Source organism: Pan troglodytes, chromosome 11, assembly GCF_028858775.2.
Source record: "Pan troglodytes isolate AG18354 chromosome 11, NHGRI_mPanTro3-v2.0_pri, whole genome shotgun sequence".
NCBI classification, from domain to species: Eukaryota; Metazoa; Chordata; class Mammalia; order Primates; family Hominidae; genus Pan; species Pan troglodytes.
In genome coordinates this window covers 33,344,685-33,486,079 of record NC_072409.2, presented here as the reverse complement: position 1 = coordinate 33,486,079, position 141,395 = coordinate 33,344,685, and the positions used below count along the sequence as shown (strand labels likewise).

Below are 141,395 nucleotides of genomic sequence, written 5' to 3'. Positions count from 1 at the left end.
GCTGGTCTCGAACTTTGGACTCAAGCTATCCTCCGTCCTCGGTCTCCCAAAGTGCTGGGATTACGGGCATGAGCCACTACACCCCACCTGATTCATTCATAATAACACTTAGCTTAAAACAAATACATCGTACAACTGTACAAACATTTTCTTTCTGGCCGGGCACGATGGCTTACAACCGTAATCCCAGCACTTCGGGAGGCCGAGGAGGGTGGATCACCTGAGGTCAGGAGTTCAAGACAAGCCTGGCCAATATGATGAAACCCCATCTCTACTAAAAAGACAAAAGTTAGTTGGGTGTGGTGATGGGCGCCTGTAATCCCAGCTACTTGGGAGGTTGAGGCATGAGAATTACTTGAACCTGGGAATCAGAGGTTGCACTGAGCTGAGATTGTGCCACTGCACTCCAGCCCAGGTGATGGAGCGAGACTCTGTCTCAAAAAACAAACAAACAAACAAACAAAACATTGTCTTTCTTTATATCCTTATTCTATGAGCTTTTTTCTATTAAAAAATTGTTTTCACTGATTAAACTTTGCTGTTAAAAACTAATATGTTAAAATCACACATATTAGCCTAGGCCTACACAGGGTCAGGATCATCACTATCATAGACTTCCACCTCACATCTTGTCCCACTGGAAGGTCTTCAAGGGCAGTAACATGCATGGAGCTTTCATCTCCTATGATAACAATGCCTTTCTTCTGGAATACCTCCTGAAGGACCTGTCTAAGCCTGTTTTACAGTTAACTTTCTTTTTTCTTTTTAAATAAGTAGGAGTATACTCTAAAAAATAAAAAGTATAGTAAACACATAAACCAGTAACATACTGTTTATCATTACCAAGTATTCTGTACTATACATACTTTTATTTGTTAGGCTTTTTTTTTTTTTTAAACAGGGTCTCACTCTCTCTCCAGGTTGGAGTGCAGTGGCACCATCATGGCTCACTGCAGACTCAAACTCCTGGGCTTAAGTGATCCTCCTGCCTCAGCCTCCTGAGTAGCTGGGACCAAAGGCATGCGCCACCATGCCTGGCTAATTTGTTCTTGTATTTTTTGTAGAGACAGGCTCTCACTATGTTGCCCCGGCTGGTCTTGAACTTCTGGGCTCAAGCGATCGGCCTGCCTTGGCCTCCCACCGTACTGGGATTACAGGCGTGAGCCACTGTGCCCTGCCCGTGCTAGACTTCTATAGGCATGGCAGCACAGTAGGTTTGTTTACAGCAGCATCACATTACTTATTACACATGAGTAATGCATCCTGCTACATATGTCACTAGGCAATAGGAATTTTTGTAATCTTATGGGGTCACCATCATACATTCTGTCAGTGGTGACCTAAACATCTTATGTGTCACATAACTGTACATGTAGAAGTACTTGGAATGTAGCTGATGAGTAATCAGCATTCAATAAATATTAGATCTTATTGTTATTGGATGGCATTAGCATGTTCAGAAATTAATAATGTGCTTTTGTAAGTTTCTTTTTCATCATGTGTATTTCCACTGGCCTCCTATTAGGCCACATGTGATTTTTGTTTGCTTTTCACAGCCTTGCCCAACCCCTACCCAGGACAAGATCCTTCCTTAAAAATTACTTCTGAAGGGCCAGGCATGGTGGCTCAGGCCACTCCAGCCCGGGCGACAGAGCAGACTCCATCTCAAAAAAAAAAAAAAAAATACAAAAGTACAAAAAATTAGCCAGGCATGGTGGCACACGCCTGTAATCCCAGCTACTTGGGAGGCTGAGGCAGGAGAATCGCTTGATCCCAGAAGGTGGAGGTTGCAGTGAGCCGAGAACATGCCACTGCACTTTGCCTAGGTGATAGAGCGAGGCTCTTGTCTCAAAAAAAAAAAAAAAAAATTACTTCTGAAGCAGAGCAGCATGCTGCTGTTGTCAGGTTGGTCTTGTGTGATCTCTGTCCAGCCTGGTTACTAATAAAAAATGAATGTTTAGTTCACAGCCAGTTCAGCTGTGCTACCCCGGGTACCGCCTAGGCAGGGGAAGTCTCAGCCCAGGGCACCTGGATTATGACACTGTGAAGATAGACTTTCCATTCTAGAAAACAGGATACTTCCACTGGAGGCATTCCGTTTAACTCTCTGAAACAGCAATCTGCCAACTCTGTGGGGAGTAAAAATAATTTTTTAAAGTGTCCTTTATTAAGCGTGGGAGAGAATTCCGTGCCCAGGCAGGGAATAAGTGGACAGTTAAAAGGGGCACTTTCAAGTTTCTTCCAAACTAATCACAAATAGGTGCAGTTAGTTGCCAGTTTGGCAAACTGTGTTTTATGGTCAGATTGATGATCTAGAATGACTTCTGCAAAGGTATGCTGGTTCAAGGACAGTAGAACACCAATTTAAGAGTTGTCTTTTTTTTTTTTTTGAGAAGGAGTCTGGCTCTGTTGCTCAGGCTGGAGTGCATACTCTGGCTAGAGTGCAGTGGCACAATCTCGGTTCACCACGCCTGGCCAAGAGTTGTCTCTTGCACATTTAAGATAAAGTCCCAATGTGGACATTCATGCAAAAGCTGGGACTACCACTCCTCCTTTTTGTATTTTTAGTAGAGACAGGGTTTCACCATCTTGGCCAGGCTGGTCTTGAACTCCTGACCTTGGGTGATCTACCTGCCTTGGCCTCCCAAAGTGCTGGGATTACAGGTGTGAGCCACCACACCTGGCCCTTCCTGGACCATTCAATGTTTATGGGAGAAGAAACAATGTGCCAATCTTTATTTGACTAAAGGTTTGTTTCAGTGTCCTTAACTGTAGAACTTAGAGGCCCAGAATGAGGAAAATCACATCCTGCTACAACTCATGGTCCCAGAATGTACAGATACGAATCTGAGGAACAATTTATAAAATAATTTCATTTATTCTATATGAAGAGGGGAGCCTTAAAGAATGTATAAAACTTGAGAGCTATGAATTGCTAATAAAAAGCAGAATCTCTAACCTCTCCCTTAGCTCTTTGGGGATTTTCTTTGCTTTCCTGAGTTAACTTACAGCTATTGCCTGTCAACTCCCTTCCAAGAACATTACCCATCACCTTCTGTGGTCTATATATAAAATCTTGGCTTCCATTCTTTCCTAAGACAATTTCCCATGAGGATATCTGTGGTTAATTGTGTGTGTGTGTGTGTGTGTGTGTGTGTGTGTGTGCTGGTAGCAGCTTTATAGATTAACACTTTGGTAAAACTAGAAAAACACCCTCACCATGCACTATCTAGTCATAATGTCTTTATTTCTCATCCAAAAGGCACCTTCTCTGGGGAGAACCACAATGTCAAGATTTCAAGCTAGCCAAGCCCAAGACAGACAGTCATGGATCAGTTGGTTATCAGGTACCTCTGGGGATATCTGAATGCTTCCTGTCTACACCTATAAATGGCTATAGGAATCCTGAAGACTAGGTTTGTCTGAAAGTTGGACCAGACATAGCAAGAAGTATTGCTAATTGGAATTCACAAGGGTAGCTGCTTAGTGAGTCAGTGTATCAGAGGAAAGGGAGTTACATATCACTCCTCTGAGAAATACCTTTGACAGAAATACCTATCATTATTTATGACTTGGATTCCAGGATACACAAAGAAGGTATGGGGGCCAGAGTGTTTGCAGATGGAAGAAATAACACTGCTTCAGAGCTGAATGTTCAATTCTTCTCTGACACCAATCAATATGTGATTTGATTGCCATAGTTAGTGCTAATGTTTATTCAGTGACAATCTAGGAGAGGTTTCTACCTGAAGAAAGGAAAAAAAGTATATATACTTTAACACTTTTATAAAAATGTAAATACACACACACATATACATATATATATGAATATGTACTTATTTACCTTATTAGATAATTCAGATTCCTTTGTTGTCCATAATCAATTGGAAAATCTGTTCTGGGTCCAGTTAGTACATTATTTTATTTTACTTTTATTTTTCGAGATGGAGTCTTGCTCTGTCACCCAGGCTGGAGCTCAGTGGTCTGATCTCGGCTCACTACGACCTCTGCCTCCCAGGTTCAAGTGATTCTCCTGCTTCAGCCTTCCGAGTAGCTGGGATTACAGGCGCCTGCCACAACTCGCGCTAATTTTTGTATTCTTAGTAGAGACGGGGTTTCACCATGTTGGCCAGGCTGGGCTCGAGCTCCTGACCTCAAGTGATCTGCCCACCTTGGCCTCTCAAAGTGCTGGGATTATAGGCATGAGCCACTTTGCCCGGCGGTACATTATTTTAATTGCTTCCTCACACATTCAGCAAGCGTTTGGAGATCCTGTATGTGTCAGGCACTGCGTTAGACACTTGGGAAACACAAATGAGTAGGGCAAAGTTCTAGCCCTCAGGGAATTTGAGAAAGCCAAACATCTGAGGGAAAATCTTAGCACAATATTAGAATCTTTAGCACATAGGATCTTTGCTTATTTGGTATTCCAATAAATCACTGAATAAATAGATTTCATAGTCTTTATAGGCACATAATAGGTACAAGACAAAAATATTCCTTAATTACATGAGTCTAATTATAGTATCTTTTGGCCACTATTCACTATCGTCCTGCATGGGCATGGGGTGTGGTTAAATACTTAGCAGTAACAGTAAGCATTCTTCAGGTTCATTCACATAGCAATAATGAATAAATAATACAGATAGGCCGGGCATTGTGGCTAATGCCTGTAATCCCAGCACTTTGCGAGGCCGAGGCCGGTGGATCACAAGGTCAGGAGTTCGAGACCAGCCTGACCAACATGGTGAAACCCCGTCTCTACTAAAAATACAAAAATTAGCTGGGCGTGGTGGCATAGGCCTGTAATCCCAGCTACTCAGGAGGCTGAGGCAGGAGAATCTCTTGAACCCGGGAGGCAGAGGTTGCAGTGAGCTGAGATCGTGCCACCGCACTCCAGCCTGGGCGACAGGGCGAGACTCCGTCTCAAAATAAATAAATAAATAAATAATAAAAATAATAATACAGATAGAAGTGGAGCTGCTCTGCTTGAAGTGTGAGTAGAGAATGGTCCCAGACACCTTCTGATTCAATCTCCTCTCTCACACACAGCAATCCCTAAGAAATGCCCTAGGGTTCCACAAGGCACTGTTTGAAAACTATGTGCTGAGTAGGTATCCAAAATTCCCTCCAGCTCTGAAGGTCTGTATGGATGATGTTTAATCACTTCATTGATAACTGAGTAATCCTGGATTCATAACTTCACTTCTTAGGCTCTCAGTGGGCCAACTTGCAGGCACAATGCCCATTTGCCCCTCCAGACTGTGAGCTCCTTTTCTTTACAGACTGGGTTTATTCAACCTTGTTTCCCCAATTCTTAACACAAAGCCTGGCAAGAAGTAAGTAACAAGAGTGAACATGGAATGAATAAACAAATGTGCCTGAGAAGAAATAGGATTCCCCTAGGGGAAGACACTTAGAATTGTGGCGGCAGGAGTGTATGCTCTGATCACCTCCTAGCTGCCTACTTTCCTGGACACGCACACACACCTTACCCTTATTCTGGTCAAGAGGACAGCAGCTCTAGTGTAGACTGCTCTGTGTGAGTCTCTATTATTGATAACTGTGTTCTGGGGCTCCTTCCTATGGCAAGTACTTATTATTTAAACCTAAGGAAGATTACCTATTCTTATTCCATCCTCCCTTTATTCCCTGCCTTTTCTCCTTCTCCCTTAAGCTCAAAGTAGACACTCAATACGTGTTGGTGCCTTCCCCTATTCTCCACGTGATGAGATCTTTAAACTTTCCCCAAGTTGGTCAGGCTCCTCTGGGTCAGCTCCAGTTGGGGAACATCTTTCCTAAAGTCAGATACCTGGTTCCATCAACAGTGCTACTATGGGCGTAACCACTAGAAAGTACAGCTGAATGGGCATTTCCATCTGACAAGGATACTATTCTTATCCTCATCAGGATAAGGAATGTGTTTTATACAATTGACTCACATTGTGTTTGAAATTGACTAAAATGTTCTGGTCTTCAGAAAGTCAATTCTCCCTTATCCTATACTTATGCATTTTCAAAAACACAGGTTTAACAATTTACATTTCACCGGGTGGCTCAAGCCTGTAATCCCAGCACTTTGGGAGGCCAAGGCAGGCGGATCACTTGAAGTCAAGAGTTTGAGACCAGCCTGGCCAACATGGTGAAACCCCGTCTCTACTAAAAACACAAAAATTAGCGGGGCGTGGCGGCGCGAGCCTATAATCCCAGCTACTCGGGAGGCTGAGGCAGGAGAATCGTTTGAGTCCAGGAGGTGGAGGTTGCAGTGAGTCGCAATTGCGCCAATGCACTCCAGCCTAGGTGACAGAGCAAGACGCCATCTCAGAAAAAAAAAAAAAAGAGCTTACATTTGTCTTCACCCGTCACCTAAAATCATTGGTTACTTTTTGGATGCTGTTGCAACCTGAAATTTTTTTTTTCTTAAAAAAATATTGCCAGGCGTATTGGTTCATGGCTGTAATCCCAGCACTTTGGGAGGCCGAGGCAGGCAGATCGCTTGAGGTCAGGAGTTCGACACCACCCTGGCCAACACGGTGAAACCCCATGATGAAATATAAAAATTAGTTGGGCATGGTGGCATGCACCTGTAATCCCAGCTTCTTGAGAGGCTGAGGCAGGAGAATCATCTGAACATGGGAGGCAGAGGTTGCAATGAGCCGAGATCAAGCCACTGCACTCCAGCCTGGGTGACAGAGTAAGACTCCATCTCAAAAATATATATATATGGCCGGGTGGGGTGGCTCACAACTGTAATCCCAGCACTTTGAGATGCTGAGGCAGGTGGATCACCTGAGGTCAGGAGTTCGAGACAAGCCTGACCAACATGGTGAAACCCCATCTCTACTTAAAAAATACAAAATTAGCCAGGTGTGGTGGCACATGCCTGTAATCCTAGCTACTTGGGAGGCTGAGGCAGGACAATTGCTTGAACCTGGGAGGCAGAGGTTGCAGTGATAGCCAAGATCATGCTATTGTACTCCAGCCTGGACAACAAGAGTGAAACTCCATCTCAAAAAAAAAATACATATTTTATATATATATATATATATATATATATATATATATATGTATCTTGATATTCATTGTATTTGTTGTCTCTCAAAATGTTGTAAGGGCATATATACATTTCATTTGAGTTATTGATAAAACTGCAAAGTTTTAGAGCCCTGTGGCATGCCATTATAGACCTCCTTTGAAGTTGCCTTTGGCCCATTAATTATGTTTAATCAGCAATGGATCTGTCATCTTTTTTTTTGAGACTGAGTTTCACTCTTGTTGCCCAGGCTGGAGTGCAGTGGCGCGATCTCAGCTCACCGCAACCTCCACCTCCTGGGTTCAAGCAATTCTCCTGCCTCAGCCTCCCGAGTAGCTGGGATTACAGGCATGCACCACTACGCCCGGCTAATTTAGTATTTTTCGTAGAGATGGGGTTTCTCCACGTTGGTCAGGCTGGTCTCGAACACCTGACCTCAGATGAGCAGCCTGCCTTGGCCTCCCAAAGTGCTGGGATTACAGGCGTGAGCCACCGTGCCTGGCCTGGATCTGTCATCTTACTATTCAGTTTGAGTTCACTCCATCTTGTCTCAAGGAAACATTTTATCCTGACTGAAATCAAGATACACTATTTTTAAAAATTTCTCTCCTCTCAGTGTCAACTCTATCATAAAAGGAAAGAAGGTTAGTTTGGCATGCCTTGCTCTTAGTAAACCCATGCTGTTTCCTGTGCTATGTGTTTATAAACCATCTGTTCACCATCTGATGCCAGCGATTGAACATCAAATTCACCAATTTTATGATTTTTTTCCTATCTTAAAAGTTAGATTTATTTCATGCACAACTAAATTTAGTTTTATTTTTATTAATAAAACATAACAGATTTGGGCAAGACTTCGAATATAATGCATTTGCAGATAAAAATCTATGTTTATAGCTTGTGAGGGCCCTGATTCTATCACAACTTGAAAGTTGAGAAAACATGAGGCTCTAACCCATATGTTGCACCCCCTGGGTTGCTATGCCACTATATCCATCACTGTGTTTATGTGGTGTTTCCCTTGGTGCCCTTTGGTGCTCCTATGTTTAATACTGGTGATAAGCACAAAGGCAGAGCCCAAACCTCAGACATATACAAGGGGTTGATGCAAATGATTTAATAATTGGTAGGAAAAGCAAGGTGACATACTAGAAAGAAATTACACCAAGATAGCAGCAGCCAAACAGCAGCTGTCCTATTCCAGTGTGGATGCACAATAAATATGACCTAGTAAGATGAGAAAGGCCAGCAGCAGCCTATATTATATTATTATACCCCACCCTGACCCCCAATATGTAATGTCAGTTCCATAGTTTATGGAATGAAACCAAATAAGCCCACATTCCCAACCACCACCACCCCCCTTTTTTTTAATTAAAAGCAATAATTGTGAAGGGAAAGTGAAGGTAAAATTTTGCTCTTGTAACGTTCATTTTGTTTCTTTTTTGAGATGGAGTTTTGCTCTTGTTGCGTGGGCTGGAGCATAGTGGCGCCACCTCAGCTCACTGTAACCTCTGCCTCCTGGGTTCAAGCAATTCTCCTGCCTCAGCTTCCTGAGTAGCTGGGACTACAGGCATGTACGTACCACCATGGCTGGCCAATTTTTGTATTTTTAGTAGAGATGGGGTTTCACCATGTTGACCAGGCTGGTCTCAAACTCCTGACTTCAGGTGATCCGCCCGCCTTGGCTTCCCAAAGTGCTAGGATTACAGGCGTGAGCCACCACACCTGGCCTTCATTTTTATATTTAATGTGCTCTAGATCATGAAGATAAGAGCAGAAAGAGTGTTGGAAATTAAAACAACTAACTCCTGCTGCACCTTGAGCTGGTCTGCCTGCCTCAATGAAGCAGGCAGTTGAATTTGTGTGTGCATCCAAACAAACCCACATGCATTGGTTTTCCCTTGCATGCCTTGCAATTTCATGTTTCAAGAATTTTATATTCCTTTATGTAGGAAGCTGACAATCACAAATGAGTGTCCTTAGAGTTTTTTCTAATTTTTATGTGCCTAACTATGCTTCATCCCACTCCCTTTTTATCTTCTCTCTTTCAGAAAAATTCTAATTGGACACCATGGAGTGAGTTTTCCTCTCTAGTTCAGATTATATTTACAAAATTGCTAGAAAAACACCAACATTGCCTCACCCCCAGACAAAATATTACAAAGCAATCTCCTCTGTACAGCCAAATTACTGTCATGATCACACAGGAAACAAATGCAAAGTTACCCTCTCTTCTTCTCAAATTCTTAAGCAATTGAGGGCAAGGACCAAGAGAAAGAAAAACAAAAGTTGCTTTGATTGGGAAAAATATTTTGAGAAGTATTACGAAGATGTGAGGTGTCTGACATAGTAAATTTTACTTAACCAGAATATTCAGGGAATGGGGCTCTAGTTTTTGTTTTTGCTTGTTTACTTGCTTTTGTTTTAAATTCCCTAATGTAAAAGATGCTGTGTTACTACATGATTCCATTTTCATGTTATTCTGGAAAAGGCAAAGCTAAAGAGTCAGAGGATAGATCAGTGGTTTCCAGGGTTTAAAGGTGAGAGGAAGCGTTGACTACAAAGAGACAGCACAAGGGTGCTTTTTCGGGTGTGGAGCAATTCCGCATTTTAATTTTGGTGGTGATTCCATGACTGTATGTATGTTTCAAAGCACGTGGAAATACACACTAAAAAGAGTGAATTTTTCTGTAATAAAATTAAAAATAAACAACTGCAGTAAAATATTAAGTTGTGTGATGAAGAAGGAAGACTACTGAATCGTGATTCAAGTGACCTAAGGTGACTCCTGCTAGCTACATCCCCCTTTCTAGCACTAAAGACAAACGTACTTTTGCTTTTATTCTTATTACTAGAAATCTTTCTAAATTTACTTTAGGATATGCGCCTACCATAGGAAGTAGAACATTCAAGACAAAAACATCAACTGTCCTTGGTGTTTCAGTCTTCGGGACCTCTTTGTCACATTCTGGGATACAGAAGGTAACTACCAGCATGGGACCTCCCCAGCTGAATGCTCACCCTTCCCTGTCCTTCCCTGGTGCTTTCCACCTCCACATGCTATCATATTTTAATAGATTTACCAAAGTCTTAATGCATTTAATTATTTACACATTTTATTGTACGCAAAATTAACAATTACGTTCTTAGATTCACTGAATGAGTTCAATAATCAAGCACTTGAGAGAGCAACATATGGTTCTGTGATTGGATTTAGCAATACAGAGACATTTATACTGAATTGTCCTCCTGCACATATTCTCTGCAACTCTCAGCTCTGCCTGTTTCCTGTAAACAGCTTTTATGCTAGAGCAGGCATCTCCAACAGTGAATCAAGAGAAATCCTTCTATCAGACAGTCATGCATTGTTAACTATCATGCACTGAGGTGTTCTTTGTTAGAAAAATATTTCTTGTATGCTTTTACAGGTTCATGAATGATATATCCTCAGCATTTCTATATAATTAGTCCCAGGGTATTTTTACATATCTCATTCCCAATTCGTCTTCTATTTCATCAGTGTTCTCTGTCTTTAGACTTGGTCTCCTTGAGTCTCTGTTCTGTTTCACTAGCTTGTCTTGTATGATTTTTTAGGGCTCATTGATACAGTTAAGCCATTTTTGCTTCTTATAACTTTTGACTATGTAAACTGGTGCACAATCACTTGATGACAGCATATTGATTGATGACAGTTATCAAGTGAAAATTTTGCCCAGCAGAACCTTAGTGCATGTGTCTAAGCATTTTAAAGATAGATAGATATAGATAGATAGATAGATAGATAGATAGATAGATAGATAGATACATAGATACATAGATAGATACATAGATACATAGATTAGATAGATAGATAGATAGATAGATAGATAGATAGATAGATAGATAGATAGATAGACAATATCTTTCACATTTCATTTGTTTCTGGTGATACCCAAGTTCCAGAGTTTGTAGCAGAGACTGTAGATCTATACAAAATGGGGAGGAAAAGTCTTCCAGTCAGAAGTTATCCCTGACTCCTCCTTCTCCATCACCCTTCACCTCCTACAGGTTGCCACCTCTTGTCAGCTCCCTCACTTCTCTGCATGACTCTGGCCCTGCCCCCCTGGAAAAGGCTTCGACCCTCTCTATTCCTGGACCACAGCCATTTGCTTATGGCTGTGGAAAGTACTCAGTAAATATTGGCTGGCTGGCTGGCTGCATAAAAAGACGGAGGAAAGGGAAGGAAGGAAGAAGGTAGGAAGGAAGGAAAGGAAGGAAGGAAGGAAGGAACGAAGGAAGGAAAGGAGGGAGGGAGGGAGGGAAAATGGAAACAAGAAAAAAAGAAAAATAAAAAAAAGGAATAGTTCTTTTTGATACCATGTGGATAGAGTACTTGGAAATCAGAAATGACCAGGCTACGAAGCGTCTAATTTCCCAGCTCTCTGGATAGGAGAATGAGCCCAAAGAAATAATTTTTGCCCACCCCAAGAGTTCCCACTATCCATGTGGATAGTCAGCATTTGGTGATTAACAATATTTCACATCCCACCAACAAAAAGTAGAGAAAAAAATCAATCTCTCACATGGTCCTCTGGGAAGGTGGTGAGGCGTTGGTGCCTCTTACTGGCAGACTCCGCCCACCTCCATACTCACAGCTCCCTATATAGCCCTCATGCATATGGCTGCATGAGTCATCCTGACCCTTAGTAACCTTTGTTGCCTGATTTCCTGTTCTTTCAAATGAGAAAGCTCTACTACATCATTTCTCGGAGAGACCTAAGTCCTCACCTGCCTGGGAGTCTGAAACCTCTGCCCTGGAAAGCCATGCTAGCCAAAAATCAGCAGCCAGGGCTAAACATTGATAAACTAACTAAAGTAACAAGGTTTAAGCGAGAAATTCACTCTTAAAACATCGCTCTCTTTGTTGGTAGAAATGGAGCCCCTCACATAAAAGTATGTTGATCATAGTTCTGTTAACTAAGAACTTTTTTTTTTTTTCTAAACTGCTGCTGTTTATTCCAGTGGTATGATAATAGAACTTGATCATGTTTATACAGGTCAATGTTTTTTGGCATTACTTCATATGGGAGTAAGCCCCATAAAGTGAATTCAAGTGTGTGTGGGTGGATATTATTAGCTGCTGACACTGCCTTGAAGATTTTCTGTTTGCTGCAGCTCTACACCATGGTGTAAAGATGGACCACTTTTCCCTTCTCCGGGTGCGAGGCAATTGAAATAGGCTGTATCTGGCTTTTTGCCTCACAGAGAATCTTGTGTGTAAACCAGCTGAGAAGGTGAAAAGTCAATTGCCCATGGCCAAAAGCTAAGCAGGCTTTCCTTAAAGACAGAGAAACTCTTTCCTACCACCTTCAGCCAAGGCATGAACGGGGTTATAGTCCTGGCCTCAAACAATTCCAACAATTTAGAGGTTATAAAATGATTAGCAAAAACAGTATGTCCAAAGAGGAAGACTGAAAAGCTTACACAACTCTAGGCTCTATCATGTAAAGATGGTGTCTTTTTTAAAACCTACTCATAGGCTGGGCGCGATGGCTCACGCCTGTAATCCTAGCAATTTGGGAGGCCAAGGTGGGCAGATTGCCTGAGCTCAGGAGTTCGAGACCAACCTGGGCAACACGTTGAAACCCCGTCTCTACTAAAAATACAAAAAATTAGCCGGGCGTGGAGGCATGCACCTGTAGTCCCAGCTACTCAGGAGGCTCAGGCAGGAGAATTGCTTGAACCCGGAAGGTGGAGGCTGCAGTGAGCCGAGATCACACCACTGCACTCCAGCCTGGGTGGCAGAGCGAGACTCGGTCTCAAATAAAATAAAATAAAGTAAAATAAAATAAAATAAAATAAAACCTACTCATTAGGTGCTCAGTAGAGTAGTGTGCAAATGTGGGTTCCTAATTAATAAGTCTTGTTTGCTGATAAATGGAAAGGCATTCTCATACACATTATTGAGAATCCAGGAGGACCTGTGATTCAAGGTATGAAGTCGAAGGTGGAAACCAGAAAACAAGTCCTATGTGTTCTTGTTACGAAAAAAAAAAGACACATTTTTCAATAGCCAATTATTATAGTGACAATGTGTTACTAAAATAATAAGAAAACAAGGGTTAAAACTTTTCATCAGAACTGGATTTTCAGTTAAATAGCTTTAATATAGCAAAATACAATACGTTCTCTGCAGGTGGATCTCTTGCTATTTCAATCCTTTAAAAAAGGTACAAAAAACATCTTTTCTAAAACTGAAAACTGATTGCAAGGGAGAGAAGAGACTCTCATGTAAGAATTTGGCTCACCTGCCAACTCACTGGTATATATAATTCCAATAGATTAATCTGGCGTTTTGATTTGAAGACGCCAATGGAGAGATGTGTTTAGTGCTTACAATTGCACCTTCTCTCTGCATTAACCATAGACCTGTAGTAGAAAGCCATGCTCTCAGCCTGCACCTGCTCCACTCCTAGAGTAAGAATTTTTTGGCCAAATTTAGGACACTTAGTGTCAGCTAACCATGTTGTCTCCACCAGTCCCACTGTGTTGCAGGAATGTGGAGACACAAAGCTGCACAGATGGCTGTCAGCAAGATCCTACCTGCTTTAGTTCTCAGTGCCAAGGAGATCCTGTAGTGAGTGATGGCTCATTGGATTGAATTATAAGATAAACTCAGAAAGTTATTTGAAAATGTTAAGTGTGGCTGGGTGCAGTGACTCATGCCTGGAATCTCGGCACTTTGGGAGGCTGAGGCAGGCAAATCACCTGAGGTTGGGAGTTCGAGACCAGCCTGAGCAACATGGAGAAACCCCGTCTCTACTAAAAATACAAAATTAGCCAGGCGTCGTGGCACAATGCCTGTAATCCCAGTTACTCAGGAGGCTGAGTAGGAGCAGGAGAATCGCTTGAACCCAGGAGGCGGAGGTTGCAGTGAGCTGAGATAGTGCCATTGTACTCCAGCCTGGGCAACAAGAGAGGAACTCCATCTTAGAAAAAAAAAAAAAAAGAAAGAAAATGTAAGTGTAACTTCAGTTCCCCAAACTGGTCCGTCTTTTCCTTCCTTTTTTTTCTTTTTGATGGACAATTTCAAGAAATAAAGAAATAAAATGTTACAGACATGTTTGAAGTTCCTTCCAATTTTATTTCCTTCCTTTCCCCTGAATTTGGTGTTTATTAATCCCATACGAGCTTTTTATATTTTCTACATAAAAGTGTCCATAATCAATAACTAGTATTCTTTTGTATGTTCCAAATTTTATATGTGGTATCATACTGACACTGTAGACATCATTCTGTAACTTGCTCTTGCACAAATTATGTTTTTGAGATTTATACATGTTGATAATGCAGTTACTCATTTTCTTTATAATATTCATTTTCTTTGTAATTTCATTTGCAAGTGGCCAGGCGCGGTGGCTCACACCTGTAATCCCTACACTTTGGGAGGCCGAGGCGGGTGGATCACTTGAGGTCAGGAGTTCAAGACCAGCCTGGCCAACATGGTGAAACCCCATCTCTACTAAAAATATAAAAAATTAGCCGGGCATGATGGCAGACGCCTGTAATCCCAGCTACTCGGGAGGCTGAGGCAGGAAAATCGCTTGAACCTGGGAGGTGGAGGTTGCAGTGAGCCGAGATCATGCCACTGCACTCCAGCCTGGGCCACAGAGTGAGACTCCATCTCAAAAAACAAAATAAAATAAGTAATTTCATTTGCTTTGTAATATTCCAGTGAATGAAGTAATCAACTATCCATTCTTCTCTTAAGGGACATTTTATATTGTTTTCTATTTTTGGCTGTCATCATCATGAATGTCATGAATATTTTTGACATGTCCTTTTATGCATATATACAAGAGCTTCTCTAGAATGTATGCCCAGAGTGAACTTGCTTTGTAATCTTGACTTTTATGATATTGCCAAACAGAATCAAGTTACATTAACATCAATAGTAGATGAGATTTTCTGTGGCTCAACATCTTTGACATTACATATATAAAAATTTCTCTTTGTAGAGTTGGGGTCTCTGTATGTTGCCCAGGCTGTTCTTGAACTCCTAGCCTCAAGTCATCCTTCCACCTCAGCCTCCCAAAGCTGGGATTCAGGCCTGAGTCACCACACCTGGCTGACAAAACTTGATATTATTGTTCTTTTAAATGTTTCCAATCAAATAAGTGTGAAACAATTTTTTGTTGTTTTAATTAGTATTTTTCCATGATTACCAGTGAGGGTAAAAATCTTCTCACATTAGCCATTCAAAGTTCCTCTTCCAGGAATTGCCAAATTATGTCTTTTTTCATTTTATATTGTATCATTAAAATGTATCACTTGTCTTTGTCTTATTGATGTATAATGTTAAATGTTCTGAACACTAATCCTTTGTCTCTCTTTGAGTTGTAAATATCTTTCTAGTCTGTGCCTTGTCTTTTCACTTTCATGTTTTCTATTGTTAATGTACAGAAGTTTTGTGTGCTTACTTGTTTTTGTTTGTTTGTTTGTTTGTTTGTTTGTTTGTTGAGGCGGAGTCTCACTCTGTTGCCCAGGCTGAAGTGCAGTGGTGCGATCTCGGCTCACTGCAACCTCCGCCTCCCAGGTTCAAGCGATTGTCCTGCCTCAGCCTCCCAAGTAGCTGGGATTACAAGCACCCACCACCATGCCCAGCTAATTTTTTGTGTTTTTAGTAGAGATGGGGTTTCACCACATTGGCCAGGCTGGTCTCAAACTCCTGACCTCAAGTGATCCGCCTGCTTTGGCCTCCCAAAGTGCTGGGATTATAGGCTTGAGCCACCGTGCCCGGCCTATGATTTTCAATGAAGTTTTGTATTTTGCTCTGTAAAGCTTTTGCATGTCTTTTTTTTTTAAACCACTGTAAGTGGTATCTTTTAGCAAATTAATGTTGGTCCTTTGTTGGTGGTGATAGAAATAAAATTGATTATTGTACAATTGCAGTTTTTTTCTCCCAGCTGTTCTCACTTAAAAGGGTTAGTAATTTGTTAGTTATCTTGAAATTTTCTTGTACACAATAACATTGTCTTATATCTTACAACTTCTTGTCTTACTGCGGGTGGAGGGGGGGCTAGGACTTGACAAATTAAATGTATAATAGAAAAGCAAGTAGCCAGAAGGCTTGTTCTATTCCTGATTATAAAGAGAACTTCTGGCCCAGCGCAGTGGCTCACACCTATAATCCCAGCACTTTGGGAGGCCGAGGCGGGGAGATCACTTGAGGCCAGGAGTTCCAGACCAGTTTGGCCAAAATAGAGAAACCTCAACAATTAGTCTGGCATGGTGGCCCATGCCTGTAATCCCAGCTATTTGGAAGGCTGAGGCATGAGAGAATCACTTGAATCTGGGAGGCAGAGTTTGCAGTGAGCTAAGATCCCACCAACGCACTCCAGCCTGGGCAACAGAGTGAGACTCCATCTCAAAAAAAAAAAAAAAAAAAGAACATTTGAGAATCACGCCTATAATCCTAGCACTTTGGGAGGCTGAGGCCAGTGGATCACAAGGTCAGGAGTTTGAGACGAGCCTGGCCAACATGGTGAAAGCCCGTCTCTACTAAAGATACAAAAAATCAGACAGGTGTGGTGGTGTGCATCTGTAATCTCAGATGCTCAGGAGGCTGAGGCAGGAGAATCACTTGAACCCAGGAGGTGGAGCCGAGATAGCGCCATTGCACTCCAGCCTGAGCAACAGGGCGAGACTGTATCTCAAAAAAAAAAAAAAAAAAAAAGGAAAAATCTAAATATTACCAAATATCACAAGTATTGCTTCCTCCCTTTTAATGTTTCACAGTGTATGGGGGGTTTGTTCAGAACACAATAGCTGCTCTAGTGATCAAAATCACTATACATCAACTATTATTTCAATTTTTCAGTATGCCTATTGCTGGGCTGCCCCACACAAAGAACAAATAAAAAATTATGTATCTTGTTAACTTTTGGCCAGGTTCGCCAATTTCATGTTATCCATAAATGCCACACTAAAGAGAGTGAACACACACATGGTCATAAAACAGCAGGCTGAAGCTAACTCCAAAAACAAAGAAAAAATCCAACTCTAAACCATTCTGCATTTAAGTTCCCAAATGACTCCCATGGAGGCCCTTAAATTGTATTTGTTTGGAAAAAACAAACAAACAAAAACAAAAGGAGTTCATCGTTAGCATGTGGAGGATGTTCATTAGCGGCTGTAAGAAATCACAGTCTAAACTACACCGTTCAAGAAACCCACTACAGTCGTGCAGACCAATAGCACTATTCTAGAAGGTAGCTATCCCTCGTGCCCTCTAAGAACCATCGTTTTGCATCGTTAGCAAGAAGCAAAGAGTAGATCTTAAACCTCTTTAAACTTCTCTGCGTCCTATTCAAAAATTAGGATACCACTTAACTCTGCACTTTAAAAAAGGATTTCAAGTGTGCTGCATTTTAAAGACACTTCATTACAAAAGTTAGAAAATTAAAGTATAAAACTTATCAAAACAAGTTTTTACGTTTTCAGGATGATTCACTGCAGAATTTCTTTAAACAGACTCCCCTCTTTTTTGTGTGTTGAATCTTTAGGGAAAATAAGTGATAGTAAACATCAACCACTGACACCTGCAAACTAGGAAAAAAAATAGGGTTGCTTGGACATGGTAGGGAAAATAATTTATTTTCACAGAAATTTAGCCGGGCGCGGTGGCTCACACCTGTAATCCCTGCACTTTGGGAGCTCAAGGTGGGTGGATCATCTGAGGTCAGGAGTTCAAGACCAGCCTTGCTGACATGGTGAAACCCAGTCTCTACTAAAAATACAAAAATTAGCTGGGTGGTAGTGGCACGCGCCTGAAATACCAGCTACATGGGAGGCTGAAGCAGGAGACTCTCTTGAGCCTGGGAGGCAGAGGTTGCGGTGAGCCGAGATCGCGCCACTGCACTCCAGCCTGGGCAACAGGGTGAGACTCCGTCTCAAAAAAAAAAAAAAAAAGAAAAAAGAAAGAAAGAAGAAGAAATTTAACATACAGGCGATTTTTCAGGTTCTCATTTGCTAAACCAACAATGCAGAATTTGTGAAGTAGGGGCAACAAGTTGCTGAACCTGAGAGACGCCTCTAAATGCGCTCAGAGGTTATTTCAACTGTGCTGTTTGCTAGTTCAGGTACAACAGGCAAGACAGAAAGATGCCACCGCTCTCTCCACCCTCCCAGCGCCGGATCACAGAGCGCAGACCACGCACCCAGCCTTCCACACACGTCGCGATCTCGCCGCTTTAAGCTGCTGGGTACCCTCGACCCGCCCACAAGAAGGCGGGGCGTCGCGGGGTCTGCTGGGAGTTGTAGTTTCGGGCCGGGCCCGCGAGCTTCTTGACTCGTTTCCTTCTGCCCCCACCGCCGCACAGCTGCCTATGGACTCTGGAGTTGCTGTGTATTGAGCATGGGGCACAGCCGGGGGTAAAAGGGGAGAAGGCTCCTTTAATCTGCGGATCGGGGCGCCGTTGATGAGTGTTAGAGGTGTTGGAACGCAGAGTAAGCGGCGCGCATGCGCGGCTGCCGGAGGTGGGGGCCGCTCCTCCCGTGCCACTCAGGGGCTGGCTGCTGCCTTAGGGCTGACTGGGCTCATAGGTAGGGCCTGCGGTTCAAGTTTGTGATAACACTGCCTGTAGGCTGCGGTTGTTAAGGCAGAGATTTGAAGGGGGTCGGTTGGGGGTGCTGGGTAGTGTCAGTAATCAAGGGTTTTAATCGCTACTCCATCCTGGCTTTCGGGAACCTCCCACCTCCTACCCTTTCCCAGTTTGCAGAATTGCAGCTTTCCCCATCCCCCACCCCGATCGCTTCGTGGGAAGCCTTTCCATACTGTGTTGTGAAATCCGTTAGACCTCAGCCAAGGCCTTTTAGCCCGCCTGGAATTCAAGCTGCCCCCTCCTTGCCAAATCCAGATCATGCGAGACAACAAAAGGCTTGAGGCACAGGCCCTACAAGGCAGTGCCCCTGCCAGTTCTCCTAAACTTATTGTTTACCCTGCCCTCTTCTTCCCCTGCAAGTTGAGACAGCCAGGCGATAGATTAGATAAATAGATTCCATGTCCTTACATTTGCAACAGGCTTTCATAGATTCCTTTGCTCTGGAAGGTGGCATCATTATACAAAAGGACAAGTGAGAACACACGAATGTAATCAGTGGCAGAACCCTGGGACTGAACCCTACAGGAGTTCTAAGTCTATTGTTTTCCCTACCACTTCACAAATGTGTCAGAAAGAGCTGAAGGAGGTGACCAGCTGCACCTGACGCTAGCTGGCTTTCGGAATGCTCAGGCCCTGGGCCCTTGGCTCACCACAACCACTCTTAAATTGACTAACAATTGCCCCTTAGCGAGTGACCTCTCCAGCACGCCCTGAGGATTTTGCCCAGGGTAATGTTTCACATTGAGCACATACTTTGTGCTGGGCCCTGGAAAGGATGTACATCAGATCTTAAGTTAAAAGGTTCCTTTCCCCCAAGGAGACCAGGCTGTCCTATCAAGTATTCTGTATTTCCCAAAGGATAGTATTAGCCACACTTTGTTATATGATTGCTTGTTTGCCTGTTTTTTTTTTCTTTTCTTTCTTTATTTCTTTGAGACAGGGTCTCCCTCTGTCACCCAGGTTGAAGTGCAGTGGTGCGATCATAGCTCACTGCAAGTTCAGACTCCTGGGCTCAAGCGATCCTTCTCCCACCTCAGCCTCTGGAGTAGCTGGAAGTACAGGCGGCACCATGCCCAGCTAATTAAAAAAAAAAAAAAAAATTTAGAGGAGGTCTCACAATGTTACTCAGGCTGATTTCAAACTTCTGGGCTCAAGTGATCCTCCTGCTTCAACGTCCCAAAGTTCTGGAATTACAGACACGAGCCACCCTACCTGGCCTGCCTGCCTTGCTTGAGAAGCTGCAGCACTATTTTGTTCACCATTGTATTAGCAGTGCTAACATATAGTGGCCTTTTCATACATGTCAAATAGACATATAAATGATGAATGCATGAGTCCAGTGTCTGACCTTCATGTCTGTGCCCAGAGTCTGTTGGGAGAGGTGGAGATGAAAATAGAGGTAGGCTGGGCACAGTGGCTCACACTTGTAATCCCAGCACTTTGGGAGGCCGAGGCCGGCAGATCACGAGGTCAAGAGATGGAGACCATCCTGGCCAACATGGTGAAACCCGTCTCTACTAAAAATACAAAATTAGCTGGGCATGGTGGCACATGCCTGTAGTCCCAGCTACTCGGCAGGCTGAGGCAGGAGAATCGCTTGAACTTGGGAGGTGGAGGTTGCAGTGAGCCGAGATCGCTCCACTACACTCCAACCTGGCGACAGAGTGAGACTCCGTCCCCCCCGCCACCAAAAAGAAAAAAAAAAAAGAAGAAAATAGAGGTACATGTTTATACAAAGTTTTGGAACAGGAAGGCAGATGCACATAACTGCCTGGCGTGGTTCCAAAAACCTGAATGGAGAACGCAGTATCTGCTAATGGGGGCTCTCTGCTAAGCTTTGGAATTGTCCATTATCGTATTGGCATATAAGAAGTTATCACACCAAAGGCTCCCCATGAGCCTTGCCTGGGAAAGGGACTGATTATTTAAGAGCCAACCAGCACAGGTACGGAGATGCTACCCTCTTCTAGGTGGTCATCTGGAGAAGCTGTGCTTTCCAGGGACTCTGGATTTCTTCAAATATCCTTGGAATGCTCCTTGTGGAAATGGCTTTTGAATCTACAGCACATTCTTTTGGACCTCCTCAGCACAGGAATATCTCGTTCCTTTAGGGATTTGATAGTTGGGAAGAGCCAGAAGTCACTTGGCTGGAGGTCTGGAGTATGAGGAAGATGATCATGCTGCATAATAGCTGCTGTTGAAATTTGGAGGAAGGAGTTAGTATGCTGACATAGGGCAAGAGTTCTCATCCTGGAGTGTGTGGAAGTTTTTAAGTATATGTGTATTTTTGTTTTTTTTTTTTTTTGAGACAGGGTCTCACTCTGTCACCCAGGTTGGAGTGCAGTGGTATTATCTTGGCTCACTGCAACCTCTGCCTCCCAGGCTCAAGGGATCAATCCTCCCAGCTCAGCCTCCCAAGTAGCTGGGACCACAGGTGTGTACCACCATGTCTGGCTAATTTTTTGTATTTTTGGTAGAGACCGGTTTCACCATGTTGCCCAGGCTGGTCTTGAGCTCCTGAGCTCAAGTGATCCACCTGCCTCGGCCTCCCAAAGTGCTGGGATTACAGGCGTGAGCCCCCACACCTGGCTGTATGTGTTCTTTACTGAGGGATCCTGTTTTTAGTTTTAACAGATTTTCCCCAAGGACTCCATGATTCAAAAAAATGAACAACTACTGCTATAGATTCAGGAGATCTTAGGAATTCTTAGGAGAATCCTAAGAAATCTTAGGATTTCTTCTGTGGCTTGTAAAGTGGCTCTGAAGGAAAGTCATGTCTTAGGAAAGCAGAGGATAGGTTTCAGCTGTGCCTGCAATTGGAAATGTTGTCTCAGTGGGTTTCAAAGCTCCAGAGCCTTGGTGACCCCACATATGAAGTGAAGAGTAGAACTGGGTGGGTGGTGTCTATGGGTCGGACTGTGACCCCATGAAATTCCAACAAAGGAATTTCAGAAATGTTCTTCCAAGATAGTGGAATCCCTGGACTAGGCATGTAATGCAAACTTCCCAGGTGACTCAAATGACAGCCCCAATTTGGATGCTTGTTAGTAGTGTGTGTGTTCGAAGCAGTCAGCCTCTTGGTGTCAGAACCAGGAATCCAACAGGTCAAATCCGAGAGGGAAAGCAGAGGCTCAACAACCAGTCAGACTTGCTCAGAACAGTACAGACTGTTGGGGAAGATCTTGCCAAGAAGCAGGAGCCTGGAGATAGGGAAGAGGTATTGGAGTATCACTGCCAGGGGCAGGAACCAGCCCGGATGTGCAACACAGGAGGCCAGAAACAAGGATTCTGCCTTAAGAGTGAAGGTTCTGGTAGAGGATTTCATCTCCAAAAGGGCCAGTTGGAGTAAACAGATTTCACGGAATCCCAGGAGGCAGGAGCCCCATTCTAGGAACTAGAATACAGGGTGACCTGAGACTAGGCCAGAAGCCATGGTCCTCAGAATTGGTCCCAGAGCCTGCAGACAAAAATTCTGACTCCAGCTGTGGGGGGTGGGAAACCCTGGGGGTCATTTGAAGTCAGGGAAAAGCTGAGGAGGCAGTCATTGAAAGCACTACCAGGTTCATTCTTCCCTCCCTCCCTTTCTTGGTTCCTTCCTTCCTTTTCTTTCTTCCTTTCTCCCTTCCTAGTTTGTGTCAGGGGAGGAGGGAGAGATTTTAAAAATATGAAATGATGCTTTCCAACCTTAAGGAGCTTGCAAACTTGACGTGAATAAGTCTTCCCACTTAAGTAAATGACCAAGCGCTTAGGTGCTAGAAAATTAAAATCCTACAAAATAAGGTACAGTTTGTGTGTATGTTCAGTAGTTATTCCCTGCTTTTTGTGTTTCACAGAGAGAAGGGAATTTCCATATCATTTCCCTGAAAGGCAGGAGCATGAAGGAACTTCTGAGCTTCTCTCCATCCCAAAGGAAGGGGAGACTAGCCTGATTGATAAATCTGCCCCACCTCTTCTGTGTGTCCTTTATGTAGTCAGCCTGTCCGCAGGTGATTTTCATTCTGGTCTGCTGTGGTGAGCGTGGCCAGGCACATTTTGTCCTGCACAGGGAAGCTGGCAGTTTTCCAGGGTAAGCAAAGATTGGGAAGGTGTGTCAGAAAACCCATTTGGCTGCAGGTCAAACCACACTGTCAGCTTTATCACCAAATCAAGTTGACACTTTGATCTCTGTTGGTCTGCCTCCTGGTCTTATTTCTCAGTAAATTCCAAACCCAGAAGGAAAAACCAGGAATGGTCCTTTTTGGCATCCCCAGCCTCTAACATAGGGCAGAGGGCTTTGGTGTGCGTCAGTGGTCTGGAAGGAGGAGCTCAGCCTGGTCACTTCTGCATTGGAGCCTAGAGCCTTTTTTTTTTTTTTTTTTTTTTTTTTGCCATACTCTTAAGCCTGTAGCAGCCACTGTTGATCTGGGGGCCTTAAAAACAAGTTTGGGCCAGGTGTGGTGGCACACCCCTGTAATCCCAGCTCTTTGGGAGGCTGAAGCAGTTGGATCACCTGAAGTCAGGAGTTCGAGACCAGAGTGGACAACATGGTGAAACCCTGTCTCTACTAAAAATACAAAAATTAGCCTGGCATGGTGGTGCATGCCTGTGATCCCATCTACTCGGGAGGCTGAGACATGAGAATCACTTGAACCCGGGAGGCAGAGATTGCAGTGAGCCGAGAACACACCACTGCACTCCAGCCTGGGCAACAGAGTAAGACTCTGTCTCAAAAACAAACAAACAAAACAAGTTTGGTCTCCTAATTTCATAAAACTCTGAGTACCCAAGAGTCACCCTTGAAGAGGAGAAAGGGATGGAAGGAGGACCCCTCCCCCATGTTGTACAATGAGCAGAGTCAGGGCAGAAACACAGAGTTCGCTGAGATTAGAGACCCGTGAAGAGCCGCCTTCACAGGCTCTCACCTCTCCCTGATTGTATGTACGTGGGCTTTTTGCTTCTTTGCTTTCGCTCAAGCTGTTGACTCTGAAATTTCTTCTCTCCATTATTTTCACCCGCAAAATCCATTCTGAGGAATGCTGTTTCTTCTTAACAAGTTCCTGCACATTACTTAAAACTCTCAGATATGTACTCCACCAGGAACCTTTCCCTGAGATTCCATCCACACCCTGCACTCAGTTGTTTACCTGCTCCTCTGAGTGGTCATTATACCTTGACATTCCATTCTTTCAGGTGAAGGGCTCTAAAACCTCGCACCATTTGGCCACCCTCTGTCTCTGGTACATCTCTACTCTTCTTATTCCAGCCATATTGGTACAACCTGCCTCAGATACTCTTCCTCCTGCCTCTCTATAATTACCTGAAAAGCTCCTTCATCCTGTAATACTCCTTCTGTTGTGTTCTCTACAGAAGCTTTCTCTGACCCCAGAAAGAGTTTATTGCCCTTCACCCTCTATCTTGAGACTTTGCAATTTTTTTTAAACATACCTATCACAGCACTGAACGTGATCACTACTTTACATAGAAATGTTCTGTTTATACACCTATCATCTGAGCTAGACTGTGGGTTCCTTTACCACAGAGACCTTTCTTCTCACCACCCTTGAGCTTGGGACTTAATAGATACTCATTAAATGTTGAATAAATGAATTAATGAATATTATTGTTTGTCTACATGTGTGTTCCTCCTACTTTTTTATGAAGTCTTTGAGGCTAGGAATAATGGCTTACTTATATCTTATTCCTGATAGCTAACTTAGTGCCTGGTATATAGTAGGCGCCCAATGAATATTTTCATTGGATATACATGGATGAATGAATAAAGTCTTTTGTTAGTATCTCCAACCTGATATATCCTTTCCCTCCTTTGAAACCTCAAGCGCCTGGTGTTTCTCCTGTGGCACTTTCTTTAGCTTGGACTTCTATCATTGTCTAATCCCCACCAGTTGATGGTCAGCTCTTTGAGGCGGGAGCTGGGCCTTACTTCCCTTGGTGTCCCCTGAGAGTCTGTCACAGCATGGGGCATATAGCAGGTGCTCCAAGTTGAACTGTTCTGAGAAAAATGAAAGTATCTGTGATTCAGAGCCACCATTCCAGCAATGAGAGTCCCAACAGCTATACATATTGAATTTCTTAATAACACCACTTTGCTTTATGCACAATTAATGTTGCCAAACTCTGGGTGATACAGGCAGGCAAAGTTGAAAAGACCACATCATTATTATTATTATTATTTGAGACAGAGTTTTGCTCTTGTTGCTGAGGCTGGAGTGCAATGGCACAATTTCAGCTGCAACTTCTGCCTCCCATGTTCAAGTGATTCTTCTGCCTCAGCCTCCCGAGTAGCTGGGACCACAGGCACATGCCACCACACCCAGCTAATTTTTTGTAGTTTTAGTAGAGACGAGGTTTCACCATGTTGGCCAGGCTTGTCTTGAACACCTGACCTCAGGTGATCCACCCACCTTGGCTTCCCAAAGTGCTAAGATTACAGACATGAACCACCGTGCCCAGCCATGAAAAGACCATATTATTTCATATTTGTTTTAGCTGTAATGCTCTGTACTCGTTGGTGCTCAGTCAATATAATTTTCAAATAAATAAGGACATGAGGCCATCTAAGTATGGATGAGCCCCAGAGTCCAAAAGCATAGCAGAAAGATGAAAATCACATCAGCCCCTGAGGAGAAATGAGAAAGTAGCCCCGTGCATTCCCCTTCAGGGTAGTGGCTTTAAAAGAATTGAAAAACTTGTTTTTCTCCATAAAAGTCTTGAGTGCAAACATGTAGTTGAAAACTATACACTTTGAACTTCAAAACGTTAAGGTTCCTGTAATCTGGCCATAGCTAAATAGAGAAGAGCAATCCTCAAGATTAGAATCTCTCAGTTGTGGGGAATTTTCATGTTGGCTTTTTGCCTGGGCAATCATTCACTCTACTCCCTTCCTCTTTTTCCTCTTTCTTTTCTTTCTGTTTTTCTTTCATTCTGCCTATCTTTATTGAGTGTTAACTCTAAGCTAGGAACTCACTCTTCTAATTGCTTTATACTCATAATGTCTCACGAACCTCATGACAACTCTGTGATGTGGGTATTAGTATCGTCACATAAGGTATGACAAAACTGAGGCTCAGATTTAAGAACTTGCCTAGGGCCCCACAGCCAGTAAGTGCTGGGATCATATTTGAATCCAGGCCTCAAGTTCCAAAGTTTGTATCTTGTTACTTAATACCTACATTATAAGTCCCCACTATACAGATCAGTGGTTCTTCTCTCACATACCTTACAGACAGCTGGGAAGACAGACAAGTGGGTCAGAGGTTAGCAAAGAGTAACTCTGGAACACAGAGAAGGTCATCTATGTCGGGGGCTGGGGGCGGGGAGGAGGATAGGCCATGGCTGCCCAGGAAAAGGGTCACTCAAATTGAGATCTGAAGGGTAAATGGGGGTTTAGTCGATCCAGACAGGAGCAACATCTGGACAGAGGTACAGCAAGTACAAAAACCCTGGGGAGTGGGATGCAGCCCAAAACATTCAAGGAACTGTGTTTCTTTGGGTAAAAATCTTAGTCATTCTGTTTTCAAATCATTATTATTTTTTTTATAGCTCACAGTGGCTGTCTGTGCTTTTGTCCAAAAGTGCTGAAGTGTAAGGGTAAGTGGTCATTGAAATGAATTAAGGTTTTCATGTCGGTTTCAAATGCTTTTGAGATGACCAGTGCACTCTGATATCCAAATAACATAGCAAAGTGGTCAATGCCACGTGCCCTGCTGTTCCACCAAACTCAGAGAGCTGGGAAAGGGTGCTAGGATCCTTTAGGGACACAAAAATCCAAAATCCAGAAGGCAAAGGAATGATCATTTATCACTTGCACCGGATATGTAAGTAAATCATTTTATTCTCGTGATATCAGTCATGAAATTTGAACTCAATTAAAAAAGAAACGATTCCAAGAGTCTCCTCAAACACTCAAATTATATTAAGATCTAAGGTGGTAGGTCCATGAGGATCCATTATACTATTCTCTGCATTTTTTTTTTTTTTTTTCAGATGGAGTCTCGCTCTATCACCCAGGCTGGAGTGCAGTGGCGAGCTCTCAGCTCACTGCAACCTCTGCCTCCTGGGTTCAAGTGATTCTCCTGCCTCAGCCTCCCAAGCAGCTGGGATTACAGGTGATCATGACCACGCCTAGCTAATCTTTGTATTTTCAGTAGAGAGGGGGTTTCAGCATGTTGGCCAGGCTGGTCTTGAACTCCTGACCTCTGGTGATCCACCGCCTCGGGCTCCTGGGATTATTGGCCTAAGCCACCATGCCTGGCCGCTCCCTAATTGTGTATAAATTTTTCATAATAGTTTTCTTTTTAATTGTTAATAGACTGTTTTGGGCTGGGCGTGGTGGCTCATGCCTGTAATCCCAGCACTTTGGGAGGCTGAAGCGGGCAGATCAGCTGAGGGCGAGACCAGCCTGGCCAACATGGTGAAACCCCATCTCTACTAAAAAAATACAAAAATTATCCAGGCTTGGTGGCACGCACCTGTAATCCTAGCTACTCAGGAGGCTGAGGCAGGAGTATCATTTGAACCCAGGAGGCGGAGGTTGCATTGGGCTGAGATTGCATCACTGCACTCCAGCCTGGGAAACAAGAGTGAAACTCCACCTCAAAAAAAAAAAAGACATTTTTAGGGAAGTTTTAGGTTCACAGCAAAATTGAGCAGAAAGTACAGTGAGTTCCAATATGCTCCCTGGCCCTACACATGCACAGCCTCCTCCACTAGCAACATCTAGTATTGCAGTAGTTTTGTAAACAATATAATCTTTCAATCAGATACAGATTACAGGTGCTCTATTTATTTAACGAACGTACAGTGAGAATCTCGTCATTTGCCTGGCATTTTGCTAGATTTTAGGGCAACATCAGTGAGCAAAACAAACATGATCCCTGCCCATAATGTTGTTTATAGTGTGGAGGAGAGAGAGCCATTAAAAGACAATTTCACGTGGCTCACGCCTGTAATCCCAGCACTTTGGAAGGCCGAGGTGGGCAGATCACGAGGTCAGGAGATCGAGACCATCCTAGAGAACACGGTGAAACCCTGTCTCTACTAAAAATACAAAGAAATTAGCCAGGCTTGGTGGCAGGCACCTGTAGTCCCCGCTACTTGGGAGGCTGAGGCAGGAGAATGGCATGAACCCAGGAGGCGGAGCTTGCAGTGAGCCAAGATCATGCCACTGCACTCCAGCCTGGGCAACAGAACAAGACTCCTTCTCAAAAAAAAAAAAAAAAAGATAATTTCACAAAAAAACTAGTTATAAACTATGATGAGGGAAAGCAAAAGATGCTCAAAGGTGTATGATAGGATTACTGCCTTAGTATAGGTGGTCAGGAGAGGCTTTGCCAAAGAAAATCAGCAGGTAAACTGGGATCTGAAAGATAAATAGGAATTAACTAGGCAAAGATGGCAGGGGAAAGTGTTTTAGGCAAATGCAATAGCACATGCAAAGACGTAAGGCGAGAAGGAGCCTGACATATTTTAGGATCAAAGGTGAGCAGAAAATGACAGAGAGATGAGGCTGGAGAGCCAAGCGGCAGCCAGAACAATTGGGTGCTACGGGCTATGTCCAAGTGTTGTCTTTGTTTTTACCCAGAGTGATAGGAAATAGCGATGGGTCTTATGCAGAAAGTGACACAAATCGATTTTGTTTTAAAACAATGGCCCCCCAGAAATGATGGTATTATAATAAAGTGGTAATAGTAGGAAGGCAGAAAAATGGGGCGATGCCAAAATAGTTTATGAGGTAGAAGCAACAAGACTTGGCATTTGCTCCTCTTCATAAACACAGGAGAGTGTTGGGTTTCTAGGCTTGCAAAATTGAATAGATTGTGGTGTATGTACTGGGATAGGAGCAAGGGCGATGGGAGGATAAGGAATTTGCGAGGGCTTTATAGCTATTTTTTTTTCTATTTCAAATAATAACCACTCTGTGCTAGGCACCATGGTAGGTAATTCACATTCAGTATCATAGACGCCCTCTTATCTGATGCAATAGGAACTGCCGGCAGGTTGATTCCCATACAACCATGGCTCAACAGGCTTTAAAAGATTCCATTTACTGCCCTCTGTTATAATTTCTAGTGCACATTGTTTATTACCTAGGTACTACCCATTGGCATATGGATTTATGAAGCTCAAAGTATTGTTTCCAAGTCCTATCCCACTTCTTTTTTCATGTGACTCACTAGGTAACTCCTATACCATTTCTCCTCTCTCTGAACTATACCTACTCCATGGTAACAGGTTTAACAGGTTTATCTAGGCATCTTTCCCCTCCCACTTCATGGTCAGTTAAAGTCCTCTTTATCAGGTCTGGTGATCACTGGACAAGCATGTTCTCAAACTCTTCATGGTAGAAGTTCATCTTCTTTGATCCATTATCCCAAATCCTCCATCCCATTACAGTTCCATTTTTCTCTGGCCTTGCTTACCTTCCTAAGGCACTGCAGTAATTTGCCCACTGTTACAGAGATCAGTCCCCAAATTCTCACTTTCCATTTCAACGCCCTTATCAGAATAGACTATTGCATTATTTCCATCTTTATTCTAGACTGCCTCTCTATGTCTCTGGGGCCCTTCTGTTATTGATTCTCCTTAGCAGCAACCAAGAGCATACAGGATGTTTTCATGTATGTTGTCCCATTTAATCCTTACAACTCTCTTTAGTCCCTTTCCTCATGCCTGGCATATAATAGTCATCTAAATATTTGTTGAATTAATGAATGAACTGAGCCAGGTGCAATGTATTCTCAGCACTTTGGGAGGCCAAGGCAGGGGAGGATTGTTTGAACTCAGGCATTTGAGAACAGCCTGGGCAACATAGCTAGACCTGATGTCTACGAAGCATTTTTTGAAAGTTAGCCAGGCATGGTGGTGCACACCTATAGTGCCAGTTACTTGAGAGGCTGAGGAAGGAAGAGCACTTGAGCCTGGCGGGTCAAAGCTGTAGTGAGCTGTGATTGTGCCACTGCACTCCAGCCTGGATGACAGAGTGAGACCCTGTCTCAAAAAAACCAAAAAACCAAGCCAAAACAAAACAAAACAAAAAACAACTCTGTGTTGCTGGAAAAGCAAAGAATTTTTTGTTTGAAGAGAGATCAGGCTCTAATGTCCATTTTCATAGTTTTAACATTTGTTTTCATAAACAACAGCCCATCTATAAACTGTTAATACTAATTTTTAACTATTTATTTATAATGGTATAGTTGATTCTGTATGAATGACTGTACTATTAAGTATGAACTTCATACTCCTAAGTGAATTATTGTTTAAATTACAGGCAAGACTATACACTACTAGACAGTAACAATTTAAAATTAAAAAATAAAATAGTTGGCCAGGCGTGGTGGCTCACGCCTGTAATCCCAGCACTTTGGGAGGCTGAGGCAGGTGGTTCACGAGGTCAGGAGTTCAAGACCAGCCTAGCCAAGATGGTGAGACCCCATCTCTACTGAAAATACAAAAATTAGCTGGGCCCAGTGGCGGGCGCCTGTAATCCCAGCCACTCAGGAGGCTGAGGCAGGAGAATCGCTTGAATCTGGGAGGCGGAGGTTGCAGTGGGCTGAGATCGCGCCACTGCATTTTAGCCTGGGTGACAGAGCAAGGCTCCATCTCAAAAAAATAAAATAAAAATAAAAAATAAAATATATTTCATGGTATCACCAAAACACACATTTAGAATTTTAACTTTGACTGTACATTGAACATAGCTAGATGACTATTTTTATAATACTTTAATGCCTCTTCCAGGGTTGCATCAGACAGCATGTTTTTGCCTAGATAGTGCCATATTATTGTTTTGTGCATCTGGTTAGTATTTTATATTTACAAAATGCATGCCAATCATATTATTAGTATTTCAACAAAGCCCTACTGTGAGTTAGCTCAGCGTTCCTGAAGACAAGCATAAAAAGAAGTATGCAGTTATCAAGAGGATGCTGACAGGGTTCAAGTGAAATATCGATGAACAATAATTCACTTTATTCAAAACAGAAGTTTCTCTAGATACATTTCAGCAGAACTGTCAAAACCTCTTTCTGTATCATTTGAATTTCCAGCCTTAGAAATGAACCCTAATTTTCAAAGAAATAAATGATTATTTTATTGGATCTTACTTTCAATGTTACGGCTTATGTTACTACTTAAAACTTACATACACAAAGGTCTAAGTTTACGAAGGCAATGTTTAAATCATTATTTCACATATGATAACTCACTTGCATTCTTAGCCAGAGAAACTTTTTGAAAGTCAGATTAAAGTAAAAATTAGATGATCTTGTGGCAGAGAATCAGAATCATTCAACTTAATGGATTTGGGAGGGCCGCAAATTGCCTGGAATTTGCCAGCTTAAAGATGGAATTTTAGTTAATTAGCCCAAAACACTTACCTATCATTACCTACATACAGACCAGCATAGTCCAAGAATCTGATCTAACGCAAGAGACGGCCCCAGTCCATAAAGGACTCAAAGAAAGAGAGGAGCAAACACAAACGAATGAAATGAAATTATTTGTATCAGTTAGGGATTGTATTTGGCTGCCCTGAACAAAAACCTGACTATGAAGGCGTAATCCAAAACAAGTTTATTTCTCTCATGTACACAGAACCTTACAGGTGGGCACTGAGGCTGGTATGGAGGCCCCGTGATGCCACCTAGGGTTTGGGTTCTCCCTGTGTTACGGGCTGAATTGTGTCCCTCTCCTCCAAACTCATATGCTGAAATCCTAAATCCAGGAGTTCAGAAAGTGACCTATTTCGAGATAGGGCCTTTAAAGTAGTAATTAAATTCAAATGAGGCTGGTAGGGTGAGCCCCCATCCAATCTAATGGGGCAGTTGGACCCACAGAGAGACGCCAGGGGAAAGTTCACAAAAAGGAAAAGTCATCTGAGGACACAGCAAAAAGGTGGCCATTTGTGAGACAAGGAGTGAGGCCTCTGGAGAAACCAAACTTTCCCACACCTCAATCTTGGACTTCCACGAACTGTGAGTCGTTTATGCCACTCAGTCTGTGGTATTTTATTACAGCAGCCCTAACAAACCAATACACCCTGTTGATTTGCTTTGACAGACTCCACATGTGGCCTCAGTTTCATGATTCAAGGTGGAGGCTCTACCTCCAGCCTCTCATCCTTGTTTCAGACAAAAAGAAGCAGAAACACGCTAAGAAGGAAGGGGACGACAACACAGACATCAGAAAAACAAGACTTTCTGGTGACTTCCCAGCAGACTTTCTCGTAGCTTCAGTGGCAAACCTGAGTCACAGAGTCTTCCACCCCACTCCCACTCCTGCCCAGCACTGTGGGAAATGGGGAGTAATGTTTCTTTTTTAAAAAATAAAAACTAGGCATATTGCCATCCCAAACAAAACTAAAGCTCTGCTAACAATGAAGAAAGGACAAATAAATATTAGATAGGCAACCAGCAATGTCTACCATACTAGTTGTTTGAAATGTGAATGATAAAGACACATGAATGCATTGGTGCAAGAAAGAACATGTGGATTGGTGATTAGACCAATTAGAGGAAGAAGAGCTGGGCTAGAAGCAAAGGACCCAGACCCCACAATCCTGGCTTCAGGTTCTGCTTCTTCTATTTTCTTGCAGGTTGATTTGAGAAATACGCTTCACGTTTTTCAGCTGCTGTTTACTGTCCTGGAAAATAAGGATCATAAGGCTTTTCCTGTGTCCTCTCTCAAGGTTGTTATAAAATTTCAAAGTCGATAAAAATACAAAATTAGCTGGGCAGGGTGGCACATGCCTGTAATCCCAGCTACTTGGGAGGCTGAGGCAGAAGAATCACTTGAACCGAGGAGGCAGAGGTTGCAGTGAGCCAAGATCGTGCCACTGCACTTGAGCCTGGGTGACAGAGCACGACTCCGTCTCAAAAAAAAAAAAAATAGATTTCAAAGTCGAGTAATATATATAAAGTGCCTTGTATAATTGTGATGCAAGCATAAGCTGCAGGTGGAGTATATTTCAAATGTTCCCAAGTGTGCACAAGGAGCTACATTCAAGAATGTTAATTCCAGCATTATCTTTAATAGCCAAAGTTTGGTTTAAAAAAAAAACAAACAAAACTAAATGTCCATCAACAGAACAATAGATACATTTTTGTTAATTCATGTAGTGTGGCATAGCTTACAACACTTAAAATAAGTAAAATTTGACAAAGCTAGGTGGTAGGTACTAAGGTATTTGTTATGCTACTCTGTTTTTTTTCTGTATGATTGAAACAGTTCCTAATTTTATAAATTAGCCAAAAAGAAAAAAAAAAAGCTTTGGGCAGTGTTTCTCAATATTTGGTCCACAAACCACCTGCATCAACATCACTCCAGATAAATGCAGATTGCTGGACCCCTGCTAGGCCTAGGACCAGAAAAACTCTAGTCTGTATTTCAAACAAAACTACCAGGTGATTCCTAGAGGACAATTGAGGCAGGGATTGGGAGGAGAAAAGAGTTTCGTAGAAAATGATAAAACCTGGGGCTGAGGGAAGACCTCAGGTAGAGGCTGGGGGAGTGCTGAAACTGTCATACCCCTCAGAGGCTAGGGTGGAACACTTGAGCTGGCTCTGCTGGACAGAGACATGGAGGGGAGTTCATTAGTGAGCAGCATCTATTAGTTAGGATTAAACTGTGAGACATGGAGAACCCCAAATATCAGCGGTTTAAGTGGAAAAGCCTCGTATTTCCCTCTCGTGTGAAAGAAGTCTGGAGAAGCCAGGTTTGCTCCACACTACTGCTCTGCTTGCCACACCCACCTCTTGGCCTTAGGTGACTGTTGAGCTTCAGTCACCATGACCCCATTGCAACCAACAGGAAGGAAGAAAAGGAGAGAAAATGGCCTATTCCCTCCCTTTAAGGAAACTTTCCAAAAGTATCACAAACTATTTCTGCTTATATCTAGAGTGTAGTCACATGGCCATTCCTAGCTGGACGGAAGACGAGGACACTTTGTGTTTTATTCCGGATGGCCAAGTGCCTACCTAAAAATGGGGGTAGAGGAGGCTTTATCACCATTGAGAAAGAGACGGAATTAGGAGTAGGTTAGTGGCTTCTGTCACACAAGTCCAGACGGTTAAGAGCCTATGACAGTCTCTTTGAAAAGATCCAGTAAACGGCTGTGAAGATTACAGGATCTGAGAGATGCTGGTCAGGTGATTTCTGGTGTAGCATTTAAGCTAGATCCTCGCTTCTCAAGTGTAATTCGTTGGCCAGCAGCATGGACATCACCTGGAAGCTGGCTAGAACTGCAAAATCAGGCTCAACCCCAGCCCTGCTAAATCAGAAGCTGGATTTTAACAAGATCCCAAGTATGGGGCTAGAAGATCTCAGAAAAGAGAAAAGTTAGAAACTGGGGAGATTGGTAGCACAGACTAGAGGCGTGGGAGTCTTGTAGGTAAAGTGATGGTTGGGCTTCTGTGTGCCAGTTGGCTCCTTAAGGAAGTGAATGTGAGACAGGAAAATAGGGAGTTAGGGTAACCAAGGGTTAAGATACTTGTTATGCTACAAATAGCAAAAGAACAGCAGGTGCAACCAGTTCTAGGCAAGATTAGGCAGCATACAGGCCACATCCTCACTCTTGCGATAACAAGATAGAAGTTTCCACTTTAGCCTCGGATTGACCACAGGCCAAGTCTCCACTTCAGCCTCTGATTGGCCGCAGGCCAGTTCTTCATAGGGTGTAACCAGTTGGAGGCCTCTAAAGGGTACCTAGGGGTGTTACCAAATTCTTTTAGTTTAATAAAAACTCTAAAGAACATGGCAATCCTGCCGTGCTTGGTGGCTCATGCCTGTAATCCCAGCTCCTTGGGAGGCTGAGGTGGGCGGATCACTTGAGGCCAGGAGTTGGAGACCAGCCTGGCCAACATGGTGAAACCCCATCTCTACCAACAACAACAACAATAAAAAAACAGAAATTAGCCTGGTGTGGTGGTGCACACCTGTGATCCCAGCTACTCGAGAGGCTGAGGCAGGAGAATCACTTAAACTGGGAGGCGGATGTTGCAGTGAGCTGAGATCACACCACTGCACTCCATCCTGGATGACAGAGTGAGACTCCATCTCAAGTAGAAGAACATTGTAGTTGGGGCTCTAGAGCCGCTTGCTGGAGCCTGCTCCCACTCTGTGGAGTATGAACTTTCACTTCAATAAATCTGCACTTTCATTGTTTCTGTCTTCTCTCATTGCTTCATTCTTTTGTTGCTTTGTGCATTTTGTTCAATTCTTTGTTCAATGTGCCAAGAACCTAGACAACTCACAGTCAAGACTTTCCATCCTGTAACAAATGCAGAGGTGGCCAGAAAGCTGAGTGCTTCAACTCAGGGATGAGAGTGGAAGAAATTGCCAGAAAATAATTAGGAACAAGAGAAAGAAAAGCACTTGGAAAGAAAGCAGTCTTGAAAACCAACTTTAAAAGTGTATCAGTGAAATACAGATCCAATCACCCTGCCCTGTGGACCAGGCAGTCCTTAATCCTCACAACCTTGAGTGGTAGGAACTATGATTCCCATTTCACGTGATGAAACGGAGCTTCAGAGATGATGGCTTGCCAAGATCACACACTAAATACTGACATAGCTCACTATAACATCTTGTAGAGATCTGACTAGTTTACAAAGCATGATTAAATGCATTATCTAATTTAAGCCTCACAATTACTTTGTAAAGTAAACAGAAAGTGGCTGTTATTTTAATTTTGCAAGTAAAGAATTCCAGGACTTTTGATTCTCAGTCCAGTGTTGTTTTGTTTTTCTCTCATTTTTCTTCCCTTATTTCTTGACACATTGATGATAATGAAGAATAGATGTGAGTACAGGATTCCTCAAACCTGAATTTAACTGTGTTTGTGAGGGTCCAGCTCAGGGACAGACATTCAGTAAACCCTCCAATGATAACTGATATTGTTGTTTTTCTTGTAATTACAACTATTGGCTTTGTTCAATAAAGCAATATTTATAAAAGTAATTTATTAGAATGAGAAGTACAGAAGCCAAAAATGGAGGGGAAATTTGAATGAAGATACGATGTCAGAAATGAGGGAAGGAACTCTAAATAATACTTCGGAGCCTGAACTTTGGAGTTAGACAAGTTGAGTTCACATGCCAGCCCTGCTGCTTATCAGAATGGGGAGTTTGGGCAAAGTGGCTAACAGCCCATCGCCTCGACTTCCTCATCTTCAAGGCTGCTACTTCACGAGATATTATTATGAAGATTGAAAGAGATAAAGTACATAAGATGCTAGCCCAATGCTCAGAATAAATATTTAATAATTATAGTTATTATTAAATCCTGGTTATGGATGGAAGAGTGGACTTGGTAAAAGTCCAAGCCGCAGCAGTTTCGAGAATAAAATAACCTACATTGACTGCTTTGAGTGTTTATCAGTTTGTAGACTTCATTTATATCAACTTTAAAAAGGATAATCTCTCTTCCTCAGGCCCACTGTTTTTACACTCTGATTATAATTAATTTGCCTCTTAATGACACTGCATTCATGACTGATGTTTCCCAGTTGTAGGTTTTTTAATTCCTATATTTCTCGTAAACGTATTTGGTAACTGAATCTAGCAAATGAGTACAAAACAAAGAGTCATAGCCCTTTACCTTTAATGTCTATGAAGTGAAAGAGATCAAAGGGGAAACTCTGAACTTACTGTCTCATTTATGAGAAGCTTTGGCACAATTTATGAAGGCGACAGATGTTCTGCTTCCTAGAACCTTTTTGTTCCATCCCCAAATCTATATTTTCCTTTAGTATATTGATTTCTTGTTACAGAGCAGGAATGGCTATTAAATATCTTTATTTGGAAGCTTGGGGGTGCCAGAATGTGAGAGGAAAAATGCATCAGTAGCTAAGGGACAGTTGATGGGGTGGGTGCAGGAGGGCCCAAGAGAAGGTAATCTGTGTCTGGGAAATTATTTACAATTTGAAAGGCACAGAGACTTGCCAGCAGAAGAAAAGAGGGAGCAAATGAGAGAAGCATCCAATCACGCTGAGCCCTTTGATGGATGAGGAAGATACTTTAAAAGATGAGAAAGCACTTTCCCTATCAGCCAGATGGCTCATCTAATCTCTCTTTGTAGCTAGCAGCAGAGGGGAAAGATCCAGTGTAAAAAATTATGGAGTATCTGTTGGGAATAAGCTGATGCAAACCAATCACAAATCGAAGTGTTTTTCTTTTCAGTTTTGATGAGGGGACACTGATTTCTCTTTGGGGGTGGGATTGGATTTTGACTAACAAAATATAGCTGGAAATTGAGTTGATTGATTATGAACAATGTTCCAAACACCGTTTCTCTCAGCAATGCAAATAACATTTCTGTGGTGTATTTATAGTTTCAAAGCATCCTCACCTGCATTCTCTGATTTTATCTTATAAATAGCCCTGTGAGGTAGGTGTCATTATCCTCATTTTATACTTGAGATAAGTGAGGCTTACAGAAATTAATTAACAACAGTCTCCAAACTTGGGCCTGTTTTACTATACTAGCTTTCTTTGGGTCTTCCAACAAATGGCAATCTATGGCCACAGTTCCCACAAAGAGCTTTCTTTTTTTTTTTTTTTTTGGTGGGGGGAGGGGCGGGGGGCATCTCTGCCAAGCATCTCCTAGATTTCCGTAATATTTTTCCCTCCAAGCCAATTCCATGATCCTTGGCATCTCTCAAAGGCCTGAAGAGCCCACCTGAGGTTGCCTGGAGGGTGAGTGCTAGGAGTGGAAAAGGGTGGCACAGTCCTATAAGCCACTAAGCTACTGCTTCCCTTGGCTTCGGGGGACGCTGTGTCCTGGTGACATCACTGTCCCCTTGCAGTGCCCTCTCTTGTATCCCCTTAGAGCCCCTGGGCTGCCTTCCAGCCATCCTAAGTATCCCATCCCTTCAAAGTCTGTTTACTTCCATCCCCCTCAGGACATCTCAGCCAGGAAAGCAATCACTTTTTGCACATTACTATCTCCTTAAGATAATTTCTAGCTTAGAGAACAAACAGCCAGGGAAGACAATGTCTTCCTTGGCCACACTGGACATGCTCCATGGGCAGAAAGCCTCCAGGCTTGAAGCTACTTCTCCACTTCCTCCCCTCCTGATAACTTCCTGGCCTGTTGGAACCTCTTCCACAGTCGGTGGTCAATAAGCTTAAAATTGTGCCTACACCCAGAGGACAGGGAGTCTTGCATCAGCTTGGCAGTGCAGAGTAACCCCAGCTATAGTTGCAGAGACCACAATAGTTATTAGTTAGAATATAGATGTGCGTGTATTTGAACTTTGGTATCACCACTTGCTAACTGTGGTACGTTCTCTGTGACTCAGTGTATGCATTTTTCAAGTGGGGTAATAATATTACATATAGAGTTATAATGAGGATTAAAAGTGTTATATATGTAAAGTGCTTAGAATTGTTCCTGGCATAAAAAAAACTCCATAAGGATTCAATCAATTAAATTGTTTAAATTTCACTTTTTGAAGTGCCTACTCTATGCTAGGTTCTTTACATCTGAAATTCAGACGCCAGCTGGAGTTATCCTGACCCCTCAGATGGAAATAAGTGGTTTAGACCTCCTTTTCTATGGATTATGGTAAACCAAATAATCTTCCCAAGACTTCTTTGAATTCCAAAGGGTTCCTTATATTTCTTGATTAGCTCAGGCTCCCAACACCCGCTTCTTCAGAATTATTCTCGTAAGGGATTGTTTTGCTGTAGTCCACATTGTATCTCACAGATGTTTAACTCAAATTAATACTCACAGGAAACATAGAGGCGTTCACGTATGTAGTGACATTTACTAAAGTTTGGAAAAAAGGAGGTTTTACATTACAAAAAAACCGTCAATTTTATTTTATTTATTTATATATATTTTTTGAGATGGAGTTTCGCTCTTGTTGCCAAGGCTGGAATGCAATGGTGAGATCTCGGCTCACCACAACTTCCGCCTCCCAGAACCCAATCAATTTTAAATTCAGTATCAGTCATCTCTATTCTTTAAGGCCTTGGACCAGGTCCACATTTTAAGATCTGGCCTCCTGCTGAATTCCTTAATCTTTCTCTGTCTTCCTTTTTCCTAGTGTCTCAGTCCATTCAGGCTGCCATACCAAAATATCTTATGCTGGGTAATTTATAAACAATAGAAATTTGTTGCTCACAGTTCTGGAGGCTGAGAAGTCCAAGATCGTGGTGCCAGCATAGTCATGTTCAGATGAGGGCCCACTTTCTGATTCATAGATGGTACCTTCTCACTGTATCCTAACAAGGTGGAAGGGACAAATAAGTTCCCTTAGTCCTTTTTATAAGGGCACTAATCCCATTCATAAGGGATCTCTCCCCATGACCTAAACACTTCCCAAAGACCACGTCTTAATACTATTGCATTGGAGATTAAGTTGAAACATGTTAATTTTGGGGAAACACATGCATTCAGACCATAGCCCCTACTATCTTTCCTCTTTACGCCTTCACTCCAGATTGCCCCAGACTCCAAATTCTTGTCCCATAATGCAGAAAAGTCCATTAAGTTCTCTCTAACCAGCTGTTTAAAAATCTGGCCAGCTGGGTGCAGTGGCTTACACCTGTAATCCCAACACTTTGGGAGGCTGAGGTGGGAGAATCATTTGAGGTCAGGAGGTCAAGACCAGCCTGAGCAATGTATTGAGACCCTATCTCTACAAAAATTAAAAAATTAGGTGCAGTGGCATGCACCTGTGGTCCCAGCTACTCAGGAGGCTGAGACAGGAGGATTACTTGAGCCCAGGTGGTTGAGGTTGCAGTGAGTCATGATTGCAACACTGAGCAATAGCCTGGGCAACAGAGCAAGACCTTGTCTCCAAAAAAAAAAAAAGAAAGAAAAAAGAAAAACCTGGCTAAACTTTTAAAGACCACTACTTCTGTCACTCAAAAACCTTGCTAAAGATTAAAAAATTATCCTTTTTAAGGACTTCATTAAATTATTGGCCAGAAATTAAACTCATTCTCATTTGTGTTTCTATGTAGATGGAAAAGAGAAGAGGATTTTTTTTTTTCTTGGAGATAGAGTCTCGTTCTGTTGCCCAGGCTGGAGTGAAGTGGCACACGATCTTGGCTCACTGCAACCTCCACCTCCTGGGTTCAAGTGAGCCTCGTGCCTCAGCCTCCTGAATGGCTGGGATTACAGGCATGAGCCACTATGCCAGGCTAATTTTTGTATTTTTAGTAGAAACGGGGTTTCACCGTGTTGGCCAAGTTGGTCTTGAACTCCTGACCTCAAATAATCCGCCCGCCTCCACCTCCCAAAGTGTTGGCATTCCAGGCATGAGCCACTGCACCCGGCCAAGGGTGGTTATTAAACACACATTATCTCAATTTGTTCTCACAGCAATACTGCAAGGTAGGTCTGATTCCCCCCAATTTTATAACTAGGAACACTGAGAACCAGAGAAATTAAAGAATACACTCAAGGTCATCTAGTTGGGAAGGGGTGAACAGAGTCAAGATCACGGGACCACGTCAGTCTGACACCAAATCCCTCGCTGCTTTCATGACACCACACTGCCTCATATGTTATGCTTGGCCTTATGAATCTGAAGTATCCCAAGGTGATGACAGAGATTAGAGGAAACAAATGCAACTCCTCCCTGAGGGAGCCAATTGCATCTTGGACAACCACAAGCTGCTTCTCCTGGCTGCCATCTTAATGTAGATGTCTTCGTACACCATGCCCAGACCTGAGCCCAGCCTTCCAGGTGGGATCTGACCAGAACACAGGAGAGCAAAACCACCCACTATATTCTTTACTCTGGATTTCTAGTTATGAAATCTGAGGTGCCTTTGGCTCCTTGAACCCAAATTGCATTGCTGATTCTTTCCTGGCTTTCAGCCAGTGGAAACCCCTAAAACAAAGGTCCCCCTTAAGTTCCGGCATCAATCCCAGGGTGGATCCTTGCTTCACCACTTCTTATGAGAATTTAGGCAACTCAGCTCTCTTATTTAATCAAGGGTATTGTTGACTGCACTAAAAGAGACAACAATACTATTTATCTCATAAAACTGTTAGAAGAATTAAATGAATTAATGCATGCATAATGCTAACCCAGTATCTGGAACATTGTAAAGTTCAACAAACATTAGATGTAATAGTAATACTTACAAATGCCCATCTCTTCTCCCACTTCCAGACAAATTTGATCTCTCCACTTCCCCATCTTCCCCCACTCCCAACACATACACACACAAACCCATTACTGAAACGCACTCTCCTAAAGCAGAAAATCTGGCCTTAGGAACCCTGGATTCAGTTTTTTTGTTTGTTTGTTTGTTTGTTTGAGACAGAATCTTGCTCTGTCACCCAAGCAGGAATGTAGTGGTGCAATCTCAGCTCACTGCAACCTCCACTTCGTGGGTTCAAGTGATTCTCCTGCCTCAGCCTCCCAAGTAGCTGGGACTACAGGCATGTGCCATCACGCCTGGCTAAATTTTTTTGTATTTTTAGTAGAGATGGGGTTTCACCATGTTAGCCAGGCTGGTCTCGAACTCCTGACTTCAGGCAATCTGCCCGCCTCAGCCTCCCAAAGTGCTGGGATTACAGGCATGAGCCACCACGCCCGGCTGGATTCAGTTCTATCACATGCTAGCTGCATGACCTTGAGAAAGATGCTCAACTTCTCTAAGCTGCAGTTTCTTCCTCTGTAAAATGGAAACCATAATTGTGTATTGACTTAACTCACAGCATCATCGTGAGGATTACATAAGGTAGAAATATAAGGAAGCTCCATGTTTATTGGTACATTATTTCCATTGTCCTTGTAATGATGTTGGTAGTTTTTTTATAAACTAATTACAGGTCTTTGTACTAATCTCTATTAAAATGTATAGACTTATTTACGATTTATCAGATTAACATTGCTGCTCTATGTTCAACGTTTGTATTTTTTTCTCATGTGATACATTTATCTGTGAGTTTTTAAAAACTCTATTCATATTAAAATGACAGCATAGGACCCCTATCCCTGCTAGTCACAAATTTTATTTTATTCATTAACAATAAATCCACAACAATTGGCTACATTATATACTGTTCTGGGGGCAATGGCAGAGTCAAAGAAATAAAATTTGGGGTGTGTGCCCTCGAGTCTGTTAGTCCTCTGGGGAAATGACCTACATTCTTAACCTTAAATGTTAATATCTTTTTTTTTTTTTTTTTTGAAGGAGTCTCCCTCTGTTGCCCAGGCTGGGGTGCAGTGGCGTGATCTCAGCTCACTGCAACCTCCGCCTCCTGGGTTCAAGCGATTCTTCTGCCTCAGCTTCCTGAGTAGTTGGGATTACAGGCATGTACCGCCACGCCCAGCTAATTTTTATATTTTTAGTAGAGACGGGGTTTCACCATGTTGGCCAGACTGGTCTCTAACTCCTACCCTCAGGTGATCTGCCCGTCTCGGCCCCCCAAAGTGTTAGGACTACAGGCCTGAGCCACCGCGCCCTGCCCAAATGTTAGTATCTTGAAATAGTTATGCGTCATGCCAAAGAAATCTAGAAGACCTCAAACTCTTCAATCACAGAACAAACTTGTAACTTCGATGGCAGTTGTCCTTAACAAGATTCCCTGCGGGCCCTCTCTGAAACGGAGGAGATGTGACGTTATAGAACTGCAAAATCTTAGGATTCATCACCTAACTTTAATGCTGAAGGGTTTGGAGATCATTCGGACTAACCCTCATGTTTTACAGTTGAAGATAATGATACTGGAGAAGGACTCATCCCAAATCACCCGTCGGTGGCAGAGCCTGGACAAACCTATGTCTCCTCCCTTCACTCGTTTGGGGTTGTTGCTGGACTGCAGGGACTCGAAGTAAGCAGAGAGGGGTACAGGGCACTGGAAGAAGAGGTATTTTGCAGGAGTCTGTTTTTTCCTGCTCCCAAATCGGTGGGATGTCAGCGAAGGATGGGTCTCTGGAGCAGAGGAGCTAACAAGGTCTTCTGAAAACCATCACTGAGGGTGCTGTGGTTGGGAACTCGAAACCTTGCCAGTTAAAAGCGTTTCTGCGAATGTGGTTTCTGAGGGCGAGGAAGCCCTCCCCCGCCCCAGCGCCGGCCCCGCCCGCCGGGTGCCCGACAGTAACCCCGAGGCGTGCGGCAGCCCCAGCTGTCTTCAATGTAGCCATCTGGAAGACAAAAACCAGAAAATGTGCGCCTTCTCATTTCAAACCTGGTCTTTAAGTCCGGCCCCTCCCCAGCAGGAGTGGGAACATTTAGTTTGCACCCACGTGGCTCTTCCGCGGGCGTATGCTCCACTCGGAAGCCCGGAGCTCTGTCCGGAATAGGCCAGACAGAGCTCCCTTCCCATCTGCCTTTTGCAGGAAGAAGGGATGTGGGGCAATCGGCACAGCTGAATAGGGGCCAGCTGTGGGAAAAGGGAGAGCGTGACAACAGAGGTGGGGAGGAAGGAACGACGAGTAATGGGGCGTCAGGGCCAGGGTGGCAGCTCAGAGGGCCCAATGTCGCCCCGCCAGACCCAGAAATTAGGGCACGTCTGCAAAGCTCACACCCTCCATTTGAGAGCCGAACCGAAACCATCGCAAGATAAAAGCTCCGGACTCCCAGCCGCGGCGGGCAGCGGGCGGCGCGCAAGCGCGCGGGGCCCCGAGTCTGACCTCGAGTTACCCCGCGCGGCGAGTCGCGGCGAAGTAGGTGAAAGGTAACTAGCAGACGCTGCTCTGGGCGAAGGCCGCGGCGCGCGTGCGCGGGGCTGGGCCTTGGGTTCCGTTCTCCCCCAAGTTTCTCCAAGTCTGCACTTCGCCAAACTATGGGTGTGTCATGGGCCAGTGCATGAAGCGATGGAGTGGGGACATCGAGCCGATTTGGAAAATTCCTACCACCCACTCTCTGTGGAGAAATGAGGTCCAGACGCGGTGCATGGGAGAGAACCACTTACTGAACGCCATGTATGTGCGCGGCGGGCGTGGTGCTGGGCGCCCTTCTTTTGATTCTCACAACCCTTTGAAAGACCTCAAAATGACCTCTCATGGAAGAGGAAACTGAGGCCCTGTGAGTTCATTTAATTGGCCCACGGTCATCCAATCAGTTAAGGGCAATTTCCATGAAGGGTCCGTGCTTCAAAGTGGGTTTTTGGCCCTAAAACACACAAACGACACCTGTAGCACATTTGGCAAGGCACCCTCATAGGCATTACTTATTCCATCCTTATCAGAAACCTGTGAGGTAGTAGGTGCTGTGACTATTTTCTTTTTGCAGATGGGGAAACTGAGACTCAAGGAAGTTGTTCTGGAATCCCACAGAGAATATCAGAGCTGAGATTTTCTGTCCTATTTTAGAGAGATAAAAAGCTGAAAGCTCAAAGTCACGTTCTCCCATCGCCAATCTGAAGACCTATGAGAGCTTCATGCTCTATGCGGTGAGTGGCCCAGGCCATGCTAAAGACAAAGAAGTTCTCGTTATTGGAGGTCTCCTTTGAGGGTTTCCATTACAAAATTACAAAGTGATCAACCCTTCTAGAAGACAGTTGGGTTGTTCACTTATTAAGGGCAGGGACAGAGTGCACTGCTCACAGTTGCTGAATTTGGTGTTCGTTCGGTGAGCTTATAGCTGAATGAACTCATTTTCAATCCCAGATTATTCAAGGGGGAAGCTGCCTTTGTGTCAGGCAATGGGTGAAGTTGCTTGTTTGTGACTTTTCCCAGAGGAGGGTTCTTGCATTCACGCAGCAAACATACTTATCATGCACTCTGCGGTGTTTATATAGCTGGAAAACAGATGGGAACTTCAAAGGACAGGAATGCTTTGCTTCTCTTGAAAATTCTGCTCTGAGTATTTGTCTTAGTCTTCTCGTGCTGGGTACTTAAACAACAGACATTTATTTTTCATAATTCTGGATGCTGGAAGTCCAAAATCAAGGTGCAGGCTGATTTGATTCCTGTTGAGGCCCCACTTTCTGGCTTGCAAACAGCCATCTTATCACTGTACGCTCTTATAACAGAGACTTCTCTCTAGAGTCTCTTCTTATAAGGCATGAATCCCATCCGGGGGCACCACCCTTATGACCTCATCTAAACCAAATTACCTCCCAAAGGACCCACCTCCTAATCATCATACTGGAGGTCAGGCATTCAACCTATGAACTGGGTGGAAGGGAGCACAAAAATTCACTCATAGCAATCCTAGATGTCTGGATATTTGCCCATCTCCATGCCTGGTAGAAGCCATGTAATCCCCCTACCCTGTCAGGGTTTCCTGTGACACAAGAAGTAGATCACCCAGGGAGGGGCACCGGAACCCCGTCACAACTCCTCCCACCCCACCAACCCCTTGGTGCCTCAGTTGCTCTTCAGAATCACAAAGGCCAGAAAACAGAAGCAGCTCTCCTCCTCTCCTAGGAGGCTTTGGAAACAGAGCGAGATGCAAATGGAAATTCCCCAAAAGGGAAATGCAAGGGAAGCAGAAAAAGCTGCAGCAAAGTGGGTCTGCCCCCGCTACCCTCATTTCTTTCCAAGAATCCCCTCCCTTGAGTGTGCCGTCAGAGAATTGGAATGTCACTGCCCTGTCCCCCAAGACTGTGTTGCTGCTCAGGCTGATAAAGACAAAGGCTGCAATTGGGCTCGCTTTGCCCGAATGTAACCCTGCCTTGAAGCCTTCCTGAGGTGACCAGGGGAGATCATGTGCTGCCTGATGCTGTCAAGATGCCTGTGTGAGCTGCCTGCCTGCTGGTGTTGGCAGGAAGAAGGCTGCTTGATAACTTACATCAGCACCCCGTGAAGGGTTGAGAGCTTTGGCTATGCCGGGCCCTGTGCTGACACTTGTAGTTGAATTCCCTCCCATATGATCCTCCACAGCCCTATGCAGTAAGTGTGTGACCCCCGTTTTGGAGAGTATGAAACTGAGGCTCTGAGGAGGTAAGTGATTTCCCCACATCACCCAACCAGTAAAACGCATGGCTGAGACTCAGCTCCTTTCCTGCTCTAGGCATTTAAACCCAACACCCCAATAGGACAGGTTCTTGCAGCTGGCTGGGAAAATTGTCCCTAGGTTTCTTCCTTTCTTCCCTAATTATCCCAGAGAAATTTCAATAAAAATGTAGAACGAGGAAAATTCCAGGCCTTACACACAGTTAAATAATGAGTGACTTTATAGAGGAATGAATGAATGAAGGCAGAGAATGACGGTCGATAAAGTGCCTGGAATTGTGCCTGACACATAGTAAACACTCAATCACTATTTCCCAAATGGTTGAATAAAGGAATAAGAATATCAAAGTATATGGAAGGGAAGAATTTCAGTGTGAGATGCAAATATTTTAGGATAGCAATTTCCCTACCTTAAGCTCACAGATAAAGTTTATGGTCCTGTTGAAATTTGAAGTTCTTTTTTTTTTTTTTTTTGAGATGGAGTCTCGCTCTGTCGCCCAGGCTGGAGGGCAGTGGCACGATCTTGGCTCATTGCAACCTCTGCCTCCCAGGTTTAAGCAATTCTCCTGCCTTAGCCTCCTGAGTAGTTGGGATTACAAGTGTGCGCCACTACACCCAGATAATTTTTGTATTTTTTTAGTAGAGATGGGGTTTCACCATGTTGGTCAAGCTGGTCTTGAACTCCAGACCTCGTGATCCTCCCACCTCGGCCTCCCAAAGTGCTGGGATTACAGGTGTGAGCCACGGCGCCCAGCCTGAAGTTCTTATTTTTAAATTATTGGTGAGAGATTTACTGACCCTCGTAGGTTATCAGTAAAAATACAGAAAGTGGATGCAGCAAAGCCCTGGTCCATCTGGTCCATGTCCCCTCCCTGTTGAGTTGCTTCTCTGGGTGTCTCGTATGTGATTTGTGCTGCTGGCTTTTATCATTAGGAAAAGCTTTCATTCCATTCAAAAAGAGCTACTGCTCTTTATGAAGCACTAAGTAGGTTAGTGCATAAGATATGGTCTTTGCTTCCTAGGTGAGGAAAACGTAAGTTCCGACGTTTGAGTCCCTGCCCTTGTTAAGGTGTATATTTCAACACATCACTTAATCTTAGCAATCCTCATTTTCCCCATATATAAAATGAGTGTGCCAGGCACAGTGGCTCATGCCTGTAATCCCAGCACTTTGGGAGGCCGAGGCGGGTGGATCACCTGAGGTCAGGAGTTTGAGAAAAGCCTGGCCAACATGGTGAAACCCCATCTTTACTAAAATATGAAAATTAGGGCTGGGCACAGTGGCTCAGGGCTGTAATCCCAGCATTTTGGGAGGCCAAGGCAGGTGGATCACAAGGTTGGGAGTTCGAGACCAGCTTGGCCAATATGGTGAAACCCCATCTCTACCAAAAATACAAAAAATTAGCCAGGTGTGGTGGCACGTGCCTGTAGTCCCAGCTACTCAAGAGGCTGAGACAGGAGAATCACTTGAACCCGGGAGGCGGAGGTTGCAGTGAGCTGAGATCACACCAGCCTAGGAGACAGACTGAGACTCCGTCTCAAAAAAATAAACGACATATATATATGTGTGTGTATATATATGTGTGTATATATATGCATATATATGTGTGTATATATGTATATATGTGTGTATATATGTCTGTATATATGTATATATGTGTGTGTGTGTGTGTGTGTGTATACATATATATATATATATATAAGCTGGGCATGGTAGTGGGCACCTGTAATCCTAGCTACTTGGGAGGCTGAGGCAGGAGAATCGCTTGAACCCGGGAGGCGGAGGTAGCAGTGAGCAGAGATTGTGCCATTGCACTCCTGCCTGGGCGACAAGAGTGAGACTCAGTACCCCCACCACAAAAAAAAATCAATAAATAAAATGAGTGCATATATAAAATGAGTAATTTAAGGATAGCAAGGGAATTTAATAACGTGATATGTAAAAAAGAGGTGAGGGTGGGAGAAAGGGGTTGATAAGTACCAAATGCTATTAATTTAATTTAATTTGAAGAGAATATGGGGAGTGTTTTCTCATCAGTCACGAAGCCTAGCCTCTCCAGGAAAAGGGAATGGAGAGCTATACATTTGAGATGTAAGAGGGATTCTGGGCTAGGGGGTTTCCAGGCAGCATCAAGAATGGGAGAGCAGAAAGTTTTACTGCCTGGGAGTAGTGTAGAAACTCAGCAAATATGTCTCGGGCCTTGCATCTGAGCTTTGGGCCTGTCTGCCTCTTCCTTTCTGAGATATGAATGTGTCCCTTGACTACAGTGGCTGCAGGAGGAAGGAGCATCCCAGAACAGCTTAATTCAGTGAGAAATCTGCTGTCTCACTGTGTCTCTGTCTTGCTTGGGTCCAGTATGAATTCCCAGCAGCCAGAATTTATTGAGCCTTCGTTAGATGCTACCCCCTTAACATTCAGAGTGGGCCTCAAACAAATATAGAATTTGTAAGGATAGAATGATGTGAGGGTTTAAGAGTGCAGGGGTCAGTACAAAAAGAATAGAAAGAATGAAAAAGACCTAGTATTTGATAGCACAACAGTGACTATAGTCAAAATAATTGTACTTTGGTTTTTTTTTTTTTTTTTTTTTTTTTTTTAAGGAGTCTCACTCTGTCACCCAGGCTGGAGTGCAGTGGCATGATCTCAGCTCACTGCAATCTCTGCCTCTCGGGTTCAAGTGATTCTTCTGCCTCAGTCTCCCAAGTAGCTGGGATTAAAGGCACGTGCCACTACACCCTGCTAACTTTTTTTTTTTTTTTTTTGTATTTTTAGTAGAGACGGGGTTTCACCATATTGGCCAGGCTGATCTCGAACTCCTGACCTCATGATCTGCCTTCCTCGGCCTCCCAAAGTGCTGGGATTACAGGTGTGAGCCACTGTGCCCGGCCTTTTTTTTTTTTTTTTTGAGACCGAGTGTCACTCTGTCACCCAGGCTGGAGTGCAGTGACACAATCTCGGCTCACTGCAACCTCTACCTCCAGGTTCAAGTGATTCTCCTGCCTCAGCCTCCTGACTAGCTGGGACTACAGACGCCTGCCACCATGACCAGCTAATTTTTTGTATTTTTAGTAGAGATGGGGTTTCACCATGTTGGCCAGGCTGTTTTCAAACTCCTGACCTCAGGTGATCCACCAGCCTCGGCCTCCCAAAGTGCTGAGATTACAGGCGTGAACCACCGTGCCTGGCCTTTAATTGTACATTTTAAAATAACTAAGATAGTATAATTGGATTATTTGTAAGACAAATAATAAATGCTTGAGGAAATGGATACCCCATTTTCCATGATGCAGTAATTATGCATTGCATGTCTGTAGCAAAATATCTCACGTATCCCATAAATATATACACCTACTATGTACCCACAGAAATTCAAAATTAAAAAAAAAAAGAGTAGAGGAACCTTGCATGCTGGGGAAGGAGAAATTCCCCCCAAAAGATGGCTTTTGGCTGAAATGCCAAGGATGGAGCCTATTTTGCTCAGGACAGAAGAAAACAAATGTGGGTTTATGCCTTTTAGCAAAAAAAAAAAAAAAAAAAACAGAGTAGAATTCCACTTTGGCCATACCAAATATTTTCCTTGTTTTACCGAGAGACTTACAAGAGCTGGAAGAAAAGAAAACCCTAGGGGATGCCTCTTGGTTATGTTAGAAGGAAAGTGAGCAACTAAACCCTTGCTGCCTTGGGTTTGACTCACTGACCGGCTCTGTGGCCTTGGCTTGTCACCTCCCTCTATGCCTCTTTTTTTGTCTATAAAATAAAGATTCTCATACCTTACAGCATTGGTGTAGGGATCAGATAAGATGACAAAGGTAAAGTAGCCACCAAGATTCCAGGGACGTGAAAAATTCTAGAAAAATGGTAGCTTCTTTTTCTTTCCCCCATACTAAGTAAATGCCAGATCAGGGGTCAGAGCTCAATAAGGCTGAGCTCATTCATTTGCATTTAGCCACACAGCTTCTTTTAAAATTATAGTCCCAAGAAAAACTTCAGAGTCCCCTGCTAGACTCAGAAATGTCTGCTTTCTTCCATCTTATCCACAGAAAAACTGATGCAAGTGTTGGCTCCTTGGGAAAAAAACAACTCTATTAATTAAGCATAACCCCATTCTGTCTGAAGACTGTAATTACCCTTCTGTGTAGATGTCTTGCCTTGAGATTCCCCCTGTTCCCTGGGGTAACCTGTCTTAGCTGGCTTCCTTAGGGTGGAGATGCAGAAGGGCTGGGATCTTAAAACCTGTCCACAGAGAACAAGCTCTAGTCCCCCTGGAAAGTTGTTGAAAACAATTAGTGTGAACCCCGTTTCCTCCTTGAGCTTGGTGACAATTCCAAGGACAACCATACAGAGGAAAGCTAAGCCTCTAAGGCATTTCTCGAATAATCCAAAATGCTGAGGTCTCAAGGAAACACCCAAGTCTAACCCATACTAGTCTTTTTCCCTCTTCACACTTGAATTCATTGTAGTGAGTTTACAGAAAATTTTAATTCCCTAAGGGTTTTTGTTTTTTACAGAGTTAATTGTCATTGGGAAAAAGTGTCAGGGCTATTTTAAAAAAACAGTAAGTTTGACTCCAAGCTCAACACATCTCAATGATTTAATGTGCCTTTGGGGGAATCAGGAGGCAGTCATTGCAAGAGCTTAGAAGGAGAGCCAAGGGACGAGGACCTGAGCCCTGTTTCTACCGCTATCGAGATGGGCAGGCTGGGTACAGTGGCTCACGCCTGTAATCCCAGCACTTTGGGAGGCCTAAGCAGGCGGATCCCCTGACGTCAAGAATTCGAGACCAGCCTGGCCAACATGGCGAAACCCTGTATCTACTAAAAATACAAAAAAAAATAGCCAGGCCTGGTGGCATGCACCTGTAGTCCTAGCTACTTGGGAGGCTGAGGCAGGAGAATCACTTGAACCCGGGAGGCAGAGGCTGCAGGGAGCCGAGATCGTGCCACTGCACTCCAGCCTGGGCGATAGAGTGAAACTCCATCTTAAAAAAAAAAAAGAGAGATGGACAGCCTTTGCTAAATCGTTTTCCTTCTCTCAGCCTCAGTTTCACAACTACAAACTTAGAGGCTTAGTTATTCAATCTTTAGATTCCCCTTTAATTATCAGTCATCTCTAGTTTGGATTTGTAGTTATGCTAACTGCCTCCAAAGAAGGGAGAGTTTTGAAACTAGTAGCTGATATTTCAGAAGCTTCAAACAAGAAACATGGACATATATTAAAGTTCAAGCACAAACACACACACACAATTGTAATCCAGGAACAAAGTCTAATTCAGTAAAATGTGTACTTGAGAACAGTACGAGTATTATTTCATTCTTTGCCAACAGTTAAACTAAATTAAGTTAGATTTAAACTTTTTTTTTTTTTTTTTTTTTTTGAGACAAAGTCTCACTTGGTTGCTTAGGCTGGAGTGCAGTGGTGGGATCATGGTTCACCGCAGCTTCGACTTCGCTCAGGCGATCTTCCCACCTCAACTTCCCGAGCGAGTAGCTGGGATTATAGGCATGCACCACCATGCCTGGCTAATTTTTGCATTTTTTAGAGACGGGGTTTCACTGGGTTTCCAGGCAGGTCTCAAACTCCTAGGCTCAAGAGATCTGCCCACCTTGGCCTCCCAAAGTGCAATAGGATTACAGGCATGAGCCACCACGCCCAGCTCAAATTTAACCTTTTTTTTAATTCGATTTATTCTGCTATGTCTTGAGTATGTTTTTTAAAGGAAGCGCAAACATTTGGTTCAGATAATATTGTGCCAACTTTTATTAATTAGGAGAAACAACAAATTTGTCTGTTTACCTTTCAGCACATGTATGTATTTAGATAAGGAATGAGGACCTTTGAAGTCAATAGCTAGGGAGAACAATGAGTACATTTATGAATGAACTTTTTTTTATATGAATAAAACTAGGAAATGGTTGCCTTGGTGTAGTGGACACCGTTGGGTGCCCTGTCTGGATTTCCTGCAGTCCAAGCACCCGTCTGTCCTCTAGCTGCTTTGAGTGGTCACTGCTCATGGCTCACAATGGCTCACTTTTCCAGAAATTGCCCTCTGTCGAATGGAAACTGACTCTCCTAGAGGTTATATTCTCCACACCTCAGCTTGCAGCAAAAACTGACTGATATGGAGTTAAAATATCTGGCATCTCATCTCAGGGTGGAACAAACTCTGCATGTGATTTAGGCTCCAGAAACCCTTTGGGTCAGGCCAACACTGGGCTTTATCTGAAGCACTATCTTTGCTTGACTCCTGGACCTTACCTGTCCTGCTGCCCTCAGTCTCTTAAAGGTTTCTTTGGTGAATAATCTGTCAACAGATACACCCAAATCCCTGTCTCAGGCTCTGCTTCTAGACCTAAGACCAAACTTGACCTCACTCAAGAATGGTCTGTTATTATTATTATTACTATTATTTTTGAGACAGAGTCTCGCTCTGTTGCCCAGGCTGGAGTACAGTGGGGCAATCTCGGCTCACTGCAAACTCCACCTCCCGGGTTCAAGTGATTCTCCTGTCTCAGCCTCCCGAGTAGCTGGGACTACAGTCGCACTCCCCGACACCCGGCTAATTTTTGTATTTTTAGTAGAAACGGGGTTTCACTATATTAGACAGACTGGTCTCGAACTCCTGACCGCAGGTGATCCACCCCCCTCAGCCTTCCAAAGTGCTGGGATTATAGGTGTGAGTCACCACGCCCAGCCTAGAATGGTCTGTTATTATAAGTAGCCAGTAATGAAAACTACATTTGCATTTCTTTATTCATTTATTCAATCAATATTTATTGAATTGCAAACTGTGAATTTCAGTACAGTAGGTGTTGAAATACCTACTGTTTCAGAGACTTGGAGAAACTTGCAGTGGAAAAGACAGACATTGCCTCTGCAATAAACAATGATAAATGCTGTTTATTTTATAAAGGGAAGACACATAATGATAAATAAAAATAATATTTAACAAAAATGAATAAGGCATTTAGGATTAATATCCCACCCCCCACAAGAGGAGTCTTGCTCTGACGCCCAGGCTGGAGTTCAGTGGCACAGTCTCGGCTCACTGCAACCTCCACCTCCCGGGTTCAAGCAATTCTCCTGCCTCAGCCTCCTGGGTAGCTGGGATTACAGGCACCCACCACCACGCCTGGCTAATTTTTGTATTTTTGGTAGAGATGGGGGTTTCGCCATGTTGGCCAGGCTGGTCTCAAACTCCTGACCTCGAGATCCACATGCTTTGGCCTCCCAAAGTGTTGGGATTACAGTCGTGAGCCACTATGCCTGGCCTAGGATTAATTTTTTTAAACTGTGTTCCTGGATCATGTGCCATGATTATTAAATAAACTTTTAAAATTTGAGTATTTTTTTTTTCTAGATAAGCTTTTGGCCCAGTGATTCTATACGAAGGAATTTACTGTATAGAAGTACCCATACCAGTGCATAAAGACATATCTAAAAGGCTGGATTTTTTGTTTGTTTTGTTTGTTTGTTTGTTTTTTGAGATGGAGTCTTGTTCTGTCACCCAGGCTGGAGTGCAGTGGCACGATCTTGGCTCACTACAACCTCTGCCTTCTGGGTTCAACCGATTCTCCTGTCTCAGCCTCCCAAGTAGCTGGGATTACAGGCATTCACCACCATGTCTGGCTAATTTTTGTATTTTTAGTAGAGATGGGGTTTCACCATCTTGGCCAGGCTGGTCTTGAACTCCTGACCTCAGGTGATCTACCCACCTCGGCCTACCAAACTGCTGGGGTTATAGGCATGAGCCACTGCACCCGGCACAACGCTGTTTTTTGTAGAATTGTTTGTAGCAAAAGTTAGGAAACAGCTTAAATGTCCATCAATACAGGACTGATTAAACAAATTATGTTCCATTCATACTAGGGAATCGTATGCAGCCATTAAAAATAATGAGGTAGGTGGGGTACAGTGGCTTATGCCTGTAATTCCAGCACTTTTAGAGACTGAGGCAGGAGGATCACTTGAGCCCAGGATATCGAGGCTGCAGTAAGCTGTGATTGTGCCAGCCTCGGCAGCAGAGTGATATCCTCTCTCAAAATAATAAATAATAATAGTAATAATAATAATGAGGTAGCTGTATATTTGCTAATGTGGAATGATCTCCAAGATATACTGATAAGTGAAAAAAAAAAAGTGAAGTATAAGACTGTCTGTAATACTCTTCATTTGTGATGGAATGAATGTGAATACACAAACACATACAAATAACTCCTATATCATAGAATATCTGGAAGGATACACAAGAAATTGTTAATAGTGTTGTTTCTGTAAAGAGGTACGAGATGTCTGGATTACTGTTCATCCCATACTGAATTTTGTAAACACACACCTGTAGTATTTAATAGAACTAGTTGATTTTAAAGGTATTATATACTTAGTTTAGAAACCATATAACATACAGTATAATAAAAATCACTCATAATCCCATAATCCCGGCTGGGCGCGGTGGCTCACGCTGTAATCCCAGCACTTTGGGAGGCTGAGGCAGGCGGATCACAAGGTCATGAGATTGAGACCATCCTGGCCAACATAGTGAAACCCCATCTCTACTAGAAATGCAAAAATTAGCCAGACATGGTGGTGTGTGCCTGTAATCCCAGCTACTCTGGAGGCTGAGGCAGGAGAATCACTTGAACCCAGGAGGTGGAGGTTGCAGTGACCTGAGATTGCGCCACTGCGCTCCAGCCTGGGTGACAGAGTAAGACTCTGTCTCAAAAATAATAATAATAATAAATCCCATAATCCCACCTCTAAAATGTACCATTATTGTAGCATATTTCTTTTTTGTCTTCCTTCTCTTTGAAGACATAACATTTTCTTACGGGCCAGGCGTGGTGGCTCAAGCCTGTAATCCCAGCACTCTGGGAGGCCAAGGCAGGCAGATCACCTGAGGTCAGGAGTTCAAGACCAGCCTGGTCAACATGGTGAAAAAACTGCCTCTCTACTAAAAAATACAAAAATCAGCCAGGCATGGTGGCAGGTGCCTGTAATCCCAGGTACTCAGGAGACTGAGGCAGGGAGAATTGCTTGAACCTGGGAAGTGGAGGTTGCAGTGAGCTGCCATTAGGCCACTGCACTCCAACCTGGGCGACAGAGCGAGACTCTGTCTCAAAAAAAAAAAAAATTTCTTACAAACAGGTTCATAATGTGCATGTATAGATTTGAATTCTGATGTGTTGACTCATATAATAAGTATTTTCTCACATTAATGAACTTCTTCCTTCCTTTCTCTCTCCTTTTCTTCTTTTTGAAGGAGTCTCTCTCTGTCACCCAGGCTGGAGTGTAGTGGCACAATCTCGGCTAACTGCAACCTCTACCTCCCGGGTTTAAGCAATTCTCCTTCCTCAGCCTCCCGAGTAGCTGGGATTACAGGTGCACGCCACCACACCCAGCTAATTTTTGTATGTTTAGTAGAGACAGGATTTCACCATGTTGGTTGACCAGGCTGGTCTTGAACTCCTGACTTCAGGTGATCTGCCTGCCTTGGCCTCCCAAAGTGCTGGGATTACAGGCGTGAGCCACTGCCCTGGACTTTTTCTTTCTCTTTTCTTTCTCTGTCTCTCTCTGTCACACAGGCTGGAGTGCAGTGATGCAATCGTGGCTCGTGCAGCCTCCACTTCCTGGGCTCAAGGGATCCTCTCATCAGCCTTCCTGGGGTGGGACTATAGGCAGGCACCACCATGCTTGCCTAATTTTTTGTTTTTTTCTGAGGCAGAGTCTTGCTCTGTTGCCCAGACTGGAGTACAGTGGCGCGATCTCAGTTCACTGTAACCTCAGCCTCCAGGGCTTGAGCGATTCTCCTGCCTCAACCTCCCAAGTACCTGGGATTACAGGCGCCCGCCACCATGCCTGGCTAATTTTTGTATTTTTAGTAGAGATGGGGTTTCACCATGTTGCCCAGGCTGGTCTCGAACTCCTGACCTCAGGTGATGCGCCCACCTCAGCCTCCCAAAGTGCTAGGATTACAGGTGTGAGCCACCGTGCCCGGCTGCTTGCCTAATTTTTTAAGGCTTTTGTACAGATGAGGTCTCACTATATTGCCCAGGGCTCGTTTCAAACTCCTGGGCTCAAGTGATCCTCCTACCTCGGCTTCCCAAAGTGTTGGGATTACAGGCGTGAGCCACTACGCCCCACCAACATTTAAAAAATATGTATCATTTGTAACAACTGTTTAGTTTTCCATTGTATAAACATACAATATTTTTAAATCAGTTTCCTGTTGATGGCCATTGAGATTGTTTTCTATTTTTTGCTATCGTATAATATTGTACAACGCTATGCATATCTCTTTATCTGTGTGTCTCTAATTGTTCCCTTAAAACAGAATTCTAGATATGGATTTACTGGTCAAAGAAAATGCAAATTTTTAAAACTTAGAATAATATAATTGTCCTCTCCACAATTTGCAACAGTTCATGGTCCCACCAGCAATATAAATGAGTATTAGTGAGCCCTCAAACCATCACTGAGTACAATAGACTCTTGGCATTCTTGGGCTTATCATTCTCAAATTTCCACCCCTTGGAACTTCCCAGAAGGTTCCTGACATGTAGTAACTGGTAACTGGTTGAGACAGGAGTGGGAAACTGTCACGACTGATGTGAAGTGATCACTTAGCACTCTGTGAGTCTAGCTGAGGTCTCAGAGTCTCCATTTGGTGAAGGAGCTCTGAGCAGGGCCTTGCTGACTTTACCCTGCAGTGTGGCTGCATCTCAGTACTGCCTCCATCCGTCAGCGCATTACTGGGCAGCAGCAGTCATTGACACCCATCATCATCCCTGAATTTTTGTACATTTAGATAAGCTCGTGATTCACTTTATTTCAGTAATGATGTCATAATATAGTGTCAAGTTTATTTCCGTAGCAGAATTTATTTTAAAAGCCTTGTTAAGTTCGTTTAGTCTAGTAGTTATAGGTTTACTAAGGGTTTAATGAAGTTACTTCAATGTCTCAGTCATTCCTTAACGCATTTTCTGGGGAAAGTTGTATGCTACAGTGATGTTTGACAATTGGAATTTCCAAATTCTGGAGACATCCCTTACAGGTGTCAAAAATCTTCTGTTATTCCAAATGGAATTTCAATACTTGATTGCTTTCAGTGGGCATAGAATCTATGGCAATGAGTAAGTGCTTCTAATGTCCCCTTTCTGTCTGCTTCACACCCCATGATCCAGGGGCATCTGTGACCTTTATGGACAGATCTCTAATTAGCCTAATAAATGCACAATCCCACAATCTGGAAGTTTCAGGTTCTACTTCCAGGTCTAGTCCTGACCAGCTGGGTGTCTTCAGGATACTCACCCCTATGGGTTTCAAGTTCCTCATCTTTAAAAGAGAAGTTTATTCTCAAATAGTGATTCCCAGACTGGGATCCTAGAATATCACTGGAGTCTTAAGGGTAGTAATGGGTATTCATAAGCTAAACTATTTCTAATATTTTAGAAACCCTCATGGAAATGTACATTTATCCTATATTGATTTGGTAGGATAGTAATGGAGGCACTTTTCTTTGTTTGGACTGTGATAATGCAGGACTCCTCACAACTCTATAGGGTATATACTGTTGTTATCACTGATCTACAGATAAGGAAATTGAGGCACAGAGAGTTATGGAATTTGCTCAAGGTTGTACAGCTAGTTGGTGTTGGAGGGAAGATTTAAACTCAGGTAATCTGACTCCAGAATCAATAGCCACGTTACCTACTGCTAATTCTAATTACTTCATGATAATTGGAAGCTCTGATTGGCAGTAGTATGTCTTTAAAAAAAGAAAATAAAATATTATTATAATAATTAATAATTAAATATAGTTTGTTTGATAGGCAAAAGTCTTCCAGAACCTTCAGTCCATAGAAAGGAAACACTTTCAAAAGTTATGAAAAGAATGGAAATGTTTGACTAGCATTGGGTTACATAATACCCAAGTTCTCTCCTAGTTCTAATATTCTGTAAGATTCAGGAGGAAATATGGATATGAAAGAAAAATAACTCCATGAAATATTACCCAGAGTGGTGCATTTATGTTCTAAGAGTAATAATGAAAACACTGTTTCTTTGTTAAATGGTGCAAACAAGTTTAATCTTAAAAACTCAATCAAATGAGATTCAGTAAACTTGACTATTATGAAATTTTTAAGTCAAAAGCAAGAGGGCCTGGCCAGGAGCGGTGGCTCACACCTGTAATCCCAGTACTTTGGGAGGCCGAGGTGGGCAGATCGCTCGAGGTCAGGAGTTCGAGACCAGCCTGGCCAACGTGGTGGAACCTCATCTCTACTAAAAATACAAAAAATTAGCCAGGCATGGTGGCATGTGCCTATAATCCCACGTACTTGGGAGGCTGAGGCAGGAGAATCACTTGGACTCGGGAGGCGGAGGTTGCAGTGAGCTGAGATCATGCCAAAAAGAAAAAAAAATGCATTAGAAATGCATTTTCATGGTTGACTTTTAACATATTAACATTGTGCTGGGGAATAATCTTACATAAGACCTGTGAACACACCAGAACTACTTTATAAACATCCTCTTTGTTCCCTATAGCAATCTGCATGTTTGGTGACCAGGGTAAGTATAGTCCATGTGGACTACTTAATAGTAGGAAAGAAAAAAATAAAGACAAAGGTAAGGTCTGTCTTAGCTCTCTAGCTAGCATAGTGCTGGCACGTGGTAGAAGCTTAGGAAACATTTGTCAAATGGATGAAAAATTCACCAAGGTGTTACTGGTCCCTGGTAAAATTTCTGCTCAGTTGCCGTATATCCATAATGCAAGTTTAATACCATGTAATGCCCCCCAATGCAATTCATCTTCAATAGCCATGCATGATAGTACAATTTAATAGCTGCTAAAGTGAGACAAGATTTTTAAACCTCCGCGTTCATCGAAACTGTGATCCTATCATAGTATTCCAATTTTACTTCCTCTTCTCATCAGCTCTAATAATCCTTGTCTTGCTCAGAGTTTGCATTGTATTTTGCACATATATAATGATTCAGATTCTTATCCTGACATTCTCAGGGAAATAGAAAGGCCCAGATTTGAAGTCATGTCATGGATTAATGTGTTTTCACTCTCTTTTATCCAGAGGTAGGTGAATGACTTCTGGTAACCCTACTGATTTTAACATAGGGAACAGCCCCAACCTCCAATTCATTGTGCAATGGGGAAGTGGTTTGCTGAGTGGGTCTACACAGAAAAAGCAATAACTGTATTGTGCGTTATATATGTGAGTCATATCCCTTGCTCCTTGCTCAAGAAGAATTATATCAGAAACAAATGATGGAATGCCTGGGCCAGGCACTGCCGGGGCTGCTGAGATGAATAAGAGGCAGTTCCAGCAATCATATGACTTGGGGGCTGTGTGAGGCCGGGGAGAGTAAATTAAAAAGAAAAGAAAAAACAAAAAACACTCACCAGTAACTATGATTCAAGGCAGAATGTGGTCAGACCACTCTTAGTTCTTACCAGAGGGAAAAATTATTTCCAGCTAGAGGATCAAGAAATGTCATGAGAGAAGGGTCGTGAGGACTGGAATTCCCACTTTCCATGAGCATTTATTGACTGAGTTCTGCTGCTCTCCAGTCTCTGTGCCAGGCACTGCAGATTCAGAGGTGAAAGTGGCACATTTGTGCTCATCGAAAAGCTCCCAGTCTAACCAGGAAAGAGAAACTCATAAAAAGAAAAATCTTAACCCTCCTTGGCAATACTCTTTTAGGAAAAAGAAGAAAAAGTCACTGGAGCACAGCTGGTTCTGCCTGGGGACCCTGTGAAGATTTCACCAAAAAAAGGGTAAATAAGAATTTGCAAGAGATTCGGCATTTGACCATCCACAGTGCAGCAGGTGCTGTGCTTGGGGCCTTAGGTGCATTTTCTCCTTGATTCTTACAGGAACCCCGTGAGGCACTTATTATTTTTCCTAATCCACGAATGGGAAAACTACAGCTCAGAGTTTCAATAACTTGCAAGTTGCCTAAAGTCATATAGCCAGTAAGTGGAGATGCAATAGGATTGAACTCTAGGTTCTATTGGCTATCTCCAATTGCCCGGAAAAAGAGGGAAGAAGGCTAGAAGAAGAAAGAAATTTGTTCTAAGACCTTGATCACAGGCCATGGAAACAGGACAGCAAAGCTCTGTTTGGGATAACATATAGTATAGGTTTCCTAGTGTGCAACTGCCTAGTAGTTCAGAATATAGCTGTATAACTATATGTTTGTATATACATATGCCAGTGTATATATCATATACCACTATATGTATACTATTATATACTAGTATATACATACACATATACACTATTTTTATGCTATATATGTGGTATAGATACAATTATATACCAATCTTCTTGAGATTGGAGGTTTATTTCCAAAGGTTTGCCTTTATTTATTTATTTATTTGAGACAGAGTCTCACTCTGTGGCCCAGGCTGGAGTCCAGTGGCACGATCTTGGCTTACTTCAACCTCCATCTCCCGGGTTCAAGCGATTCTTCTGCCTCAGCCTCCTGAGTAGCTGGGACTACAGGTGCCTGCCACCATGCCTCGCCAATTTTTGTATTTTTCATAGAGATGTAGTTTCACCATGTTGGCCAGGTTGGTCTCAAACTCCTGACCTCAAGTGATCTGTGTGCCTCGGCCTCCCAAAGTGCTGGGATTACAGGTGTGAGCCACCATGCCCGGCCCAAGTTTTGCCATTTAAAGCAGCTAACACCACTAACAGAAAAAAAGAGATAGTAAGTGATTGAGAAGAGGAGGGTGACTGTTTTAGATTAGTGATAAATAAAGACCTCCCACTGAAGAAGTAGATGGGCATTTATAGTCATCGGGTTTTATTCTAAGTGTGTTAGGAAGACGGAACATTTTGAAAATATAAATGAGAAGTTTTAACATAACTCCTAAAACTTAAATGGAGACTTAACCACTAATTATATTTTACTGTATTTATCTGTAGTATTTTTTCCTATGTATATAAAAGAGGTAAATAAATATGAGTTTTTTAATGCTTTACTCTTTTAAATTAATGATTATACTGTACAGGAATTTGAATCCTATTTTTATAACTTCTTATTTTGATATGGTTTCAAATGTTTCCTCCAGAAAAGTTGCAAGGAACGTTCAAAGAACTCTCATATACATTTTACCCTATACACTGTGCCTCATTTCATTTGTTTTATCATTAGATATGTATTTATATTTATGCACATTATTTTGTATGAATCATTTGAGAGTAAATTGAAGACATCAATGTGTATTTCCTAAGAATAAGGGCATTCATTCTATTATGTAACCACACTACAACTATCAAAATCAGGAAATTTAACATTGCTGCAAGTCACAGTTCACAATCTATATTCAAATTTAATCAGTTGCATCACCGTCCTTTATAGATTGTTTTTTCTTGGTTTAAGATCAAATCTTAGGATAACACATTGCATTTAATTCTTATATCTTTTTAATCTCCTTTAATTTGGAACAATTGCTCACCCTTGTGTGTGTGTGTGTGTGTTTCTTGACCTTGACATTTTTGGGGGCTTTTATTTTAAATTCAGGGAATACATGTGCTGGTTTGTTGCCTGGGTACAGTGCGTGATGCTGAAGTTTGGGATATAAATGATCCCATCACCCAGGTACTGAGCATATTACCCAACAGTTAGTTTCTCAACTTTTACCTGCTCCCTCTCACCCCCTCTAGTACTCCCCAGTGTCCATTATTCCCATCTTTATATCCATGATTACCCAGTGTTTAGCTCCCACTTATAAGTGAGAACATGCAGTATTTGGTTTTCTGTTCCTGCATAAATTCCTTGAGGATAATGGCCTCCAGTTGCATCCATGATGCTACAAAGGACATGATTTTGTTCTTTTTTATATGGCTGTGTAGTTTTCCATGGTATATATGTAGCACATTTTCTTTATCCAATCCACCACTGATGGGCACCTATGTTGATTCCATGTCTTTGCTACTGTAAATAGCATTGCAATGAACATATGAGTGCATGTGTCTGTTTGGTAGAATGATTTGTTATCTTTTGGATATACACCCAATAATGGGATTCCTGGGTCAAATGGTAGTTCTGTTTTCAGTTAGCTGAGAAAACTCCAAACTGCTTTCCACAGTGGCTGAACTAATTTACATTCCCACCAGCAGTGTAAAAGCGTTCCTTTTTCTCCCCAATCTCTTCAGCAACTGTTATTTTTTGACTTTGTAATAATAGCCATTCTGACTCGTGTGAGGTGGTATCTACTGTGGTTTTTATTTGCATTTCTCTGATGATTAGTGATGTTGAGCATTTTCTCATATGTTTGTTGGCCACTTGTATGTCTTCTTTTGAGAAGTATCTTTTCATGTCTTTTATCCATGTTTCAGTGGGGTTATTTGTTTTTTGCTTGTTCAATTGATTAAGTTCTTAATAGATTCTGGATATTAGACTTGTTGGATGCATAATTTGTGAATATTGTCTCCCATTCTGTAGGTTGTATGTTTACTCTGTTGATAGTTTCTTTTGCTGTGCAGAAGCTCGTTAGTTTAATTAGGTCCCACTTGTCAATTTTTGTGTTCGTTGCAATTGCATTTGAGGACATTGTCAAAAATTCTTCCCCAAGGCTGGTGTCCAGAATGGTGTTTGCTAGATCTGCTTTTTTTTGAGACAGAGTTTCACTCTTTTTGCCCAGGCTGGAGTGCTGTGGTACGATCTCGGCTCACTGCAACCTCCACCTCCCGGGTTCAAGTGATTCTCCTGCCTCAGCCTCCCAAGTAGTTGGGATTACAGGCGCCCACCACCACGCATGGCTGATTTTTTTTGTATCTTTAGTAGAGACAGGGTTTCACCATGTTGACCAGGCTGGTCTTAAACTTCTGACCTCAGGTGATCCACCAAACTTGGCCTTCCAAAGTGCTGGGATTACAGGTGTGAGCCACCGTGCCCAGCCTCCTAGATTTTCTTCTAGGATTCTTATAGTTTGAGGTCTTACATTTAAATCTTCAATCCGTCTTGAGTTAATTTTTGTGTATGGTGAAAGGTAGGGGTCCAATTTCATTCTTCTGCATATGGCTCACCAGCTATCCCAGCACCATTTATTGAATAGGGAGTTCTTTCCTTATTGCATATTTTTGTCAATTTTGTCAAAGATCAGATGGTTGTAGGTGTATGGCTTTATTTTGGTGTTATCTACTCTGTTCCATTGGTCTATGTCTCTGTTTTTGTACCAGTACCCCATGCTGTTTTGGTTACTGTAGCCTTATAGTATAGCTTGAACTCGCGTAACATGATGACTCTGGCTTTGTTCTTTTTGCTTAAGATTGCTTTGGCTATTCGAGCTCTTTTTTGGTTCCATATGAATTTTAAGATAGTTTTTTTTCAATTCTGTGAAAAATGGCATTGGTTGTTTAATAGGAATAGTGTTGAATCTGTAGATTGCTTTGGGCAGTTTGGCCATTTTAATGATGCTAATTCTTCTGATCCATGAGCATGGACTGTTTTTCCATCATTTTTGTCATCTATGATTTCTTTTAGCAGTGTTTTGTAGTTCTCCTTGGTTAGATGTATTCGTAAGTATGTTTTTGTGTGTGGCTATTGTAAATGGGATCATATTCTTGATTTGGCTCTCAACTGCAGTGCTACCGATTTTTGTACATTGATTTTGTATTCTGAAAGCTTGCTAAAATTGTTCTGTCAATTCTAATAGACTTTTGGTTTTCTAAGTTTAGAATTATGTCTTCAGTGAAGAGAGATGATTTTAATTCTTCTTTTCCTATTTAAATGCCTTGTGGCCAGGCACGGTGGCTCACGCCTGTAATCCCGGCACTTTGGGAGGCCAAGGCGGGCCAATCACCTGAGGTCAGGAGTTCAAGACCAGCCTGGCAAACATGGTGAAACCCCGTTTCTACTAAAAATACAAAAAATTAGCCAGGCATGGTGGCAGGTGTCTGTAATCCCAGCTACTTGGGAGGCTGAGGCAGGAGAATCGCTTGAACCGGGAGGCGGAGGTTGCAGTGAGCAACATGGTGCCATTGCACTCCAGCTTGGGCAACAAAAGCGAAACTCTGTCTCAAAAAAAAAAAAAAAAAGCCTTTTGTTTCTTTCTCTTGCCTGATTCCTCTGGCTAGCACTTCCAGTACTATGTTGAATAGGAGTGGTGAGAGTGGATATCCTTGTCTTGTTCTAGTTCTCAAGGGGAATGGTTTCAGCTTTTGCCCATTCAATATGATATTGGCTGTGGGTTTGTCATGGATGGCTTATTATTTTGAAGTATGTTCCTTTGATGCCTATTTTCTTGAGGGTTTTTATCATGAAGGATTTTATTGAAAGCCTTTTCTGCATCTATTGAGATGATCACATGGTTTTGTTTTTACACTTGATCTTAGCCAAAAGGCCAAGAAATGATACAGTTTTTGTTTTTAAACCTGTTTATGTGGTGAATCACATTTATTGATTTGCATATGTTGAACCAACCTTGTAACTCAGGGATGAATTATGGTGAATTAACTTTTGATGTGCTGGTGAATTTGGTTTGCTAGAATTTTGTTAAGGATGTTTGCATCTATGTTCATCAGGGATTTTGGCCATTAGTTTTCTTTTTTTGTTGTGTCTTTGCCAGGTTTTGGTATCAGGGTGATGCTGGCTTGTAGAATGAATTAAGGAGGAGTCCCTATGCCTTGATTTTTTGGAATAGTTTCAGTAGAATTGGTACTAGCTTTTCTTTTTTTTTTTTTTTTGAGATGGAGTCTTGCTCTGTCGCCAGGCTTGAGTGCAGTGGCACGATCTTGGCTCACTGGAGCCTCCACCTCCTGGGTTCAAGTGATTCTTCTGCCTCAGACTCCCGAGTAGCTGGGACTACAGGTGCCCCGCTGCCACGCCCAGCTAATTTTTTTGTATTTTTAGTAGAAACGGGGTTTCACCATGTTGGCCAGGATGGTCTTGATCTCCTGACCTCATGATCCACCTGCCTCAGCCTCCCGAAGTGTTGGGATTACAGGCATGAGCCACCGTGCTCAGCCTGGTACTAGCTTTTCTTTGTATGTCTGGTAGAATTTGGCTGTGAATGCATCTGGTCCAAGGCTTTTTTGGGTTGGTAGGCTTTTTATTACTAATTCAATTTCAGAACTTGATACCGGTCTATTCAGTGTTTCCATTTCTTCCTGATTCAATCATGGGATGTTATATGTTTCCAGGAATTTATCTATTTCCTCTGGATTTTCTAGTTTGTGCACATAGAGGTGTTCATAAGAGTCTCTGAGGATCTTTTGTATTTCTGTAGGATCAGTTGTAATGTCACCTTTGTCGTTTCTAATTTTGCTTATTTGGATCTTCTCTCTCTTTTTTCTTTGTTAAACTAGTTAGCAGTCTGTTGATCTTGTTTATCCTTTCAAAAAACAAACTTTTGGTTTCATTAATTCTTATACAATGAATTATACAAAATGCATACAGGATTTTTCGGTCTCAATTTTCTTCAGTTCAGCTCTGATTTTAGTTATTTCTTTTGTTCTTGTAGCTTTGGGGTTAATTTGTTCTTGTTTTTCTAGTTCCTCTAGGTGTGATGTTAGACTGTTAATTTGAGATCTTTCTAACTTTTTGAGATGGGTAGGCATTCAGCACTATAAACTTTCCTGTTAACACTGCTTTTGCTGCATCCTAGAGATGTTGGTATGTAGTATCTCAGTTTTTTTTTTTCTAATTTTTTTTGAGACGGAGTCTCACACTGTTGGCCAGGCTGGAGTACAATGGTGCAACCTCGGCTCACTGCAACCCCGCCTCCCGGGTTCAAGCAATTCTCCTGCCTCAGCCTCCCGAGTAGCTGGGATTACAGACGCCCACCACCACGCCTGCCTAATTTTTTCTATTTTTAGTAGAGATGGGGTTTCACTATGTTGACCAGGCTGGTCTCAAACTCCTGACCTCGTGATCCACTGCCTTGGCCTCCCAGAGTGCTGGGATTACAGGCATGAGCCACCGTGCCCGGTCTTGTTTTCATTTCTTTCAAAATACCTTTTTTTTATTTTTCCCTTGATTTTGTTGTTTACTCAAAAGTTATTCTGGAGCAAATTGTTTAATTTACATATAATCATGTGGTTTTGAGAGATCTTCTTGGTATTGACTTCTGTTTTTATTCCACTGTGGTCTAAGAATGTGCTTGGTATAATTTCGGTTCTTCTGAGTTTATTGAGACTTGCTTTATGGCCAAGCATGTAGTCAATCCTGGAATATGTTCCATGTGCAGATAAGAATGTATATCCTGTGGTTGATGGGTAGAGTATTCTATAGGTGTCTATTAGGTCCAAGTGATCAAGTGTTGAGTTTAAGTGCAAACTTTATTTGTTAGTTTTCTGCCTTGATGATCTGTTTAATGCTGTCAGTGGGAGGTTGAAGATCCCCACTGTTATTGTGTGGCTAAATCTTTTTGTAGGTCTGGAAATATTTATTTTATGAATCTGGAGGCTCCAATGTTGGGTGCATATATATTTAGGATGGTTTACTCTTCTTGTTGAAGCCTTGACATTTTTGAAGAGTGCAAGCCAGTTATTTTGTATGATGTCCCTTGATTGGAATTTGTCTGATTAGATTTAGATTTTATCTTTTTGGCAGGAATCTCACCAAAGTAATGCTGTATCCTTATCAGTACATCCCATCAGGAGAAAAATGATATTGGTTTTTTAAAGTTGATCACTTGGTTAAAATGTAGTCTGTCACTTTTCTCCATTCTAATATTACTATTTTTCCCTTTAAAATTAATATGTGATGTATGAGGAGATACTTTGAGACTATGTAAATAACTATTCCTCATTAATCTTCATCTGCTAGTTTAGCAACCATTAATTATTTTCTATATCCATCATTCCATCTATATTTGTCAGTTGGCATCCTACTGAAAGAGCTCCCCTCCTTTTTCATTTTTTATTTATTTACTCATGAATTCATTTATTGATATCAGTATGGTCTCATAGGTTTTATCTAATGTGTTATCATCCATTACTATCATCATTTATTTTGTCACACAAATTATCTCATATTTGGCCAGTGGTCTTTGAGTTATCTCCTATGTCTTTTTGATATGTTCCCTTTTTTCTTTAAGAAATGCCTTACTTTCTGGTGTAAGATGATCTATGTTCATCTTGTGCTTCCCTGACCTAGCCCTGGAATCAGCTATTTCTCTAACAAGCCTTGGTTTTTTTAATTGGAGAATGGTATTTAGAAACCAAGTTCTGGGTGGCAGGTGTGCTCATTGTTACTACTTAGTTATTTCTTTTAGGCTCTCCTAGCTGACAGAGCTAGGAAATCTCTCTCTCTCTCTTTGTCTATATATTTATGCCATTTCTATATTCATTTCTCTACACATCATATAATATGTTATATATATATAAAAGCCATGAATTCAAATGATACCTCCAGTTGCAATCCAACACCTTGGAGTACACTCTAGACTTTCACTATTCACACATGTAACTCTCTTCTTTAACAGTGAAAAAACTGGTTCCCATTATCCTCAGTTTACCTACTCATTGTTTAAGCCTAGTATACACAGTAGTTTCAGAATTGCTAACTCACCTCTACAAAAAGCAAATATCTTGACTAAAGCTCAATATTTGTTTGTAGTTCATTTATATATATATTTAGTGTGTGGCATATAGACAGTAAAATGCATAAATCTTACATATACAATGTGTTGAGTCTGACAGCTCCTATATCCTATTTTTGACCCAATATGAGCAATTTCTCATGTCATAAAAATATAAATTTTTTAGCTTGTTATTATTCCATAGTATGGATGTATCTTAATTGATTTTGTCATTTCTTATAATTAAATGATGCTTTTCATTTTTTCTATTGAAAGTAGTCCTGTAATGAATATCTTAATAACACTGCTTTAAAAAGAATATAGTATAACTATGTAAGCTATAGTCCTGCCACTGTTCCTTTACTAAAAGAGATATTATGTTGAATGAATTAATAAAACTTCAAAGATTTTAAGATATTCCCAATGTTATTCCTACAACTAAATTGGTTCTGGCCCAGTATATTAATTTCCTAGGACCACTATAATGTATTATCACAAACTGGGTGGCTTAAAACACTAGAAATTTACTCTCACAGTTCAAGAGCTCAGAAGTCCAGAACCAAAGTGTTCACAAGGTTGATTCCTTATGGAGACTCAGGGAAGAACTGTTCCTTGTCTCTCTTTTAGCATCACTCAAATCTCTTACTCCATCATCACATGGCTTTCTTCTCTGTGTGTCTTCACTTATAAGGACACCAAGTCGTTGGGTTCAAGTCTCACCCTAATCCCATGTGACCTCATCTTAACTAATTACATCTGTGAAGATGTAGCTTGCTGGGGTTCTTCATATATATGTTAATATACACTGTTATTAAATATTATTAAATATCTGGCTCCCTTTGCAACTCGATAATCCCTTATCTGAATTCTTGGGACCAAATTATTTAAGATTTAGTTTTAGATTTTAGAAAGAAAATATCAGGTATATACCATATATTACATAATACCTCATTAAAATCTGGAACAACACCCCACAATCAAGCACATTACTATTTCTGCAGTCAAGAGTATGTACATTCATACCAAGTAAGATGAATAAAGACAATACATCATTTCATATTATTTCCAGTTTTTAAAAATTTGGCAGCAAGTTTAGACAAATAAAAATAAAAAGTTTTCAATTTTCAGAGGTTTGGGGATTTCAGAATTGCAGATTCTGTGGTCCTGAATTTGAGCTCATTTTCAGGCCCCAATTTTAAGCCCAAGTCAACAGTCCACTTACTGCAGTAGTCTAAGGCAAATAGTCCAGGTACATCAACTTACAAGTACAAAAGTGGTCACAATATTATTCATATCTGATATCCACCAGCTCCAAAGTTATTTCTACTCATGTAAGTTTTGCAATACATTGCAAAGCTCTCTATTCCTCAGATACTTTTGGAAATGTGCAGGGTCCTATATATATCCACAGAGCCATCCTCGACACTTGCTAGTATAGCTACTGAGCCAGGCATCTCAGCTGAGAATCAGCATGCAGAGGCCTTCCTCTAAGATGATCGTCTGCTCTCCTGAACTGAGGCTGTTCTATGTCCCTGGAATCAGAGGCCATTCCCATCACTGTTGTCTCCCCTGATTCCTCAGTGCCAGTCCCTGGAATATACCCCGAAGTACCCCAGTGAGAAGGAAAATCTGGCCCCTTCCTGTGATAAGCTTAGTTAGAGGTTGTCCTACATATGGCTACCAAACTGTTAGAGAGTTTACTGAAAGAATTCTTCCAGTTTGCTCATATAACCCTTTTTCTCCATGGTTTATACTCATGGTTCAGGGTAGATTGTTTACTGTGTTAGTTTCCTATTGTTGCTCTAACAAATAACCACAAATTTAGTGGCTTAAAAAACACTAGGCCGGGCACGGTGGCTCACACCTGTAATCCTAGCACTTTGGGAGGCTGAGGTGGGCAGATCACCTGAGGTCAGGAGTTCCAGACCAGCCTGACCAAAATGGAGAAACCCCATCTCTGCTAAAAATACAAAACTAGCCGGGCATGGTAGTGCACGCCTATAATTCCAGCTATTCAGGATGCTGAGGCAGGAGAATCGCTTGAACCCGGGAGGCAGAAGTTGTGATGAGCCGAGATTGCGCCACCGCACTCCAGCCTGGGCAAGAGCAAAACTCCGTCTCAAAAAACAATCAAACAAAATAAACCACAAACATTATCTTACAGTTTTGGAGGTCAGAAGTTTGAAATGGATTTTAGAGCTAAAATCAAGGAGTCAATAGGGTTTTCCTTTCTAGAGGCCCTGAGGGACTGTTTCTTTACCTTTTCTACCTTCTGGAAGCTGCCCTCATTCCTTGGCTCATGGCTCCTTCCTCCATCTTCAAAGCACATCACTCCAACTTCTGCTTCTATTATCACGTCTCTACTCTCTAAGGACCCTTGTGATTTCTTTAGACTCCCCTTGGATAATTCAGGATAATCTTCCCATGTCAATGTTCTTAATTTAGTTACATCTGCAAAGTCCCTTTTTCCATGGAAGGTAACATATTTGCAGCTGCTGGGGATTGACATGTGGACATTTTTGCAGGGTCATTATTCTGCCTACCACATGTTTAACTTAAAACCAGCCCTCATGCTCCATGCCAGCTCACTTTGTCACCCATAAAATAAACTCTCCCTCTGTGGTCCATCATGCACCCTGCAATCTCACCTTTAGCCAGTCCACCTCTCTACTCCTCATCATCCACAATTTATCAGAAATATTTTGTTGAACATAGAAAGGAAAACAACGTGATTTCCTAGTCAAATCTTTCCAAATTTTATTAAGATCCTCTTTAAGTTGCCCTTGATTCAGATAATGTTCTCAGATGGAATGGATGAGAATCCTTGACTCTCTCAAACAATGCAGATTAACAATTTTATTTGTCAAACAATTTTAAATTTACAATTGACCCTCACAGAAACCTAATCAATATGAAGAGGGGGAAATGAGAAGTTGCTATTCAATGGATGTTTTATTCCCATTGAAGTTAAGGAAACTGAGGCTCTGAAACATTAAATCCCTTCATCAAGGTTATATTGCTAGCAATCCATTTTATCAGATGATAAAAAAGCCAAAGGAAGGGCCAGGCACGGTGGCTCACATCTGTAATGCCAGCACTTTGGGAGGCCAAGGCGGGCGGATCACTTGAGGTCAGGAGTTCGAGACCAGCTTGGCCAACATAGTGAAACCCTGTCTCTACTAAAAATACAAAAATTAGCCAAGTGTGGTGGCACGTGCCTATAATCTCAGCTACTAGGGAGCCTGAGGCAGGAGAACCACTTGGACCCAGGAGGCAGAGGTTGCAGTGAGCCAAGATTATGCCACTGCACTCCAGCCTGGGCAACAGAGCAAGACTCTCTGTCAAAAAAAAAAAAAAAAAAAGCCAAAGGAAAAAAGACAGAACTCACCCAAAACAGTGTCAAATTATGAAATTAGGATAAAATATATAAATTATATACTATGTATATTAATTATAAATTATAATAAAATATGCATATGGATGTGCTTATATTTGTATTGTACATGTAACACAAGACAACCTTAAGACAATTGAGAAACTAGAGAAACATGATCTCAGGGCCCTCTTGCTGCCCCCAATTTGTCCTTCCTCCACCCACTTCACCAACCCTTTCTAGCCCTGGCACCTTGCCCTTATCTTGCCCTTTGGCTACTGTGAATCCTTCTAGAAGAACTCTGTGAAATAATAATATTATCTGAGTCACATATCTAACTTTAATTTTTTCAGTTTTACTTTTTAAAGAGTGAAAAGAGACAGATAGAGTTTATTTTAATAATATATTTTATTTAACCCAATGTATCCAAAATATTATCAATTTGACCTGTAGTCAGTATTAAAAATTGTTAATAAAATATTTCCATTCTCTTCTCATTCTAAGTCTTTATTCAAAACCCAGTGTGTACTTTATATTTATAGCACATGTCAGTTTGAACTAGCTGCATTTCTTTTTTTCCTTTTTTTTTTTTTTGAGACAGAGTCTCGTCCTAGGCTGGAGTGCAATGGCACGATCTCTGCTCACTGCAACCTCCGCCTCCCAGGTTCAAGTGATTCTCCTGCCTCAGCCTCCTGAGTAGCTGGGACTACAGGCACATGCATTTCAAATACTCAGTAGCCACATGTGACCAACAGCTAACCATATTTGTGATTGCAATTCAAGGACCCAAAATATTCCAACTGTCCCTTTTCTCTGTTTTAATCTGACTTCTACCATTATCTCCCAGTAAAACTCTGGTTCTCTTTTGTCCTAAGATGTCTATTAGTGGCTCTAACAAAAGTGTTTATTTATTCAATGAATATATGAGTGTTAATAATCTTCTCTTTGGATCAAAAAAAAGTGTAGTCTTCTAAAATAGAACTACCAGGCCAGGCGTGGTGGCTCATGCCTGTAATCCCAGCACTTTGGGAGGCTGAGGAGGGTGAATCACGTGAGGTCAGGAGTTTGAGACCAGCCTGGCCAACATGGTGAAACAACCTCTCTATTAAATACAAAAAATTAGCCTGGCATGGTGGACCATGCCTGTAATCCTAGCTACTTGGGAAGCTGAGGCAAGACAATCACTTGAACCTGGGAGGCAGAGGTTGTAGTGAACCAAGATTGCGCCATTGCACTGCAGCCTGGGCAACAAGAGCAAGACTCTGTCTAAAAAAAAAAAAAAAAAAAGGCCAGGCACAGAAGCTCACACTTGTAATCCCAGCACTTTGGGAGGCCAAGGTGGGTGAATCACAAGGTCAGGAGTTCGAGACCAGCCTGGCCAACATGGTGAAACCCCGTTTCTACTAAAAATACAAAAATTAGCTGGGCATGGTGGTGGGTGCCTGTAATCCCAGCTACTTGGAGGCTGAGGCAGGAGAATCGCTTGAACCCAGGAGGCAGAGGTTGCAGTGAGCCAAGATCATGCCACTGCACACCAGCCTGGGCGACAGAGCTAGACTCCTTCTCAAAAAAAAAAAAAAAAAAATAGAACTACCATTCAACCCAGCAATCCCATTACTGGGTAGATACCCCAAAGGAAAACAAATCATTCCACCAAAAAGACCCATGCACCCGTATGTTCATCGCAGCACTATTTACAATAGCAAAGACATGGAATCAACCTAGGTGCTCATCAGTAGTAATCTGGATAAAGGAAATGTGGTACATATACATCATGGAATACTACACAGACATAAAAAAGAACAAAATCATGTCCTTTGCAGCAATATGGATGCAGCTGGAGGCCATTATCCTAAGCAAACTAACATAGAAATATAAAACCAAATACCACATATTCTCTAAGTGGGAGCTAAACGTTGGGTACTCATGGACATAATGATGGAAACAACACACTGGAGAATACCAGAGGGAGGAGGTAGTGAAGAGAGCAAGAGTTGAAAAACTACCTATTGGATACCATGCTCACTACTTGGATGACGGGTTCAATCATACTCCAAACCTCAGCATCACGCAGTATACCTTTGTAACAAACCTGCATATGTGCCCCCTGAATCTAAAATAAAAGTTGAAAAAAAAAATGTGTGTTCTTGTCCATTTAGTTTCTCTCTCTCTCGGCTGGGGTAGTTCCCTGAATTTTGAGATGCAGAATCTATAGAATGAGTAGAGATATAAGAAGCAGGGGAAGAATTTAACAAGATACCCAGTTTTATAAGAGATCAAGTTTTTCATAAGAGCTGGGCTATAGTAGAAAAGGAGACAGAAGAAAATGGATGGTGAGGACATTATGCTAAGTGTAATCAGTCAGTCGCAGAAGGACAAATACTGTGTGGTTCCACTTATATCAGGCATCTAAAGTAGCCAAACTCATAGAAGCAAAAACAGACAGTAAAATGGTGGGGAGAGGGAAAGTGGGGAGTTGCTGTTCAGTGGGTTTCAATAACGCAAGATGAAAAGGTTCTAGAGAGCGGCTGTACAACACTGCACCTCTGGTTAACGATAACGTGCTATACACTTAAAAACTGAAGAGGGTAGATCTCATATTATGAGGGGTTTTCTTGTTTGTTTTTTGTTTTATTCCTATTTTAAAAAGGAAGTAGTAGAAGAAAATGGGGCCAGGGCTGAAGGCGGAGGATGGGAGTTTGGCACATGAGAGATTCCAGGGCAGATTCAAGATATAACAGAATTGGAGAGTGGAGGAAGGAGTTTTTGAGATGTGCAGTTCTGCGCTGGGAACTGGATCCCCTTCAATAATTTATAAGAGACATGAATAAAAAATAGAATCAATTTTTAATAACTTTGGAGGGAATTCTTATTTCTTCTTTAAATGTGACTGTGGATAGAATGAACTGCATGAACATCAGGGATTTGTTACGGTTGCATATATTATGTCCTGTCTACAATTAGAATGATAAAGTCTTGGGGAAAGTGCAGGCTCCAAGTCAAGTTGAATAGCCTCTGCCTCTTACTAGCTCTGTGATGTTGGGCAAGTTTCTTCCGCTGACATGGAGGTCATAATACCTACTGCGTAAGTCTGTTTGGAGTATTCAATATGAATGAGATTACATAAATGATAGCACCTATAGAGAATCTGACAAATAGTAGCTATACTGTAACTGTGATTGCTTTCAGAATGACTCAGACCAGGGAACCTGTTATGGTCGCAAGGTCTCAAACTTCAGAGATCATTCTAATACTTAAGGAAAAGGACTATATTAACCGCTTTCCAAAGAAATGGAGGCAAGAGATGGCTCAAATGCTCTAAATTCTGCAATCTCACCATGCAGTACACATCCCTAAAGCTTTGTAAGTTTAAAAGTTCCTCTGTGCAAATTTAAATTCCAATGAGTTACTGTTTATTCACCCATCAGATTGGCAAAGATGGAAAAACTAATAACACGTGTTAGCCAAGAGTGTGGAAAAATATGCACCTTCACACATTGCTGAAGACAGCACAAAATCACATAACCTCTGTGTAAGGTAATTTGACAAAATCTATCAAAATTTTAAGTGTACCTTTTTTTTTTTTTTTTTTTTTTGAGACGGAGTCTCGCTCTGTCACCCAGGCTGGAGTGCAGTGGCGCGATCTCGGCTCACTGCAAGCTCCGCCTCCCGGGTTCACGCCATTCTCCTGCCTCAGCCTCCCGAGTAGCTGGGACTACAGGCGCCCGCTACCACGCCCGGCTAATTTTTTGTATTTTTAGTAGAGACGGGGTTTCACCGTGTTAGCCAGGATGGTCTCGATCTCCTGACCTCGTGATCCGCCCGCCTCGGCCTCCCAAAGTGCTGGGATTACAGGCGTGAGCCACCGCGCCCGGCCTAAATGTACCTTTTAACAGCAAGTTTATTTCTAGTAATTTAGCTTACAGATATTCTCCCACAAAATGATATATGTATGAATATTTGCAACATTGTTTGTAATACCAAAAGCTTGCAAACAACATATATGTCAATCTAAATGAAACTGGTCTAATAATATATGACTTTTATTTTATTTTATTTTATTTTTTGAGACACAGTCTCACTCTGCTTCCCAGGCTGGAGTGCAGTGGCTCGGTCTCTGCTAACTGCAACCTCTGCCTCTTGGGTCCAAGTGATTCTAGTGCCTCAGTCTCCTGAGTAGCTGGGACTACAGGCGAGTGCCACCACGCCCAGCTAATTTTTGTATTTTTAGTAGACATGGGGTTTTGTACGTTGGCCAGGCTGGTCTCTAACTCCTGACACTCAAGTGATCTGCCCACCTTGGCCTCCCAAAGTGCTGGGATTACAAATACGAGCCACCACACTCGGCCCCAAACATATTTCGACAATGGATTCTATGCAGCATTTAATAAAAATAAAACAGCTCTGGGCCAGGCACAGTGGCTCACACCTGTAATCCTAGCACTTTGGGAGGCTGAGGCAGGTGGATTACCTGAGGTCAGGAGTTCAAGACCAGTCCGGCTAACATGGTGAAACCTTGTCTCTATTAAAAAATACAAAAATTAGCTGGATGTGGTGGCACATGCCTGTAATCCCAGGTACTCGGGAGGCTGAGGCAGGATAACTACTTGAACCCGAGAAGCAGAGGTTGCAGTGAGCCGAGATCATGCCACTGCACTCCAGCCTGGCGACAGAGCGGAACTCTGTCTCAAAAAACAAAAACAAAAAACAAAGAAACCACAAAACGAAAAACAAAACCATACTGCAGGCCAGGCATGGTGGCTCATGCCTGTAGTCCCAGCACTTCGGTAGTCAGAGGCGGGCGGATCACCTGAGGTCAGCAGTTTGAGACTAGCTTGTCCAAAATGGTGAAAACCCATCTCTACTAAAATTACAAAAATTAGTCAGGTGTGGTGTCGTGCGCCTGTAATCCCAGCTACTTCGGAGACTGAGGCAGGAGAATCGCTTGAACCCAGAAGATGGAGGCTGCACAAGATTGTGCCACTGCACTCCAGCCTGGGTGACAAGACCAGAACTCCGTCTCAAAACAAAAACAAAACAACAAAACAAAACAAAAAACATACTGCGGAGGGAGGGAGTATTAAAGAGAAGCCTGCAGCTTCTACAACTCAAACCAGGAGCTCAATGTTCTTGAATTGACATGGTCCGAAGTGACATCTCTCAGTTCTGCTTCTTTCTGCAGTTGGCCTCTTCTGCAGACAGTTTCTCCACAATGGCTTCAAGCTGCTAGCACTTGCATCATCCACACAGCTTGCACCTCAGAGAAAGCTATCTTTCCTGATAGCTCCTGCAGAAAGGTCCAGTTTGGGTAATGTGCCTGCCCCTGAACCAATCACTGTGGCCAAGGAGATGGAATAGTCTGACTGGCCAGGCTTGAGGCTGAGGTGAGCTAAGCCCCACCCAAATAGCATGGAATGGGGGAACCAGAAAGTTATGTGCCATTAATATTCAGCCTGGGGTTGGGTGCAGTGGCTTACGCTTGTAATCCCAGCACTTTGGGAGGCTGAGGTGGGCGGATCATTTGAGGCCAGGAGTTCAAGACCAGCCTGGCCAACACGGTGAAACCCCATCTCTACTAAAAATACAAAAAAAAAATAAAAATAAAAAAACTAGCCGGGCATGGTGGTGGGAACCTATAATCCCAGCTACTTGTGAGGCTGAGGCAGGAGAATCGCTTGAACCTGTGAGGCAGAGGTTGCAGTGAGTCGAGATCATGCCATTGCACTCCAGCCTGGGCAACAAGAGCGAAACTCCATCTAAAAGAAAAAAAAAAAAAAAAAATCAGCCTGGGCAAGGAAGAGGAGAGATAGTAGCTTTGATAAGGAGAAACCATCCAGGCTGAGTTATAGGGGCTAGCAATTAAAACGGAGCCATCCAGGGTTTAAAAGCGGGTCTCAGAGCTGAATGAAAAGATCTCTGTGGTTCCGTGGAGACTTTTAACGCCACACTCTTTCAATTTAGGAGACAGCCTTCCTGGGCATCTACAGCGGGGCCCAGTGCAATGCTGTGAGCTACAATGGGCAGCCACAGGGATGCACCAAGCAGTCTTTGTCAAAATTGACTAATGCAATCTCCTCTTTTGCTTCAGACATTGAGTCCTAACCACTATTTGTCATCACCTAAACCGTTGGTAGTTTCTCAAAATTTTTCCCTGTTTAACACATCTGAAGGAAATAATACACCTCTGTATGTAAAGTGGCCCTTATTGTATCAGTGACTGGGGAGGCAGAGGATGCTGGGATTTTCAGAGGGAAAAGGCATTCCCTGGCAAAGAATGTTAGGATGCTGTGGAGAAAGAAGGGAGGATTAACATTTTTAAAAAGTCGCCTGGGTGATTCTGCTATACCTAGGTAGAAAGGCATTCCTCCCTCTGTCCCATGCTACAGGGGAGAATCAATATTGTTCCAAATACAAAATTTTAACCCTATAGGTCATCCAGTGTGACACTAGCCACCTACTCATGGTAATCGCTAACAAGGCAGCCACTTGTAACACAATCTAAATCTTGGGATTGGCCAGGTGCGGTGGCTCACGTCTGTAATCCCAGCACTTCGGGAGGCCGGGGCAGACAGATCACCTAAGGTCAGGAGTTCGAGATCAGCCTGGCCAACATGGTGAAACCCCGTCTCTACTAAAAATACAAAAATTAGCTGGGTGTGCTGGCAGGTGCCTGTAATCCCAGCTACTTGGGAGGCTGAGGCAGGAGAATCACTTGAACCCGGGAGGTGGAGGTTGCAGTGAGCCGGGATCGCGCCACTGAATTCCAGCCTGGGCGATAAGAGCAAAACTCCGTCTCAAAAAATAAATAAATAAATAAATAAATCTTGAGACTTTACAAGTCCCAAATCCATATCCCATGAGGGCATTTGCAAACATAATATTAAATTTCTTAATGTTGTGCCTACCCTCTGACCCAGTAAGTCTACTTCTGGGCATTAAATCTAAAAGAAATGGAAATAATCCATACAGAAAGAGCTTTATTGACAAAGCTCTATAAGGAATTACATATAATAATGAAATTACATATAAGAATTTTCATTAATTTACATATAATAAAAAAATGAAGTAGATTAAATTCATAGGAAGAAAGTGATACAAGCTGCTCTGTGTACATCAACTCATCTAACCTATTTAATTCTCACAACAACCCAGTGAGGTTGGTATTATTTTTATTTTATGTATTTATTGTTTTACAGTTAGGGATTCAAGGCACCGTGTAGCAAATACTGATTATAGTTTTATGCATATAAATTTTGCATAAGTTATATATACATAAAACTATAATCAGTGTTTGCTATAATACAAATTTATGCAAATTTATAAATATAATTATTAATAACTTGTGTAACATAGAAAAATTATTAGGTGGCAATATTAAGTGGAAAAACAAATGGATGATATAATATCAGTTATATAAAATATGCATTAAAAAGGACTTTAAAACATATTAAAATGTTATCAACAGCTATCCTTGGATGGTGAGTTACTTTCTTCTTTCTGCTTTTCTATATTCTGTAAACTGTCTATATTAAGAATGACTGATTTTTAATTTTAGTAAAAATAAAACAAATTGTTTAAGAGTTACCTTCATATACATTAAGACATTATAGTGAATATCCCTGGGTAAGTGGAATTGTGGAGTGTGTTGTTCTTTGTAGTTTCATGTTTTCCAGTAATAAATATTCATTATTTTTGAGAAAAAGGAAAAAACTAATAAAAGAAACATTTTAAAAAGAAATGTCACTTTGGACCATGTCAATTCAATAATTCATTCAAAGCATTTAGGGTTGCCTTCCCTACCCCCTTGCCACCCAACTCTTTGTAACTTAAAATAAAAGGCCATTATCCATTTTGCCTCATAGAAAGCCATTTCTTGCAGGATTGTAAACCACAAACAACAGGAAGACACACTCACTGAGCTGTGCATTTGCAAAATGCATGCAGTCAGGAGTTAGTGTGAGCAATGTTTCTCTAAGAGGAACAATGCACATAACTCCCTCCTGCAGAAATGTTTTACCAGTGCCTCATAAATGTGGGCTCAATGTAACTGAGGACAAAAGAAATCTTCAGGTCCTTTGAAAGAGCATTCAGCTTTCAGAAGCCAACAGAGAGAGTTCAAAAAGTTCCAAAAATAAGAATCTTCCATATGATATCCTCATTCCCAGCCAGTGAGGTGCAGTTTCTGTGGCAGAGGAAAGAGAGCAGATGCTGGAGTCACCGTCCTGTCATTTATCCCACCAAGAAACAGGTAGATCTTCGACTTCCATCCTTCCTCAGTAGAATCTTAGCCCAAGACCCTGTCATCTCTCACTTGGATTGTTGACATGTCCACCTTGCTTTTCTCAGCACTTCCACTCTTTCATCTTTCTAACCTTTTTCTTTACAGAAAAGCCAAAATGATTATTTAAAAAAATAAATTAGAGCATTTTGCCTCCTGTTTGAAACCCTTGAAGACTGACCCATTCCATCACAAATAAAATGTATATTCCTCTTCATAGTTAAGAAATCTGATAGGACTAGAGCTGCCTTCTCTCCACTGTCATCCTGGGCCTCTGTGACCTCACCAGCGTTCCTGCAGCTATATTGGAGTATTTTCGGTTCCTTGGGTACATTGAGCTTCTTCCCACTTCTGAGCCTTGAAACCAGCTGTGTGCTCTACTTGGAAGAACTCTGCCTTCTCCTTTTATGGTTTCAGCTAAATTTCAGCTCCCTTGAAAGGCCTGTCTGACCACCCAATCTAAGTAGTTCTCCTCCTCCCAACCCTGCCCCCAATATTCTCTACCATTGCACCCAATCATTTCCTATACAGCACTTGTCACAACTTAAAATTGTGCATTCCTACCTTTGTTTACTTGCTTATTGTCTGCTATCCAGAGTGTAAGATTCATATCTGGTTTATTCACCACTGTATTACTTTCAGTGTGACTCCAGAATAATGCCTGGCACTTAGTAGCTGTTAAAAAAAATGTTGAATGAATTAATTAATTCAACTGCTTATTTATAATGTGTCCTTGCATAGGTTTCTTGTCCTCTCTAGGATTCCGTTACTTCGTCTGTGCAATGAGAATACTAGTTCCCTATCTATAGATAAATGTTTATAAAAGGTCAAGCACAGTAGCAGGTACAGAGAAAGCTCTCCTGAAACTGGCTTTTGTTATGAAGGCTACTATGGGCCGGACAGGTAATAGAGAAATCCCATTTTTATCTTGTGAACTGATATATGAGCTACTGGTGTTGTAAAAAGCACATAATGGGTCCTTGACAAATGTCTGATCAATGAATCAATTACCAACTAAAAACTTTAAAATTCTAACCTATAAAAAGTTTACCATATGCACTGTTTATAACTTTTAAAATTGAATACAATTTAAATGTCCATCAATAGGAGAATAGGGAAATAAGTCTGGTACATACATACAATAGAATTATGTCTCAACATAGATTGGGCTATAAAAATTATTAGTTTACAGCTGGGTGTGGTGGCTCACGCCTGTAATCCCAGCACTTTGGGAGGCAGTGGCGGGCAGATCACCTGAGGTCAGGAGTTCGAGACCAGCCTGACCAACATGGAGAAACTCCATCTCTACTAAAATACAAAATTAGCTGGGCATGGTAGCACATGCCTGTAACCCCAGCTACTCGGGTGGCTAAGGCAGGAGAATAGCTTGAACCTCGAAGGCGGAGGTTGCAGTGAGCCGAGATCGTGCCATTGCACTCCAAACTAGGCAACGAGAGAAAAACTCCTTCTCAAAAAAAAAAATTATTATTAGTTTGTGACATATAAAGATGAAATGACCAAAGCATAAGGAAATGAGAAACCTTAGCAATAAACAGGTGAATTTATTTAAAAAAAAAAATACAATCCAGTGTGTCCAGATTGGCTGTGAACTACCTTTAAATTCACAAAGGGAGCTTGGGATAAAATTAGCATTATTTTAAGAGTCAAGATCTGGCTTTTCTCATCTTGACTGTGGCATCAAGTAACTACTAGATCTTGGGTAGGTCTCTGTCTCTCTCTGGGGCCTCATCTTCTAAAATGAAAGGCTTGGACTAGATGATTGTTAAAGTTCTGCCATTTTCTTAGAGTTTATCACTTCATCCACTATTCACAGCCCTCATTGTTAATTAACCATCATTTCCTCATTAACAATGGTGGTGGTTTATCTACATTGCTTAGTCTCATGAAATAATTAGCAATACTCTATTTGGTGGTGGAAGAACTCAACTGGGGTCTATACATGCTGCAAATAAAGTATTACTATAACATTCTGATTCTTTTTTTTTTTTTTTTTTTATGAGACAGAGTCTCACTCTGTCACCCAGGCTGGAGTGCAGTGGCACAATCTCGGCTTACTGCAACCTCCACCTCCCAGGTTCAAGTGATTCTCCTGCCTCAGCCTCCTGAGTAGCTGGAACTACAGGCATGCACCACCATGCCCTACTAATTTTTGTATTTTCAGTAGAGACAAGTTTTCACCATGTTGGACAGGCTGGTCTCGAACTCCTGACCTCAAGTGATCCACCCACCTTGGCCTCCCAAAGTGCCGGGATTACAGGAGTGAGCCAGTGCTCTCAGCCCATCCTGATTCTTTATAACCCAAAATTCGTGTTTGCAATCTAGAGCATGACCTCAAATAACTGCATATTAGACCTCCAAATTTAAAAATCCTAAATTTTCTAGGTTGCTGTTCTGCAGAGTAGTAATTCACTAAATAATTGTCAATTCTTACCAAGGACTTTATATGACAGTCTTATCACCCAGATTATGTGGGTTTTTTTTTTTGGAGATGGAGTCTCTCTCTCTCACCCAGGCTGGAGTGCAGTGGAGTGATCTTGGCTCACTGCAACCTCTGCCTCCCAGGTTCAAGCGATTCTCCTGCCTCAGCCTCTCGAGTAGCTGGGACTACAGGCATGCACCACCATGCCTGGCTAATTTTTGTATTTTCAATAGAGATGGGGCTTCACCATGTTGGCCAGGCTGGTCTCAAACTCTTGACCTCAGGCAATCCATCTGCCTCTCCCTCCCAAAGTGCTGGGATTACAGGTGTGAGCCACCATGCCTGGCCCAGATTATGTCTTTAAAATAATTACTCTGGATTTTATTTATTTATTTACATATTTATTTATTTATTTTGAGACAGAGTCTCACTCTGTTGCCCAGGCTGGATGTGATCTGAGCTCCCTGCAATCTCTACCTCCTGGGTTCAAGGGATTCTTCTGCCTCAGCCTCCCGAGTAGCTGGAATTACAGGCGCCCGCTGCCACACCTGACTAATTTTAGTATTTTTAGTAGTGACAGGGTTTCACAATGTGTCCAGTCTGGTCTCGAACTCCTGACATCAAGTGATCCACCTGCCTCAGCCTTTCAAAGTGATAGGATTACAGGTGTGAGCCACCGCACCTGGCTAAATAATTACTCTGGAAGCTGGGTGTTTCCAGAATAGGAGCAGAAAGGAACTACGCCAGAAAATTGCAGTAATCCAAGCCAAAAAAAAAAGTCTGAACTGAGGCATTGGCAGTAGGAATGGAGAGGGAAAATTTTGTTTGAGAATCATTTAAGAGACACACAAAATGAGAACATAAAAGATTTGTATGTGAGTGTATCACCGTTGCCTGTTTGCTGCTTTTGCTAAACTGAGCTGCTAATATTTAGAGCCATGTCTTAATCATCCTTGTCTCTCCTGTTACGGCACATTTTCTAGCAGTGATATTAATACATAGTAATGCTAAGTAAATGTTTACTGAATGAATGGTGCAGAATGAAGGGTGGGAATTGTTGAGGATGGCAGTAGACTTTTTTAGCTTGGATACTTGGATGATTGATTGGACTGAGAGTGAAACATGTAAGGACGATAACTTTGGGGCGGAGGGAAAGGACTTGCATATGGGTTGGGACATGTTGACTTTTTTTTTTTGAGACTGAGTCTTGCTGTATCACCCAGGCTGAAGTGCAATGGCAACCTCCGCCTCCTAGGTTCAAGCGATTCTCATGCCTCGGCCTCCCAACTAGCTAGGATTACAGGTGCCCGCCACCTGCATTTTTTATTTTTAATAGAGATGGGGTTTCACCATGTTGGCTAGGCTGGTCTCGAACTCTTAACCTCAAATGATCTGCCTGCCTCAGCCTCCCAAAGTGCTGGGATTACAGGTGTGAGCCATCACGCCCAGCTGGATATGTTGAATTTGAGGTACCAGTGGTACAACCCAGTAGCGGTTGATATCCAGGGCCGGAGCTCTAGAGAAAATGATGGGCTAGAAAAATAGGTTTGGGAATGGTAGAAGAGGGAAATGCTCAGTGAAATGGGGCAGAGAAATCAGGTCTTCCACGCATAGATAGAAATTTGAGCCTCTCTTCATAGATGTTCCAAGCCCTCCTCTTTTTTTAATGCTTACTTGTGCTATTCCCTCTCCCCTCATCTGAGTACCAGCTTAACTGTTCTTGGAGGCCAGCAGACTCCAATTCCCCATGTGAATCTCAGAGCAAGCACCCAATTGATTCTACAAAGCCTCTATAACTTCCTCTTCTGGCTCATGATCCAGTCATTATTAAGTCTAGATACTATGGAAGACTTACATCCATCCCTTTCACCATTCCTGTTCATTCTTTTTTTTTTTTTTTTTTTTTTTTTTCTGAGATGGAGTCTCGCTCTGTCACCCAGGCTGGAGTACAGTCTTGGCTCACTGCAACCTCTGCCTCCCAAGTTTAAGTGATTCTCCTGCCCCAGCCTCCTGAGTAGCTGGGAATACAGACCTGCGCTACCACACCTGGCTAACTTTTTTGTTTTTGTTTGTTTTTTGTTTTTGAGATGGAGTCCCGCTATATCACCCAGGCTGGAGTGCAGTGGCATGATCTCGGCTCACTGCAACCTCCACCTCCCAGGTTCAAGCAATTCTCCTGCCTCAGCCTCCTGAGTAGCTGGGACTACAGGCACACACCACCACGCCCAGCTAATTTTTGTGTTTTTAGTAGAGACGGGGTTTCACGGCCAGGATGGTCTTGATCTCCTGACTTTGTGATCTGCCCATCTTGGCCTCCCAACATGCTGGGATTATGGGCATCAGCCACCATGCTTGGCCATTTTTTTGTATTTTTTAGTAGAGATGGGGGTTTCACCATGTTGGTCAGGCTTGTCTTGAACTCCTAACCTCAAATGACCTTCCTGCCTCGGCCTCCCAAAGTGCTAGGATTACAGTCATGAGCCACCGCACCTGGTCTCCTGTTCATTCTTAACACTCCCATAGTTTTCCAACTGATTAAGGATCTCACAAGAAATGATATAAGGAAGAGAACTGGCCGGGCATGGTGGCTTAAGCCACTGTGAGGGTTGGGAGGCTGAAGTGGTCAGATCACATGAGGCCAGGAGTTCAAGATTAGCCTGGCCAAAGCGGCGAAACCCTGTCTCTACTAAAAATACAAAAATTAGCCTGCCGTGGTGATGCATGTCTGTAATCCCAGCTACTCAGGAGGCTGAGGCACAAGAATCACTTGAACCCAGGAGGCGGAGGTTGCTGTGAGCTGAGATCATGCCACTGCACTCCGGCCTGGGCCACAGGGCTAGACTCTGTCTGAGAAAAAAAAAAAAAACGAAAGAGAACTGGAAAGTTCTGTTTTGCAACAGTAAAAATGATAACCAGTCCAGAAACACAAAATATACGTTCTAAAATTTCTTATACAGAGGTAGGAAAACTGATGTTTAATCACAACATTAGATCAATGATGACCTACTACTTTGCTCTTCCAGATATATTTAAAAAATTAGCCTCTAACTTCAAGTATTCTCAGAGATCAAAACTTTGATATAAAAAGATGATTAAACCTTGTCAATTATAGGTTACCATGTGAATCTCTAGCTTGTAAAAACAGCAGGATCTTACATTTATCAGAGGCCATTTTATTTCAGCAAAAATCAAATTGCTTTAATGAATTTATTTCACTGCACCCCAGACCATTTCTTGATGGCAAAAATAAGGCATAGGTAGTAATCTTTAATTTTGTTGAGCCAACCTAGACACAGTTATCAAAGAGTGGTCTAAGGCTGCGTAAGACAGCACAGAATTAATATCTCAAAACTTAAATCAGAAGTTGAACATGTGCTTCAGTCCTTTGCCTCATAGACCAGGCTGCCTTTCAGTTTTCCAGTGTTTCCTAAGCTCTAACAAGAGTTTTTTAACTAGGAGAAGGAAAAAAGACATTTTAAGAATCTTAAGGAAATATATGGCATCTAAACCATCTATGATGAGGAAACGAAGGTCTCTCTAGGCCTTGCCCAATGTCATAGATATTGAGAAACAGAGCTAGGTATTATAAGTCCAGAACTTTTAATTCATTTTTCAAAAATTGTGGCTCTTACTATTTTTATAAAAAATAATGCTTAACAGTTATTGAGTATGTATTAAACTGCCACTGTTCTAAGCATTTATTTGCATTAATTTATTTAATCCTATGATTATGTTCATTTTACTGACAAAAATACTGAGTATTAGAGAGAGTACATTTGCTTAAAGCTATGTAGAAAGTTAAGCAAAGGAGCCAAATTTTGAATCCATGTCTGCATGATTAAATCTAAATTCTTTGCAACTATGCAATGCTGCCACAATGCCACAGAATTTAAGAATTTGAAGGAATTTCAATGATCATTCTTCTCAGGCTCCTCCACACCTCTGATACATAATGATCTACCTTTTGTTTGAATACCTAGTGATAAAAAGTTTACTATCTAAGAAGGCAGCTCTTTAATTTTAGGGCAGCCAAAACTTGCTTCCCTGAGCCTTCTACCCAATGGAGCAAGTTCTGGATAATAATGGAGCAGTGTCCCCAAAGGACTTCAGGACAAACAGGAAAAAAAGAAATGGCAACTCCAAGTAAAGCCAGTTCAATTTATGTGGTCAATAGGCAAATTAGAAAGATACAACCTTTCTAGTTTTATATCTCTCTGATCTCATAGAGATATTAATCTAGCAACAATTCAAAGAAGATACTCCCATGTGTAAGGATAACTCTGAAGTCCTCAGGACCAGGAAGTAAATAGATGGCTCCTGTGCCATGAACAATTTGTAAACCCTGAATGAATACCTGTGGACATGTGGAAACTTTCTCAGTTGCAAGTCTCTGTAACAGCTTTAAGGCCACTTCCTGAGAAGAATCTGTCACTACAGCCTTCAAAAGCTCCAAAATTCACCAATTGGGAGTGGGTATTTTTTGAAAGACATTTGGTTTATATTTAAAAATTAACTGAAACCTGCTGATGGGAGTAGGAAGACTCTGAAGGCTCATAATTACGAGATCCAAACTAAAAAAAAATCTACATTTTATCCTCCTCTTTTGTCTGGGGCTTCCTTTAGAGCCATTAATATGCCCATGATGGGGCTTAGAACAATGCTCAGATTGTGTGTAAATGTGTAATAGCACACAACAGACCTGATAACACTGGAATTGGGGATTAATTTTACTCTTTTTCCAGTTGGGTTTTGAGGACCTTTGAAGGGTTTTGTCGAGAACAGAATAATTCCCAGTATGTAAAAGCTAAGTGGGTTGCTTAATAGTTACACAGTTTCTTTTGGGGAATAATGGGAAAGTTTTGGAAATACTGGCGGTGGTTGCACAACATTGTGAATGTAATTAATGCCACAAAATTATACACTGAAAAATAGTTAAAATGATAAATTGTATATTATATATATCATTATATATATATAGCCACAGCTAAAAAAGTAATGTATCAAAAACCATTGAACTGTACACCATAAATGGGTAAATTAAATGGTATATGAATTATATAGCTCAATAAAGCTGCTTAAAAAAAAACCCTAAATGAAAACTTAGAAATTATTCAGTCATTAAACTTCATGTTATAGTTGAGGAAATAGAGGCCCAGAGTAGGGAAGGAACTCCATGGAGGCTGCAGATATTTTTCATGTTAAAAAATACTTCATTTTGGGCCAGGCGCGGTGGCTCCTGCCTGTAATCCCAGGACTTTGGGAGGCCGAGGAGGGCAGATCACCTGAAGTCGGGAGTTCGAGACCAGCCTGATCAACATGGAGAAACCCTGTTTCTACTAAAAATACAAAATTAGCCAGGTGTGGTGGCACATGCCTGTAATCCCAGCTACTCGGGAGGCTGAGGCAGGAGAATCGCTTGAACCCAGGAGGCCGAGTTTGAGGTGAGCCGAGATCATGCCATTGTACTCCAGCCTGGGCAACAAGAGTGAAACTCTGTCTCAAAACAAATGAACAAACGAAAAACAAAAAAGAAAACACTTAATTTTAATATTATGTATATATAATTTGCCACAATAAGGAAAAGTATTTTATTTATATTTTGCCACACTTATATGCATCTTAATAAATCTTTTTTTTTTTTTTTTTGAGACAGAGTCTTGCTCTGTCACCCCGGCTGGAGTGCAATGCCATGATCTGGCTCACTGCAACCTCTGCCTCCCAGGTTTAAATGACTCTTGTGCCTCAGCCTCTCAAGTAGCTGGGATTACAGGCATGTGCCACCACATCCAGCTAACTTTTGTATTTAGTAGAGATGTGGTTTTGCCATGTTAGTTGGGCTGGTCTCAAACCCCTGGCCCCAAACAATCAACCCACCTCGGCCTCCCAAGATACTGGGATTATAGGCGTGAGCCACTGCTCCCAGCCTTAATAAATCTTAATAAATAAAATTGTAAAATATGATTAACTTATTAAGATTTTCTTGATGTGCAGAAAGATATCTTAAATAAAACATAGCTGACTAGCTTCTCTTTAATAATGTGCTGTGAGACAATTTGAACTCCAAGACCAAGAAGAGAAATCACAGTTCCCTAGGAAGAGAGGAAAACATGCCGACTTACACTCTCTTTTTGGGGCCTTCACAAAAGAACTCTTAGGTCTTTTGTCTTCAGTTCTTTGCCAGATGAGTGTTACAAGATGCCAAATGTTATTGACCAAAAGGCCAATCACACCCCATGAACAACTTACACATCAATTTTCAGCCAGAAACTAAAGAGTTTGCGGACCAAGTGAAGAGTTGAAAAAACTTCCTCACTAATTCAAGAAAAAAAAAAAGAAAGAAAGAAAAAAAAAGAAATGTTTATATGGAAAAACTAGATGGAAAGTTTTACTAAAATTCCTGAGTTGTTTGACTAACTCCCAAATACTTAACAGTAATGTCCCACTATGTTTAAATGTAGAGGTCAATTGACAGATGCCTCATTATTATTAAAAATTATCAAAGTGCCAATGTTTGAAAATCATTCATTTTTTTTTTTTTAAAGTAAATAATTTCTGGCCGGGCACTGTGGCTTACATCTGTAATCCTAGGACTTTGGGAGGCTGAGGTGGGCAGATCACCTGAGGTCAGGAGTTAAGGAACAGCCTGGCCAACATGGTGAAACCCCATCTCTACTAAAAATACAAAAATTAGCCGAGAGTGGTGGTGGGTGCCTGTTATCCCAGCCACCCAGAAGGCTGAGGCAGGAGAATTGCTGGAAACTAGGAGGCAGAGGCTGCAGTGAATCAAGATCATGCCACTGCACTCCAGCCCGGGTGACAGAGCAAGATTCTGCCTCAAAAATAATAATAATAATAAGAAGAAGAAGAAGAAGAATAAGAACTTCTGTGTAACCTACATAAAGCTGGGTCATTGCATGACCCAGCCCCTACTTAGAGTTGCATTCAGTGATTCAATATAAATATGACAAAATGAAATTATATATTTATCTCTACTCCCCCCAAAACCCAGATAAAATGACATTAAATAAAAAAGACTTTTTGAAAACCCTACGAGAGTAAAGACAGTGGAAAAGGATAAACAAAGGATGACAGAGATCATAGAACTGTTGGAAGATAAAAAGCAAATCGAGATGCTTTTTCCTCAGTGACTTAGCAAATAAGAGCAAGTTTCAAACAAAGTTACTGAAAAGAAGAATATAGATAATATGTGAAGTGATTTTTCCAGTGACTTCCCCAGGAAAGCGTCAGCATTTGGAAACAGCAGCCCACCACTAGAGAAGTTTGAAGTCTGGGGTATACTGATGGTAATAATAAGAACAAGAAAACCCAAACCCAGCTCAAGTCCTGATTAGATTGATTCAATCCCCCAATACTAATGGCCTGACAGAAGAGAGGTGTACATGTATTCAGGTATAAATACTGTTACCTCAGTCTCTACTGTTCTACACATGATACCTGGCAGTCAATCAAAAATTATGAGGCCAAAAGGCAACAACAAAAAAAACCCAAACAACTCATTAGTGGGAGATAAAATAATCAATAGAACCAGACTTAGAGATGACTCAGATATAGGAAATAATGGATACCAGAGAGATAAAAACTATAAGAGTCAAATGGAAATATTAGAAATAAAATATATATCAGATATGATTAATTTCTTTGATTGGGCTTGTCAACTTAAGAATCAGTGACATTTAAAAAGGTCCATAGAAATTATTCAAATGGAAATAGAGAGAAAGAAAGCAAGTGAATTAAACAGAACAACGAATTCAAAAGCTGTGGGACAATATCCAGCAGTTTAACATACATGTTACTGAAATCACAGAATAAGAAGAGAGAGAAGAAGCAGAAAAAGAAGTAAAGTGAGGGAGTGATGTCATTATATGTCTGGAAAAAGATATCAGTGTAGAAGTACTCCTAGCCTCTCTAGTCCCTGGCAAAGAAGAATTCTCTTTGCCCACTGGTTTGGGCATTTCTTGTGATGAATGAGAGTAACAGGCAGAGATGAATTAGGTGCTTCCAAAATTAGCTTGATTTTATTTCCACTGGAAAGAGTTGGGATTTACTCATGGGAAAAATAATATATTGAGAAAAAAGTAGTGATTTGAATTAAGAGAGCATTTGGAGAGGGATTTGGACAGAGGGAGGAAAGAGATAAGAGAAGTTGCTATGTTAGAGAGAGATAAATTGGGAAAGAGAAGGTTACATTCTGCCATGCCTTGTAAACTTAATCCTTTAATATAAATCAAGAGTTAAAAATTTAAATTTTATTTTAGCAAAGATTTAAATTACTTTCCGATTATTGGTTGTTGAACCAGTTGTTTGTTTTTATTTAGTTTTCTAGTTTTCAAAGAATATATGCATATAATTAATTAATTTTTAAATAATTAAATAAATTTTTTAAAAATTAAATAAATAAGGCTTATGAAGAAAAAACAGCAGTTCGTTTTGTCCTTCCTCCTACTGGTCCAATTTTGCTCCCCAGAGGCAATCACTTTTCTCTTTTATACCTTTATTGACATCCATATTTTGAAATGATAAGCTCGTTTTTTATTGATTCATTCATTTTAGACATTATCTACTAACTTTCCAGAGTGACAAGTGAATATTTAGGTTTATTTTACTTCCCTACTCAATTTCTGGGTTTTCCAACTTCCAAGTAGCCTCATATTACAATCTTTTGTTAAATCAATAGTCAATGTTTACTTAATTACAACTATAAACATTCTTTACCGCTGGGCCATGTGCTGTATTTTGATTATGATTCCTTTCTTATATATGTTGGGTTTTCTAAGGTTAAGCTTTAACTACTCAAATGCTCCAACTGGCTCGTAAATTCTTCTCAAATTCCCCAACAGATTTATAAAACTGCTCTTAATACTAATTTCCACATTAAAAAATAATCATAAAATCTCCCAGATCCAATTTTCTGGTTCTTTTCCTAGAAAACTCATTTTTAGGGCTTATCATTCTCCTTTTTCAATTAGGACTTGCTCTTTCTGCCTACCCCTACCCTGAGCTGTTTTCCTGGGACGTTCCTTTGGTTCATTCCTGAGTTGGATCATGTTTCCTGGTCTCACATCTCCCTCTTTATTAATTTACTCCTCTTTTTGGTGAAGCTCTTACTCCAGGGGCTTCTGGAGAAATGATGATTTTGAGGTAAATTAGTTTGTGTTTTTGCATGACTGGTAATGTCATTTCTCTGCCCTCTTACTTGATTAACAATTTGGGTTTCAAAATCAGTGTTTAAAATCATTTTCCCTTAAAATTTTAAAGGTACTACTTCACTAAGTGCTGGAGTTTTTATTGAGAAACCCAATGCCATTTCTTGTTACCGGGGCACGTGGGACCTGTTTTTCCCTCTTTTGACACTTTTAGAGTCATCTTTAGTCCTCGTACTGCAAAGCTTAATAAGAGGGTGCCTGGGTTGGACCTTTTTTAATTCATTGTGTTGGGTTGTTAATGGGCTCTTTCAATCTGGAAACTCTTGTCCTTCAGTTTTGGAATTTTTTTTTTCTGTGGCATCTTTTATATTTTCCTTCCATGTATTTTTTCAGTTTGCTTTTCCTGGATGTCAGACTTCCTAAATTGATTCCCAAATTTTCTTATCATTTTTCTAGTTTCTTTTCTATGTCTTCTTTTCCACCCTTCTCTCTAAAAGATTTCAATTTTATCTTTCATATTTTCTATCAAATTCTCCATTTCAGTCTGCAGGAAACAGTTAACATAGCAGGCCTAATACTGCTATCTCTAGGAGGTTTGGGAGATGGCCCCTGAGAACTTGGCCTCTGGTATGTTCCCTAAGCTTTGAAGTGATAAGGTTGTTTTTGTGCCTGCAACGCTGCATTCTGTACCAGCCTGCCTAGAGTGCATATGCAAATAACATGATTTATGATGAACACCTGCTTTCCTTCTGAGGGTATGGAACTTTGGTAACGTGGCTGGTTGCACAGGCAGAGAATACTTGAATGACCAGCATCAAAAACCCCGGATTCTGAGTCTTAAATGGTCTTACCTGGGTAGAAACACTGCATATGTGTCCCTGCATTTAACTGCTTCAGTGTGTTATGTGAGATAACCACTGCTCCACCCAGAGGAAAAACTTTGGAAGCCTGTGCTGGACTTGTCCAGACTCTGCCTGACGTGTTTTTACCTTGTTGATCCTGTGTGTTCTTTTGTTGTAATAAACAAGAGCCATGATTACAACTGTCTCTGAGTCCTGAGTCTTTCTAGAGAATCACTGAATGTGTGGGTAGTCAAGGAAATGCCCCAAACTAACAGTTATCTCATATATATATATATATATATATATATATATATATATATATATATGTTATTTCTATGAATTCTATTTTGTTCTCTGGTAGCACCTCTTCTTAAAAAGCATAGCACTCTGCTCTTGTTTACGGTATACAATATCTTCTCTTACCTTGTGGAGAATTTTAATTCTACACTTTGTAGGTATTGCTCCATATGTTGCCTTTCTCTCCCTCTACTTGGTTTTGGTCTCTCTCTTTAACGTTGGAGACTTTCCTTATATATTTGGTGATGCCTGCTTGTCCATTCGTGGTTAATGATGAAGCACCAAAAAGCTGATGGAAGCTATGTTTGCATGGGTAGCTTGTTGAATGAGCAAACTGCCTTTCTTCATAGGGAGTGTCAGTATATAGAAGCTTTTCATCTGGGAATAGTTTCTCCAGAAAATAATTCTTTAATTTTCTACTTGTGAGGCACTTGCAGGGCTGCTGGGTTTTTATGACTAGAGTAGGCAGTGGTTTAAAAAAAATCTGGAGATAAGTATATGGGACTCTCTTAGTTCATTTAGTGGTACTATATGGTGCTGTAACAGTATACCTGAGGCTGGGTAATATATAAAGAAAGAGTTTTTTGTTTTTTGTTTTTCTCACAATTCTAGTGGCTGGAAAGTCTAAGGGCACAGTGCTAGCATCTGCTTGGCTTCTGGTGAGGGCTTCATGTTACATCATAACATGGTGGAGATGTGAAGGGGAAGCAAGCATGCCAAAAGGACCAAACATAAGGAGGAACCTTGTTTTATAACAGCCCACTTTCCAGGGACCTAATCTAGTCTCAGGAGTGAGTACTCACTCCCAAGAGACAAGATGGCTTTAATCTATTCATGAAGAATCCAACCCCATGACCCAAGCACCTCCCCCTAGCCCCACCTCCCAACACTGCCACACTGGCAATTAAACTCTCTTGAGTTTGGTGGGGACAAAACACATCCTCTAGGGCAGCCATTCCTCCCTAATCTGGCACAGCCCCTTCCCTCCTCCTTGTGGCCCAGGGATCATCTGCTTTCTACTCTGTCTATAGATTCTATACCCCTTCTTTTGCGCTGCTCCCACTCTCACGTCTGTCAGACAGGTTATGGAACAGGATGCAGTCTCCTTTGCTTCTCATTTTCTGCTCCCCCCAGATAAGTCCCTTTTCCCCTAACTATTACTTCTAATGAAGTCAGGGAAATGGAAGGATGGCAAAAAATCACAAAGATGAGACCAGAACAGAGGTTTCTGAACTCTTACAACATTCTCAAAATTACTGTCGCTAATTTTTGTTCCCTAATTCTACTGTTGCACCCCACCCCCACTTTGCTGCCTCCTCCACCCCACACGTGTTGTACTCTAAAAAAATAAGAAGAAAAGGCCAGGTGCAGCGACTCACGCCTGTAATCCCAGCACTTTGGGAGGCCGAGGCAGGCGGACCACCTGAGGTCAGGAGTTTGAAACCAGCCTGGCCAACATGGTGAAACCTCGTCTCTACTAAAAATACAAAAATTAGCCGGTCCTGGTGGCGGGTGCCTTTATTCCCAGTTACTTGGGAGGCTGAGGCAGGAGAATCGCTTGAACCCAGGAGGTGAAAGTTGCAGTGAGCCAAGATCACGCCACTGAACTCCAGCCTGGGTGACAGAGTGAGACTCCGTCTCCAAAAAAGAAAGAAAAGAAGAAGAAAAATAACCTTTTTAACACAGGGTTGTAGTAGAAAATTCCAGATAACATTCCTCATTCCCTACCACATACCCACACTCAAATTGAAATTGAAATTAAAGTCCTCTATAACTTGTTCACCCAACATTGTTAACATTTTGGTGTTATTTCTTTCCAGGCTTTCTTCTACTCAAAATGTTAGATTATGCCCATATATAAATCATGTATTTTGCAAAACTGGGATTTTACTGTTCATATATATATATATATATATATATATATAATTTTTTTTTTTTTTTTTGAGATAGAGTTTCACTCTTGTTGCCCAGGCTGGAGTGCAATGGTGTGGTCTCGGCTCACTGCAAACTCTCCTTCCCAGGTTCAAGCGATTCTCCTGCCTCAGCCTCCCGAGTAGCTGGGATTACAGGCACACACCAACACACCCAGCTAAATTTTGTATTTTTGTACAGATGAGGTTTCACCATGTTGGTCAGGCTGGTCTCAAACTCCTGACCTCAGGTGATCCGCCCACCTCAGCCTCCCAAAGTGCTAGGATTACAGGCGTGAGATACCGCACCCAGCTGTTCATATATTTTTGTAACTGCCGTTTTTCTTTAATAAATAATGGGCACCCGCCTGGATAAATAAATAGAATTCACAAGCCCATATTAATTATCTGAATTATATTGACTTAAAATAATTTATCTAAGACCAGATGGATGGACATTCAGGTTGTTTTCAATTGTATGCTGTTATAACTATTGCATGGGTTAGCATACTTGCATAAATATCTTTGCACATTTGTCCAATGTTAAACCTAGGCATGGAAGTTGAAGGAGCTCTAAATCAAGGTATACTAATTTCTACCTCATCAACATTGGCCCTTCTGCCACATCATTGCTAACATTGCATATTAGCATGCTTTTAAGTTTTTGATAGGCAAAAGATGCAACAATTACATCTTCTTTGTATTTGCATTTCTTTGCTACTGAATAAGTTTCCACATATTTGTTGATCACTTGTTTTTATTTTATCACTTTCTTGTTCTTGCCCATTTTTAAAAGTTAGGATAGTGAGCTTGTTTTATTCTTTAACAGTTCTTTGCATACTCAATATATTCACTTTTAGTCTGATACATAGATTGAGAATTTTCTTCAGTTTGTCATTTGCATTTTTATATGCTTATGGTACTTTTGGATATTTAGAAGAAATAGAATTTTCATGGTAAATCTGTTTGTGTTCCTCTTTCTGGTTTCTGTCTATGGTGACATTTTCTAAAAAGACCTTCACTCTCTCTTCACTCCCTATCAAGATATTTGTTAGTATTTACTTCTAGTACTTTTATCTTTTTGTTTGTTTATATTTAATTCCTTAATCCATTTCAATTTATTCTGATATATGATGTTGCATGTTAGTGATCTCCAGAAAAACAGAACCAATAAGATATGTATATGGAGAGAGAGAGAGAGGAGAGAGGGAGAGAGAGATTTTAGGAATTGAGCCAGTTGTGTGACTGGCAAATTCAAAGTCTGCAGAGCAGGTGGCAGGCTGGAGACCCAGGGAAGAATCAATGTTGTAGCTTGGGTCAGAAGGAGTCTGGGGTGAATGGCTCATGCCTGTAATCCCAGCACTTTGGGAGGCTGAGGCAGGCAGATCATTTGAGTCCAGGAGTTTAGGACCAGCCTGGGGAACATGGTGAAGCCCAGTCTCTACAAAAAATACAAAAATTAGCCAGGCATGGTGGTGGTGTGCCTATAGTCCCAGCTACTCGAGAGGCTGAGGCCAGAGGATGACTTGAGCCCAGGTGGCAAAAGTTGCCATGAGACTGTGCCACTGCACTCCAGCCTGGGCAACAGACACCCTGTCTCAAAAAAAAAAAAAAAAAAAAAAGAGGAAGAAAAGAGGAGGAGGAGGAGGAGGGGGAGGGGGAGAAGGAGGGGGAGGAGGAGGAGGAGGAAGTTCAGAGGCAGTATTCTCTCTTTCTCAGAAGACCTCAATTTTTCATAATCTTAATGCCTTCAACTGATTGGACAAGGCCCACCCAGTTTATGGAGGGTAATCTGCTTTACTCGAAGTCTACTGACATAAATGTTCATTTCAACTTAGAAATATCGTCACAGAGATCTCTTGACTGGTATTTGACCAAAGAGCTAGATATAGTGGCCTAGCCAAGTTGACACACAAAATTGCCACCACAGAGTGAGTCAGGGATCTAACTTTATCTTTTCCCTATTCTCTTTCTGATAAGAGGTCCCACAAAGCCCTGATTCCCTCATATTCCCTTCTGTTAGACTGTAGGGGCTAAAAAAGGTATTCAACAAACTTCCTTCTCTTCTCTTAGTTTGGCCTTCCATTCTCTAGATCCTACAGATGCCTTTTCAAACCTCAAATGACAAATAGACGAAAATAATGGGTGTGATCTAGTCTATTTGTCTCCAAAACTTGGGAGCTTGACCCATAGCAGACAAAAGGCATGCCCCATCTTGATCTGTGGGGGGATTTTTGCTCATGACAGCGTCCCCTTAGACACCCCGAAGAGATAGCCAGAAAAGTGTGAAATTTCTACTTATCTTCACACTCTAGTAAGCCCTCTAACCCTTGTTTCTCGACTACAAGGCAGGATCCAAGAGTTCTAGAGCTTTCTAGCCAGGGCATTGTGAGGACATGGAGCCCGCAAGGAAAATTTCTGCCCAAGCATATGACATTATGATTAATAAGCATTAGCCATTAAGTATTTTGAGAGCTTCAGATGAAAGTTTCACAAACAGACCAGTGTCATATAATAAGGATTATAAGCTTCTAAGTGTTTCATACTTGCCTTGTGATCAAAACAGAAAACTCTTCATGTATACATTATTAATAAATTTGGATGCCCCTTTAAAGGTGATTAATTAGGTCTGAGTCTCCTTCAGACTCTATGATCACACTGAAGATCTACACACTGGTCTGTCTGCTCCAGAGCTCCAGGCTTTTATCTCTCTGGTTTGGCAGGAATCTCCACGGGAGGCCAGTGCTAGCCTTGAGTGTGAAGGGTCACCAGTGGGGCATCATCCCCTGCGTTCTGGAGTGTGCTGAATGCCAACTCCCATTACATGGGGACCAAAATGAGCTCAGGAGCATTGGTATCAGGCCAGACTGCCAGTCTTCCACTCAGGCATCTCGGCCAACCTGCAACAAACACTGCCTGGTCTAGCTATTTAGAACTGAATAATTGGCACAGACGTAGATGCCTGCTGACTTGCATTTGGTGCTCCCATTTGAATTTGAATTCTTTCATTAAGGCACAAAGCATCCTTTTTAAAGGTCCAGATCCTCCCAGGATAATTAGACTCTTCCTACAGCAACAGGAAGGCTGAATTATTCTTTCTGTCTCCCTGATCTGGCTGCATTTAAACAAGTTGGTAGGTACTTTCTGAAACAATTAGAAGGAAAGGATAAGATGAGTGAGGCTCAATTCCCTTTTCAAAAAGTGCAGACAATGGCGGGTGTGGTGGCTCATGCCTATAATCCTAGCACTTTGGGAGGCTGAGGCGGGCAGATCACTTGAGGTCAGGAGTTCGTGACCAGCCTGGCCAACATGGTGAAAACCCATCTCTCCCAAGAATACAAAAATTAGCCAAGCATGGTTGTGCAAGCCTGTAATCCCAGCTACTCAGGAGACTGAGGCAGGAGAATTGCTTGAACCCGGAAGGTGGAGGTTGCAGTGAGCAGAGATCATGCCACTGCACTCCAGCCTGGGTGACACAGCGAGAGTCTATCTCAAAAAAAAAAAAAAAAAAACAGTGCAGACAAGAGATCTAAAAATGCTTCTTGCTATCTAGTAAGCTTGGATGTGCCTTCTTGGGGGCTACAGAAGGGTAGCCTTGAAAAATTGGATTTTTGCTGGGTACTTCCCAGTGAATCAAGGCACTGCCATCCCTGGGGGGCTCTGCAAGGTTATGGTCCTGAGGTTTGTGTATGAGAGTCCTGTTGCTGTTCCAGTGCATTTATAAGCCCTTATTGAGACAGCAGGTGACTAGAGGGAAAAGGACTCCTGTTGAGTATTTTTTTTTTTTAAGAAATCCTTTAGGAAGCTGGATTAGGCTACATGGAATGGTAATTGTGATTCTCAGCAGGCTGAGACTCATTAACAAAGAGCCAGAATAATGGGTTTTTACACAAGGTATTCATTCATTCATTTTTATTCATTTATTCTTTTACTGAATGTCTCTGCTAAGTGCCAAGCACTGGGTGGGATCCAGTCCCTGTCCTCAATGAGCTGAAAGTGTTTATATGGGAAGGGAAGTGTGGGTGGAGAACAGAATGCAGGAGAGACAGACAAGTAAACAGGTTATTAATACAGTGTGATAATTACTAAAACAGTGGTAGGTACAAGCATCAAAATTCGGAGGGGGAATAATGCATTAGAAATGGTGTAGGGAAAAAGTACGAAGGAGAAGAAAGACTTGACAGTGGACATGAAGCTATAGCTGAGCCTTTTTTTTTTCTTTTCTTTTTTTTTTTTTTGAGACAGTGTCTTGTTCTGTTGCCCAAGCCAAAGTGCAGTGGTACAATTATGGCTCACTGCAGCCTCAACCTCCTAGGCTCAAGCAACCCTCCCACCTCAGCCTCCTGAGTCACTGGGACTACAGGTACATGTCACCATGCCCTGGCTAGTTTTTTTTGTGGACTTTTTTTTTTTTTTTTTTTTGAGATAGGGTTTCACTCTGTGGCCCAGGCTAGGGTACAGCAGTATGATCTCGGCTCACTGCAACCTCCACCTCCCGGACTCAAGCGATCCTCCCACCTCAGCCCTCCTAGTAGCTGAGACAAGTAGGCACCATGCCTGGTTAATTTTATTTTTTTGTAGCAACGAGGTCTCATTATGTTGCCCAAGCTGATCTTGAACTCTTGGCTCAAGTGATCCTCTTGCCTCGTCCTGCCAAAGTGCTAGAATTACAGGTGTGGGCCACCACACACAGTCTTTTGTTGAGTCTTGAATGATGAGTAGGAGCTTGTCAGACAGATCAAGTAGGTAGAAGAGAGAGGAAGGCATTCCAGTCAGAGACAAGAAAAGGCAAAATGAAGGAGGCATAAAACGACATGGTGTATGCACAGTACTATGAGTTGGTATGGCAAAATGCTGGAAGCATGGGGAAGGGGACAGAAAAAAATGAGACTGGAGAGGTAGCCAGGGGCCAGATCTACAAGTGCTTTCAATACCATGAAATATATCCCTGAGGCAATGTGTCTAATAAGCTGTACCCTGGAATTTTGGGTCACCTGGCACAAACTATGGCTAACTATATCTATCTCTTCCTAAAGGTCTATGGACCAAGGAGCTCCCCAAAGAGCAAAGGATATGGCACATCCATTGCTTGACCTGGTATATGCTAATAAAAATAAAGTACGGACAGGCATAGGCCCAAGACTAATGCCCTGCAGCAGTCACAAGGGGCTTGCTTCCATATCACTTTCCATTCATTAATTGGTATCCACTGGGTATAATTATGAAGCCACCGCATGATACCTGTATCCAGCCTCTCTTTCCACATTTTGCATTCAATAATGTCACATGAGACATGTCTGGCTGTCATCCAGATATTCTGTGCTCACTCCACATATCTGCTCAACCAGTCTAATGGCCTTAATCAAAAAAGGAAATTAGATTACTCTAGCATGACCTGTTTTACTGAAACGCTACTGGCTTAGAGGGATTGCTGCTTAATTTGTAAGCACTCATAAGCCATTAGTAGAATAATCTCTTATGGAATTTTGCCTAGGACTGGTGCCAAGCTCATGAATCCATAGTGGGTGAAAGAGGGAGGGAAAAATTAATTGTATTTCCTAAAAATCAAGGCATTTGTCCATCCTTAGTCCTCCAGTATGATTCCTATTTTTCATCAGTCCCTGAGATTATCAGCAGCAATCCTGTGATCTTACTAGCAAACATAGTGATAGCTTGAAGAGTGATTTGTTTAGGCCAAGAGACAAAGTCCAGACAGCTGTTACCTCATTTCTCCCCTCTGAGAAGATTTCATCTCTTTAATTAGTTAGTGCCAGTCTTTTTAGTCAGAATATCCTTATTCTTGACAGAGAAGAAACAACAACATTGGACCTACCCAATAATCTTTCTGATTCTTTCTTTTGTTCTGTCTCTTGAACGCTTTTATCTGTTCTTGGTGAGTCTAAATTTTTTTCAAAGGTTGACTTGCTTAGAATATTAACTCTCATATTCCATATATTTTGTCTCAATATTTACCATTCCCCAACATCCAAAGTCCACAGGACAAGTGTTTCCAACATGACAATTGATGGTCCCTGAAACCACACATCTGAACTCACTCTGAGTCACATGGGGATTTAGTGCTTCAGGAATTATCTCAGAGGTAATACATCATGAGGAAATCTGCAGGGACAAGAGTCTTGCAAATCAACCTTGACAGGAGAGAGCCCTTGAACTCATTCACTTCTGTACAATTCCATTTCGATATGTCTCTTTTGCACTACTTGAGTAAAAGACAGACTAAGGGTTGAGAAGACAAATTATCTCTATGGACCTCAGTCTCTTAATTTATAAAATGAAGAGTTCTGGTAAGATAACTTTTAAGATCTGTTTCAACTAGAAAGTTATACAGCCCCAGAAATCTGAAGAGAAGAAGAAGAATTAAGATTCATGGAGATAGGTCCTCTATGACAAACTAGACATTGTGCTAAAATCATAACACCCGAGACCTCTTTTAGATCAGACAACAATCTTATGAGCTGATCCATTTGGCAGATAAGGAAGATGAACTTTACTGATATTGCATACTTTGTCCAAGGTCACAAAACTATTAATCGTAAGTAAGGGGCAGAGTAGGAATTCATATCCATCTACATCATTGATTCTCAACCGGGGCTGATTTTGTCCCCCAGTGGGCATTTGGCAATGTCTAGAGACATTTCTGGTTGTCACACTTAGGGAATTGCTACTTGCAGCTAGTGGATAGAGGCCAAGGATGTTGCTAAACCTCCTACAACACATAGGATAGCCCCCCAAACCAGGAGTTATCTGGCCCAGAAAGTCGCTAGTGCTGAGGCTGAGAAACCTAATATGGATAGAAAGCCCAAGTGATATTGAATTGACCTAAATCACTTGTCAAATTCAGAAAATATTAATTATCATTGCTACACACAATTTTCTATCAAAGGATTTCCAGTCACAAAGAACAAACACACATCCCCCAAAGGAATGTAGCTATTATCAAGTCTGAGAATTTTACACTGTATCCCATTATATGCCCACATTACGTAACAGAAAACAAAATTTTCCAATGCTTTTCTCCCAAATCTTTTTTTGTTTTTGTTTTTGTTTTGAGACATAGTCTCACTCTATTGCCCAGGCTGGAATGCAGTGGGGTGATCTCGGCTCACTGCAACCTCCATCTCCCAGTTTCAAGCGATTCTCCTGCCTCAGCCTCCTGAGTAGCTGGGACTACAGGCATGTGCCACCACACCTGGCTAATTTTTGTATTTTTAGTAGAGATGGGGTATCACCACGTTGGCCAGGATGGCCTCGATCTCTTGACCTCATGAGCCGCCCACCTAGGCCTCCCAAAGTGCTGGGATTACAGGTGTGAGCCACCACGCCCGGCTCTCCCAAATCTTTCAGTAAAACTGATGGCCCTGGAAGACACAGCATGCTTATCCCATGGCTTCTGCTGTCCACTAACTCACCACTCATAAGCCATGAGTAGGTGGTAAGGGGACATAGCTAAGCCTATTGGCAACACTAGCCATATCCACAAGGTCTTTGACAACAAAAAATTGGAGCTCTAAACATAAAAGTGTTACAAAAGAGAGAGGAGAAAAATGAGTGGAATATGAGGAAAGACCCTAGAATTATCTATTTTGGCGATCTCATTTTGGAGATAAGGAGGTCAAGGCCCAGAGAAGTTAAGTGGCTTGCCAGAAATACACAGAAAACAAAGGCCAGGTCCAAACATCATACAGCACTCAGCTGTAATTTAAAAATTGGGCCAGGCATGGTGGCTCATGCCTGTAATCCCAGCACTTTGGGAGGCCAAGGCGGGCAGATCACCTGAGGTCAGGCATTTGAGACCAGCCTGGCTAACATGGTAAAGCCCTGTCTCTAATAAAAATACAAAAATTAGGGCCGGGCACGGTGGCTCACGCTTGTAATCCCAGCACTTCAGGAGACCAAGGCGGGCACACCACGAGGTCAAGAGTTCGAGACCAGCATGGCCAACACAGTGAAACCCCGTCTCTACTAAAAATACAAAAATTAGCTGGGCATGGTGACAGGCACCTGTAATCCGAGCTACTTGGGAGGCTGAGGCAGGAGAATCGCTTGAACCTGGGAGGCAGAGGTTGCAGTGAGCCGAGATCATGCCACTGCACTCCAGCCTGGGTGAGGGAGCTAGACTGTCTCAAAAAAAAAAAAAAATACAAAAATTAGCAGGACATGGTGGGAGATGCCTGTAATCCCAGCTACTTGGGAGGCTGAGGCAGGCAAATTGCTTGAACCTGGGAGACAGAGGTTTCAGTGAGCCGAGACCACACCATTGCACTCCAGCCTTGGCAACAAAAGCAAAACTCTGTCTCAAAGAAAAAAATAATAATTGTTTCTTGAGAAAATAAATAAATCAGCCCAGACCAGAGAACTCCTATGTTCTCTTCACAGCTGCTATCAGCCTATGTGGCAGACTCTGTCTATTACCAACCTGGCAGCCTCTTCTCCTGGTGATCAATCATCTAAGCTAGTCATACCTTTCAAATCACACCACAGAGTTGCCCCAGGGGTCCCAGTTGCCCCATGCCTCATAATTGTTGCATGGCTGGGCAAAGACAGCCAGCTCACCTCATGGTTATGGGGTCTGGAGATCATCTCTAACACCTCTGACATCTCCAGGAACTGCATGCATCTGTGAACATCATCGCCAAGGTGGATTTCATGGCACCTCTTCTTCATGTCTCTAGCATCCAAAACAATTCTAGTATGTCTGACTAATGGAATTGGATTCCTGTGTGTTCATCCCAGCTGCAAAGGAAGCTGGGAAGGCAGGTTTCTGGCCTTTCCTTTGGGTTGGCATGGGCCTGAAAGGTAGAGAATTCTCCAAACTTGGTGAAGTATTTAAATGAAAGATGTCTAGTCTTTTAAAGAATAAAATTAATTTGATCATCATCCTGATGTTGTGAGGAAGAAGTAACAGAGAGGGAGGTGTCATTTGGGAGCTCCACCATTTAACAAGTTACCCAAGCAAGAAACTTCATTGCCACCTGGTCTTTTCTTCTCTTCCCTTCCACATAAGTCCTACCAATTTACTCTTGAACCCTCTCTAGTGTTTGATCCCTCTTTCCATCCCCTCTGCCCTGGTTTATGTCCTTAACTGTTCTCACCTGGACTGCTGAAACAGTCACCTAACTGGCTTCCCACCTCTAATTTGATTCCTCGGGTTGCTCTATGAATGATGTTTGTGAAACACAAGCCTGATGGTGTCACTCCGCTTCTTAGGGGTTTGATGGGTCCCATTGCTGTCCCAATTCTGTCCCATTGCTCACAGGATAAGATGCAAAGTCTTTCATTACCTGACGGTGCTCACCTTTCCAGCTTCATCTCCTGCCACATCCTTTATACACCCTTGTGTAGAGAGCACACACCCTAGTCACAGTGAACTTCACAGAATCCATGATGACATTTTTGTTTACATGGCTTTTCTTCTGTTCCCTTTGCTAAGAGTGCCTGCCCCATCTCTACCTGGTGAAATCCTTCCCTCATTGACGGCCAGCTTGAGAGTCATCTCCTCTTGGAAGCTTACAAAATTCCTCTAAAGAGAGTTTGAGGTTCCTTCTTCCCGTGTACTTACAGCATTTTGCATCTAGGTCTCCAGTAACCCATCTTGCTGTGTACTTCTGGCTTGATTCCATGGATGTTCCCTCTCTAGATAGCGAGTGTCTTAGGGGCACGGGTCTAATTTCAGTGCTCACTGAACTCTTGCTGTCTGGCGGAAGGCTGAAGGTTGGAGTGATAACCAAATGGGAAACAACTTGGATTTGATCTGGCCTCCTTTCATTGACTATTCTGGTGTCAAGATAGAGGCTTTTGAAATTTGACATCTCAAACTATTCCTTTTATGCAAACACAAAATCCATTACCTTAACATTTTAGGGAAATGGTTGTGTCGACAATAATTTTTTTTTTTTTTTTTGAGACAGAGTTTCACTCTTGTTGCCCAGGCTGGAATGCAGTGGCGCGATCTCAGCTCACCACAACCTCCACCTCCTGGGTTCAAGCGATTCTCCTGCCTGACTCCTGAGTAGCTGGGATTACAGGCATGTGCCACCACACCCAGCTAATTTTTTGTATTTTTAGTAGAGATGGGGTTTCTCCATGTTGGTCAGGCTGGTCTCAAACTCCCGACCTCAGGTGATACGCCAACCTTGGCCTCCCACAGTGCTGGGGTTACAGGCTTGAGCCACCATGCGCGGCCAACAATATTTTTAATACTTCATTGTGTCAGCAGCTGGATATGCACCCGTTACCAGGAAGCAACCTACGTAAGAAGCCCTAGAGAGTGCTTTGAGTTCTGAGAGTAAGAGCTTCCTTTGCAGATGGGTGGGGCTAGGATGATTAGAATTAAGATTGTGTTTGTCTTAATGCTGCCTTAATGCACAGGACCCACACTGGATACACACTGGATATACGGGATCCACGGAAGCAGTGATGATTGCTGGTTTTGTTCATAGATATATCCTGAGTGCTTAGCCTGGTGCATAGTAGGTCAATAGTAAAGACTTTTCGAATGAGTGAATGAAAACAGGGCTGGAATTCAAGATTGAGACTGTCCCTAAATTCATTGACCTCAAAATCATTTTACATCCACTGAAATAGGAAAAGAATTTCCTAGGCTAGAAGGAACTAAAGAAGAGTGATGAGGGTTGTTGTCATAGCTCGGCTGGTCACGGAAGGCCGGGCTAAAGAGGGGAACATTTGCACAGAGACGTGAATGATGAACATGAGGAAGGAGCCATGAGTATCTCAGGGAAGAGCATCTAGCTTCCCCTCCTGACCACACACATACACCAATCCCCGCCCTAGCAGCTAAATTATTAAAATACAAAAAATGTGTCTTATTCTCACTTCTACAGTACCCCTTGGAGGTTTGCTTTAATTTCTGACATAACTTATACGTCAGGAAAAGACTGATGCTCCTCTAGTTAGGTTGGGTCAAAATCCCCAGTCGATGCCCTGTGGCAGTTCAAAGGCCCCTGCTGAGACTCCATGGCTTTCCAGGAGCTCACAACATTCCAAGGGTCACTTTCCGATCTATGTCTTACTTCCACACACCTGAGGTCTCCACGTTGATCCTGGATCTATGTCTTACTTCCACACACCTGCGGTCTTCAAGTTGACCTAGGTGTACAACAAGAACCCTTCTGAATATTATAAAATTAATCATAGAAGAAGAGAGAAGGAGAAACTAAAATAAACCAAGCTTGCTGCATGTTCAGCATTAATCATTAGGTAGCTTGCTCTCCGACCTGCTTCACCATATTTAATAATTGTTTGTTGCCTACTGTCCTAGAATCAAGTAAGACTCTGTTACAAGATGATAGTTCTGTTAACTGCTCTGTAGATAACAACTTGAACATAATGAAACATTAAGTTTTCCCTTTGAGATATTCTTTCAGGTCCTGTATAACAGTGGAACTACTGATATCAGTTGCTCTGAAGGACCCCACTGACTCAGCTGAGCCGAGGAACACCACGAGCAGCTGACTCACCAAAGAAGGTGATTTCCACATTGTGATGATTTCATCACCCTTGCCCTGACCAATCAATTGCCCCAATTTTTAAGTCCCTTGCTCACCACAATCCCCCTAAAAATCCCAGCCCAGGCCGGGCTCAGTGGCTCACGCCTGTAATCCCAGCACTTTGAGAGGCCGAGGCGAGCAGATCATTTGAGGTCAGGAGTTCAAGACCAGCTTGGCCAACATGGTGAAACCCTGTGTCTACTAAAAATTTGAAAATTAGCCAGGAGTCATAGCAGGCACCTGTAATCCCAGCTACTCCAGAGGCTGAGGCAGGAGAATCACTTTAACCTGGGAGGCAGAGGCTGCAGTGAGCCTAGATTGCGCCACTGCACTCCAGCTTCGGTTACAGAGTGAGACTCTGTCTCAAAAAAAAAAAAATCCCAGCCCAGAACTCCTTGGGGGTATGGATTTGAGGGCCTCCTCCCATCTCCTCACTCAGATCCCTGCAATCATTGAACTCTTTCTGTGCTACAAACCCTGCTGTCTCAGTATAATTGGTCTGTTACTGCACAGTGGGCATATGAATCTGTTGGTCCCATAAACGATTTTGGTGAGCCTAACCTAGAGCCCCTTGTGAGCATCTGCCCATGGCTCAGTGCCCCTTTGTCCTTGGGACAGACCTGGAGACAAGTCCAAGCAGTTGCTTGGTTCCATTGAACTGGGGGCTGTCTCCAGTGCCTTGCTTGTCAATGGGACAGTGGTGACCTTCAGTGCATAAATAGCTTGCAGCAAAGAAATAGTTTCTGGTTTTGAAAGACATCTTTGGTAAGTTTTCTCTGTGCAGCCAGCACCTCTTCCCCCTTTCCTAGTTTGCTGGCCTCCTCAGAGGTCTTTTGACCTTTCTGAGGTTTCGTTGACCCTCCCTGGCAACAGGAAGGGCCTTCTTTGAGGGGATTTACCCTGAATTGGAAGGAGAATAAAGGGCACTGCTTGGGAGAGATACTCTTGATTTCTGAAAGTTGGAACTTGGTTTTGGAGGGCCTTTTGTTTGTCTTTGTCTAGTTATGTATGTTTATGTTTATGAAAAGGATTTCAGAAGGAATTTCTAGCAGGTGACCTAACTCAGGTGACCATCCACTTCCCCATTTTGCCCAGAGACCACCACAGCAAGATCTACTCATTTCTCCCCATTTTGAGTAGAGCAAGGGCTCTGGAGGCCAACAGACGCAAGTTTGAATCTTGCTGGGTCAAACTTAGGCACTGAGTGATGTGACTAGTGTCTGTGTTTTGTTGATTGTACATGGCCTTGGCTGGAATGGGAAACGTTGATTTCAACATGTTGATTCCAAGCAGTCCATTGGGCTGCATCCTGCCGAGTTGGGAAGACAAGATACATCCTCATCAGGTCAGTGCAATGGGTAACTTTCCCATTAAAGGCAGGAGTCCTATGAAAAACTATGGGAAAGGTCAAAGGCATGCCAGGTTTTCTAGAACTCCAGCTGGTTACATATTATGACTCATTCTTGTGCACATTTTTAAATTGATGAGCAAATTACAGCAAGGAAAATTCAGAGCTCACAACTGAGTTACATGGAGTTAGTTAAAATGTACATTAAATATAGAGTCTTTTAAAGCTATCTTTTCTTTTCTGACTGCTTTGAATCTGTTGTTATTAAGCTACTGGTATTGAGATGAGACTCACTGTTTATGGTATTACTAATTCAAAACTACTTGGAGATTTTGTTTTTCTTATACAATTCAGCCAGTGCACCCTAAACTGTAAACATTGAAAACTCATTTAAAACTGAAAAAAAAGGGGGGATCACCTGAAGTCGGGAGTTCGAGACCAGCCTGGCCAACATGGTGAAACCCTGTCTCTACTAAAAATACAAAAAATTAGCCAGGCGTGGTGGCCCACATCTGTAATCCCAGCTACTGGGGAGGCTGAGGCACAAGAATCACTTGAACCAAGGAGGCGGAGATTGCAGTGAGCCAAGATCGTGCCACGGCACTCCAGCCTAGGTGACAGAGTGAGACTCTGTCTCAAAAAAAAAAAAAAGAATTTTCTACAAGATTAAGCTGGGTATAATGAAAAGAAAATTATTTATAATAGCCTTTATAATTTTGGTCCCCTGGCCAGGCGCAGTGGCTGACGCCTGTAATCCTAGCACTTTGGGAGGCTAAGACAGATGGATCACTCGAGGCCAGCAGTTCGAAATGAACCTGGCCAACATGGTGAACCCTGTCTCTACTGAAAATACAAAAATATTAGCTGGTTGTCGTGGCATGTGCCTGTAGGTCCAGCTCCTTGGGAGGCTGAGGCACGAGAATTGCTTGAACCCAGAAGGTGGAGGTTGCAGTGAGCCGAGACCACGCCACTGCACTCCAGCCTGTGCGACATAGCAAGACTCCGTCTCACTAAATATATATATATATTTTGGTCTCCTATATTAAAACAAGTTTTTCTTAAGGCATTGCTTTGCTCTTAATAAAATTTCGAAGGTTTTAATTTTTAATTCTATAACCTGTTTCTTTTTGAAAACTTCTCAGATTTCTATCTCAGGATTTCAACTTCTGCTGAGGCTCACCGCTTTCAGTTTTTTCTCCCTTTGAGAAGGCATGAGATGATAACTTTCTCCTTCAACTTCTTTGTGAGCTCCAAAAACTTTTTTTCTCTGGTTCTAATTGCTGTTGTAACCTGATGTTAAAATGTTTATCTTGAAAGTCTAGAAAAGCAATGTCTTCCTCCAGTGTAACTTGATTCTCTACTCTTGGCTGTCCTTGATATGTCTGAATTGTTCCATGTAACCAGGAAACTTATCATGCTGTTACTAAAAGTCATGGAGATATTATATGATAAGTGCATAATATAATGTTCACTCATGACCCTGAACACACTCTTTCTATGTCTAAACAATTCTAATGCCCTCTTCATCAGGATTGACTTTCGGTTATCTAAATGGGCCCCCATAAGGAGGAGCAATGACACTGCAGAAGGTTTTTCTTTGCCTGTTGGTGATTGGCCTAAGAAACAAAGATTTTACATTTTATTAAGATAATTCCTTTGTTGTCTTTATTAGGGTTTTGACAACTTCGGAAAACTGAGCTTAAGAAGAAAAGTTTTTACATTCATGTAACTTTCTTTTCTTTTCTTTTTGAGACGCAGTCTTGCTCTGTTGCCCAGGCTGTAGTGCAATGGTGCAGTCTCGGCTCATTGCAACCTCAGCCTCCCAGGTTCAAGTGATTCTCCTGCCTCAGCTTCTCGTGTAGCTGGGATTACAGGCACGCGCCACCATGCCTGGCTAATTTTTGTATTTTTAGTAGAGACGGGGTTTCTCCATGTTGGCCAGGGTGATCTCAAACTCCTGACCTCAGGTGATCTGCCCACCTCGGCCTCCCAAAGTGCTGGGATTACAGGCGTGAGCCACCGTGCCCAGCCAGCATCCATGTAACTTTCTATATTGCCTTCAAAGTCTTTGGTTAAGTGAATAACCATTATTTTACAATGACCTGTGATTCTGTTTTGACCAAACATTTAAAGCCATTTAATATATTTGATAAACGTTCTCAAAATCCAATCCTAAATGAAGTCTTATTACTGGGGCTTATCAAAGCTATAAAACTAATCCCTAGCCGGGCACAGTGACTCATGCCTGTAATCCCAGCACTTCTGGGAGGTCGAGGCGGGCAGATCACAAGGTCAGGAGTTTGAGACCAGCCTGGCCAAGAGACCAGCCTGGCCAATATGGTGAAACCCCATCTCTACTAAAAATACAAAAATTAGCCGGGTGTGCTGGCATGCACCTGTAATCCCGGCTACTCAGGATGCTGAGGCAGGAGAATAGCTTGAACCCGGGAGGCAGAGGTTGCAGTGAGCCAAGATCGTGCCACTGCACTCCAGCCTGGGTGATGGAGAGAGACTCTGTCTCAATAAATAAATAAATAAACCCCACAAGGTTGTAGAATCTTTTTACAGCTTTCAGTCAAACTAAAGGCACTCCAGTGTCACCACCTTCAGCCTAATAATCACATACACTGGAAAAGACATCGGTTAAAGGCCTTTCTTTGGCCCCCTTGAAAGAGTCTTATCAGGTGCTGTTACCTAATCTTTGTGCTGAGTTATAGGATTTTGACGCCTGGGTACACATATCTCATCTGAAAAAGGCACTGGACACCTGCTAAATCTTGAACGTGGACACCAGTATCTGATACCAAACTTAAGTTAACCAAAGACTTGTCTTCAGACCCAGGAGAAGTTGACAGTCAAAATGAATCCTTTCTGAGACACAGGGCCGGAAATTAAAACTGTTCAATCCCTTTAGGCCCAGGGACTATCACAGAAAAGGTGGGCATGTGAGATTATAAGGGCTGGTTTTGAGGGATAAAATTAGTTCAGACCCTCCAAATCAAGGATGGGCACACAGATGTCTAAAGAGCTAATGGCTCAACGTATGCAACTTATAGATAAGTCCATTCTGTAACCTTACTTTTTGGCTTTTAGTTTTTCGTTCTTATATTGCTCAAAAGGTTTTTTGTTTTGTTTTGTTTTGGTTTTAGTTTTTTGGAGACGGAGTTTCACTCTTGTTGCTCAAGCTAGAGTGCAATGGCACCATCTCGGCTCACCAAAACCTCCACCTCCTGGGTTCAAGCGATTCTCCTGCCTCAGCCTCCCAAGTAGCTGGGATTATAGGCATGTGCCACCACACCCTGCTAATTTTGTATTTTAAGTAGAGACAGGGTTTCTCCTTGTTGGTCAGACTGGTCTCAAACTCCCGATCTCAGGTGATCCGTCCCCCTCGGCCTCCCAAAGTGCTGGGATTACAGGCATGAGCCACTGCGCCTGGCCAGTTCAAAAGGTTTTTAAGGATTAATTAGTGCCTTCCCACTTCCATGCCCATCTGGCCTAGAATGTTTAATTGGCTATAAGCCTTTGGCTCTCAGTCCCTCGGCCATAGGGGTCCCACCAATGGACTGGATGGACCTGGGGCAGGTAGCCCCAGCAATGATATAAAACAAAATAAAACTGTAGCCATAGATACTGTCTCTGGCAAATTTTGACCCAAAAGGAGGTAATATAAACTAAAAAACAAAATCCTAAGCCCCACTCCCTGACTGAATGGACCCCCTTGTGGCCAAGGGGACTCCCACATACACAAAACCGTTAAAACTGAGATCCTGACCGTGACAGGATGAGAGGTCAGACATTCCCCATTATATGCCTCCTTTTTGTGGTCTAGACACAACTGACCAACATTAATGTTAAAATGAAGATCATAAAACTGACAGAACAGACTCTTTGTGACAATAAGATCTCATGGATACCCCCAATGTTTTCAGTCTATTTTACAAGGACTTTTTTGAAATTTGGACTCACAATTTTGACAATAGCACTTATAATTTATTTTATAGTCTGGTTAGCAATTATTTATTTCATTTTGAAACGGAGTTTCGCTCTTTTTGCCCAGGCTACAGTGCAATGGCATGATCTCAGCTCACTGCAGCCTCCACCTTCCAGGTTCAAGCGATTCTCCAGCCTCAGCCTCCCAAGTAGCTGGGATTACAGGCGCCCATAACCATGCCTGGCTAGTTTTTATTTATTTGTTATTTTAGTATAGACAGGATTTTGCGATGTTGGCCAGGCTGTTTTCAAACTCCTGGCCTCAGGCAATCCACCTGCCTCGGCCTCTCAAAGTGCTGAGATTACAGGCATAAGCCACCATGCCTGGCCAGTCTGGTTAGCACTTAAATGTGCCCCATGCTAAGACAGTGGACAGGAGCACTAATATGTTCATGCTTCACCCCCAAAATCCCCAACCAGGCACTCATGAATACTTACAGGTTACTGCCAGGCAATTTCATTCCTCTAATCCTGACTATGGTCTGTGCCCCTTGCTAGCAGGAAGAAGCTAGAGTGATCTTCAGCCAATTCCCACCATATTAGTTCTCACCTCAGGACTGAGGTATGATCAAGCCCAGGGGGGACTAAACTGTCCTTATAAACTTTATAAAATTAATAATGTAAGAAGGGAGAGATGGGGAAATAAAAATAAACCAAGCTTGCAGCACATTCAACGTTAATCATTAGGTAGCTTGCTCTCTGGCCCACTTCCACATTGTTGTTTGTGGCCTATTGTGTGTGAATCAAGTAAATCCAAGCAGTTCCTAAGATTATAATTTCCCTTAACTGCTCTGTCTACAGAGCAAGAAATTTTCAGTGTCTTGCTTTAAATAACTAAGCTACATTAACTACATAAGTACTTAAATGTAAAATTAAAATATGAGGAAAGAAATAAGTATAGCAACTATAACAAGGAAAGATGTTATACTTACTTCTTTCCGCAAGAAAAGGAGTATAACAACTAAAACAAGTTCAACATTATGAAACATTAAATTTTCCCTTTGAGATACCCTTTCAGGTCCTGGATACCAGTGGAACTACTAGTATCAGCTGATCTGAAGGATCTCATGGGAAGCTGATTTATCAAAGAATGCAGTTTCTTTTTCTTTCTTTCTTTTTTTTTTTTTTTTTCTTTTTGGGATGGAGTTTCGCTCTGTTGCCCAGGCTGGAGTGCAGTGGCATGATCTCGGCTCACTGCAACCTCTGCCTCCCGGATTCAAGCAATTCTCCTGCCTCAGCCTCCTGAGTAGCTGGGATTACAGACATGCAGCACCATGCCCAGTTAATTTTTTATATTTTTGGTAGAGACAAGGTTTCACCATGTTGGCCAGGCTGGTCTTGAACTCCTGACCTCAAGTGATCCATCTGCCTCAGCCTCCCAAAGTGCTGGGATTACAGGTGTGAGCCACCACGCCAGACTAAAGAGTGCAGTTTTTACATCGTAATGATTTCATCCCCCTTGCCCTGACCAATCGATTACCCCAATTTCTTTTTTTCTTTTTTTCTTTTTTTTTTTGAGATGGAGTCTCACTCTCTTTCCCGGGCTGGAGGGCAGTGGCGCAGTCTCAGCTTACTGCAACCTCTGCCTCCTGGGTTCAGAGGTTTCTCCTGCCTCAGCCTCTGGAGCAGCTGGGATTACAGGTGTGTGCCACCACACTTAGCTAGTTTTTGTATTTTTAGTGGAGACAGGGTTTCACCATGTTGGCCAGGCTGGTCTTGAACTACTGACCTCAAGTGATCTGCCCACGTTGGCCTCCCAAAGTGCTGAGATTACTGGCGTGAGCCACCATGCCCAGTCTATTTTTAACCTGCTCACCCTCCATGACCCTCAAAAACCCCAGCCCAGAATTCCTTGGGGATGTGGATTTGAGGGTCTCCTCCCATCCTTCCCTCAGAGCTCTGCAATCATTGAGCTCTTTCTGTGCTGCAAACCCTGCTGTCTCAGTGTAATTGGTCTGTTACTGCACAGTGGGCGTACAAACCTGTTGTTCTTATAACACTTCCACAAACTTCCCCTCTCCACAGGCACAAACACATAAACCCACTCCTATAATGATTCGTGAATATTTCAGGCTTTACTGAAGATTGAGAGATCTAGGGGAGAGGAGGTCAGAGTGGTTTGCCTCACTTAAAACAAACGAGCTTGACACTAAACATGCGGCCTATCTATTCAAAATGTCTTCTGGCTAACCCACCCTAGAGGAGTCTCCACTGGCCCTTCATTCCACAGGGTCCTTTACACTATCACCCCAGCTTCTCCTATGCCTCGCATCTTTCTCTTCTTGTCTCACTCAGAGCAGTTTGCTCAGCATCTTTTGCTGCTTTGTTTCCTGCTCTCTGAACCTCACATTCAACCCAGGCAGATTCTCTAGGTATTTCTACCGAAATATCTTCCAGTAGCAAACTCACGGTGCCAGCTGTTTGATCCATTTTTGTTTTTACTTCATTACACCTGAGAAGAGGGAATCCCAGTATTAGTTCCACCACAGGGATAAACAGAGGGCCCTGAAGAAGGACCCCTAAGCCAGTCTTGGAGTGGGTATCAAGTGAAAGGTTTTCCAGAGGAAGAGACATCTGAAGTAGGAACAGGAGTTACCCAGGACAAGAAGGGAGATGGCACAACCCACGGAGACTGGAAAATTTAGCATTGATAGAGTAGAACATACACATAAGGAGTGAGGCTATAGAGTAATGGGGCACACTGGGCACGGTGGCACACGCCTGTAATCCCAGCACTTTGGGAGGCTGAGGCAGATCACCTGAGGTCAGGAGTCCAAGACAAGCCGGACCAACATGGTGAAACCACATCTCTACTAAATACAAAAAATTAGTCAGGTGTGATGGCACATGCCTGTAATCCCAGCTACTTGGGAGGATGAGGCAGGAGAATCGCTTGAACCCCGGGGGCGGAGATCGTGCCACTGCACTCCAGCCTTGGCGATAAGAGCAAAACTGCATCTAAAAAAAAATAATAACAGGGCAGCCCACAAGTAGAGTGCATCAGCTAAGGGACTGTCACTGCATTTAGAAAGCAATGCATAGATGGTGAAGGATTTTGAAGCATAATACAAGCAGATTTGCACTTTTTTCCTTTCTTTTCTTTTTTCTTTTTTTTTTTTTTGGTAGGGGGGATGGAGTCTCACTCTGTTGCCCAGGCGGGGGTACAGTGGCACAATCTTGGCTCACAGCAGCCTCCACCTCCCAGATTCAAGCAATTCTCCTGCCTCAGCCTCCTGGGTGACTGGGATTACAGGGGTGCACCACTACTGTCCACTGATTTTGTATTTTTATTATAGAGAGGATTTCACCACGTTGGCCAGACTGATCTCGAACTCCTGACCTCAAGTGACCCATCTGCCTCAGCCTCCCAAAGTGCTGAGATTACAGGTGTGAGCCGTCATGTCCAGCCTACACTTTTTGCTTTCTAAAAATCACTGCAAGAATTCCCTTGAGGTTGCAGGAGGGGAGAGATCCCAGAGGCAGAGTGCGGTGGACTGGGGAAGGGGGTTGCAGCTCTAGAGTGTTGACTGGAGATGGAGAGGAGGGGAAAAATTAGGGAGCTATATCAGAGGTAGACTGGAAACCACCTAGTGATTCATTGGAAGGGGTGTGGTGGTGAGCCAAGAGGATACTGGATCATGGTGAGGATTCAAGGGTCAAGATTGCAGCAGGTTTCACTGGTAGATGGTGTGGTCTTCTGCTGGGAGGTGGGGCATTTGGACACAGCTGATGAATTGATTCCCTCTAGTCCTCCCCTGATGGGCTCCTAACCTTCAGGGTATTTGCTTCTCGCTATCCTTGTCAGCTGCAGTGGGGGACCACAATTCCTTGAGTTCTGCCCAGCTGCAGCTGGACAATTTTTGAACACTTCTGCTCCTGGCTGATGCCTGGTGGCTTGCGGCCTCCCACAGAGAGAACAGATTGAAGCAGCTGGCACTGCAGCCTGAGACGGATGCAGTTGAGCAGAGAGAAGAGGACACAGAAGGCACCGTGAGGAACTCAGAGCTGCTCAATGGTTATGTGACCCTAGGCAATTCAGTTACCTTCTCTGAGTCTTAGATTCTCTATCTACACTTTAATGATGGAGGAGAATACTTACTTCAGACATGTGTTTTAAAGATTTCACATAAAGCGGCGGGGCGCGGCAGCTCACGCCTGTAATCCCAGCACTTTTGGAGGCTGAGGCGGGTGGATCACGAGGTCAAGAGATGGAGACCATCCTGGCCTACATGGTGAAACCCCGTCTCTACTAAAAATACAAAAATTAGCTGGGCGTGGTGGCGCACCCCTGTAGTCCCAGCTACTCGGGAGGCTGAAGCAGGAGAATCGCTTGAACCCGGGAGGCGGAGGTTGCAGTGAGCTGAGATTGTGCCACTGCACTCCAGCCTGGCGACAGAGTGAGACTCCATCTCAAAAAAAAAAAAAGGCCGGGCACGGTGGCTCACGCCTGTAATCCCAGCACTTTGGGAGGCCAAGACGGGCGGATCAGGAGGTCAGGAGATCAAGACCACCCTGGCTAACATGGTGAAACCCCATCTCTACTAAAAATACAAAAAATTAGCCGGGCGTGGTGGCGGGCGCCTGTAGTCCCAGCTACTTGGGAGAGTGAGGCAGGAGAATGGGGTGAACCTGGGAGGCGGAGCTTGCAGTGATCCGAGATCGCTCCACTGCACTCCAGCCTGGGCGACAGAGCGAGACTCCATCTCAAAAAAAAAAAAAAAAAAGATTTCCCATAAAGCATGTGGAAGTGATTCCTGAACTGTAAAATTCTTTAAGGGAAGTGAAAGGAACAAATATTTTTGGCTAGATGAACTGAGATTCTCCATCTTACCCCCAGCTCCTCTCAGGGAAGACCTGGGGATCATAGAGCTGATATATAGAAAAGTTTAGTCCATCTTGATGGACTCAGAGTACCTTCGAAGTGAAAATAGGATCTGAGAATAGGAGCATGTACTATTAGCACAATAATGTCAAGGTTAATATTTCACAACATGGAGAGTCAAAGTCATTTTAATTGGAGGAATTTCATGTTACACTGGACTGTGTGATCCTCGTAAGAAAATAATTCTTGTACAGACATTTGCCTAAGACTAATCAGGAAAAAAGAGAGCTTAGTCATTACTGCCAGAGAGAAACCAAACTGAAGTCTGGTTTTTACCTTCCCCCATTCCCTTCATAAACAAAGAGGCCCAGGGGAAGAATCGCATGAGATGAACACCTCATTCAGACAGTGCATGATGAGGTGAGGAGTCAAGGCCACATCTATGTGTGTATGGAGCCCAAGCCCTTCCTGCCACACCAGCAGGCGAGAGCCCCCGTATCTCAGCCCTTTCAGCCTCAGCTGCCTCTGGTTCCCTTCCCCCACCAAACTTCCTCCCTCCTCCAGACACACACAAGCTGCCACCATCACCATCACCATCACCACACACAGCACCCAAGTGCCAACCCGATAGCTGAATTGGCCTTCCCTCCAGAAACGTGACAATACTGAACACCTTCCCAGGCCCTGCCCGATGCTGGCTCAGGAGAGGGGAGATCCTACCCCTGCTGGAGGATCTCCCAGTGAGGTGAGGAGAGAGCCCTAGAGGCATGTAACGGTGACCCCTCCACAAAGACCCAGTAGCCCTACCTACTCCATTTTGGAAAGTACGTAACTGGGAAGAAGGAATGCACCTGGGAATTTCTAGGATGTCATGCCTGAGGAGCCCTGTGGGAGAGGGGTTATGCCAGAAGCATAGTGGGGAAGGGAGCAAAAAGAGGCTCCCTTTTTCCCTGATTAGCGCCACTCAATTAGGAGCCTCGAGCTGCTCTTCCCCCTGCCTTGGCTGCCTGCTGTCTTGGGTGTGTCTGGGAATCAGCCACTAGAGACAGTGAGTGTGGTTAGGGGAAGGCCAGAGAGTGACTGCTGGTAACCCCAGCTGCACATGATGGTGGCCAGCTGCCAGCTGGCTCCTCCCAAAGCCTCCCAGCTGGCAATGGCTTTGAAGTCAGACAAGCCACAGCTCCTAGGCTGTCCCGAGGGGATGTAAGCCCAGGACCTATACACAAAGCACCTATCCAATAACAAGCTAAGTCCAGGCAGGTCCTCCTAAAGGCCCCTGGCTCTCAGACCAGCTGATGCAACTAGACTAGAAAAAACAGAACATGCAAAGCTTACTCACTGCTGGCTGAAACAGTCGGAAGGACAGTTCACAAAGCCATTTCCCATCCATTATATCATTTCATCTGCCCAAAAACCCAGAGGAGAGTCCTGCCGACCCCAGCCATGGGCACACTGCTCAGCCTCTCTGTGCCTTAGTTACTGTCCTTGTGAAATGGGCAACAATAAGAACACTTTTTCTGCTTTCTAGCTGTTTGTCAATTTCTAGTCACGTGTCTTGGGCAATGCATTTAACTTAATTGTGCTTCAATTTTCTCACATGTCAAATGAGGTTAAAAATAGAACCAACCTCATGGGATAGCTGGGAAAATTAAATAAGTTAATACACCTAGAGCACTCAAAACAATGGCTGGATGCATACAAAGTGCTCCATAAATGCTAGCAACTATTATTATTTCTGTGGTTATTATTAATCAGGGGATTGTTAGGAGGATCAACAAAATATTAACAGCTGCCATATAGTGCACATTGACCATGTTTCTGGCACTGGGTTCAGTCTTTTATGGGAATTACCTTGTACATAATGTTTAGTACACGCTGACTGCAGCACCTAATTCATAGAGAGCCCTTAACAAACAGTAGCCACTATCCTTATCTCCCTCATTCCACAGAGGGGCAAACAACTCAGAGGCTTAATGATTTACCCAAGTCCACAAAGCTAGTAAGTAAGGAGAACTTAGACTTGAATCCAGGTCTTCTGAGAAACAGGCATCCATGATCCTTCAATTCTCACCTTCTTCTTGTCCCACCTTCCCCAGCCTGGCACTCAGCATTTGCTCCACAGCTAAAGCTGGCTTCCCTTCATAAGACACATCTGCTGCTCAGTTGCAAGGTGCCCAGCCTTCTCTGCACAGGTTTTAAGAGCTCCTGCAGGCCGGGCATGGTGGCTCATGCTTTAATCCCAGCACTTTGGGAGGAGATGGACGGATCACCTGAGGTCAGAAGTTCGAGACCAGCCTGGCCAACATGGCGAAACCTGTTCTCTACTAAAAATACAAATAACAGCTGGGCATGGTGGCAGGCACCTGTAATCCCAGCTACTCGGGAGACTGAGGCAGGAGAATTGCTTGAACCCAGGAGGCGGAGGTTGCAGTGAGCTGAGATCGCGCCATTGCACTCCAGCCTGGGCGACAGCGTGAGACACCATCTTAAAAAAAAAAAAAAAAAAAAGGAGCTCCTGCAGTGGGAAGGACCACACTTGCCTCCAAATGGCGTTTCTCCTTTAGGAGCCAGGAACCAGGCTCCAGCAGGCACAGAGGGGTGCAAGGCAATGAGACAGGGTCATAGATGTTCCCAGGGAGCAGACCCGGCCCCAGTTCCAGCTCTGCCTTCTTTAGGAATAACACGGAATCACAGATGCTCCTGGGGCTCATGACTGGCTCCAACTCCAGTTCTGCCCTTCTATCTAAATGTCCCTCTGCTGCAATTCTGTGGTGGAGCCTTCCCAGAAAACAACTCCAAATCCTCCCTTAGTTGAGCAAAGTGAGTCCACAACCAGCAGTAGCCAGCTGAGGGGTGAAAGATGTTTCCCTGCACGTTACATATCAAAGGCAATGTTTTGCTAAAGACATGACTTCTGGACTGTGGGCAAGTTATTTCCCCTCTCTGGGCCACAGTTTCCTCATGTGAAATGTTGAAAAAATAAGACTCATCCAGCAGGGCTGCTCTAAGGGCCAAATGAGAGAATGGATGTCAGAGCACAGGACCTGGCACCAGAAACACAAACAGGAGGAGTCAGCACACTGTACGGACTCCACAAATGCTCACTGACCAGATGGAACTTGACAGCCCAATATGCCAAGGTGGCTCACAGTAAAGTGAGCAAGAACACCTTAAGGGAGAGTACAAGGATGTGAGACCAAGATCCTCACTGAAGAATAAAAGCCTGTGTCCACCACAGGGGGCTCCAGCCTGGAGAAGGACACTCTCCCAGAAACTCTGCAAAACCCCACTTACCATAGAAGATGGAGAAGCCGTGTGGCAGAGGCACAAGATAGCAGCCATGGGGAGATGTGACCAGTTAGGTGACAAGGAAGCAATGGAGCTGCCTTTGCATTTGAAGCTCAAGATTCATATGAGCTGGTCCTTGCCAAGAAACAGGTGCACACTGAGGAGGACCAGAGTGGTGGTGTGCTAGAGCTGTCATGGATCATGGCCCACAAGAGCCAACTGCTACTTTTTCAGAATGTTTGCAAACCAGTTACTAAATGTGCCCATGGAAGGCTGGGCGCGGTGGCTCACGCCTGTAATCCCAACACTTTGGGAGGCCAAGGCGGGTGGATCACCTGAGGTCAGGAGTTCGAGACCAGCCTGGCCAACGTGCCAAAACCCCGTCTCTACTAAAAATGCAAAAATTAGCCAGGCGTGGTGGTATGTGCCTGTAGTCCCAGCGACTCAGGAGGCTGAGGCAGGAGAATTGCTTGAACCTGGGAGGCGGAGGTTGCAGTGAGCTGAGATCACACCACTGTACTCCAGCCTGGGTGACAGAGCGAGACCCTGTCTCAAAAAAACCAAAAATATGAATAAATAAATAAATGTGACCATGATTAAAATTATATAAACTTAAGTGAATATTAAAATCAATGATAATAAACACTCAAAACTCATCACTTCCTAATTATTATACTGTATTTTACTACCATCTATGCTCTTAAAGTGATTTATATCTATTATATCTCTGTGATAGAAATGCTCGGCCGGGCATGGTGGCTCACGCCTGTAATCCCAGCACTTTGGGAGGCTGAGGCAGATGGATCACGAGGTCAGGAGTTTGAGACCAGCCTGGCCAACATAGTGAAACCCCGTCTTTACTAAAAATACAAAAAAAAATTAGCTGGGTGTGGTGGCACGTGCCTGTAGTCCCACCTACTCAGGAGGCTGAGGTGGGAGAATTTCTTGAACCTGGGAGGCAGAGGTTGCAGTGAGCCAAGACCACGCCACTGCAGTCCAGCCTAGGTTAACAGAGTGAGACTCCATCTCAAAAAAAAAAAAAAAAGAAAAGGGAAATGCTCAGTCCTATTACATTTTTTAAACCTGAATCAGCCATAGAGTATTTACACCACAGGAATGGGCAAACCTACAAATCATGATCCCTTCCCTGCCCTACAGAGCCAGTTGTTAAACATTTATCAGCTCACCACTAATGAAGAGGCTCTCCACTGCTCCAGTGCCTCCAAGGAAATGGGCTTTTATGAGACTTTGAGTCGTGCTGTCTTGCATGCTTAGGTTGTGTTTTCTCTGTTAATTAAATTTCTGGCCACAGCTTCATATTAAGAGCCCTTACAAGGCATTTCGTGAGGTCTAATGATCTCAGGAGTGTGGAAAGGCACATTTCTGCAATGAGTCTAACAATATGGGGGGCTTCATGAAGCATGCTGCCCTTCACAAAGGGCAGGGAAGTTACACAAGAGGAGACCAATATAAACTTAAAGCCTTTTCTTGTCTTCCCCAACCTTCAGAACATTCCTGTAGTGTTCAGTTCAACTAACAGTTATTTCATACTCACCACAGCCAAGGCACTGGGCCAGGAGGAGGAGAAGGAAGACGCATAGTCTATTCTCAGGAAGCTTAAAGCGTGGTGAGGTGAACAGTCTCTCACCAACACATTGAGACCTACACTGAACTCCCTATTTTAAATTATAATTCCCCTCAGCACTCCTAATCCCCCCCCCTTTTTTTTTTTTTTGGAGACAGAGTTTCGCTCTTGTGGTCCAGGCTGGAGTGCAATGGCGTGATCTCAGCTCACTGCAACTTCTGCTTCCAGGGTTCAAGCGATTCTCCTGCCTCAACCTCTTGAGTAGCTGGGATTACAGGTATGCAACACCACCTCCAGCTAATTTTTGTATTATTAGTAGAGATGGGGTTTCACCATGTTGGCCAGGCTGGTCTCGAACTCCTGACCTCAGGTGATCAGCCCGCCTTGGCCTCAAAGTGTTGGAATTACAAGTGTGAGCCACCGCGCCCAGCCAAAAACAGGCTCTTTGGGGACAAGGTATATCTCTCTTTTTTTTTTTTTTTTTTTTTGAGATGGAGTCTCACTCTGTTGCCCAGGCTTGAGTGTAGTGGTGCCATCTCAGCTCACTGCAACCTCTGTCTTCCGGGTTCAAGCGATTCTCCTGCCTCAGCCTCCCAAGTAGCTGGGATTACAGACTTACAGATGTGCACCACCACATCTGGCTAATTTTTGTATTTTTAGTAGAGATGGGGTTTCATCATGTTGGCCAGGCTGGTTTCGAACTCCTGGCCTCAAGTGATCCACCGGCTTTGGCCTCCCCAAGTGCTGGGATTACAGGTGCGAGCCACTGCACCCAGCCCTAATTCCCCCATTCTTATTTTCTCCATAACACTTGTCACCTTCTAACATACTATATAATTTGTTTTTTTTAGTGATTTTTTTTTTTTTTTTTTTTTTTTACTGTTGTTATTTCCTCGCTAGAATATTAGGTCCACAAGGACAAGGATTTTGGTGTGGTTTGTTCCCGTGCCTGGAATAGTTCTGGCCCAGAGTAGGCTATCCATCAATTTTTTATATACTTACATGTAACATACTAGAAAAAAACACTAAATTAAATCCTAATTCCTGCTCTACCACTTACTGTGTGACCCTGGGTAGGTTACTCTACCTCTCTGATCCTCCCTTTCTCATACGGTAAACTACACATTTGGACAAGGCTACAAACCAGACAATGAAAAACTCAAAATTCAATGTGTCTACTAGATATGGCAATCATGGCATGTCTGCCACATGCATGGCCACGTCTACTCTACAGGAAACTATCTTCTGCAGCCCCTAGCTCCAGGCAGCCATGCTCTGAACTCCACCATGCAGCCATCTGGCTGTCTCCAAACCCCCAACTCCTCCCTTCACCTCTATGTGATTGAAAACTGTGTGAGCACTTGACCCCAGGGCAGACAGAGGCTTACTGTGTAGCCCAGGGAAAGACCTGCCCTAATAAGGAAGCCTAGACCAACCCAATATTACTCTTAGAAATGTAAATTGGGAAATACAGATAAAATCAGGCACTTTACAGAAGCTTAGGATGCAAGTTTGAGACAGGCTGGAGAGGCCACGATTAGCAATTAAGTGAACCAAGCTAGAAGTCAGCAAATAGCATGAGGTAGAGAAAAGACAGAGAAAATCAAGAGTTTAGCAAGAAGAGAAGTGGGCAGAAACAGAGAAAGAGACCTAAAGGACTTGGGTAACATTTCTTGGGGAGCACTTCAGGGAAAATCCTTAAAGTCTGTTGCAGAGATCCTGGTGCTGGTCTACCCTCCACCTCCAGTACCATGCAGTTTGGTCTTATTTTGCCTTCCCCTCTCAGATTTCCACGAGACTGCCTCCCTTTTGCCCACAGACCTTTCTTGAGTGAGTCTCTATCCCTTGGAATGAAAAGAACCCAATTCAGAGATAGAGGGTAAGGCCCACAGGCTATGTTTGATTGACTTATCTGTCCTAGGAACTCCTGCCAATGTCTGGTGTGATTGTTCATCCTCTTGTTCAGAGTTGCAACAACGCTGTTTCACACAGCGTCCTTGCAAGATCTGTACAGGGAATAGGATGGTTTAGAATGGAATAGGAGGAACAAGAACAAATGCTAAGTCCCACTCCTGCCAAGATACGCCATATAATCTTTGCTGCAACCCTATAAGATAGGTATTATGTCCATCTTGAAGGGATAATTTTTTTTTTTTTTTTTTTTTTTTTTTTTTTTTGAGACGGAGTTACGCTCTGTTGCCAGGCTGGAGTGCAATGGCATGATCTTGGCTCACCGCAACCTCTGCCTCCCGGGTTCAAGCGATTCACCTGCCTCAGCCTCCCGAGTAGCTGGGATTACAGATGCCTGCCACCATGCCTGGCTAATTTTTTGTATTTTTAGTAGAGACAGGGTTTCACCATCTTGGCCAGTCTGGTCTTGAACTCCTGACCTTGTAATCCATCCGCCTCGGCCTCCCAAAGTGCTGGGATTAAGGCATGAGCCACAGCGCCCGGCCTAGATAAAATTTCTTGTATTTCTTGGTTTTTTGTTTGTTTGTTTTTGTCCTACTGGGAACCCTGAGATTCCACTGCAATTCTCTTCTTGAAGTCCCAGTTTTGATCCCAAGCTCCAATATGGAATTGAAAATATGAGGAACACCTCAACAATACTCTTCCTTTTTCTCTAGGGGCCCAGGAGAGACTAAAAGCTATGAAGGAATTTGATGTGGGGAACCCCAACAGAGCCAAGAAGGTACCCAGAGACTTTAGAAACTATAGGGACTTACTTCTCAGGACCCCTTTGAAGCCTAGACCTAAGAGGATGATTTGATGTTGAGACAGCATGACATGCAGAGTGACTCAATCCAACAGAATGCTAAGTCTCAGTGAGCTGTCACCCCATTCTGCACCAGATGAATAACTCTGCAACACTCAGATGATTGTGACCTCCTCCTGCCGTGCCTGCCCACATGTCACCAGTAGAAGCAAGAATGAACATTTGTGAAAAAATTAGTCTGCATTGTCAATTGTCATCCTGGAGAGAAAATGACTTGATCTTCAGTGATAACAGGAATATTACCATCTTTCAGCCCCATCTCATTTTTCTTCACTTACTCAGAGTCTTACTCAGCGACCTAATACTGAGTCTACTGATGTCTTCACCTGCAAGAGCAACCTCCTTCCCAAATCAGTTCCCACTCCTAACAGGAGCAGAGGCAATATCAGTAGCCCTTTTTTATTTTTTTTCCTGAGACAGAGTCTTGCTCTGTCGCCCAGGCTGGAGTGCAGTGGCACAATCTCGGTTTACTGCAACCTCTGCCTCCCGGGTTTGAGCGATTCCCCTGCCTCAGCCTCCTGAGTAACTGGGATTACAGGCACGTGCCACCATGCCTGGCTGATTTTTTGTAGTTTTAGTAGAGATGGGGTTTCACCATGTTGGTCAGGCTGGTCAATTCCTGACCTCGTGATCCACCCACCTCCCAAAGTGCTGGGATTACAGGCATGAGCCACTGTGCCCAGCCGCCTTTTTTGTTCTCTTCCTTGATCTTAGGAGTTTAGGAAATGATCACACTCCCAGATCCAAGATCTGGTGTTCTACCCTCAAAGCCAATGGACTCACAAGATCCCACCAAGCAGATCTGAATGATCTAGGACTAATAATGCAGGCTCTGAAGTTAGAGAGACTTAGAGTCAAATCTGAACTCTGCCACTTAACCTTGCACAAGGCCAGTGTCTCAATTAGGTTAGTATAGTCAACAATGCTAAATAAGAAAATTCATTTCTCGGCTGGGCACGGTGGTTCACACCTATAATCCCAGCACTTTGCGAGGCCGAGGCAGGCGGATCACGAGGTCAGGAGTTCAAGACCAGCCTGGTCAACATGGTAAAACCCTGTCTCTGCTAAAATACAAAAATTAGCTGGGCGTGATGGGACATGCCTGTAATCCCAGCTACTCGGGAGGCTGAGGCAGGAGAATTGCTTGAACTCAGGAGGCAGAGGCTGCAGTGAGACCAGATGGCACCACTGCACTCCAGCCTAGGCGACAGAGCAAGACTCCATCTCAAAAAAAGAAAATTAATTTCTCATCACAATATATGTCCAACATAGGTTAGTGGAAGGCAGTGCTCCATATTATTACTCAAGAACCCAGGCTGAAAAAGGTTCCATCTTATAATGTCACCATCACAACACATGGTGTTCAGGGATACTAAGACAGGGGAAAGATGAGGGGTGGGCCAAGTTTGAGGTTTTAACCATCTCATCCCAGAAATGATACAATGGCATTCCAGTTTTGGTCCATTGGCTAGAACTAGTCATGTAGCCCTGCCAACCTGCAAGGGCCTAAGAATCATCACCTTCCTTATTACCAGAAAGTGGAGGAGAACTGGATATGAGTAAATAATTTTACTGCAGCCCAGCACACAGAGTGTGATACTACTGTGTAGTTACTTTCTTCCTTCAAGTTTCCTGTAGGTCCAATAGACCAAGGATTCATTAAGCTAAGGAAGGGCCCTGTTGTTTGTATAACCACCCATCAGAAGACTCTATCCCCCATGTCACCCTCAACCTCAATGCCACTCCACAATGAACAGGCTCAGTTCACCAGCATGGGCTTATGACCTAGGCTTTTCTTCCTAGCCAGTCTTGCCCTATTGTCCTGCTTGATTTTTTGGCCTGCCCCTCTAAGCTTGAGCCTTATCCTAATAAGAAACTTTGTAGGACTGGAAGCTTCATATCTTGTTCAGCTCTTGCCAGTTCTCCTTATGAGCAGTCAATCAATGTTTTAGCAGTGGAGCCATCTTGGATCCTCAAACTTCTTGGAGGCCAAAGGGCTAAACAATTCCCAGTCACAGTGAATTTGCTGCCAAAGATACACTCACTCAGCCTTTCCAAGGAAGTGACTGGATATGTAAAAAAGGGTTATGTACAAAGATGTTTATTGAAACATTATTTGTAATAGCAAAATATTGGGAATAACCTAAATGTCCACCAAAGGAGAATGCTTATAAATATGAATCATCCACATGATGGATGTATAAGTTATGCCTGCCAAGTTCATCAGGGTAAACGGAAGAGACAAAATCAGATTATTTATTAGGATGGAGTTGATTTCCTAACACAGTGGGACCTGCTTTCATTTTGTTTGCCCTGCAGTTCTACTATCCCAGATTTTATTTATTCATTTCAGGGCCATTCTATAGGCAGCATCTCCACTGGGCAGCCAGGGCCCAGCTCATGTGTAGTTGGGTAGCCTTTGCTACTGCATTGGTCCCCAATCCAATCATCTATGATTAGGGGAGCGGCTAGCTCTCCTCAAAAGTAGAGAAGGTTGTCCTGGCCTCTAATGAATTATCCTTTAGTCGGTCTAATTCAGTGAAATATTATGTACCCTTTAAAAATTGTATTTACCAGAAGTTTTTAATGACCTGGAAAAGTATGCAGGAAATATCGTTAGGTTTTTAAAATTTATAAAATTGAATCTATACTCTGACATGTGTCATAACATAAATTAACCTTAAAAGACAGACGCGGTGGCTAACGCCTGTAATCCCAGCACTTTGGGAGGCCAAGGCGGGTGGATCACCTGAGGTCAGGAGTTCAAGACCAGAGTGGCCAACATGGCAAAACCCCATCTCTACTAACAATACAAAATTAGTGGGGCATGGTGGTCTGAACCTATAATCCCAGCTACTCCATAAGCTGAGGCATGAGAATTGCTTGAACCCGGGGGGCAGAGGTTGCAGTGAGCTAAGATCGTGCCACTTCACACTAGCCTGGGCAAAAGAGCGAAACTCTATCTCAAAATAAATAAATAAATAAAAATAAATGAACCAAGTGAAATAAGCCAATCAAAAAAAGGGCAATATTGTATGATTCCACTTTCTTTTTTTTTTTTTTTTTTTTTTTTTTTTGAGATGGAGTCTCACTCTGTAGCCCAAGCTGGAGTGCAGTGGCGTGATCTCGGCCTTCACTACAACCTTTATCTCTTGGGGCTCAAGCAATTCTCCTGCCTCGGCCTCCCAAGAAGTTGGGACTAGAGGCTTGCACAACCACACCCAGTTAATTTTATGTATTTTTAGTAGAGACGGGGTTTCACCATGTTGCTCTGGGTGGTCTGGAACTCCGGAGCTCAGGCAATGCACCCTCCTCAGCCTCCCAGAGTGGTGGGATTATAGGCGTGAGCCACCATGCCCAGCCATGATTCCACTTATATGAGGTCCCAGGAGTAGTAAAATCATAATGACAGAAAATAGAAGGGTGGTTGCCAGGGGCTGGAGGGAGAGGGAAATAGGGTTTAATGTTTAATGGGTATAGAGTTTCAGTTTTGCAAGATGAATAAAGTTCTGGAGACGAATGGATGGTGGTGATGGTTGCACAACAATGTGAATGTACTTAATACCACTGAACTGTACACTTAAAATGGCTAAAATGGTAAATTTTATGTTATATGTATTTTACCACAATTTAAAGAATTGAATCTACAGTTTCATCACAAATGTGTGAGGTTTTCTTTTTAAACAAATGTTTGAGTATATGTGTGTGCATGTGTGTGTGTATAATTATGCCTAGTGTTCTGCCTTTGGTAATGAGACGAAGATGCTACAGTTTCTTCCCTAATGCTCTTCCTTTAGCTAGTGCAAGGGTTGGCAAACTGTGGCCCTTCAGCCATGTCCAGCTTCTCATCTGTTTTCATAAATAAAGTTTTACTGAAACACAGTCATGCCCATTCATTTATGGATTGTCTGCTTTTATCCAACAATGGCAGAGTCAAGTAGCTGCAATAGAGACAGTATAGTCCAGAAAGCCTGAAATAGTTATTATCTGATCCTTTATACAAAAAGCTAGGCTAGGCATGGTGGCTCACGCCTGTAATCCCAGCACTTTGGCAGGCCGAAGCAGGTGGATCACCTAAGGTCAGGAGTTCGAGACCAGCCTGGCCAACATGGCAAAACCCTGTCTCTACTAAAAATATAAAAATTAGCCAGGTGTGGTGGCGCATGCCTGTAATCCCAGGTACTTGGGAGACTGAGGCAGGAGAATCGCTTGAACCTGGGAGGTGGAGGTTGCAGTGAACCGAGATTGCACCACGGCACTCAAGCCTGAGTGACAGAATGAGACTCTGTCCCAAAAAAAAAAAAAAAGAAAAGAAGTTTGCTGAAGCCGGGTGTGGTGGCTCACGCCTGGAACCTCAGCACTTTGGGAGGCCAAGGTGGATGGATCATGTGAGGTCAGGAGTTTGAGACCAGCCTGGCCAACATGGTGAAACCCCGTCTCTATTAAAAATACAAAAAATTAGCTGGGCATAGTGGCGCGCACCAGTAATTCTAGCTACTCGGGAAGCTGAGGCAGGAGAATTGCTTGAACCTGGGAGGCAGAGGTTGCAGTGAGCTGAGATTGTGCCACTACACTCCAGCCTGAGCGATAGAGCAAGACTCTGTCTCAGAAAGAAAAAAAAAAAAAGTTTGCTGATCTCAGCTTTAGTGCATTGAGAGCACACATGGAGACCAGAAGAATGATCAAAACTTTACTGTGAGTTCCAAGCCAGAGCCTATAGGCCTGGAGACTCTAGAGTTGGTGTCTCTCCTCTATATACTTGTTCTTCAACTTCTCAACAGGTGCAAAGCCTTCTATTTAGATGAGACACCCAATGGGGCTACTCCAGGCCCCAGAGGTGAGGAAGACAAAAGGAAAAAGAGGTTCTCATGGCGAGTGTGATTTGTTCTTTCTGGAGTTGCATTACCAAGAAAGACCTTCCTAAGGTACCTGAAACTTGGAATGTACCAGAAAGTGGGGAGAAGGAAGTATGTTGTCACACTGGCAAACTTAGATATGTTTTTTTAAATCTGGAAGGACATGTAAATTCATTGTAATATCTTTTTTTTTTTTTTTTAATGGAGATGGAGTCTTGCTCTGTTGCCCAGGCTGGAGTGCAGTGGTGTGATCTCTGCAACCTCCACCTCCCGGGTTCAAGCAATTCTCTTACCTTAGCCTCCCAAGTATCTGGGACTACAGGATCACACTGCCACGCCCGTCTAATTTTTTTGTATTTTAGTAGAGAGGGAGTTTCACCATGTTGCCCAGATTGGTCTCAAACTCCTGAGCTCAGACAATCCGCCCGCCTTGGCCTCTCAAAATGCTAGGATTATAGGTGTGAGCCACTGCGCCCGGCCGATTGCGATATCTTTAAATTGTGGGATTATGGATAATTTTTAAGTTCTTCTCTGTAATTTTTTATATGTATGATGTGTTATAATGACTATACATTGCTTTTATAATCAAAAGGTAAAGTTATTTTAATATTCCAAAAAATTATTTAAAAATCCCAGGAGCACACCAAGTTGAAATCCAGTGAGAATCTCATGAGAAACATTTCAACAGGGTCAAAAATCTGGGTAATCCTTAGCTAATCTAAGTTTGTTTTCTTGACCTGAACTCTACTCAGAAAGAGCTGACATCTGACAAGCCCAATATTTTCCTGGCCTGCTCAGCCACGTGACCCATAAATTTCATTTGTCCAGGCACTCCCTGCTCTCCTGGGAATTCCTGTGCCTTCTACAATGTTAAAAGCAGCCTCTAAGCTGCTGTGTACCTTTTTTTCCCCTCCATTTGGTCAAAGGTTCTCTTTTCCTTTCGAGACCAAGTTTCACTCTTGTTGCCCAGGCTGGAGTGCAGTGGCTCCATCTCCGCTCACTGCAACCTCCGCCTCACAGGTTCAAGGGATTCTCCTGCCTCAGGCTCCCGACAAGCTGGGATTATAGGCGCCCGCCACCATGCCTGGCTAATGTTTTGTATTTTTAGTAGAGATGGCATTTCATCATATTGGCCAGGCTGGTCTGGAACTCCTGACCTCAGCTGATTCACCCGCCACGGCCTCCCAAAGTGCTGGGATTATAGGCGTGAGCCACCGCACCTGGCCAAGGGTTATCCTTTCAAAGGCCATAGACATGGTTCTGCAGAGCAGTAAGTCAGACCTGGATTAGGCTTTGCTACCTACCTGAGCTAGGATTAGGTATGAAAGTTTTGCCTATTAAAGGGAGGTAATCCTATCTATGAGAGAAGAAGGGATTCTGTGCTATTCTGCTCACTTACCTCTTACTCTCCCAAGGGGACTAAAAACTAATCTGAATTGTATACAGTGGCTGGGTCTTTCTGTTAGTGATGAGGACTCCAGGTTCTCCACTGACCATTCACAGAGAAAGTATGCAGACTTGGCCAGCCTTTTATGTTATTGTCATGATGTCTGTCCTTCGTCTACAAGGAAATTTCTTGTAAGGGATGTATGTAGCTTTTTAAAATCTTCGTAGCCATGTTTTTTAGAAATAGACTGGGAGACAGTTTTGCCCTAAGCAGTTCCCAGCTTACTTTCCTCTTTGGCTCCCCACATTCAGCATTTCCCAAGATCCATTCCATACATGTTGCCCTGGTTCCAGTTAGCCAGCATCTACTGGCTAACTGTAGAAATAATGTATGTACATTATTTCTTCATGGAGTGAGTAGATTGGTGATTCTCTTCTCCTGCTCCTCTTCCCTGGAGCAAAAGTAGTCTGAGAAGCAGGCCTTTCCTGGATATGGAAGGAGGGCAGCCATCTTGCACTTATTCCTTGATTTCCTGCCAAGTAGCTGGTCAGAGTTGTGGCATCCTAAGATTTGTGTTTAAATTCAGGGAGAGGAGGCCAGGCACGGTGGCTCATGCCTGTAATCCCAGCACTTTGGGAGGCTGAGGCAGGCGGATCACGAGGTCAGGAGATCGAGACCATCCTGGCTAACACAGTGAAACACCATCTCTACTAAATATACAAAAAATTAGCGGGGCGTGGGGGCGGGCACCTGTAGTCCCAGCTACTTGGGAGGCTGAGGCAGAAGAATGGCATGAACCCGAGAGGCAGAGCTTGCAGTGAGCCGAGATCGTGCCACTACACTCCAGCCTGGGCGACAGAGCGAGACTCCATCTCAAAAAAAAAAAAAAAGTTTAGGGAGAGGAAAAAAGACTTCAAAGGCCTTGCCTTGCCTGTATCATGGGAATCTGTACTAGGTTTTTGGCATAAGCTTAGATATTTCCTTTATGTTATAGAATCAAGACATGCTTACAAAATTTCAGACAATGTCACCTTAATCTATTAACCCCCACCACTACTCCTTATAATACCTGACTTAACAGACGTACAGAGAAGACTAAATGAAACTTAATGGGAAACAGTAGCTAAGGAGTCAGGTACATAGTAGACTTAATATCAGGGAACTTTTTCTTTCCCTCCTCCTCTTCCTTCTTCTTCTTCCTGATCTTAGGGCCCTTCATCTAATAACTATAGAATTTATAACACTGAATTATAAACACCTAACTTACTAGATTATGAGTGCCTAAGAGGACCAAGCTGTATTTGTTTTATGTTTTGTTTTGTTTTGTTTTGTTTTGTTTTGTTTTTTCGAGACAGAGTCTCGCTCTATAACCCAGGCTGGAGTGCAGAGTCACAATCTCAGCTCACTGCAACTTCTGCCTCCCAGGTTCAAGTGATTCTCCTGCCTCAGCCTCCCAAGTAGTCGGGATTACAGGCGCCCACCACCACGCCGGGCTGATTTTTGTATTTTAGTAGAGACGGGGTTTTACCATGTTGGCTGGGCTGATCTTGAACTCCTGACCTCATGATCCACCCTCCTCCGCCTCCCAAAGTGCTGGGATTACAGGAGTGAGCCACCTTGCCCGGCCCCAAGCTATATTTTTCTTATTCACCATTTAGTTCTCAGAGCCAGCTCCTGGTGTCCTTGCCAGCACATTAACCGCTAAGTCTTGAGACAGTGCTCCCACATTAATAAATTTCACCCTGCACCCTTATATTCCACCTCCCCTGATTCAGCATTCCCCAAGATCCACTCCACACATGTTGCCCTGGTTCCAGTTAGCCAGCTCCTACAATTCGGTGGTATGTACATTATTTCCTTGTGGAGCACGAACTGTATTTTTTTTTTTCCTCAGGCTTTGATGCAGCTTGTCCCTAATTATCAGACTTAAGGTAATGAGGGCAGGCAAGAGCAGATCTTAAGGAGTACAAGTATCATCCTGCAAGGAACCTGGCTATGGAGAGTTTTTAAAAGGGTTCCAGTCAAGGGGAGACTGCTTTCCCCTAACAAGAGTGAAGGAAGAATCTGGAGATGCAAGGTTCTTAGGTTCATGCCCTCAAATGTTCCCATCCCAGGAGTTAGTTCCTGCTCCTTTTCTATTAGGGCCCTGAGTTTGCATGAACCTGGTGAGGCTTTACATTTTGTCTTCTTCATACCTTAGTCATTCTTAAATCCTGATTTACAGCATTGCCTGCCCTGAGGTTGCAGGAGTTGAGGTTCTCCTTAAAGCTACCATAAAGTCCTTTTGACTTTCACAACATACCTTGAATTAATTGTTGTTTGACCAGAATCTGTCATCTACTGACAGCGCGTTGGCTCACATCTGTAATCCCAGCACTTTGGGAGGCTGAGGCAGGTGGATCACTTGAGGACAGGAGTTCAAGACCAGCCTGGCCAACATGGTGAAACCCCGTCTCTACTAAAAATACAAAAATTAGCTGGGCATGGTGGTGCGCACCTGTAGTCCTATTAGGAGTCTGAGGCAGGAGAATCATTTAAACCCAGAAGGCGGATGTTGCAGTGAGCCGAGATCACGCCACTGCACTCCAGCCTGGGCGACAGACCTAGACTCCATCTCAAAAAAAAAAAAAGGCATCTGTCATTTACCTTCATGGTTTCTAAAGAAGGTAATAAAAGTCAGCCAACTCTACAATTCTTATAAAGGAAAAAGAAATCCTATTACGCCTATACCATCAGGTACCTTAGCTAGCTCATAATCCAATGCTTCCCCCTCCACCCGCACCCCATTCTAATCCACCATTAGTGAGAGTCTTAGCAATTGTGATGCCCCAGCATGCCAGGGTTATCATTACCATGCCTACCACCAGCAGTGGGGTGATTGGCAAGTGAACCAGTTCCAGAGTCCAGCCTAAGAGTCAGCTTTCTAGGGTCACTCCTGGTACTAACTGTCTTAAAAATGCCTTTGCAAAAATTATAACAGCGAGGAAGTTATGACAGTGAAAGAGATCTGATCTAACAACTCCCATCTTGCCTTTAAACCTTCAAACTGCCCTAAATCACCACTGGGCTTAGTCCAAGCTAACTCTGGGAGACATTTAGTTTACAGTTTAAATGATAATAACCCTTCCCCAAAACTAAACTGCCTTTTTTTTTTTTTTTTTTTCCAAGACAGAGTCTTGCTCTGTCGCCCAGACTGGAGTGCAGTGGTGCAATTTGGCTCACTGCAACCTCCGCCTCCCCAGTTCAAGCAATTCTCCTGCCTCAGCCTCCCGAGTAGCTGGGATTAACAGATGCCCACCACCATGCCTGGCTAATTTTTGTATTTTTAGTAGAGACAGGGTTTCCCCATGTTGGCCAGGCTGGTCTTGAACTCCTGACCTCGTGATCCACCCATCTAGGCCTCCCAAAGTGCTGGGATTACAGGTGTGAACCACCACACCTGGCCACTAAACTGCTTTTGTAAAGCTAATGAAAGACCACCAGGTTAGGAGGATGAAGAACCTGAATTTTGCTAAGATGCAGATATAAATGATAACAAGCCATTATTCCAGAGATCACAAGATTTGCAACTACTCCAGTTACTCCTGTGGATGAATAACATTACTGTTGTAGAACCTAAGATTGGCCTTTTGAGATGTCTTTTCAGGTTTTTGCATTTCTGATCAATGATTCCACCTGGCCCCACCAACCAGTCCTGTGGCCACAGCCAGAAGTGAACTAACTCCCTGGCCTGCCAAACTATCCTTGAAAAACCCTAGCCTCTGAATTTGGGGGGAAATTGATTTGACTAATAACTGTCTCCCATATGGCCTGGCCAACCTCATGTCTGTTAAACTCTTTCTTTATTGCAATGCCATGGTCTAAATGAATTAGTTTTGTCTGTGTAGTGAGCAGGGCGAATGCATCGGCAGTTACAGTATTCGCCTGGGCTCGCTGTCAAAAGTAGATCCTACAACAAGAGCTGAGAGAGTAGGAAACTGGAGGGAAAGAAACAGAAAGAGGATGAGCCCACGTGTTATCAAGTTGGTCACAACTTTGAGTAACTGGCCCTTCTGAAGCATATAGACGGTAATACAGAATTATCTTCCCAGGAGAGGGAAACAGGGACGCGAGCACTTACCTGTCAGCTCCCATGCCCCCATTGTCAAGGGCTGCCTCATAGAGTGTTAAGTAATTCACATCTCCAGGAGGCACAGGTGTAAGTGTCATGCAGACTTCCCTGGTGGGTGGGTAGGTGGGAAGTGCAGGAAGAAAACAAAAGATGTTCAGTGCAACTGAGGCCAGGTACTGTCAGGCTACACTTGTGTAAAGCTGGTTGCGAAAGCAATGACATAAAAGGTGGGCCAAGTCTGCACACTTTCTTTGTAAATGGTCAGATAGTAACTATTTTAAGCTTTGCAGGCTATGTAAGGTCTCTTTCATGTATTCTTTTTTCTTATTTTACAATTCTTTAAAAACTTGAAAAAGAAATATTCTTAGTGTGTGGCCTTAAGAAAATGGGCCACAGCCAGATTTGGCCAATGGGCTGCACTTTGCCACTTCCTGAGCAAGAAGATGTGAGGCCTCCTCTGGGTAGAGAGGTCTTCCTTTACCTCTTTACTTATGAGTGCAACTACCCCTCACTACCCTCAATCCCCCTTCTTGCTTGATTTTTCTCATTTTATAAAATGTTATATAATTTACATATGTATTTAGTTTATTGCCTGGGTTATTCAACAGAATGTCAGCTCCATGCATGCATGCATGACTTTTTTTTTTTTTTGAGACAGAGTCTTGCTCTGTTGCCCAGGCTGGAGTGCAATGGCGCAATCTCAGCTCACTGCAACCTCTGCCTCCTGGGTTCAAGCAATTCTCCCGCCTCAGCCTCCGGAGTAGCTGGGATTACAGGTGCGCACCATCATGCCGGCTAATTTTTTTGTATTTTTTTAGAGACGAGGGTTTCCCCATATTGGCCAGGCTGGTCTTGAACACCTGACCTCAGGTGATTCACCTGCCTTGGCCTGCCAAAGTTGCTGGGATTATAGGCATCAGCCACCATGCCCAGCAGATTCAAATATTTTCTGATTAGCAATTGTTTGAAAGAGTTTATCTAAAGACCTGGAATCAATAGAAAGGAGTGTCTCCATGAAGATAAGTGTCTGTGGAGACTAAGATTCTTATTATGCAGATGAAGACTTCAGGTAGCAGGCTTCAGAGAGAATAAGTTGCAAACATTTCTTATCAGACTTAAAAAGGGGCTAGACTCTTAGTTCATTCTCTCCTGGATCAGGAAAGCAATCTGGAAAGGGAAGGGGATTCTCTACAGAACGTAGATTTTCCCCACAAGAGACAGCTTTGCAGGGCCATTTCAAAATTTATCAAAGAAATATACTTTGAGGTAAAATACTTCTATTTCTTTCAAGGTTTGCTATGTGTCATGTTGGTATCTTACTGCTACAAAGAGTCTCTTTTGTCAGTCTTAAGGTCTCTGTTTTAATGTTAATGTTGGTCACCTGTACCTGAATTCCACTGGGAGGAAGGTATAATAAGGCATGTCTGACTACCCATTTCCATCACGGCCTGAACTAGTGTTTCAGTATTACTTTAGAATGCCGTTGGCTGAGAGGATAGGTCCTTTTGGTTGGTTGGGGAGGTCTTAGAATTTTATTTTTGGTTTACACCGGTGTGAACCTCAAATATCTGAGACAGGTCTCAGTCAATTTAGGAAGTTTATTTTGCCAAAGTTAAGAATGTACGCCTGTGACACAGCCTCACAAAGTCCTGATGATATGCACCCAATGTTGTTGGGGCACAGCTTGGTTTTATACATTTTAGGGAGACATGAGACATCAATCAATATAGGTAAGATGTTCATTTGTTCCTTCTGGAAAGGCAGGAAAACTTGAAGCGGGTTGGGAGCTTCCAGGTCATAGGTAGGTAAGAGACAAATGGTTGCATTCTTTTAAGTTTCTGATTAGCCAGGCTTTCTAAAGAAGGCAGTCAGATATGCATTTATCTCAGTGAGCAGAGGGATGACTTTCAGTTCTGTTTGTCCTTTGTCCACAAGGAAACTCCTCGTGAGGAAGGCATGTAGCTTTTTTTTTTTTTTTTTTTTTTTTTGAGATAGAGTCTTGCTGTGTGGCCTGGGCTGGAGTGCAGTGGCACAATCTCGGATCACTACAACCTCCATCTTCTGGATTCCTGTGATTCTCCTGCCTCAGCCTCCCCAGTAGCTGGGATAACAGGCACACACCACCATACCCTGCTAATTTTCATATATTTAGTAGAGACGGGGTTTCTTCATATTGGCCAGGCTGGTCTTGAACTCCTGACCTCAAGTGATCCACCTGCCTCAGCCTCCCAAAGTGCTGGAATCACAGGCAGTCGGCTCCATGTAGTTTTTTTGTTTGTTTTTGAGATGGAGTCTCACTCTGTTGCCCAGGCTGGAGTGCAATAGTGCAATCTCAGCTCACTGCAACCTCCGCCTCCATGCCCAGCCCCCGTGTAGCTTTTTTTTTTTTTTTTTTAAATCTTAGTAGCTATCTTTTTAAGGAATAGAATGGGAGGCAGATTTGCCCTAAGAAGTTCCCAGCTTGACTTTTCCCTTTGGCTTAGTTATATTTGGGGCCCTAAGATTTATTTTCCTTTCACACTGGTCACAGCAGAGGGAGACAGAGTTATTACTCAAATCAATCTCTCCAAAAATTTGGAGGCTAGGCCTTTTCAAGGACGGTTTGGTGGACCCCTTCTAGGTAGGGCCACAAGGACCAGTTGGTGGGAGTCAACAGGTCCAGATGAAGCCATTGGTTGTCAGAAATGCAAAATCCTGAACAGACATTTCAAAAGGCCAATCTTAGGTTCTACAATAGTGATATTATTTGCAGGAGTAATCGGGGAGTTGCACATCTTGTGACCTCCAGAATAATGGCTGGTAATCATTTATGTTGTAAACCAAAAATAAAATTACAAGACCCTCTGCAACCATCTGAGTGGACTCACCCAAGGCACTCTAAAATTTAACATGAAAGACTGGTTCAGGCCATGAGGGGAAATGGGGGTGGGACATGCCTCAGTATATCCCTCCAGCATTAACATCAACACAGACCTTAAGTGTGATAAGAAACGTTTACAGTCTATTCTCTCTAAAGCCTGCTACATGGAGGCATTCTGCATGATAAAACCTAGGTCTCCACAATCCCCGTCTTAACCCAGACACTCTTTTCTATTGATAGTAGCTTTTTCAACTAATTGCCCAACACAACAGAATATATTTATTTATTTATTTATTTTTATTATACTTAAAGTTCTAGGGCACATGTGCACAACGTGCAGGTTTGTTACATAGGTATACATGTGCCATGTTGGTGTGCTGCACCCATTAACTCATCATTTACATTAGGTATTTCTCCTAATGCTATCCCTCTCCCAGCCCCCCACACCACAACAGGCCCCAGTGTCTGATGTTCCCCTCCCTGTGTCCAAGTGTTCTCATTGTTCAATTCCCACCTATGAGTGAGAACATGGGGTGTTTGGTTTTCTGTCCTTGTGATCGTTTGCTGAGAATGATGGTTTCCAGCTTCATCCATGTCCCTCCAAAGGACATGAACTCATCCTTGTTTATGGCTGCACAGTATTCCATGGTGTATATGTGCCACATTTCCTTAATCCAGACTATCATTGATGGACATTTGGGTTGGTTCCAAGTCTTTGCTATCCTGAATAGTGCCGCAATAAACATGTGTGTGCATGTGTCTTTATAGTAGCATGATTTATAATCCTTTGGGTATATACCCAGTAATGGGATCGCTGGGTCAAATGGTATTTCTAGTTCTAGATCCTTGAGGAATCGCCACACTGTCTTCCACAATGGTTGAACTAATTTACACTCCCACCAACAGTGTAAAGCATTCCTATTTCTCCACATCCTCTCCAGCATCTGTTGTTTCCTGATTTTTTAATGATCGCCATTCTAACCGGTGTGAGATGGTATCTCATTGTGCTTTTGATTTGCATTTCTCTGATGACCAGTGATGAGCATTTTTCATGTGTCTGTTGGCTGCATAAATGTCTTCTTTTGAGAAGTGTCTGTTCATATCCTCTGCCCACTTTTTGATGGGATTGTTTGTTTTTTTCTTGTAAATTTGTTTGAGTTCTTTGTAGATTCTGGATATTAGCCCTTTGTTGGATGAGTAGATTGCAAAAATTTTCTCCCATTCTATAGGTTGACTGTTCACTCTGATGATAGTTTCTTTTGCCGTGCAGAAGCTCTTTAGTTTAATTAGATCCCATTTGACTATTTTGGCTTTTGTTGCCATTGCTTTTGGTGTTTTAGTCATGAAGCCCTTGCCCATACCTATGTCCTGAATGGTATTGCCTTGGTTTTCTTCCAGGGTTTTTATGGTTTTAGGTCTAACATTTCAGTCTTTAATCCATCTTGAATTAATTTTTGTATAAGGTGTAAGGAAGGGATCCAGTTTCAGCTTTCTACATATGGCTAGCCAGTTTTCCCAGCACCATTTATTAAGCAGGGAATCCTTTCCCCATTTCTTGTTTTTGTCAGGTTTGTCAAAGATCAGATGGTTGTAGATGTGTGGTGTTGTTTCTGAGGCCTCTGTTCTGTTCCATTGGTCTATATCTCTGTTTTGGTACCAGTACCATGCTGTTTTGGTTACTGTAGCCTTGTAGTATAGTTTGAAGTCAGGTAGCTTGATGCCTCCGGCTTTGTTCTTTTTGCTTAGGATTGTCTTGGCTATGCAGGCTCTTTTTTGTTTCCATATGAACTTTAAAGTAGTTTTTTCCAATTCTGTGAAGAAAGACATTGGTAGCTTGATGGGGATGGCATTGAATCTATAAATTACCTTGGGCAGTATGGCCATTTTCACAATATTGATTCTTTCTATCCATGAGCATGGAATGTTCTTCCATTTGTTTGTGTCTTCTTTTATTTTGTTGAGCAGTGTTTTGTAGTTCTCCTTGAAGAGGTCCTTCACATCCCTTGTAAGTTGGATTCCTAGGTATTTTATTCTCTTTGAAGCAATTGTGAATGGGAGTTCACTCATGATTTGGCTCTCTGTTTGTCTGTTATTGGTGTATAAAAATGCTTGTGATTTTTGCACATTGATTTTGTATCCTGAGACTTTGCTGAAGTTGCTTACCAGCTTAAGGAGATTTTGGCCTGAGACGATGGGGTTTTCTAAACATACAATCATGTCATCTGCAAACAGGGACAATTTGACTTCCTCTTTTCCTAATTGAATACCCTTTATTTCTTTCTCCTGCCTGATTGCCCTGGCCAGAACTTCCAGCACTATGTCGAATAGGAGTGGTGAGAGAGGGCATCCCTGTCTTGTGCCAGTTTTCAAAGGGAATGCTTCCAGTTTTTACCATTCAGTATTATATTGGCTGTGGGTTTGTCATAAATAGCTCTTATTATTTTTAGATACGTCCCATCAATACCTAATTTATTGAGAGTTTTTACATGAAGTGTTGTTGAATTTTGTCAAAGGGCTTTTCTGCATCTATTGAGATAATCATGTGGTTTTTGTCTTTGGTTCTGTTTATATGCTGGATTACGTTTATTGATTTGCATATGTTCAACCAGCCTTGCATCCCAGGGATGAAGCCCACTTGGTCATGGTGGATAAGCTTTTTGATGTGCTGCTGGATTCAGTTTGCCAGTATTTTATTGAGGATTTTTGCATCGATGTTCATCAGGGATATTGGTCTAAAATTCTCTTTTTTTGTTGTGTCTCTGCCAGGCTTTGGTATCAGGATGATGCTGGCTTCATAAAATGAGTTAGGGAGGATTCCCTCTTTTTCTATTGATTGGAATAGTTTCAGAAGGAATGGTACTAGCTCCTCATCGTACCACTGGTAGAATTTGGCTGTGAATCTGTCTGGTCCTGGACCTTTTTTGGTTGGTAAGCTATTAATTATTGCCTCAATTTCAGAGCCTGTTTTTGGTCTATTCAGGGATTCAACTTCTTCCTGGTTTTGTCTTGGGAGGGTGTATGTGTCCAGGAATTTATCCATTTTTTCTAGATTTTCTAGTTTATTTGCATAGAGGCGTTTATAGTATTATCTGATGGTAGTTTGTATTTCGGTGGGATCGGTGTTGATATCCCCTTTATCATTTTTTATTGCATCTATTTGATTCTTCTTTCTTTTCTTCTTTATTAGTCTTGCTAGTGGTCTATCAATTTTGTTGATCTTTTCAAAAAACCAGCTCCTGGATTCATTGATTTTTTGAAGGGTTTTTTGTGTCTCTATTTCCTTCAGTTCTGCTCTGATCTTAGTTATTTCTTGTCTTCTGCTAGCTTTTGAATTTGTTTGCTCTTGCTTCTCTAGTTCTTTTAATTTTGATGTTAGGGTGCCAATTTTAGATCTTTCTTGCTTTCTCTTGTGGGCATTTAGTGCTATAAATTTCCCTCTACACACTGCTTTAAATGTGTCCCAGAGATTCTTGTATGTTGTGTCTTTGTTCTCATTGGTTTTAAAGGACATCTTTATTTCTGCCTTCATTTGGTTATTTATGCAGTAGTCACTGAGGAGCAGGTTGTTCAGTTTCCACGTAGTTGAGTGGTTTTGAGTGAGTTTCTTAATCCTGAGTTCTAGTTTGATTGCACTGTGGTCTGAGAGACAGTTTATTGTGATTTCTGTTCTTTTACATTTGCTGAGGAGTGCTTTACTTCCAAATATGTGGTCAGTTTTGGAATAAGTGTGATGTGGTGCTGAGAAGAATGTATATTCTGTTTATTTGGGGTGGAGAGTTCTGTAGATGTCTACTAGGTCCGCTTGGTGCAGAGCTGAGTTCAAGTCCTAAATATCCTTGTTAACCTTCTGTCTCACTGACCTGTCTAATATTGACACTGGAGTGTTAAAGTCTCCCATTATTATTGTGTGGGAGTCTAAGTCTCTTTGTCGGTCTCTAAGAACTTGCTTTATGAATCTTGGTGCTCCTGTATTGGGTGCATATATGTTTAGGATAATTAGCTCTTCTTGTTGAATTGATCCCTTGACCATTATGTAATGGCCTTCTTTGTCTCTTTTGATTTTTATTGGCGTAAAGTGTGTTTTATCAGAGACTAGGATTGCAACCCCTGCTTTTTTTTGCTTTCCATTTGCTTCATAGATCTTCCTCCATCTATTTTGAGACTATGTGTGTCTCTGCATGTGAGATGGGTCTCCTGAATACAGCACACTGATGGGTCTTGACTCTTTATCCAATTTGCCAGTCTGTGTCTTTTAATTGGGGCATTTAGCCCATTTACATTTAAGGTTAATATTGTTATGTGTGATATTTCATCCTGTCATTGTAATGTTAGCTGGTTATTTTGCCTGTTAATTGATGCAGTTTCTTCATAGCATCGATGGTCTTTACAATTTGGCATGTTTTTGCAGTGGCTGGTACCAGTTGTTCCTTTCCATGTTTAGCGCTTCCTTCAGGAGCTCCTGTAAGGCAGGCCTGGTGGTGACAAAATCTCTCAGCATTTGCTTGTCTGTAACAAATTTTATTTCTCCCTCACTTATGAAGCTCAGTATGGCTGGATATGGAATTCTGGCTTGAAAATTCTTTCCTTTAAGAATGTTGAATATTGGCCCCCACTCTCTTCTGGCTTGCAGAGTTTCTGCCAAGAGATCCGCTGTTAATCTGATGGGCTTCCCTTTGTGGGTAACCCGACCTTTCTCTCTGGTTGCCCTTAATACTTTTTCCTTCATTTCAACCTTGGTGAATCTGACAATTATGTGTCTCAAGGTTGCTCTTCTCGAGGAGTATCTTTGTGGTATTCTCTGTGTTTCCTGAATTTGAATGTTGGCCTGCCTTGCTAGGTTGGGAAAGTTCTCCTGGATAATATCCTGAAGAATGTTTTCCAACTTGGTTCCATTCTCCCTGTCACTTTCAGGTACACCAATCACACATAGATTTGGTTTCTTCACATAGTCTCATATTTCTTGGAGGCTTTGTTCGTCTCTTTTTACTCTTTTTTCTCTAACCTTCTCACTTTATTTCATTAATTTGATCTTCAATCACTGACACCCTTTCTTCCACTTGATGGAATCAGCTATTTAAGCTTGTGCATGCATCACGAAGTTCTCGTGCCGTGGTTTTCAGCTCCATCAGGTCATGTAAGTTCTTCTCTACACTGTTTATTCTAGTTAGCCATTCGTCTAATCTTTTTTCAAGGTTTTTAGCTTTCTTGCGATGGGTTTGAACATCCTTCTTTAGCTTGGAGAAGTTTGTTATTACCAACCTTCTGAAGCCTACTTCTGTCAACTTGTCAAAGTCATTCTCCATCCAGCTTTGTTCCGTTGCTTGTGAGGAGCTGTGATCCTTTGGAGGAGAAGAGGCATTCTGGTTTTTAGAAGTTTCAGCTTTTCTGCTCTGGTTTCTCCCCATCTTTGTGGTTTTATCTATGTTTGGTCTTTGATGTTGGTGACCT

At 42.7% G+C, this 141,395-nt stretch overlaps 2 long non-coding RNA genes across 2 annotated transcripts; one reads left to right on the top strand and one right to left on the bottom strand.

Annotated features, from left to right (window-relative positions):
- The first annotated feature begins 26,215 nt into the window (after window positions 1-26,215).
- Window positions 26,216-125,751, top strand: LOC134807642 (uncharacterized). Its single transcript, XR_010148602.1, has 3 exons — window positions 26,216-26,265; window positions 42,356-42,477; window positions 122,585-125,751. It is a non-coding gene; the product is annotated as an uncharacterized LOC134807642 (long non-coding RNA).
- Window positions 38,416-43,276, bottom strand: LOC129135974 (uncharacterized). Its single transcript, XR_008537164.1, has 3 exons — window positions 43,174-43,276; window positions 42,304-42,790; window positions 38,416-38,903 (listed from the first exon to the last, which is right to left on the bottom strand). It is a non-coding gene; the product is annotated as an uncharacterized LOC129135974 (long non-coding RNA).
- Window positions 125,752-141,395: the final 15,644 nt, after the last annotated feature.